Source organism: Hyla sarda, chromosome 10, assembly GCF_029499605.1.
Source record: "Hyla sarda isolate aHylSar1 chromosome 10, aHylSar1.hap1, whole genome shotgun sequence".
In the NCBI taxonomy this organism is placed as follows: Eukaryota; Metazoa; Chordata; class Amphibia; order Anura; family Hylidae; genus Hyla; species Hyla sarda.
Window position 1 is genome coordinate 66,013,121 of NC_079198.1, and position 144,179 is coordinate 66,157,299.

Below are 144,179 nucleotides of genomic sequence, written 5' to 3' on the forward strand. Positions count from 1 at the left end.
TAAAATGGACAGAGGTGTCAGCAGAGAGCACTGTGGTCAGGCAGAACGTAAATTCACAATTAGAGAACAACAAAAGTAAAGTAAAGTTTGTGTTCAGAGTGTGCCTTAAAATATAATTTTTTAATCGAGTTAATATTAAAAACCACCAACTAAATTCTGTGCATGTGACCAACACCTAGGTTAAAAATGACCCTAGACGCCCGGGTGCAATGTAATGCTTGAATGCAAAAACGCCCCACCTGAGTAGCAGGTTAATAGGTTGTTATCACCAGGTTTGCTATAGGATATACCACCAATATACAAAAATGACCACCATGGTCATTTTTGTATATTGGTGGTATAACCTATAGCAAGGCACACTCTGAACACAAACTTTACTTTTGTTGTTCTCTAATTGTGATATTCATGCTGAGTGATCTATATGTATTAACAGTGGTTTTGATGTAGAACCTAATAATCATACGCCCTATTACATAGAACGGAAATTCAAAAAGAAAAGATCTTCCTGTGGATCATAACAGCAGCTGATAAGTACTGGAAGGATTAATTTTTTTTTATAGAATTCATTTACAAATCTGTTTAATTTTCTGGCACCAGTTGATTTAAAAAAAAAGTACCCCTTTAACAAAATAGCATGTGATAGTTTCAGCAGAAGCTTCACACAAACTTCGGATGTGAGCTAATAATGTTCTTGGAACTATAGTTGCTAAGAAAATAAATAGTATAAGTATGTGCCAGTTTATGCTGAAATGCAGAAGAGGAGTGGCTTCCTTTTCATTTCTGTTAGTTGCTGGATGACATTCTTCTGTTACAATTATTTCAACAAGGAAGTCTTCATGATTGTAAAGAGGTTTAAGACAAACTGAACTTATTACAAAGAGTTCGTACTGAGGGATTTCACCTGTCGTCTCTACTGAATCCCAACTGGACAGGAACCTCATTGCTCACAATATCACTCACCACAAAGCAAGATCTCTCACCAAGTGCAAGATTCTGAACACCAGAGAGCTGCAGAGAAAAGAACAATCTGCTCTTTAAGGTAAGTCAGTAATATGTATTGACTTTAAAGGGGAACTCCGGTGGAAAACTTTTTTTTTTTTTTTTTTTTTAAATCAACTGGTCCCAGAAAGTTAAACAGATATCTAAATTAAAAAAGAAGAAAGTGCAGCTCACAATTATTGTATAGCACTAACCGAGGTCAAAACAGGGCATGCAACTATACCTCAGTTGCAAGAAAAATAGAAAATAAAAACAGAAAATTTGCCCGGACCTTCCAGGATAGCTTAAATAGATATATATATATATATATATATATATATATATATATATATATATATATATATATATAATGTATATTGTGGATACTATATATTAATATATAAAATAGATTTCTGGGTCGTGCTTCAATAATAATTCGATTGTTTTATTAAAATATCATAATATAAAATGCAATACGTTACTCCTCACAGGGCCCGTGTGAGAAGAACACATAAAATGTAAAATGTAGGCAATCTTACAATATAAATATAAATAGATCAGTCACTGGTATGTATATATATATATATCTATATATATATATAGAAAGGAGAAGACTGTAGCACTCCAATAAGATGAAAAGTGAATGTGGCTTTATTCCAATTCAAACATCAAGGCAACGTTTCAGCTGCACGCAGGCAGCCTTTGTCAAGCCTTGACAAAGGCTGCCTGCGTGCAGCTGAAACGTTGCCTTGATGTTTGAATTGGAATAAAGCCACATTCACTTTTCATCTTATTGGAGTGCTACAGTCTTCTCCTTTCTACATTGTGAAGTGTCTCCCGTGACCTGGGATTCCGACCGTGTGCACCCACCTTCGACTTACATTCTACAGAGTGCTGCTCCTTATCCTTTGTTTTTTTTTATATATATATATATATATATATATATATATGTAAAAAGCCTAATTGGCTGCATTTGTGGGAGTGGCGTGGGGTATATAAACTCCCCTCTCCCTCAGGTAGGGGCGTATGACTCGTGGGCGGTATTTCTCTTGCAGGATACCGTGTTAGGGCGTACGTCTCGGAGGTGTCAGTTGTTTGCAGTGGGTCGCAGTTATTTCGTGTTTCGTGTTTCAGGTCGGTAAGTATTCACTCCTGCCGCAGGCCCAGGCCCCTGTGCCGGTTACCCGCCTGCCACCTGCTCGCTGCCGCTCTGGGGGAGCACTGCTCCTGCGGGTCGCGCGGCCCGTCCTCTCCTGCCGGCTGTCAGCACCCGCTCGGCTGGCCGGGGGGGGAACGGGTTGTTGGGCCCTGCACTACGGCGTTCTCCCCGGTGTTGCGCTTCCGGGTGTGGGTGGGGGACCTCCCTGGTTCAGCCGCGCCGCCGCCGCCGCTCGTCGGCCCGGCCGCTCCGTCCGGGCCTGGTGCCCCGCTTCCACGCCATCTCCTGCCGTGCGCTGGCTGGGCGGGGCTTCTGGCCCGGGGGGGGGGGCGGGGTTTCAGTGACGGCGTCGTCCGGCGCCGCGGCGCTGCCGCTGCTCAGCCGTGGGACGCTGCCGCTGACGGCCTCCACACAAACGGCCCCGGCCATAGGGAAGGGGTTTCCCAGGACCTGCAATACAGTCCCGCTCCCCTTCGCCGCTCGGCTGGGGGGGGGGGGGTCGATTCGTTTTCAGTTAGAGCCACGCACGGAGGCCACAGCTTCCCTCCAGTGGCACGTAGGCCCTACTAATCACGCCGGATTTCTCCAGGGGGCAGCGACTCTTTCCCACCACTGCTCCAGCCCCCCTTCCCCCCCCCCCCCCTCGTTTTCACATACAAGGTGGGCACATGGCAGGAGTCGCCAGGCCCAGCAGGTCCTGGTTGCCAGGGGGAAGGGGTGTCAAGGGAGCGGGGTTGGGAGCTGCTTGTCACCACTACGGCACGGAACTTGTTTGCTTGATGTCACTGTATACATATATGTAGCTTGACGGCCGGTGGCTCGTCAACGTTGGCAGTCACGGTCAGTCAGGGTGCTTCCTGCCTCATCACGTTTTGCTTGCTCCACAGGGTACCAGGTGGTCGGATTGTGTCCGTATTCCCGTATACATCTCATACAGCTTTCAGTTTGAGGTACTTACAGAATCAATATTAAAGAGGGGAACCGTATGTTCTCCCCCCGTCTATCACTCCATATTCATCCCGTACATTTACGCAGTCACGAGCACTCCCGCCACCGGTTAGGACGCTGCTACTGACACGTCTTCAGAGCCACGTGCGTCACCACACTCACGTCAATCGGCCCCAGCCTGACTCAATTTCAGTTGGGGCTTGACGACATGGTTATTTCTGACTCTTCTTCAGAACGACTCGACATCACTCATAGGCAGAGGATCACCTGCGTCTGACTCATCTTCAGTGGGGTCCTCTGCGTATGCTGTTCTGACTCTTCTTCAGCGCAACAGCATACATTTAGCCTCAGTTTCAGTATCACACTTTCCTCCATCACGCCTTTTCGGTCGGTCACATTCATGTGTAATTAATCGTTCCCTTAAATATCCACAGCTGGAAGCCATTACCGTGCGGTCAGTACTCCCGGTGTTGGAAGCTTTTCAGGAAATTCAGCAGGTCAGTTCCCTCCTGTAGCCAGGAGAACGGAAAAAAAAAAAAAAACTGTGTACAGAGAGTATACATACATATATAGGGAGGGCATATATATATATATATATATTTTTTTTTTTCACTAGTCATTTTTTATTGTTCTCTTTCCCTCTTATTCTTGCCGGCACCCTTCTATGGCCCGGACAGGTTGCCAGCAGCATGTCTCAGCCAGCGGATATCGAGGAGGCACTCTCGGTTCCTGAGACTCCTGCCAGGGCCTCGGACCGAGGCAGCTTGCCCTCGTACAGGTCCTGGACCATCCCCAGGCTAATGGAAGAGTTGAGAAGGAGGGGTGTCCCCTTTCCGGCCTCAGCTAGGAAGGGCGAGTTATTCAACTTGCTGAATGCTGACCAAGCCCCCCGGGGTAGCCAGGCTGCGGCCCAGGATCAAGTCTCAAGCGCCTCCTTGTCTCAGCTTCACACGATGATGACTGAGGTGCTTACGACGGTGTCAGGTTTCAAGGCTAGGCTAGACCTAATGGAACTCTCCAGGAGCGACGTAGCAGTCCCGACCGCAGCGTCGCCCACGGCTTCTACCTCTCAGGCCACGCCTTCAGGTATGCCACATCCTCCACCGATCATCACGCCCGCACATTTCATCCCGGCAGCCATAAAAAAGGACATCCTTGAGGGAAAAGAGGTCAACCTCGCCTCTCTGCTAATTGCCACCACGGACGTACATGATACCAAAACCGTTGCCTGCGGGGAGCTGGCGGTCACGTTCAAAAGCAAGGACGCTAGGCTCAGCAGGAAGTTGAGTGTCACTGAGTTTGTGCTGGCATTTGGACTATTCAGGGACGTACTCTGTTCAGTCAGCCCTGGCCGCAGGGAGGAGTTGGACCTGTACTTACACAGGGTTGTGCAGATGGCGTACAAGTACGGGGGCACCACGTTCTACGAGTACCACAAGTCTTTTTCAGCAAAAGTAGCAGCCGCATACGCGCAGTTCGGCTACGTCACCAACTGGGGGTCCATAGACACGGAGCTATACTGCGAACATTTCGCGGGTCTGAAAGCCCCCTCCTGCACCGCATGCGGGGTGACCACGCATTCCTCCAGCTGGTGCCCGCAGGTCAGCAACCCAGGGGAACCCAGCACCAGTAGGAGCCTGAACGCCTTCACCCCTCCAGCTCCAAGGAACGTGGCCGCCCTAGATAGGCTCGGTAGACCAGTGAGGTACCTGGGCAAGACCCAGATCTGCAATAACTTCAATCTTTCCTCCTGCGTGTACAGCAATTGCAGACTACTACACGTGTGTTTCATTTGTTTCAGGGCTCACCCCAGCTCTATCTGCTCCCAGAAGGGCCCTCAGGCATGACTAGGCGTGGTACAGGTCCAGGTCCTCGCACAGGTCCTAGCTGGTCATCCTGAGCCCGACTGGGTGAGATGGCTGGTGGCGGGTTTCTGCGATGGGTTCCACACAGGTTTAGTCGCTTTGCCGCAAAGCACGCATGAATGTGGTAACCTGTCGTCAGCCCTTTCCGAGCCAGAGATCGTGTCCGGGCTAATCCAGCAGGAACTGGCAAAAGGTTTCATGATAGGTCCCTTTGATGTTCCCCCTTTTCCATGTTGGAGAGTCAGCCCTCTGGGGCTTGCCACAGGCAAATATTCCAATAAAAGAAGATTAATCTATGACCTCTCAGCGCCTTATTCCTCCATCATTCCCAGCATCAATGCTTTAATCCCCTCCGACGAGTTCTCCATGAAATATGCTACTATTGACCGAGCCATACAGATTATCCTACAGTTAGGGAGAAACACTTGGTTGTCCAAAGCGGACATAACGGACGCTTTCAAACTACTCCCGATCAGACAAGACCTCTGGCAATGGCACGGTGTCAGGTGGCTGGACAAGTATTATTTCGCAGTTAAGCTCACATTCGGGGCAAAGAGCAGCCCCTGGCTCTTTGACCAACTAGCCACAGCACTGCATTGGGCACTCCAGAACGTGGCTGGCTGCCAGCACGTCATACATTACCTGGATGATTTCTTACTACTCGAACATCCTAGTCTCGCTCCTCTCAACCTCTCTTCACTACTGTCTCTGTTCAAGGAAATCGGGGTCCCAGTGGCACCTCACAAGACGGAGGGCCCCGTCAGGCAACTGGTGTTCTTGGGCGTCATCCTAGACACTGTAAACATGCAGGCTAGGCTTCCCCAGGAGAAACTAGTCAGAACCCGGGAGATGATACACAACCTATCCAGGAGTCGCACAGTAACCAGGGTCGAACTCCAGAGCCTCCTGGGCATGATGGCTTTCGCTATGAGGATCATCCCGCAGGGGAGAGCCTTCATATCCAGACTTTTGGACCTTCTCCCTTCAGTATCGGGTCAGAGGCAGGTCATCCACATCAACAATGAGGCGATGGCTGACCTACTCATGTGGGATCACTTCTTGGAGAGCTGGAACGGTGTCTCTTTCTTCGTTCCCCCTTTATCAGACGGGTCCCCGACTATAGTGTCCGATGCCTCATCGGTTGGCTTCGCAGCCATTTTCGGGAACAAATGGTTAGCCGGCCCCTGGCCAGCTGAGATCCGCAACATTCCCGACTTCACAGTAACTTCAGCCCTGTTTGAAACATTTCCCATCGTAGCCGCCGCTGCTGTCTGGGGAAACTCCTGGGCTAACTCCACAGTTCGATTTCTGTGCGATAATTCCGCTACAGTCGACATTCTCAACAGAGGACGCTCTAGGTCCCCCCACATAATGCGCTTTGTCAGGAGGTTCATTCTGTTGTCTCTCCAGCACAATTTCCATTTTTTGATCGAGCACATAGAAGGTAGGAAGAACTTGGCGGCTGATGCACTCTCTCGGGCTAAATTCGGTGTGTTTTTTCAGGTACAACCAGACGCAGACCGGGTCGGAGTCCCGGTGCCTCCGTTCCAACAACTGCTAACGGACTAGCCAGATACGTCTCCATTGCCAACACTCTAATCAAGAAGTCTTTAGCTCCCAGCACGATCCGGGCTTATGATACCGCTTTGGCGGTTTTCTCCTCCTTCATGCAGGGCTTAGGGCTTTCCCCCACAATCACTTTACACTCTGCCCTAGCTTTTGTTGGTTTTTGCCATTCTTCTTTACACTTATCCCAGAACACCATCAAACTTCACTTAACAGGTCTTCAACACCACAGGTCACTCTCGCACCCTCACGCCTCTTCTCTACTCTCTGCTCATCCGATCAAAGCAGCACTCAAGGGCATTTCAGTCTTGTCGCACCCCAAATCTCTTTCTCGCGCACCGGTCACGGGGGATCTTTTCCGGGCCATGTCTTCCTTACTGGACACGCACCCTTTTGGTTTTCACCTCAGCACGGTCATCAAAGCTGCCATACACCTTGCTTTTTACGGCTTCCTTAGACCGGGGGAGTTCACACGCACCGGCTGCCGAGCACCCGGGCCGACCCTGAGCCAGCTATCATCTAACAGGCTAGGTTTCACTTTCACCCTTCCGTCCACCAAAACCTGCAGATGGGGAGCATCCATCAGATATTTCCCCACCTCACATCAGTGGTGCCCAGTCTCATCTCTCACCGACCTCCTCTCAATGCTGTCCGGGCAAGCAGCGGACAGTCCGCTCCTCCCGGTGGCTGGGCATGCTCTGTCTTCCTCCCAGTTTACCAGATACGTCCGCTCCCTAGTCACCATGCTAGGTCATGATCCCGCTGTCATCTCAGGACACTCGTTCAGGATCGGAGCGGCCTCCGCAGCATCCAAACATGATGTCCCAGCTCACATCATTAAGAAGCTAGGCCGCTGGAACTCCAGCTGTTTTGACCGGTACATTCCGGATCCCTCTACCGAAATGGCTAATGTGTTTAAAGTATTGGCGTTGTGATACAAATAAAATAGAGTTACACCCTACTCTTGACTCTTTGCCCTCTATAGGCGTGCCCTCGGTCGCGGTTATTGGGCACACCTCATCCGCTGTTTTGTATTTCTTAATTCTGTACTAGGTCTACCGGGGTTCCAAGGCTCAGGACGGTAAGTACTCTTGTTCTCCTTTTTCGTATACTTGCTCGTTCGGCCTTTCGAGCCATGACCACAAGTAAAAAGCCTAATTGGCTGCATTTGTGGGAGTGGCGTGGGGTATATAAACTCCCCTCTCCCTCAGGTAGGGGCGTATGACTCGTGGGCGTCACCCACCCAACCCTCCCTTTTTCTATCATAATCCATACATAGGGCATGCCCTCTATAGGCGTGCCCTCGGTCGCGGTTATTGGGCACACCTCATCCGCTGTTTTGTATTTCTTAATTCTGTACTAGATCTACCGGGGTTCCAAGGCTCAGGACGGTAAGTACTCTTGTTCTCCTTTTTCGTATACTTGCTCGTTCGGCCTTTCGAGCCATGACCACAAATATATATAGCTTCCAAAACGGAAGAATGTCCAGCGCTACAGGATACAGAACGAACTCTTTATTGCAAATAAAACTTCACAGCATAGCAGACACGGACACAGGTAGGTGACGCGTTTCGGCCCTGGCGTCAGGTCTTAGTCATTGACTACTGAGGAAAGGGTCGCACCAGAGAACCCTGAAACGCGTCTAGTCTTGTTTGCACCATCACTGGTAATAACGCTACATATGAACTGTGCTCACTACCTACTGAGGAAGCTGATTACATTTTGTGGACCTTCGTGCAGAAGTCGATCCAGTCCTGTATGTGTCCGGTCCTGCTAATACAACTCCAGCTCCAGTTCTGCTGACGTCACACGCCGGTAACGCGAGGCAAGCTCCATGCACTCAGTTTGCGGTCTCTGGTCATATCTTGCCAGCACCTAAGTCCAGAGGTGAGGAAAATAACTTCCTAAGCGCCTGCCAGCGCCAATGGTCTCCCAGTCTTCTGAAACCATCAGCGCTTGCCAGCTCCTCCAGCCTGTGACGACCACCACCGCCTGCCATCAGGACTTTGCTAGGCTACACCATCAGAACCATCTAGGACCACCGCCTGGAGCTTTTTTGTGCCATAATCCACCCAGGCACGGGAACAACTGTACCTGCCTCCAGCGTGGGCTGCCTGAGCTGTTACAACTATTACATACAGGATCGGTAACATAGTATACAATTTGATACAAACGGCTTTGTCCAAAAGGACACATAATCTTTATCTTTAACAGCATCCTATTGTGGAATTCTGCTACATAGAATATAGGAACTGTATGCATATACTAAGCTATATATATATATATATACCAGTGATTGATCTATTTATATTTATATTGTAAGATTGCCTACATTTTACATTTTATGTGTTCTTCTCACACGGGCCCTGTGAGGAGTAACGTATTGCATTTTATATTATGATATTTTAATAAAACAATCGAATTATTAGTGAAGCACGACTCAGAAATTTATTTTATATATTATTATATAGTATCCACAATATACATTATATATATAACTATTTACACTATCCTGGAAGGTCCGGGCAAATTTTCTGCTTTTAGATATCTAAATTATTTCTATTAAAAAATCTTAATTCTTTTCTTTTTACAACACAGAGCTCTCTGCTGAATCACGAGCACAGTGCTCTCTGCTGACATCTCTGTCCATTTTAAGAACTGTCCAGAGTAAGAGCAAATCCCCATAGCAAACATATGCTGCCCTGGACAGTTCCTAAAATGGACAGAGATGTCAACAGAGAGCACTGTGCACGTGATGTCAGAAGAGAGCACTGTGTTCCAAAAAGAAAAGAGTTTCCTCTGTAGTATTCAGCAGCTAATAAGTACTGGAAGGATTAAGATTTTTTAATAGAAGCAATTTACAAATCTGTTTAACGTTCTGGCACCAGTTGATTAAAATAAAAATAAAAAGTTTTCCACTGGAGTACCGCTTTAGTAGGGCTAAACTACAATTCTCTTTTGCTGATATACAGAGGTCTGAGTGGTTGGAGGTAAACCAACACCAAACATACCAATATTTAGGTCTATATTAATAATTACCCATGAATATTTTTTACTTTCAGAAAATCAAATGTAACATTTTCCAATATAATCTAATATAATATAATCCCAGGTGAGAGAAAAGTTGGTGGTGCTTTGACCGCTGGGGCCACTGCTCATCTGAATAAAAGGGTTGTTTTGATTGCATATGGCCTTCTGCATAACAATAAATATGGGTTAACACCTTAAGGACTCAGCTTATTTTCACCTTAAAGGGGTACTCTGGTGCTTAGCGCTCGGGGGCTTGTTACATCACGCCCGCCCCTCAATGCAAGTCTATGGGAGGGGGCATGACGGCCGCCACGCCCCCTTCCATAGACTTGCATTGAGGGGGTGGGACCTTGACGTCACGAGCCCCCGGTGTCGGCTCTAAGCATTCGGAACATTTTGTTCCGAACACTAAGCACAGGCATGACATGACTTATTTTTATAATATAATCTGTGGCAAAACAAAAAACAATTATTTGTAGGGTGAAATTTAAAACGCCATTTTGCAAATTTCTAGGGCTTTAGTTTCTATGCAGTGCACTTTTCTTTAAAATTACATATTATCTTTATTCTGTAGGTCCATACAGTTACAAGGATACTCAATTTATATAGGTTTTATTTTATTTTACTACTTTAGTATATTATAACTACATGCACAAAATTAGTATGCTTAAAACTGTCATCTTCTGACCCTTATAACTTTTTTATTCTTCCACATACGGGTCTATATGAGGGCTAATTTTTTTGTGCCGTGGTCTGTAGCTTTTATCTGGACCATTGTTTGTTTTAATGGGACTTTTGATTGCTATTTATTCATTTTTTTATGGTATATGAAGTGACCAAAAATGCAAAATTTTAGACTTTGGTATTTTTTACATGTACGCTATTGACCGTGCGGCTTAGCCAACCTTATATTTTAATAGTTTGGACATTTACGCACGCGGCAATACCACATGTGATTATTTTTATTACATTTTATTTAAAAAAACAGGGAAATGGGGGTGATTTTTTACACTTTTGACACTTTCACATTTTTTTTACAATTATTTTTTTAGACCTTGCAATCTTTTGATTGCATATACATATGCCATAGCATATCATTGATCACTGTTATAGGTGCTCTGCTTTTCCAGCCTGCATGGCTGGCTGTGAGCAGCAGAGGACCGATTGGACGGTGAGGGGCCAGGTAAGGGCCGCTGAGTTGCCGGAATGCTTTCACTTTCATTTTAGATGCCGCAATCAACTTTGATTGCAGCGTCTAAAGGGTTAATGCTGGGCATCGGCCCGTTTGGTGATACCTGGCATTAACCCTGGGTCCTGGCTGTTGATTGCCGTCGGGACCCACCAGGTTTAACACACGCTCAGCCCGTGAGCATGCATTAAACGCCGGTAACTTCGTCATAAGGACTTAGGCGCAAGGGCGTACCCATATGCCTTGCGTCTGTAACAGGTTAAAGTGAAACTGACAGGCTGTTCACTCAAATGTAAAGGAGTACTCCAATCCTAGACATTTTATCCCCTATCCAAAGGATCGCATGTTTGATCGCATATGGTCCGACTGCTGGGACCCCTGTGATCTCTGACCAATCACCTCAGTCTTCTGAACATTTATGCTGTGCTAGGCTTCAAGATGCCATGGTCATCAAGTCCCCTCCATTCATCTCTATGGGAGAGACTGAAATACAGTGTTCGCGTATCTCCATATCTCCCATAGAGATATATGGAGTGGGCATGGTGGCCACAGCTTTCGACTGTGGTTACCAGTAATCCGGCATGGAGTGAAGATGGCTCCATGCATGCGGATTATCGGGGTGCTGGACAAGAGATTGCAAAGGGTCCCAGTGGCCGGAACCCCTGCAATCAGACACTTATCGCCTATGTGTATAGGGGATAAGATGGCTAGGACAGAGTACCCCTTTAACCCAATATACTGGGTTATACAGAGCTGCGCAAAGCAACTACAATAATAAAGACCTATAACGCTGGTTAAACTTTATTAACCCCTTAAGGACGGACCCATTTTTTTTACCTTAATGACCAGGCTCTTTTTATTTTTTTATTTGACATGTGTCTCTTTAAAGGGAACCAATCATCAGATTTTACCCTATATAATGCTTGGCAAAGCATTATATAGGGTAAAATTGTTGTCCTCACCATCCCCGGGGGACGCTCCTGCCCCCAGTGATAGTGAAGATATGAAGTTATAAACTAGTCACTGCCGCCGCCGTAAGTAGTCACCTGGGAGCTCTTCTCATCTACTCCCGTTCTTTGGCCGGGAGCGACGCCCCCTCTGCTTGATGGATGGGCCGCGTCATTGTTCCGCTCACTGAACAGACGGAGCAGAGCGATGACGCGGCCCATCAATCAAGCGGAGGGGGCGTCACTGCTGGCCGAAGAACGGGAGTAAGTGAGGGGAGCTCCCCGCTCAGGTGACTACTTACGGCGGCGGTGGTGACAAGTTTATAACTTCATATCTTCACCATCCCTGGGGGCAGGAGCATCCCCCGGGAATGGTGAAAATAAAGATTTTACCTTATATAACGCTTTGCCAAGCGTTATACAGGGTAAAATCTGATGATTGGTTCCCTTTAAATGGTAATAACTTTAGAACACTTTTTCTGAACGGTGTGATTCTGAGATAGTTTTTTTCTGACATATTGTACTTTATAAAAGTGGTGCATCTTGACACATGCAGCATTTTTTGTGAAAAACTCCAAAAATTTTGAAAAACTGAAAAGTTTCTGCCGTTTTTTTAAATTATTATTTATTTTATGGTGTTCACTGTGCGGTAAAAGTGATGTTATATTTATTCCGTGGGTCGGTATGATGATGTCGATACCCTTTTAATATAGCTTTTGATGTGCTTTTTTCATTTCTGAGCAAAATAATTTTTTTCCCTTTTTTTTCTGTTATTTTCCAACAGTCATCACTTTATTATTTTTCTTCCTACACCATTGAGTGAGGGCTTATTTTTTGAAGGACAAGCTGTACTTTTTATTGGTGTCATTTTTGTGATACATGCTACTTTTTGATCTTTTTTATTCCGCTATTGGTACCAAAATTGGCGCATTTTGCGCTTTTTTTTATGGCGTTCACCATGCAAGATAATTTATATTATAGCTTTATATAGCATTTTTTTTACACTTCATACTTTTATAGAAACTTTGCACAATATGAAATATCGGTCCTGTACACGACCTACAATATGTCCTCTAGGCATAAGACAAATAATATATAACCAGCTGACCAATATAAGTACTGGGTGCAAGAGGTGCCTAAAATATAACTTTTAATAATCCATTTAAAAGTTTAAAGCAATTAAAGTGTATAATGTGCTTTTGTTTTATGTATTTGATTCCGATTCCAAAATTATAAAGAGCTGTTAAGAAAAATAGGTCAAGTGTGCTATATTAGTGGCAAAAAGCACTCCTAGACCCCCTCAGAGCACCTATTAAGAATTGCTCTTTGGGTAATAGTCCCTTGATCACTTTTTCTACTGATCAAGTCACCCTCACCCGACGCATTTCTATCACTTGTTATTCAGTGAAGTCATCAGGGGTGCTAAACAGAGTTACAAGAGTAACTTTAAAAAGACAAACTAAATAGGATGAGTATTTAACTCAGGGAGAGTTCACCACTCCTGGTGTGACGGAGCTTTCAAGGGCCACTAAGCACTCCGCAGGCATTCTGGGTAGGGGGATATGCAAATCAGCTCATTACATCACCTTCTCAGGCGATGTTCTCTGGTACTCTTTCCTTCTGGAGAGAGAGTTATGGCTTGGCATTAATCCCGATTAGCTTTTTATATTCCGTAAATGGAGCTATGCTGATACCAGGGAACATCGCCTGATAAGGTGATGTAATGAGCTGATTTGCATATTCCCCTATTTAAAAAGACAGATACATTTAGTTCAAATACTGTCATGCATGCTCTAATACTTAAGAGGACCGTATGGATCACGTGAAGCCTCTTTACCAGCGAGGATCCCACCTAAAAGAAAAAATGGGAAACACATATGGGGAGCCATAGTTATTTTGTGCCTGCATTGCTGGTTTGTATGTTCATATGCAGGCATTTGGCTGCTACTCACTATTATCCTCGAGCTGGCACCCCTGCAAGATAAAAACATGGCCCTATTCAGTATACATAGAATGCCAAACACCTGCAAGGGTCTGATGTCTTATGCTCCTGGACCGCCGCTTCATATCTGATGCGTTTGCTATGCCTCCCCTAGTGACGCGTCCATGGGCCGTGCATAGTAACATGCACACACCGGATATGTTTAACTCTTGGCGGTCCGTGCATAAGGTCAGTGTTAAGCATATGGTCATACTCAATGCAGATATTTGCTGGCTCCGTATGTCACATATGTAAATGAACTGGCTATTAACCAAAAACTACTTGCATTCCCCATAGCAGTATTCCGGGCAAAAAATTATAAATAAAGTTTAACATGAAAAACTATGATTTTTAAACAGGAGCATATATTGTTGGGGTGTAAATGGTCTCAAAGACGACCAAGCTAATGTTGACCATAGCAGCTTATACTTATCTGAATCATTACCACGGTACCATTTTTTTAGGGGGTTATATCCTATCACAGAGGCAATGATTCAGTAGGCAATGTATGGGTGGACCTACATAAGTGAATACCCTAATTAGTATGTGTGGGGGAATACAGCAGGGCCCTCGGTATTTAAGATCCCTAGTACACCCTATTAATAGGGCCCTGATCCTAGGCGGCTTCACCCATAAGGGGTGGCCCTGCACCGGAACCTCCTATAAACCCTGTAGATCCTACAACCTATTGGAGGTCTTGCTAGACGGACCCACTAGGGTCTCCCTATCTACCTACAACCTCCAATTTAGGCTCCACCCAACATTGCGTATACTATCATATGAAACAAGAGAAGTTTAACTGCTCATTTAGACCATAGGGACTATAAGTTTTTAGCTTGTGGATCCACTTACATTCCTTCTGGAGCAGGAGTCGGTCCAAATCTCCTCCCCTAGATGAACGATGAAAGAGTTCATTCATGTCAGCTGGTCTCACAGCCATTGCTGGAGTGTGCGCTGCCGACTTTACTTCTTAGAAGTCTTCAAACCATGAGTACACTCCATACGGAGCGCCGCTTTCCCTTGCATGTGTTTGGCATTCTATGTATACTGAATAGGGCCATGTTTTTATCTTGCAGGGGTGCCAGCTCGAGGATAATAGTGAGTAGCAGCCAAATGCCTGCATATGAACATACAAACCAGCAATGCAGGCACAAAATAACTATGGCTCCCCATACGTGTTTCCCATTTTTTCTTTTAGGTGGGATCCTCGCTGGTAAAGAGGCTTCACGTTATCCATACGGTCCTCTTAAGTATAAGAGCATGCATGACAGTATTTGAACTAAATATATCTATCTTTTTAAAGTTACTCTTGTAACTCTGTTTAGCACTCCTGATGACTTCACTGAATAACAAGTGATAGAAACGCGTCGGGTGAGGGTGACTTGATCAGTAGAAAAAGTGATCAAGGGAGTATTACCCAAAGAGCAATTCTTAATAGGTGCTCTGAGGGGGTTTAGGAGTGCTTTTTGCCACTAATATAGCACCCTTGACCTATTTTTCTTAACAGCTCTTTATAATTTTGGAATTGGAATCAAATACATAAAACAAAAGCACATTATACACTTTAATTGCTTTAAACTTTTAAATGGATTATTAAAAGTTATATTTTAGGCACCTCTTGCACCCAGTACTTATATTGGTCAGCTGGTTATATATTACTTCATACTTTTATTGAAGAACCTTTTATTATTTTATTTTTCACTTTTTACAGGTCTTCTATGCTGTAATACATTTGTACTCCAGCACAGTATAACCTGATGAGCTGCACACACTACAACCCATGCGATCCAGCCTGTGGCTGGATCTCACAGGCTTCCATAGCTGGCAGACAGGAGACCATCAGCTGGCCTCCTGCTGCCATAGCAACCAACGATTGTATTGCGGTGGCGCCATTGGTTAACAGGGGGAGCACCCTCCCCCTGTCAACACCATAGATGCCATGATCAGGATTGATCATGGCATCTATGGGGTTCATGCTGCCGGGACTGGTGCAATCATGGCCCAGGCAGCTGAGGCAGGACCCCAGCTGTGATTGACAAAGCTCCTAAGCTGCGCACGGCAGAGAAAGAGATCAGCAGGACATATGCATACATCCCAGTGCACGAACATGTTGGGTGCTGGCACGTATGCATACATCTTGTAGTGGGAAGGGGTTAATACAAGTAAGTGACCCTGCATTTTAATGCTGGTCACCCACACTATAACCCAGTAATGACAGTGAACAGCCTGTCAGTTTCCCTTTAAAGTTTATCTGTCACTTAAAAAACTTTTGACATGCCACAGAGATAGAGATACAAGACAGAGAAACACTATAGGTAATTGCACACCTAGTAAACTTAAATTACATATCTTTATCTTCACAAAGTCTAAAAAATGAAAATATACACAAAAACAGAATTATAAGCAAAACAGCTCAAAAAAGAACCCAACCACAACCAGAGGGAGCAGTAATGCTACCTTCTAAACGACACGTGTTCAATACAAAAATGATGTCACAAAGATATGTGAAAAGTTTTGATTGGTTGGGGTCTCTATAGACTTAAAGGGAACCTGTTATGATATTTTACCATATATATGGTAAAATCTTGTCCCTTACCATCTCCAGGGGATGTTTCTGCTCACAAATATGGTGAGGATGTGAAGTATGAAAGTCTCCCCCCGCTGGCCCTGTAAGTAGTCCCCTGGGTGGGGAGTTATACTAATCTAGTCCCGCTGCTCTGGCTTCAACCACGCACCCTCTACGTGATTGACAGCTTGGGCGCAGCCCACGTCATTGCTCTGCTTTATCTGCTACAAAAAGCAGAGCGTTGATGAGACCTGTCAATCACGCTGAGGGGGTATGATTACAGCTGGAGGAGCTGGACTAGGTGAGTATAGCTCCCCACTACTTAAAGGACTGATGGTGGAGACTATCTTACTTCACATCCTCACCATCCCTGCTGGCAAGAACGATGATGGTGAGGAAGAAGATTTTACCACATATAACGCGTTCTTAAAACAGGTTCCCTTTAAAATGGGGAAGAAAGACAAAGATTGATAAAAGACACGAAGTAAGATGCGCTTCCATGTTTTAATCTTGGCTATTTCTCCTGATCGGTGGGGGTCTCAGCACAGAGACTTTGACCGATCAAAAATTTTGACATGTCTCTGTAAGGCCCTTTTCACACTGATGTTGTGCCCCTTCGGAGAAAATCCGTCAGGCTTTTTTTTTTTTGTGCCTTAATGAACATTCTTTTTGATGGGGCACAACAGAAAACAACGGGTCTTGACAGATCCCATTTACTATTATGGGGTCCATCGGGCACCATTGTTTTTCGGTAGGAGAAGCGGGAGGAAAAAACGTTGCATAATGTATTTTTCCTCCTGCTATTCTCCCAGTCTTCCCCGACGGGCGTCACACTGCCATGTCCAAGCGGCAGTGTGAAAGAAGCCTAAGATATCAAAAGTTTTTTTTAAAGTAACAGGTATATATTTAAGGGGTACTCCGATGGAAAACAATTTTTAAAAATCAACTGGTGCCAGAAAGTTAAACAGATTTTTAAATTACTTCTATTTAAAAATCTTAATCCTTCCAGCACTTATCAGCTGCTGTATGCTCCACAGCAAGTTATTTTCTTTTTTAATTTCTTTCCTGTCTGACCATAATGCTCTCTGCTGACACCTCTGTCCATGTCAGGAACTGTCAAGAGTAGGAGCAAATCTCCATAGCAAACCTATTCTGCTCTGGACAGATCCTGACATGGACAAAGGTGTCAGCAGAGAGCATTGTGGTCAGACAGAAAATAAATTAAAAAAGAACTTCCTCTTGAGCATATAGCAGCTGAGAAGCCCTGGAAGGATTAAGATTTTTAAATAGAAGTAATTTACAAATCTGTTTAACTTTCTGGCCCCAGTTGATAAAAAAAAAAATATATATATATATATATATATATATATATATATATATATATATGTTTTCCACCAGAGTACCCCATTAAGGTACTTGGCATATCCCCTTATTTCCACAGAGTTCTAGCCAGCCACCAGACCCCTACTCTTCCACATGTTAATATCTGCAGAGTTTTAATTTTCTTTTCATATGTCATACCTTTCAGTGATCCATAGGGAAATCCACACAGAATCTGCATACACACACATTTTGTTATTTATTTGCATTGGATCTATGACAAAAAAGAAAATTTCCAACATGGTTATAAATGATATGGTCATAGAAGTATACAGAAGGAAAACCCCTGCTGTAGTTAGATATGAAACTGATTCATTTACTTCCTTGTGAGCATATTGTGTAATAATACATCTGTTGCATCAAAGGCAGAAACATAAAAAATAAGATTTAGATAACAAAGTGAATGGCTAGGAATTGTCAGTGAGCAGATAGATTCATAGTTTTGTGATGAAAGATTTATCATCATTTGTAACTTACTAAGGAGTCCAATGGGTTGTCCTAATCAGTGATTGACCGCTATCTCTGTATGGACACTTATACAGGGAAGGCTTTTAATCATTGAGTGACACCACCCACTGGACACCATAGCCCAGAATAAGCTGGGACTTTAATAATAAATAAGTTCCAAATGATGCTAAACTATGAACTATGAAACCATCTACATTTCCATGGTGACAAGTCCTATATATGGTGCTCAATGGGCCCTTACCAAGTACAAGATGCAACACCAATGTCAGCATGTAGTAGAAAGATGCTAGTCTTCTGACACGATGATCCTGAAGGCAGCCAGAACATAGTCATAGTCCAGGATGGAACATAGAGAAGAATTCAAGAACAGATAGACCCCAGCTAAGGCAATGGAACAGCTTGAGAAAAAGTACATATACTGTACTTTCCAGGCACCAACCATCAGTAATCCAGATTATCTGGACCAGTCGTGATCAGATCAAATACATTTTTCGAGGGGCATATCCCCATTTAGTCTGACAGAGGTGACCTGACAAAGAGGGGATATGCACCTCGAAACATGCTGTCTACCTTTTTTTTTAAAAGCAGTAAAACCATCTATTTGTTTAATCCTTGTGGCCAGTCCTGGTAATTTGGATTACTGTCAGTTGGGGTCTGGAAAGTATCCACTTTTTCTAAAGCTATTCCGCTCCCTCAGCTGGAATTCATTTCTTCATGATATACAACTGTTATATACTGTGATTTTTATAAACAAATCAGAGTGGTACATTTTACATAGTTGTTTTTTGTTTTGTTTTTTAGATAACAATTAATTCCTTTGCTTGAACACAAGAGAACATTCTATCATGAATAACTATTGCATAGTGAAACAAATAATCTTCCTATTAATATTAATACAGATTGCACCTCCATTATCTGCCTTCGGATATGCAAAATGTTTTTTGGCCTTTGAGAACCCACAATATGCAAACTGCATAGGACAAAGGGTTGTAAATTTGATCAAAGCTGTTCAACATCTCCCCAATACAACACAATGGCTAAATGTATCACAAAATGAAATAGTTGTTGTAGAACAAAATACTTTTTTCCATTTGCCCAATCTTCTACAGCTTCAGTTAAACAGAAACCGAATCCAAACAGTTCAGTCAGGGGCATTCCAGAATTTAAAGAATCTTCTTTTTCTGGACCTAAGTTACAATTCCATAGAAAGTTTGGACAATTGGGACATGAATGATTTGACAGAACTGAGGATTCTCAAAATTGGTCAAAACAAGATAAGAACAATACAAAGCACGAGTTTGACAGTGTTGTATCATTTACAAGAACTTGACTTGTCTTTTAATAATATTACTAAACTAACAAATGTAGCAGAAGCTGTAAACAATTTAGCTGAGATCTCCACACTGAACCTGAGCTCGAATTTTTTGGCCAGTTTATCTACGGCTCAGACATTCATATCAATGCACTCATTAAACATTTTAGATTTAAGCAATAATACAATTAATGTATTTGACCTCAGTTATTTGTATATGCCCAATCTGACTTCTCTGAAGGTCATACAAAATAATATGAGTGCTATCAATGTTAGCTCCTTTTCAAATGTACCAGAGTTAACTAAAATAATGTTTGATGAAAACCCATTGAACATTTCTTCCCTTCTGGGAATCCATCTACCTAATCTGAGGGAACTGCACTGGTCCAGCATGAGACCCGCACTTGATGATTACTTGTCGATTCCATGTCAGGTTTTCCAGTCTTTACCAAAATTACAGGTATTGTACATAATGCACTCAAAGATTTCACATCAAAACATTCGGAAAATTGGCGAGTGCACCAATCTAACATCACTTGTTCTTTCAACAACTGCTCTTAAGACACTGACAATTGGAGACTTTCAGAACTTTACAAAGATTCAGGTTCTGTATCTTAACAAGTGTAAAATAGTTGAAATTCAGAAAAGCGCATGGTTTGGTCTTAAAACTCTCAATACCTTGATCCTAGAGAGAAACATGCTTAAACATTTAAAAGACAAATTATTTAGTTCTCTAAATGGTCTTCAATACTTGGACCTCTCAAAAAATTATTTGACGCTTCTTAATAATAAAGCATTTATTGGCTTACCCTATCTTAAAACCCTTATTCTGAGAGGATGCAAAATAGCGGCCATTAATGCTTATGACTTCACCTATTTATATAAACTAAAGTTTCTAGACCTCCAGGATAACAGCATATCAAAAATTAAGCTTAAGGCTTTTTACAATCTCCGCAAACTTGAAACGCTTTTATTGTCAGGAAACCAAATACAGTCAATACGGAGTAACAGTCTTGGGGACCTTAAATCATTGAAAATGCTTGCATTAGATAAGAATAGAATTTATAAAATTTCAGATGTCACTTTTAAATCTTTCCACACTCTCATCAGTCTTAATATCAGTCGAAATGAGATGAGTTTCAATAAAAAAGAAACTCAAAGTCCCTTTAAGAATCTCAAGAATCTTGAATCCTTAGATATGAGCTACCAAACCCAGCGCTATAAAGATGCTGTTTCAGAAACACTTTATGAAGGCCTGTGTTCCCTTAAAAAGCTGTATGTTGGAGGTATTTCAAGTTCCTTTTTCAAAGATGTATCTTTTTCACATTTGCTGAATTTGACAGACTTTGATATGTCTGGGACCTTCCATGGAGCCGATATGAATTCCCTGTTGGAATTAATCAGAAAATGTAGTCAAGTGAGATATCTTCACCTTGACTCCAACCAAATCACAAATCTCCCTGAAGATACGTTTGTGAAGTTTACCTCGCTGGAAAACCTTTCTCTGAAATACAACAAACTTAGAAACATTAGTAAAAATCTGGTAAAACCTTTGTCTAATTTAAGGAATTTGGATCTGTATATGAATCCTCTCTTATGTTCTTGTGACAATTACTGGTTCCAGAACTGGTCTGAAGTGAACACTCAGGTGCAGATACCATTTTTACAATCATACAGTTGTTTTGGTCAAGTAGCCCATGAAATTAAATTCCTCGAATGGGATTCAGGTTTTTGTGGGAATGACATATCTATTTTATTTTTCATTGCTACATTTGTTTTAACATTACTGTTCTTGGTTACAACTCTTGTCGTGGTTAAACTAAAGTGGTCCATACTTTACTTCTACCACATGGTAAAAGTTTGGCTTCAATGGAGAATACAAAGGGAAAAAAGACTCTTCATGTATGATGCATATATCTCCTACTGCTCAGATGACGAAGACTGGGTCATTAAAGAACTATTGTTCAATTTGGAAAGAGAAGGACAACGCAAGTATAAGCTTTGCTTCAAACCACGGGATTTCATGCCAGGATCCTACCATATTGATAATATCCAGGATGCCATTCACAACAGTCGCAAGACTCTGTGTGTAGTCAGTAGAGGCTATTTGGAAAGCCAGTGGTGCAAAATCGAAGCTGAGATTGCATGTTCAAGAGTCTTTTATGAAAAGGAGGATGTATTGCTCGTGGTATTTTTGGAAGAAATACCAGACTTCAGGTCAGTGTAATTTTATGATTATGATGTTTGAGTTTACATCTTCAGAGTTCATAGGAACATGGAAATATAAGATACTGGGCAAGGGCATAACTATAAAGGCTGGGCCCTATAGCAAAAATCAGAAGTGAGCCCCCTTGTCCCTCAGGATTATTGCTAGAATGAAGTGCTCAACTAGGCGGTTTGTTTCTTTGTTACTCTGCTCAATTACACTCATGAAAGCAGAGGAAGCAGTATATTCAGGGCTCAAGTCCAGCAGGAACTCTGTTCCCATTAGCAGGAGTCCTGCAGGACCAGTACCAGAAATCTTGTTTGAGTTCCCACACTTTTGCCCAGGACTTGACCCCTGAGTATGTGGATTTGCAAAAGTGTTCATCGGTTTTATTGAATTTATATACTTCTCACTTTGCTTTCAGGAGCTGAGCAGCAACCTAGACATTAAAGAGGCCAATATGATTCGGCTGTTGTTGGGCCCCCAGACATTTACTGTATTATTCGCCATATAAGACGCTTCGGCATATAAGACCCACCCAATTTTAAAGGAGGAAAATCTAGAAAAAAAAAGATTCTGAACCAAATACTGTAGTAAAATATTTTATATCAGTATAGTTCCCCCACAATAGTTGGCAGTATAGTTCCCCCACAATAGTTGGCAGTATAGTTCCCCCACAATGGTTGGCAGTATAGTTCCCCCACAATGGTTGGCAGTATAGTTCCCCCACAATGGTAGACAGTATAGTTCCCCCACAATGGTAGACAGTATAGCTCCCCCACAATGGTAGGCAGCTCCTCCCCCCTCCCCCCCACAATGGTTGGCAGTATAGTTCCCCCACAATAGTTGGCAGTATAGTTCCCCCACAATGGTTGGCAGTATAGTTTCCCCACAATAGTTGGCAGTATAGTTCCCCCACAATGGTAGGCACTGGCAGCTCCCCCCCCCCCACAATAGTTGGAAGTATAGTTCCCCCACAATGGTAGGCAGCTCCCCCCCCCTCCACAATGGTTGGCAGTATAGTTCCCCCACAATGGTTGGCAGTATAGTTCCCCCACAATGGTTGGCAGTATAGTCCCCCCACAATAGTTGGCAGTATAGTTCCCCCACAATGGTAGGCACTGGCAGCCCCCCCCCCACAATAGTTGGCAGTATAGTTCCCCCACAATGGTAGGCAGCTCCCCCCCCCCAATGGTTGTCAGTATAGTTCCCCCACAATGGTTGGCAGTATAGTCCCCCCACAATGGTTGGCAGTATAGTTCCCCCACAATGGTTGGCAGTATAGTCCCCCTACAATAGTTGGCAGTATAGTTCCCCCACAATGGTAGGCAGCTCCCCCCCCACAGACATACAGCTTCCAGCCATATAGAGTGTATGGCTGGAGGCTGTATGTCTGTACTGCTGCCCCCACAGTGTTCCGGTCACCGCTCCTCTGGCCCGGTGTCACAATCTACTGCTATGGCCTATGGACCATAGCAGTAGGTGCCGGGACAGGGGGAGCGGTGACCGGAACACTGAAGATTACACACCGCCGGTCACTTACCAGGCCCCGGTCGGCGCGCGTCTTCCTCCGGTCCTCCGGCGCCTCTATGGTTGTACGCACGGGACGTCACTGAGGTCCCGTGCGTACAACCATAGAGAGGCGGAGGATCGCAGGAAGACCGCAGGAGGACCGGAGGAGGACGCGCATCGGCCGGGGAATGGTGATTGACCGGCGGACATCCTTATGTCCCAAAAAGATTTTTCGGGACATAGCGATGTCCAGCATAGGAAAACCTATGATTTTATCTGCCCGGGCCGGCTCCTGTGTGCGGCTGCAGGCGGGGGCCGGCCAGAGCAGGAAAAAACTAATACTGTATATTAAAAACCAGGGGGCCTCCAGCTGTTGTGAAACTACAACTACCAGCATGCCCAGACAGCCTTTGCCGGTCTGGGCATGCTGGGAGTTGTAGTTTCAGAACAGCTGGAGGCACCCTGGTTTTTAGTATACAGTTATTAGTAATTCACTTGCCCGGCGCCCGGAACTGTATGTTCTAGGCGTAGGGCAATAAACATAGCCAGTGTGAGGGGAAAAATTCACCGGCGGTCATGAGGCTGCTGCGGGTGGGGAGCGGGTAGTCAGCGCTGTACCGCACCGCCGCAGCCTCTGTACTTAGAGCTGACTTCCCGCTCTCGCCCGCAGCAGCCTCGGGCGTATGTTCGCCGTATAAGACGCACCAACTTTTCCCCCCACGTTTTGGGGAACAAAAAGTGCGTCTTATACGGCGAAAAATACGGTACACACTCACACAAGAAGTTTATACAAACATACAGTATATATTTATATATATTGTGAGAAGTGTCAGGGATCGCCCGTTTGCTGAGGGAAAGGGACACATATCTGTCTTTATCCAAATCAGGCAAACAGCAGCAAGTTCATGCAATCTGGCTCCATGCCCGATTTTCTCAGTGCTGCCTATCAGTAATAGGGCCCACATATACTATAACAGTGATCTTCTCAGTGCTGCCTGTCAGTAATAGCACCCACATATACTATAACAGTGATCTTCTCAATGCTGCCGGTCAGTAATAGCGCCCACATATACTATAACATAGTTAATAAGGTTGAAAAAAGACCAGAGTCCATCAAGTTCAACCTATATCGCTAATGAGTCCCTACTGAGTTGATCCAGAGGAAGGCAAAAAAAAATCATACTAGAGGTAAAAATTCCTTTCCGACTCCAAATATGGCAGTCTGAGTAAATCCCTGGATCAACGTTCTGTCCCTATAAATCTAGTATACATAACCAGCAATGTTGCTACTCTCCAAAAATGCATCCAGACCCTTTTTGAATTCTTTTACAGAGTTCCCCATGACCACCTCCTCTGGCAGAGAGTTTCATAGTCTCACTGCTCTTACAGTAAAGAACCCCCGTCTGTGCTGGTGTAGAAACCTTCTTAACAAGGGGATGCCCCCTTGTTATAGATATAGTCCTGGGTATAAATAGATCACGGGAGAGATCTCTGTACTGTCCACTGATATATTTATACATAGTTATTAGGTCTCCCCTAAGCCTTCTTTTTTCTAAACTAAATAACCCTAATTCTGATTTTTCTAGATACTGTAGTCCTCCCATTCCACGTAATACCCTGGTTGCCCGTCTTTGAACCCTCTCCAGCTCCACTATATCTTTCTTGTACACTGGTGCCAAGTACTGTACACAGTATTCTATGTGTGATCTGACTAGTGATTTGTGCAGTGGTAGAATTATTTCCTTGTCGTGGGCATCTATGCCCCTATTGATGCACCCCATGATTTTATTTGCCTTGGCAGCAGCTGCCCGACACTGGTCACTACAGCTAGATTTACTGTTAACTAAGGCTCCCAAGTCCTTTTCCACATCAGTAGTCCCAAGTGTGTTCCCATTTAGTACATAATCCGAGCCCAGATTTTTCCTTCCCATGTGCATTACCTTACATTTATCAGTGTTGAACCTGATCTGCCACTTCCCAGCACAAACCTCCAGCCTATCCAGATCTATTTGTAACAGTGCACTGTCCTCTATAGTGTTTACCACTTTACAGAGTTTAGTATCATCTGCAAAGATTGCTACTTTACTATTCAACCCCATTAATGAATATATTAAATAGGACAGGACCCAAGACGGACCCCTGTCGTACCCCACTTGTAACAGTCACCCAATCAGAATAAGTACCATTAATAACCACCCTCTGTTTCCTATCACTGAACCAGTTACTTACCCACTTACACACATTCTCCCCCAGCCCCATCCTTCTCATTTTATGCACCAACCTTTTATGTGGCACCGTATCAACTGCTTTAGAAAAATCCAGATATACGACAAAAATCCAGATATACGACATCCAGCGATTCCACCTGGTCCAGTCTGGAGCTCACCTCCTTATAAAAGCTGATCAGATTAGTTTGACAGGACCGATCCCTCATAAAGCCATGCTGACATGGAGTCATACATTTATTTTTATCAAGATACTCCAAAATAGCATCTCTTAGAAAACACTCAAACAATTACATATAACAGAGGTTAAACTAACAGGTCTATAATTCCCAGGGTCACCTTTTGACCCCTTTTTAAATATTGGCACCACATTTGCCATGCGCCAGTCCTGGGGAACAGTCCCTGTTACTATAGTGTCCCTGAATAGGGTTCTGTCTATTACATTACTTAATTCCTTTAGAACATGGGGTGAATCCCATCTGGACCTGGTGATTTGTATGTTTTGATTTTTTGTAGGCGGCACTGTACTTCTTCCTGGGTTAGACAGGTGGGGGAGTTTACCTGTATTTCACCTGGCATTTCATTTTCCTCTGTGAATACAGTGGAGAAGAATTTGTTTTATATATTAGCTTTTTCCTGATCCCTGTTTATAATTTCTTCTTTATTGTTTTTTAAGGGGCCTACACTTTCATTTTTAACCTTTTTGCTATTTATATAGTTAAATAACATTTTGGGGTTAGTTTTACTCTCTTTGGCAATGAGTCTTTCTGTCTCTAATTTTGTGGCTTTTGTCAGTTTTTTTTTTTTTTTTACATATTCTAAATTTTTCACTATAGCTTTGAATGCTTCTTCACTGCCGTCCTGTTTTAGTAGTTTAAATGCTTTATTTTTGTCATTTATTGCCCCCTTAACATTCTTATTCATCCATATTGGTTTTCTTTTATTCCTGACCCTTTTATTCCCGTAAGGTATATACATCTTACAGTGAGAATTTAAGATATTTTTAAAAGTCTCCCATTTAGTGTCAGTATTCTTGTTTTTGAGGACAATATCCCATTTTATATTGTCTTCCTAAAATTCATTGTTTTTGTGGCCCCTTGCAAGATTTCCTTATTGAAGAACAAGCTATAATATATCATATTATGATCACTATTTCCTAGGTATCCTTCTACTTGCACATTAATTACTCTGTCAGGTCTGTTGGTTAATATTAAGTCTAGTAGGGCGCCCCCTCTGGTCGGGTCCTACACCATTTGAGAAAGATAATTGTCTTCAGCTATAGTGAGAAACCTGTTTCCTTTATGAGATTCACAGTTCTCAGTCTCCCAGTTTATATCAGGATAGTTAAAGTCCCCCATAATTATCACATCATTTTGAATTTCCGCCTTGTTTATTTGCCTCAGTAACTGATCTTCTGCCTCTTCCATTATGTTTGGTGGCTTATAGCAAACCCCTATCAGATTTGTTTTATTTTTTTTCTCCATATATTTCTACCCATAATGACTCCACATTATCATTTCCCTCCCGTATATCCTCCCGCAGTGCGGCCTTCAGACTGGACTTTACATAAAGACAAACCCCTCCCCCTTTCCGTTTTGTCCGATCCTTCCTGAATAGACTATAACCCTGTATGTTGACCGCCCAGTCACAGCAATCGTCCAACCAAGTCTCTGTTATACCCACTATGTCATAATCCTCCTCAGACATCAACCACTCCAGTTCCTAGGTTTTATTGGTCAGACTTCTGGCATTAGTCAACATGCATTTCAATGTTTTTGTTTTTTTTACCCTATGAAGCCTATCCCTATTAACTATTCTATCCCTTCTCTCCGCTCCACCCCCAGGTACATTAAGTCCCCCTCTCTATCTACACCATCTTCCCCCTCTATGTTGTAGGTCCCCCCCCCCCAGTCCCTAGTTTAAACACTCCTCCACCCTTCTTGCCATCTTCTCCCCAAGAACAGCTGCACCCTCCCTATTGAGGTTCAGCTGTCCCTACGGTAGAGCCGGTATCCGACAGCGAAGTCCCAGTTCTCCATGAACCCAAACCCTTCCTTCTTACACCAGCTTCTGAGCCACTTGTTTACCTCCCTAATCTCACGCTGCCTCTCTAGTGTGGCTTGTGGTACAGGAAATATTTCAGAAAATATTACCTTGGAGGTCCTTGCCTTAAGCTTGCGGCCTAAGTTCCTGAAATTATTTTTAAGGACACTCAACCTACCTCTTACTTTGTCATTGGTGCCAATATGCACTCTTCCCTCCTTCCTTACTGGAGCAGACACCTCCCTGGTGGTCAGAGGCAGAGTCCTGCTGCAGTACTGCTAGCTCTGAAACGGCATCCCCCTCATCTGCCAACCGGGAAAACTTGTTGGGGTGTGGCAGATCAGAACTAGCCTCCCTTACACTTTTCCCTCTACCCCGTTTTCTGACTGTAACCCAGCTAGCTGCCTGACTGTCCTGCACCTCCATCCCACTATCCTCCCCCACCTCTACCTCAGAGAGTACTTGCTCAGTGAGCAGTGAACAGTGATCTTCTCAGTGCTGCCTGTCAATAATAGCACCCACATATACTATAAAAGTGATCTTCTCAGTGCTGCCAATCAGTAATAGTGCCCACATATACTATAACAGTGATCCTCTCAGTGCTGCGTGTCAGTAAGAACACCCACAAATACTATAACAGTGATCTCAGTGCTGCCTGTCAGTAATAGCGCCCACATATACTATAACAGTGATCTCAGTGCTGCCTATCAGTAATAGCGCCCAAATATACTATAACAGTGATCTCAGTGCTGCCTGTCAGTAAAAGTGCTCATTGTATTCTTTACACAATAATAGTTTTACTCTTAATGCCCCACACTGTAAAAATGCCCCTTTTGTGCCCCTTGCTGTGCCCCTTCATGCTCCTTACTGTACTGCAGATCCCGGCACAAAAAATTAACCCTCATGCAGCCCCGTATACGAAAAAATGAGAACATTTTAGGGGTCAGATTTTAAACAAACTTATTTTGTTAAAAAGTCTGAGTTTTAAACTAGTACAATCATAAATTTTTTTATAATATGGGGATCATTTAAATCGGATGGACCCACAGAATAAAGACAACCTGTCAGTTTTACCATAAAGTGCACAGCATGAAAACTATAATCCTTCAAAATTCTTTTCAATTTCCCCACAATATATTATTTTTTTTTGTTGCGCCATACATTATACGGCAGAATGGAAAATGCTATTACAAAGTACAATTGATGGTGCAAAAAAAACAAGTTATGGCAAAAATCTAACTTGGCTGTGTCCTCAAGCAGTTAAAATCTTAAATTACCCCACACAATATCTGTTAGCGGATCCACACTGGGTAGGCAGCAATATATGTGCTTTTAATTGAATATTTATGCCCCCCCCCCCTCCCTCCATGCTTTCCCCTATTACCGTCTCCTTCCTTCATTCATTGTACGAAGCAGACTTACTATGGTTCATCCAAGACCTGCAATGACATCATCAGGAGTCCTAGGCTATAGGGGTCATTGCAGGTCCTAGAAGGTCAATAGTAAGTCTATTAGTGCTGTCTATGGGCTCTCTGCAGTCCGGACAGCTTTAGGGCTATAATCACATTACTGCATTTTCATTTTTAGCAAATCACGGCAAAAACGCCCCAATTTTACCACAATTTTGTGAAAATTGCCGCAAAATTCAGTAGTGTGTCCTAAAGCTTTTCAGGGGCCCCCTTTTGGATGGGGGCCCTGGGCAACTGCCCATGTTGCCCCGCTAATGTTGGCCCTGACTGGAAGTGTCTCCGCCAACATTTAGCAGACAGGAAAACATCTTATACTGGGCCACCACATTAACATGGCATTCAAATCTGTAAGAACAAAATCCAAAAATATCTAAACAAAATCTCTATTATTCAGTTGTCCCTGAGCTAGTGAGTAAAGCCTAGAGTCTCTAAAGTCTCCCCTACACTGCACACACAAATAAGAGGTTCCCACACTTCTATATCAGAAATTTTTTACTAGATTTCTGCTCTGCAGGTTTTGTCTTTTATTTTCAGTTGTCCCTAAGATAGGTAGAGACTAGCATCTATCATGTCTCCTATACACAATGGGGGAGATTTATCAAAACCTGTCAAGAGGAAAAGTTGCTGAGTTGCCCATAGCAACCAATCAGATTGCTTCTTTCATTTTTGAAAAAGCCTCTGAAAAATTTAAGAAGCAATCTGATTGGTTGCTTTGGGCAACTTTTCCTCCAGACAGGTTTTGATAAATCTCCCCCTATATCTCTACAATATATTCTCTGAAGCGGCAGCATGGAGGACATTGTATAGCAGTACTAAGCAGTATAAGCTATAGATCAAGCACAAGGTGAAAACTAATAGTCACAGTCAGCTAATGCAGTCTCTCTGCAGTCTCTATGGTTGCTTCTGGCTGTCCGTACCCACTCTCCTCTTTTCCCCACCCCTTTCCATCCCTCTTAGCCGTTTATTGGGGGTAACCTATCCCTTAGGAAGCTGCTATTCTGTCTTGCTTCTTAGAAGGGACTAAGGCTGTTTTTTCAGACTAAACTGGACTTAGAAGGAGGGTGAAAAGCAGGAAGGGAGCTTCTTCAGTCTCTTATATTCACTTGGATTATTGATTTATGCTGTCTGAGGGGGGGGGGGGGGGGGGGGTGCGGGGGTTCAGGGCCGGGCTCTGTCTATAGACAAAATAGGCAGCGTACTCTTGATGGGGGCGCAGCTCTGTCTGCAGCAATAAAGTTAGCCAGCATCCAGCAAAACCCTACCACCCCAGTAGTATGGTGATTACATAAGGAGGAGGTTTGTTACAGTGTGTCACCCCAGTAGTATGGTGATTACATAAGAAGGAGGTTTGTTACAGTGTGTCACCCCAGAAGAAATGTGCGGCGCGTCACAGGGTGGAGCCAATTGGCGGGGTCAAGGGGCGGCAAAATTAGCTTTCGCCTTGGGTGGCAAAAATCCTTGCAACTGGCCTGCTAGGCTTGTTTTATCTCTTTATTAGTTATCTGCCCATGTCAGCAGCTATGGTAATAGCCATTGATGGCTATTAATTGTTTATATGCCGGTGTCAAAGCTGACAAAGCATATAAACAGGGTTCTTTGGTGAAGCAGTGACTAGATTGGCTCCATGTTATGCTAAAGCCTGCCTATGCAACAGAAGGCGGGTCAATGGACTAATGCTATGCAATAGCATAGCATTAATCAGTATAAGCAATTCAATGATTGCTTGTAATAATCCTCTATGTAGACCTAAAAAGTGTGAAAAATTAAATGCCATGTGCAAAATTGTCCAAACTTTTAAATTCCTATTTCCGCAGGTTCAACTACGTAAATGCGAAAGGACATCAAATGCCAAAATTGCTAATGTCTGGTCACATCATATACAAAAAAAAAGCAACCAAGCATCTAAAACAAAATGGTAAAACCTATAAATTATTGTACAATTTATGAACCCTCACACAGCCTTTAGACTGAAAAAAAAAAGTATTAGGGGCGGAATAGATCCACCACTTTAGATGCCCATGTGAGTGTTACATACTGCGCTCCGGCGGTTAACACTGGCCGGGAGCGCAGTAGCCCTGTATCCAAGCTCCCCGGCCGGGAGTGCATTAGTTCCGTGATCCTGTTCACCAGCGGGGCCGGAATTCGCATTGCGGGGCGCGCCCGCATGCGAATCCCGGCGCATCACTTACCCACGTCCACTGCGGCTGCTGCTCCGTCTCAGCCTCGGCGCGTGCGTCCCCGTCCCTTAGGGTGCGCGCATGCCGGTGCTTTGAAATTTAAAGGGCCAGTGCGCCCATAATTAGTAAGTGCACCTGAACACTATATTATAAATTACTGCACCTCCCACACATCCCTGCCAGATCTTCAGTGCTTTTTGTCTAAGAGAAAGTGTTCCCATTGCCTGTTCTGCCTACTCGTGTTACCCGACTTCCTTGCTACGTTTTTTGACCACGAACCTTTGCCGCCTGCCTTGATCTTCTGCTACGTTGACTATGTCTCTGTCTCACCGTCCTGTACCTCGCCTTGCCCAGTACCTGTGTGGTCGAGCCGTATCGGGGGTAGCGACCTGGGTGCCGCCTGCCGCAGCAAATCCATCCTGCCTTGCGGCTGGCTCTAGTAAGGCCAGCAGCACCTTAGACTCCGCTCCTCGATACGGTCCGTGTCATCAGCCACACAGGTAGAGGATCCACTACCTGCTCTGTGACATCCGCATTCAGGTACGTGACAGTGAGGACATGGGGCAAGGAACGTTGGGAAGGCAAGACAGGAAGGAGGGTAGGCGGGATGACCCTGAATCACATGCAGGATGCAGCCTTTCAGCAGCCAATCACCCCTGTGATATCACAGCCCTATATAATCGGCAGCCATATAACAGCTAGTCACTTCATTCATTACACTGCAGAGAGATAGGATGGACAGCCTGTGTGTGTGTTACACAGAAAAGTTTTTTCCAGCAGTGTTTCACCTCCTCGTCACATCAGCGTTCTGGAGAACAGAGAGAGCAGTGCTTTTATCACTGAAAAGGATTTTTACTGCAGCCAATAACCTCCCAGTCACTTTCCACAGCATTGTATTACAGAGAGGGGCAGATAGCTGTGTGTTGCCTCATACATTTCAACAAGCTGCCTCAGCAGAGGAGGCAGGCTGAATTTCAGCTGAATTCTGTGTCTTTGTTCCACAACAAATCATCTGCTGGTTATACTAGTCTGTAGTCTATTCCTAATAGTGTTTAACAGAGTGCAATTTTGGGTTTAGTACACAGCTTTTGTGTGCTGCAGCACTGTTGTGTACTGCTGGTGTTGTGCAAAAATATGTTTATTTAAGCGTACTGTAGCGCATTTTTCTGCCCTCATAAGTGCATACCACATACCTACATCTAAGTAGTGTACTATTTTATAGCTGTTAATCTGTCAAGGCTAGGCGTGAGTGGGCGTTAGTGGCAGCAGGAGTCGCAGCGAGAGGCCTGAGCTCCCGGTATCAGCTAGCGTTCGTGTCTCGACCAGCAACACATCTGTTGTCATCGATTGGTTAACACGGTTATCCATTTCATCACAAGTGACATCTGATACCCTCAGTCAACAGTCGGTGGGTTCCTCAGACACAACACTCAGTTGGCATGGCCCGGGATCAGTCACTGTCCTCCCATTGCCTCTGTCCTATGCTGTTACATCCCCTAAAAAGTATCGTATGCTGTGGGTTCAGCTCCACTATTCAGTGAGGATGATCTAATAGAGGACAGTCAGCAGCTACTGCCCAGCCAAGAAGTGGAGGAGACAACTGCTGCTTCCTCCGCTAGGCGGGCGAGAAGTGATGATGAGAGTGACGTGGGAGGCGGTGTTGCCAGCGTTAAGGGTCCTGAAGCAGACACTGTTTAGGAACCTGAGGAGGACATCAGTGATGTGCAAACACTTGTTGATAATGATGAAGCCGATCACAATTGGGAGCCGAGTGCAGAAGGGGCTTCATCATCATCAGGAGAAGAAGGTTGCAGGTTGCCCATGAGGCAGCAGCTAAGCCAGCAAGGTGGTAGCATGGTTGGCAGTCAGCATGGTGGAACAAGTGGAAATTCTGGAGCCAAACATGCTGGGGGAGACCACCTGCTTCGTGGCAGCCTACCTTCCCCGGAGGAAGTGGAACAGAGTTTCATGGAGACAGCGACAGTAGCAGTCAGTTAGTGCGGACTATTGGTGGTAAAATCAGATACTAGGCAGTGTGTCAGTTTTTCATCAAGCATTCGGAGGAGGTTAACATAGCCACATGCAAGATATGTCGGCTGAAGGTGAAGCGTGGCCAGGGTCCCAATATGCTGCGCCACCATAAAGCGGCCTGGGAGAACCGTCGCTCCGATGTAGTGGTCCAGCCTTCTGCATTACCCAGTGGCACGCCGCTCCCTCTTTCAGCCAGCCAAGGCTCCACCACCTCAGCCGAAGGAAGCTGTGTGTCATACCCATCTTCTGTCGCTCCAGACGCTCCTCCTACTTTTAGTCAGTCATTCCGCCAACAATCCATCGGCGAAGCCATTTCCAATAGACAACAGTATGCGCCCACTCATCCAATGGCGCAGAAGCTGAATTTGCTCCTGTTCAAGATGCTGGTGCTGCAGTCCATCCCTTTTCAAGTGGTGGACTCTGCACCTTTCAGAGAACTGATGGATTGTGCGGAGCCGAGGTGGAGAGTGCCAAGACGTAATTTCTTTGCGAAGAAGGCAGTACCAACCCTGCACAATTTTGTGGAAGAGAAGGTGGACCAGTCCTTGAGCCTGTTGTGTGTACCAAAGTACCTGGCAGTGCCGACGTCTGGAGCTGTAACTATGGTCAGGGACAATACATGTCCTTTACGGCTCACTGGGTGAATCTGGTTCCTGCACAGCCACAACACCAACTTGGACAGGTCACACCGCTTCCTCCTCCACGCTCTCAGGCTGTTGGTCCCGTGACAGAGTGTGACTCCACCTCCCCATCCTCCACCATGTCCTCAGCCTCCACTGGCCAGACAAGTTTCAGTGCTCCTTCAGCATACCGTGTGTGCAAGGCACGGAGGTGTCACGCTGTTCTTCACATGGTTTGCCTTGGCGAACTGAGTCATACTGGGGAGGAACTGCTAAAAGTCATTTGTAAAGAAATCGGAGCATGGCTTACTCCACGAAAACTGGAAATGGGAACCATGGTGATTGACAATGGGAAGAACATGGCACATGTGTTCAATCTGGTTGTCAAGCGGTTCCTAAAGTGTCCCCCCCCCCCCCCCCCCCCCCATTTGCAAGACATCCTAACAATGGGAAGGAAACTTTGCATGCACTTCAGCCACTCGTACACCGCAAAACACACCCTCCTTGAGCTGCAGCGTCAAAACGGAATAACCCAACATAGTCTGATTTGGGACGTTGCCACACGTTGGAATTCCACCCTCCATATGTTGGACCGACTACGTGAACAGAGAAAAGCCATCACCGATTTCTTGATGATCCAAGTGGATAGAAGTACTCCCCTGTGTAACTTCAATGTCAACCAGTGGCAGCTCATACATGACACTTGCCATTTGCTCAGGCCCTTTGAGGAAGCCACATTACTAGCAAGTTGCCAGGATTATGGGATGAACAAGGTCATTCCACTGCTTCATTTTTTACAGCACGTGTTGGAAATGATGGCCGGCCAGAGTAATGGAGACGTGGCGCCTACATCTCATGGCCACATGAGCCCTGTGGGGGCTGAACTGGAGGAGGGGGATGAGGGGGAGGGGCACAGTGGAGCATAGTTTAGGTTTAGCCAAATGGGCGTTTTTTTATAATCTGAAAGGAGAGGAGGAGCAGGAGCAGCCAGAGGAGCTAGAGGGTTATGAGGAAGGAGAGACAGAGGACACAGACACACTGTACGGTATGAAGAAACAGGAAAAAACCCTTTTCGTCGGCGCTGCTCGGATGGTGCAAGAGAGTGGATGGTACCCAGAGTATTACGTAACAATATTTTATTGAAACACATACAAAAAGGGGTACAGACGGGACAAGACGCGTTTCGGGAGTGAGCCCTCCCTTTCTCAATTGTGGACATATGCAGTCTGATGTGACAGGGCATGTGGTACATATAAATACATTTACAATCTGGCGCCAAAAAACATTCCGGCACAGGTCAAAGGTTGAACATAAGAAAAAAGTGATGCTGCATATTCATTTCGAATAAAAATGGTTATATTAAGAAAACAATATATAGAATATTGTGTTTGGTACTTGTAAATTATTGAAATTTACTTAAAACATTGCAAATCCACTTTACATAGTCTAACAGTTACGTACTAGTCATGGTAGCCATGGACTCAGAACGAGGCTTGGGCTAGCTAGTGTTGATAGTGAGGCATGGTCACAATGGCCGTGGTTATGGCTTGCCGCTGTTTGTCTATGTGCAAAGGGCGGCCAATTAGAGTATAGATACGCGATGACGTACTATACCGTCCTTACGGGTAAGTCGGGATTTGTACGTGCCGCTTTTTTTCAATGTAGAGTCGGCAACCAATCAGATTGTGAGATTGGGGTGACGTACTGTGTTGATGTTGAGAGCGCTTCTCTTTGTTTATATAGTCACGTGGTGTGCATTTGCAACCTATGGGAGATCAGGTTAGCCGGCTGTTCAGCCAATCAATGAGCTGAAGGGTAGTTGTATGGCGGTAAACATAGGTATTATGAATGTAAGAGACCATATGATTCAAATCAATCATAGGTTTCTTAGGTGACGAGGGTGGGTGGTTGGACCAATCAGATCAATGCCTATCTGATAGTGTAAGGTCTATGAGGAAAGATGCTGCGGGATGGGAGATTTCTGATAGGTGGACGTTTGGACCAATGAGGGCGTCGCCTAATCCGTCTTAGATTAGCAGTAGAGGGCGGGTGTATTTAGAATTCCTGATAGACGCTTTAGCCAATCCGAGAATCGCCTACTTCATCGTGTATTTCCACTTGGGGGATACAGGGCATGATCAAGAAACCCTGGTAGGTGGGTTGTAGATGCTCGCCCAGCCACTCACTCCGGCATCCAGAGAAGAGCGGATGGACACAATGACATCGAGCAGCGCCGATGAAAAGGGTTTTTTCCTGTTTCTTCATACCGTACTTTGTTCCAAGACCTCTGCCGATCCCTGCGAGGACATCGGCCGCAACCCGCAGGCTGCAGCTCCGGACTACCGCTCACTACCCCAACACGGAGGGGTTACATGCATGAACCCAAGGTTCACTCAAGGTGAGCAGACTACTTAATCCTTCGCTTTGATATATATCATCGGAATTACACGAGGCGCTGTCCTCCTTCTTTTGCTTTTCTATTTTTCACAGACACACTGTGGCAGTATGCAGTGGAGATGGAGGCAGGCAGTCCCTCCGAGTCACTTGCGCAAATGGCACGATGCATGCTCACTTGCTTGCGTAGTGATAGCCGAATTGTCACCATTCGGCAGCGGGATGACTTCTGGCTCTCCAACTTATTGGACCCTTGCTACCGCCACAAAATAGGGGCCTTTTTTACACCCACTGAGAGGGAGGACAAGCTGACCTGCTACAGAGCCACCCTATGTAGTCAGTTGGCCGATGCTTATCAGCGTCATCGTCCATCCTATCGCAGGTCTGAATCGGGGGGGCCCTATGTGCTCACCTTCTACTGTCATGGCTGCTGGGGAGGGGTGGGGTGGTAGGAGCAGTAACACCATTAGCAGCAGCCTGAGTCTACAGTTGCTGATGAGTATCTTTTTACACCTGCATATTGAAGCAACTCACCAGCAGCAGGTAGACCTGGAGCAGGACCTGAACCAGCAGGTGGTAGCATACCTTGACATGCCCATACCAACACACTTAGAAGATCCACTGAACTTCTGGGAAGCCAAACTTGATTTGTGGCAGCAACTAGTAGAGTTTGCCCTGGAAAAGCTGTCCTGTCCGGCCAATAGTGTACCATCAGAGCGGGTATTTAGTGCGGTGGGGGCCATAGTCACCCCAAGGAGAACTCGTCTGTCCATGAAAAATGTGGAGAGACTGACCTTTTGTGAAGATTAATCAGGCATGGATCAGCCAGGATTTCCCCCCACCAATGTCTGATGCATATGAGTAGATTGACCATGGTGCCACACCAACACTTAACAAATATGGATAGTGCCAAACAGATTTAAGGCGCTGCTCCCCAGTTACAAACATTCCTCCGCATCAGACCTTTTTTCACCCACCTTCATCACCGGGTACTGGTTTTGCCACCCGCCGCACCACTCTTTCACTGGGTCACTTTCAGGACTCCTGATTCTGCTGCCGCCAACTCCAGGCTGTGCAATTCAGCCACTATATGGTCTCCTCATACTTCAGCCACCTCCAGGCTGTGCCATTCAGTCACTATATGGTCTCCTCATGCTACCACAAACTCCAGGCTGTGCCATTCAGCCACTATATGGTCTCCTCATGATTTAGCCAACTATAGGCTGTACCATTCAGCCACTATATGGTCTCCTCATGCTTCTGACACCTCCAGGCTGTGCCATTTAGACACTATATGGTCTCCTCATGCTGCCACAAACAGGTGGCAGCAAACCGCCAGCTCAATGCTCACCAGAATGGGAACTCAAAAAATGTAAATACATTCGAATTAAATTAAATAAAAATTACATTAAAAAATCTATTTACTCTCTTCAATTTTGACGCCATATGGTCTCCCTGCTGCCACATCCAGACGCTCTATGGCAGTGATTCTAATAGTGATTCCTGTAATCTGCACGCCATACTGAATAACTGTATTATTTCACTAACACAGCACACTCCTTATGCGTGTTAGAACAAAGCAAAGTGTTCTACACCCCTATTGAGGCTCTCTGTAGGCAAGAAATAGCTGTTTTTAATACAGATTCGCCACGGATAAATTCGGATCAAACTAAAAAATTTTGGAAAATTTGGTGAATCGGCCGAATCGAATTTTTCAAAAGTTCACTCATCTCTAATCGTAATGAACCACAGAATAGAGATAACATGGCAGTTTTCTTGTATCTTACACATCCTTTTATGCAATATTTAAATGTCTTCTCAAAGAGGTCTTACTGTAGATAGTAGTTTAGTGTTCCAGTCACTAGGTCATTGTATTGTATAATTTTTTATTTTGTTAATTATGTGGTGAATGGGATTTGGATTATGGACAATATTGTAATGTGAAGGACCAGGTCAAAAATATAATCTGTAGTTGCAGGCACTCTTTACTTAAAACAGTTATTCTAGTAAAATGCAATAACCTGTAATAGCCTCTAGGTGGTGGTGTTTATTTATATTTGACAACCAGATCTCTATACAGTAGTTGAAGACATCCTGGGACTTTTTCTGTAGATCATCCACAGCAGTACATTTTCTAGAGTTTCTCTACACCCATATGTGGGTAAAAAAGGAACAAGGTCACTTTACTAAAAATTAAAAAAAAATAATAAGGTCTCTTTTTCCTATAGGAGAAGACCAGTGTTTTAAATGAATCATTATAGCTGGGGGCTGTAACAGTTCTTGCACTGGGGCATGAATATGTGCGTGTGTGTTTGAAAATTTAGATTAGCCCTATTTAAAAAAATAATAATAATTTTACAAGGGACTCAATGTAATATATATGTAAGAGTATAAATTGTATTAATAAAAAAATAACCCACTATAAACATTGTAATACATAAAATAGGACAAACACAGCAACTAAAAAGGGCGCTCTTTTACTGTAGGGGCTGGTGTTCCCATGGCTCTCTGGCATATCATCACTTTGTTGGTACGCAATGCATTTTATGCCTGTAAATGTAACTATTTTCACTTCCACTTTTTATGTATAGAATTTGCTCTTTGCAGCTGTGTGCCATTGCACATTCTGTCGTTATATTGTGTTTGCTGATTATGCTTAACAGATATGCCTTTTTTCTCCAAAAAAAATTAACATCATTGTTAGAAAATGTCCAAACTATAAAAAAAACTATAATGCTATTTATTCTGCACAATAAATGCAGTAAAAATAAATAAATAAATAAATAAATAAAAAGTGATCAAAAAGTCCCATCTACCCCTGGAATGAACATGGTTTCAATAAAAACTGCAGATTACCATTATTATTAATTATTTATTTATATAGCGTACTTGGTTCCAGGGCACTTTACATATGATAAATTTAACAGTACATAACACTAACATGGAAACATTGAGCATTACACAGATAAACTTGTGGACTGACATAGAGGGAAGAGGGCCCTTAACGCAAGGGCTTACAATCTACAAGGAGAGGGGAAAGAAACAGTAGTTGAGGGGGACAGCAAGTAATCTGTGAGCAGGTGGGGAAGTAACCATTAAAAGTGCAGTGGCACCAGGGTTATTGAAGGTCGTAGACTTGCGTGAATAGATGATTCTTCAGGTTGCTTTTGAAGGTCTTGATGGTGGGTGAGAGCCAGATGAGCTGGTTGTGCCGATTTAGCGAGCTCCAGTGTATGGAGGAAACTCGGGAGAAGTCTTGGAGATGGTCATAAGAAGTGTGGACCAGGGGGGAGCATAGACGGATGTCTTGAAATGCTCGAAGATTACATGCAGGGCGGTATAAGGAGACCAGGTCAGAGATGTATGGAGGGGACAGGTTGTGGATGGCCTTATATGTCATGGTGAACAGTTTAACCCCTTGCCCCATATGGACGTTTATGAACGTCCATATGCGCGTCCCCATATACAGGGTGTGCCATTTATATGGATAGACAGACAAGGAGAGCGCTCCTAGTGTGATAACGTAATGTAAAAGCAAAGATAAAAGACAAGAAAAACTTGCTCACCAAGTCTGGTTGTACTACGACCAAGTACAACTATGGTGAAGGCGTGAAATAACCCTGCAACGGGCGAAGAGCGGCAGCTGCTCCTGGGCACAAAGGCGAAGAAATTGAACGGATCCCTCCAGGGAGCAAACCAGGATAGAGGCAGCGCACAGGACTTCAAAGGTAAAATGGTTTATTTACCCGGCATGCAACGCGTTTCGCTGGATAACCAGCTTCATCAGGCCATTTATATGGATATTTATAGGGTGGGCCATTTATATGGATACACCTTAATAAAATGGGAATGCTTGGTGATATTAACTTCCTGTTTGTGGCACATTAGTATATGTGAGGGGGGGAAACTTTTCAAGATGGATGGTGACCATGACGGCCATTTTGAAGTCGGCCATTTTGAATCCAACTTTTGTTTTTCCAATAGGAAGAGGGTCATGTGACACATCAAACTTATTGGGAATTTCACAAGAAAAACAATGATGTTCTTGGTTTTAACGTAACTTTATTCTTTCATGAGTTATTTATAAGTTTCTGACCACTTATAAAATGTGTTCAATGTGCTGCCCATTGTGTTGGATTGTCAATGCAACCCTCTTCTTCCACTCTTCACACACTGATAGCAACACCGCAGGAGAAATGCTAGCACAGGCTTCCAGTATCCGTAGTTTCAGGTGCTGCAGAATGGGCAAAACAAAAATTGGAACAGGACCCTCAGTTTACGCAGAAGATTTTGTTCAGTCATGAGGCAAACTTTTATGTGAATGGTGAAGTTAACAAACAAAACCACTGCTATTGGTCTGACACTAACCCACATTGGATAGATCCCTCCAAGACTGTTGGAACACAAAAATTGATGGTATGGTGTGGTATATGGGGTACAAAGATAGTGGGGCCATTCTTCATCAATGGAAACCTCAAGGCCACTGGATAAGCAAAATTGCTACATGATGATGTGTTTCCCTTTTTATGCACTAAAGCTGGCACGTTCCCTGAGTTTTTCCAGCAAGATGGTGCACCACCACATTATGGGTGTCAGGTCCGAGCATTCCTAGATCAACAGTTTCCTGGAAAGTAGATTGGTCATCGTGGGCCAGTTGAATGGCCCTCAAGGTCTCCCGATCTGACTCCCTTAGACTTTTATCTTTGGGGTCATCTGAAGGCAATTGTCTATGCTGTGAAGATACGAGATGTGCAGCACCTGAAACTACGGATACTGGAAACCTGTGCTAGCATTTCTCCTGTGGTGTTGCTATCAGTGTGGGAAAAGTGGGAGATAAGGGTTGCATTGACAATCCAACACAATGGGCAGCACATTGAACACATTTTATAAGTGGTCATAAACTTGTAAATAACTCATGAAAGAATAAAGTTATGTTAAAACCAAGCACATCATTGTTGTAAAATTCCTTATAACGTTTGATGTGTCACATGAACCTCAAATGGACCCCCTTGGATTCAAAATGGTCACCGTGGTCACCACCCATCTTGAAAAGTTTCCCCCCTCACATATACTAATGTGTCACAAACAGAAAGTTTATATCACCAACCATTCTCATTTTATTAAGGCGTATCCATATAAATGGCCCGCCCTGTATAATGCATCATACCCGGTGGGTTCCGGTTGCGATAAGCAACCAGGACCCACGCTAATGCCGGACATCGCCGATCGGGCTGATGCCCGGCATTAACTCTATAGACGCGACGATCAAAGTTGATCGCCACGTGTAAAAGTGAAAGTAAAAGCATCCCGGCTACTCAGTCAGGCTGATCGGGACCATCGCGATAAAATCGTGATGTCCCGATCAGCTAGGACGCAGCACAAGGTCCCCTCACCTGTCTCCTGTGCGTCCGAATGGCGATTGATTGCTACAAGCCTGAAATCCAGGCTTGAGCAATCAACCGCCAATAACACTGATCCCTGCCATTGAATGCAATGGCAGTGATCAGTGTATTGAATCAATGTACTGCATGCTATAGCCCCCTATGGGGGCTATAACATTGCAAAAAAAAGTAAAAATAAAAAAGTTAATAAAGATCATTTAACCCTTTCCCTAATAAAAGTGTGAATCACCCCCCTTTTCCCATAAATAAAAACTGTGTAAATAAAAATAAACATATGTGGTAACTCCGCGTGCGTAAATGTCCAAACAATAAAAATATATCATTAACTAATCCGCATGATCAATGGCGTACGTGCCTTTTTATAACATAAAGAATTAATAAAAAGCGATTAAAAAGTCCAATCAAAACAAAAATGGTAACGCTAAAAACTTCAGATCACGTCGCAAAAAAGGAGCCCTAATACCCCCTGTCACGGTCACACCCTATCGGTCCAGCCAAGACATTAGAGAGAGTGTGATGGTGCAAGGGTTAAAGCCGCCAGACCTTTGGGTATCCACTACTAGTCCCAGCAAGTCACCAAATTAACCCTTAGATAAACGTGTTTCCACCAGAGCTGCCTTCAGAAAGGTGAGCTCATATATTTAGAGATCAAAGACCAGAGCTGATTAATTAAACATTTATCACAGTGCTGACTATATAAAAATACAGAAACAAATGACATACAGTTACAAAAATATATAAAAGAGTTTTGCAAGGCAAGTTCAGAAAACAAAAGATGAAGTTCTTACAGCATGATAGTATCAGTCCATGAGAGAGAGAGAGTCCAGCTGTTCTTAGGATGGTCTTGTTGCACAGCATTGAACACCCTGAGTCTAGCATTGTTTTTAAATATCATATCTGCTTTCTTGGGAGGGAGACTCCATTCCCCCCTCCCCTCTGATCCCACCAGGGGGTCTTCTCTCTTCCTGGCCCCTTATCTGATTGATTATAGGATAGGACCAGAGTGCATGACTTCAAAAAAGCCTTTGACTTCAAAGGAGATGTAAACAAACAGCCCAACCCCAAAAAAATGCAATACACAAACCCACAGTCTGAATGACCTCTCACGCATGTCTTGGATGATGCATCACACACAGTTATAATTATAATACACATATATGATTTTAATAATCAAGCCTTGGGCCTGACACCTCCCCCTTAAGATGGAGACAGAGAGATCTTGCCTCTCCAGGCTGATAGATCTGTCTCCATTAACCATCTATTTCTCCCTGATGCGATAATCCATCTGCATTTTGATGCAGGCTTCCTTTTCTGTGTTGGACAGTGAAATTATATTGTTGGAGGATGACTCCAGCGAAGCTGTTTGCCATTGTTACCTGACACTCCAATGTAGAGGGTTGTGATCAGTTATGACAGTAAAATCCCTGCCATACAGGTATGGCTGTAATTTTTGCAAAGCCCAAACCACAGCTAGACATTCCTTCTCTATGACCGCATAGGCCCCTTTTCTAGGCAATAGCTTCCTACTCAGGTAGAGAATGGGGTGTTCTTTTCCATTGGAGTTTACTTGGCTAAGAACAGCCCTCAGACCAAAATTGGAAGCATCTGTTTGTACCACAAACCTCCTACTGAAATCTGGGGCCTGGAGGACCGGAGAGTTGGACAGTGCAGTCTTGAGGGCAATGAAGGACTTATCACAATCCTCAGTCCAGGTAATTTGCTTGGACACCTTCTTTTTTGTCAAATCTGTGAGAGGTTTTGCTATCTTACTATAATCTGGGACAAATCTACGATAATACCCTGCAGTACCCAAAAAGGACATGACCTGCTTTGTGGTCTTAGGAATTGACCAGGCCATAATAGACTCCACCTTACTGACCTCAGGGCGTAGGGACCCTCCTCCTACCCTATGTCCTAGATACTGCACTTCTGTCATGCCAACTTGACACCTTTCTGGTTATATGGTAAGCCCTGCCTCAGCTATTTGCTGCACCACCTTGCCCAGGTGAATCAGGTGCTCCTCCCAGGTCTTGCTGAATATGGCAATATCATCTAAGTATGCCACGGTGTATTCCCTATGGCCCTCTAGCAGCTGATCAACCAGTCGTTGGAAAGTGGCTGGGGCATTTTTCATCCCAAAAGGCATGACACAGCACTCAAACAACCCAAAGGGAGTGATAAAGGCTGACCGCTCCTGGGCCTCTGGGGTCATAGGGATCTGCCATTACCCTCGGCTTAAATCCATGATAGTCACATATTGGGAACCTGCTAGCTGATCAAGTAGTTCATCTATTCTGGGCATAGGGTATGCATCAAAGGTAGTGACAGCATTTAACCTTCTGTAATTCACACAGAACATAGTAGATTTGTCTTTTTTAGGCACCAGAACTACTGGGGAGGCCCAAGGGCTTTTTGACTTCTTAATTACCCCTAACTTCAACATGTCCTCAATCTCCTTGTGTATATGGGACTTTACCTCTGGGGATACCCGGTAGGCTACCTGTCTTAGCGGTGGCTGGTCCCCCGTATCAACATGATGGGTGGCTAGAGTAGTTCGCCCTGGCTTCCCAGTAAAGGTGGCACTGAAGCGGCCTAGTACCTGACTTAGCTGCCTCTTTCTTTCCTCTGAGAGCTGTGGATTGATCTCCACATCCTGAAGGGATCCCTGGCTCTTAGCTTCCTCCACTAGGTCCAGTAGGGGATCACTACCCAGCCCTTCCTCTGGTGCACTGCATACACTGAGTACCACCTCCTCAGGGTCATAGTATGCCTTTAGCATATTAATGTGGTACTGTATCTGCCTCTGACCTTTCTCATCAAGAGCAACTACATATGTGGGTTCTAGGCGCTGCAGAATGGGGAAGGCCTCCAAGGCGGCCTGCAACTTATTCTGCCTGATGGGGTTCAGAACCATTACCTTCTGTCCTACTTCATAGACCCTGTCCCTTGCGATCATACCAGTACTTCTGCCTGGACTGTGCTGCTGTGAGGTTGTCATGTACCAGCCCAGTCAATGCCTGTATCCTGTCCCTGAATCTCAGAACATACTCCACCAGAGAAGTCTCAGGGGCATGTAGCCCCCCTTCCCATTCTCCCCTTACTAAATCTAGGGGTCCCCGCACTTTACGACCATACAATAATTCAAAGGGCGAGAAACCTGTAGACTCTTGGGGTACCTCCCTGTAAGCGAATAACAGATGGGGTAAATACTTTTCCCAGTCTCTGCCCTCTGATTCTACAAAGGTTTTCAGCATTTGTTTCAAGGTCCCATTGAACCTCTCACAAAGACCATTTGTTTGGGGGTGGTATGGGCTTGCTACCAAGCTACCAGCTAGGCTAGTTCAGAAAACAAAAGATGAAGTTCTTACAGCATGATGGTATCAGTCCATGAGAGAGAGAGAGAGTCCAGCTGTTCTTAGGATGGTCTTGTCAGCTTGTTGCACAGCATTGAACACCCTGAGTCTAGCATTGTTTTTAAATATCATATCTGCTTTCTTGGGAGGGAGACTCCATTCCCCCCTCCCCTCTGATCCCACCAGGGGGTCTTCTCTCTTCCTGGCCCCTTATCTGTTTTATTATAGGATGGGACCAGAGTGCATGACTTCAAAAAAGCCTTTGACTTCAAAGGAGATGTAATCAAACAGCCCGACCCCAAATAAAATGCTATACACAAACCCACAGTCTGAATGACCTCTCACCCATGTCTTGGATGATCCATCACACACAGTTATAATTATAATACACATATAGGATTTTAATAATCAGGCCTTGGGCCTGAAACCGCCCCGTACGTGGAAAAATAAAAAAGTTATAGGGGTCAGAAGATGACAATTTTAAACGTATACATTTTCCTGCATGTAGTTATGATTTTTTTCAGAAGTACGACAAAATCAAACCTATATTAGTAGGGTATCATTTTAATTGTATAGACCTACAGAATAAAGAGAAGGTGTCATTTTTTACGAAAAATGTACTGTGTAGAAACGGAAGCCCTCAAAAGTTACAAAATGGCTTTTTTTCTTCCATTTTGTTGCACAATTATTTTTTTTTCCATTTCACTGTAGATTTTGGGGTAAAATGTGATTACAAATGTCATTACTGATGTCATTACAAAGTAGAATTGGTGGCGCAAAAAATAAGCCATCATATGGATTTTTAGGTGCAAAATTGAATGGGTTATGATTTTTAAAAGGTAAGGAAGAAAAAATGAAAGTGCAAAAACAGAAAAACGCTCCGTCCTTAAGGGGTTAAATTGAATTTGTTGGGGAACGATTACCCAGTGAAGAGATTGGTACAGGAGAGAGGCAGAGGAGAATCGAGGTGAGAGGTGGATTAGTCAGGCAGCGGTGTTTAGGATGGATTCAATGGTAGCAAGTGTTTTTGATGTAAGGCCGCAGAGGAGGATATTGCAATAGAGAGAGAGGAGATGATGAGGGCATGTACCAATAGTTTAGTTGGGTCAAAGTTAAGGAATAAGCAGATTTGAGAGATGTAGTTGAGGTGAAGGTGACAGACATTGGTGAGGGCTTGGATGCGTGGATTCAAAGACAATGCTGAGTCAAAAGTGACCCCAAGGCAGAGGACTTGGGGTGCTGGAGAGAGGGTAGAACCATTTACTGTGATTTATAGACCGGGTGGGGATTTGGAGCAGGATGGGGGAATTCCATTTTCTCCATGCAGAGTTTGACAAAGCGGGAGGAGAAAATAGAAGAAAGAGCTGACAGACAATCTGGGATTTTCGATAGAAGGGAAGTGACATCATGGCCAGAGAGGTAGATTTGAGTGTCATCAGCATGGAGATGGTACTTGAAGCCATGGAATTATATAAATTGTTCCAGGCCGAGGGTGTAGATGGAGAAGAGTAGGAGCCCCAGGACAGAGCCTTGGGGGACTCCAACAGAGAGATGGCGAGGTGAAGAGGTAGCATGAGAGAGGGAAACACTGAATGTGCTGTTGGTGAGGTATGAGGAGATCCAGGATTACTGCAGATTACTGCACTACAAACACATTTTCCACAGTCTCTTAGATAGGCAAATAAAAAAGCTATGGGGATCAGAATATGGCAATGCAAAGGCAATTTTTGTTCAGCGTTTTTTAAAACTTTATAAATTTGTTATTGCTGTACTTACCTGCAAAATAAAGTTAACTTCATTTTCGCCACACAGTAAGAAAATGAAACCCCCACTCAAAACTGTGTTTTTCTCCCTAATTTTTGTTCCACAATATATTATGTGATGACATAAAGGGTGCCAATAAAGTACAGCTTGTATAATAAAAGAAAAATTTGAATACATACATTTTTTGGAATAATAAAAATCTACTGGATTTCAGAAAGCAAGGCAGGAAAAAACTAAAACAAAAGAACTAAAATCGCAGCAGTGGGAAAGGAAAGTTAAAGGGAAACTGCAGTACTTAACTGCTTATCCCCTTTCCACAGGATATGTATCTGATTGAGGGGGTCCAACCGATGCGAACACAATCTCCTGCCACCACCCCATGTTCTAAAGATTTGTTTTCAAAATGATCCCCTTCTGTGGATAGGGGATAAGCTGTTAAGTACCAGCGTTCAAATTTAAAGTCAAACACAAGGTTGGAAGGACATATCAAATAATGGGTAAATAGCGTTTCCTGTAAAATTGCACATATAAACTTCATGTTCCAACACAAGTGGTGTCATGTTCTCATGTTCGTGTTCCCATGATTTATACTGCATGTAGATTCCAGTTCAGGGATGGATATTTTATCCTTGTTTATTCTTTTTCAAGTAAGGGAAAGTACAATTGATGTAAAAGGGTTTTATATTCTGCAGAAAAAAAGATTTGCAGATTTTGTGGCCATTCTAAAGATTTGAAAATCATTAGTATATGACAGATTTTTTTTCCAGTAGTGATTTGTTCATAGGTATGTTTTTATAGCATCAGAAGACTATTTTGGGTGGATTTGGACTTTAACTATTCAACTGAATACTCCAGATCTGTATGTAAGCTGTACACACAGGTAATCTTGTAAATTAAGTAGTGTAATGAGAGCCAAATAGATGCAATAGGATTACATTTAAGTACATTTAGTGTGTACATGTCGCTCGTAGGGAGATGGAGATTGAAAATAATGGCATTGAAAGCAATGGGAAATTCACAAGAGGAAGGTCCGCAGTGTGAACAAGCCCTTAGTCTGAGGACAACAGAGGATAGAGAAGATACTGAACCCAGGAATATATAGTTTCTATGATGGTTTATATGCTGCCAGGACTCACTGTGAAGGTCTCTAAGTCCTGCTTCCCCCTGTGAGCCCTTATAAATGTGCCCACTGCAAATGTGGCCTTTATCATAAAAGGAAAACCAGCATCAAATACTTTGCCTGGGACCATGTGGGGGCAAAAAGGAAGCTCCCACAAAATTAGAAGTGAATCCTAGAATGTCATTTGCAATGTATCCACAAAACCTCCATCACGCAGAGGGCATTGCAGCATACCTAGTGACTAACTCCTTAGTGAAAAGAGACTTTTTTGACCCTAAAGGTATGTTCACACTGCAGAGATTCCGTCATATGGCTGGCGCCAAAAATACTTCAGCGGTAGGACCGTGGGGCATTGCGCCATCACCATTGACTGCTATGCAGTACTCATGGAATTCCGTGCAAAGAATGAACATGTTCTTACTTTGCACTGAACAATTTCAGCGACAGAATTGTCTGCCGCTGAAATTCCGCAGTGTGAACGGGTCTTGCGGAAGACACATTCACATTGATGGTACTGTCCACTGTGCGGAATTCTACTCATGGAATTCTGCAGGCATTCCGCAGTGTGAACGTACCCTAAGGGTCTATTCGCACGGCAGAATTTCCAAAATGAAAGCCTAATACACTTCTATAGGATTCCGCACTCCTGTTGACACTCCGGAATTTTTGCATGCAGAGTTCCGCAAGCGGAAATTCTGAAGTATCAGTGGGAGTGCGGAAACCCATAGAAGTGTATTGGGCTTTCATCTCAGGCAGAATTCTGCCATGTGAATAGACCCTTAGAGGCATTGCAAAGGTTAGAGTAGAGCACACAGGGAACCCCTATTCTACAGATTTCAGATACCCAAGGGTGTCCCTTTTTCTCCAGCTCCTGGCATTTAACTGTTTACGCTCTTCCAAGTCTGTGCCTTGCTGTCAGGAGAATTACCCTTCAGTTAATAGAGTGATTTATTACACTATGATCTAAGTTTGTTGTGATTCCATAGCATTCTCTCTGGTTAGGGAGGGGGGAGAAGGACTCACAGGCATTTGTTCTATGAGTAGAACGGAAAGGAAGGACTCAAAGGCTTTCTGTTTGAGTGGGAGAAGGGGAATCAGGGCTCACAGGCTTTCTATTTGGGTGTTGTTGACATATAAGTTACATGTGTGGTTTGGAAGTGATGCTGGAACATACACACATACCCACATTGGTGGGAATTTATCAATGGTTTTACCCTGGTTTTGTGGTGTACATTTGTCTCACAGTTTGTCTCAGATGCTGTTTAGAGACTTTTCATTGCAACTTTTACTTTAGAAAGTTTTTCAAAAAGAACATACCAAGCCATGATTTTAGTAGATATCATGCAGATTTCAGTTTGTCGCATCTTTTGTCGCAACTGCCCTAACTTAGGTGCAAATCTACACCAGCCCTGACTAGTTCACAAACAGCATTATTAAAAAGTTGCACATTTTGTTGCACGGGATAAAAAGTTGCACAAAAAGTCACAGAGGAATCACCATACTAAGTGATGCAGATACAGTTTTGGTCACATGAATTAATGGGGTAAAAAAGAGTTATATGTATAGATAATACAAAATAGAACAGGGTGCGCGCCCCTGGATGGAACCTGATGGATGAGATAGTGAAGAGCCCAATCAAAACGCACTCACCTATGCGAGTTGTGCGAATGGAGGCACAACACTCAAAGCGCTTGATCAGGAATCCTGTAATCGCGGCTGCTGTGGCTCCCAGCATCCAGGCGCAAATATAGATAAAAGGAGATCCAAGAAAAGGGAGATGAATCGCGCTGCCACAAGAAGTATATATGGGTAAATTTATTGCACACAAAGTATTTTTTATTACTTTCACCAATAGTGAAAGGGTAACTACGTAACACAAACTTAGCACAATTCAGGAAGCTTTTTTTTTTACAACTTTTTTTTTTTTTACTTGCACTTTCTCCTTTATACCAGTTTAAATTGCATAATATTTATCAAATTGTCTCATGGTCAATTTGTGCAGTTTTCAATGCACTTTTTTGTTGTGTAGTTTGTGGAACTTTTTAAAATAATATATTAAACATGGTTACAACCTCACTAAACTTAAACCACGTACTTTATAGTAAAAAGGGGGGTGGTTGGTAGAGAAGATGCAAAAGTGAGTAAAACACAGAAAAGTCACAAATATTTGCCCTTTTTACACTAAAAACTGGTATACAAGCCTTAATATATTTCCCTCAATTTCATTACAACAAACAGAACAACAATGCCATCATAACAGCTTTATTAATCATGTCTTTAATCCATTATATAATTGTGCACATTATAGAATTTCCCCTGTGGAGAGATAATATTCATAGAGACCAGATTTTAGGATATTTTATTCTCCATCTCCAGACAGTACTTTCAGGAATCCAGTAACTCAGATCAATGGTTCCCCTCCTTTGGCGAGCCAAAGATTTAGGAACACTGCTTCAGATGTTAGGATGGATGGATGGATAGATAGATAAAAAATCTCATAGACTGGGATTTTGTAGTGGCCATTTAATGGCCGTTTTAAGGGTTTTCTTAACGGGACATTGTAACAGGTCTTTAAAACGGAGCAACAAATAGTGTGAAAGCCTTAATGTACTCCCTGATGATAGATTGATATGCTTTATTGTTTTTGGTGGTAGTGTTTTAGTTTGGAGCTATACAGTGGGTCAAAAAAGTATTTAGTCAGCCACCAATTGTGCAAGTTCTTCCACTTAAAAAATATGAGAGAGACCTGTAATTTTCATCATAGGTATACCTCAACTATGAGAGACATAATGAGAAAAAAATCCATAAAATCACATTGTCTGATTTTTAAAGAATTTATTTGCAAATTATGGTGGAAAATATGTATGTGGCCAACAACAAAATTTCATCTCAATACTTTGTTATATACCCTTTGTTGGCAATGACAGAGGTAAAATGTTTTCTGTAAGTCTTTATAAGGTTTTCACACACCATTGCTGGTATTTTGGCCCATTCCTCCATGCAGATCTCCTCTAGAGCAGTGATGTTTTGGGGCTGTCGCTGGGCAACACGGACTTTCAACTCCCTCCAAAGGTTTTCTATGGGGTTGAGTTCTGGAGACTGGCTAGACCACTCCAGGACCTTGAAATTCTTCTTACGAAGCCACTTCTTCGTTGCCCGGGTTGTGTGTTTGGAATCATTGTCATGCTGAAAGACCCAGCCATGTTTCTTCTTCAGTGTCCTTGCTGATGGAAGGAGGTTTTCACTCAAAATCTCACAATACATGGCACCATTCATTCTTTCCTTTACACTGATCAGTCGTCCTGGTCCCTTAGCATAAAAACTGCTGGATCTTCTGGATCATCCAAATGCTGTCTAGCAAACTTCAGATGGGCCTGGACATGTACTGGCTTAAGCAGGGGGACACGTCTGGCACTGCATGATTCGAGTCCCTGACGGCATAGTGTGTTAGTGATGGTAGCCTTTGTTACTTTGGTCCCAGCTCTCTGCAGGTAATTCACCCCGTACCCCCCCCCCCCCCCCGTATGGTTCTGGGATTTTTGCTCAATGTTCTTGTGATCCTTTTGACACAACAGGGTGAGATCTTGCTTGGAGCCCCAGATCGAGGGAGATTATTAGTGGTCTTGTATGTATTCCACCAAGCTACTTGCCTATTGCAGATTCAGTCTTTCCAGCCTGGAGCAGGTCTACAATTTTGTTTCTGGTGTCCTTAGACAGCTCTTTGGTCTTGGCCATAGTGCAGTTTGAAGTGTGACTGTTTGAACTTGTTATCAGTATAAAAGACACCTGTCCACAATCTCAAACAGGGGCCATTAATACAGGTAACGAGTGGAGGACAGAGGAGACTCTTAGAGAAGAAGTTACAGGTCTGTGAGAGCCAGAAATCTTGCTTTTTTGTAGGTGACCAAATGCTTATTTTCCACCATCATTTACAAATAAATTCTTTAAAAATCAAACAATATGATTTTATAGATTTTTTTTTCTCATTATGTCTCTCATAGTTGAGGTATATCTATGATGAAAATGACAGGCTTCTCTCATCTTTTTAAGTGGGAGAACTTGCACAATTGGTGGCTGACTAAATACTTTTTTGCCCCACTCTATATTACTTCTACACTACACCTTTGTGTGTTGGTTAAGAGTAGGTAGTTATCCTATTTTTATTTTAAAGTAGATATATAGGCCAGCTCACTGCAGGTAAGTCTTATCCACAGCACAGCAGGTGTATGGCAGCACCAGAGTCCATATAAGTAAAGAAAGGATAGCCAGCGAGGAAAATGCAGAGTCTTCTTTATTGAATAAAAGTCAAATGACACAAGAGAGTGAACACGATGAAGCTTTTCAGGCATTGCCGTCCTTAGTCATGTGACTTATGACTAAGGGCTGTATCGTCTGAAACACGTCATTGTGTTCACTCTCTTGTGTCATTTGACATTCATTCAATAAACAGGACTCTGCATTTTCCACGCTGGCTATCCTTTCCTTATTTTTCTTATGGTGTTATATTTGTTTCATCAGTCCACAGGACCTTCTTCCAAAATGAATCTGTCCAGATGTGTGTTTGCATACCTGCTGATCCAAAAACCTAATTATTAATAATTGAAAATCATGGAAATTGTCAGGGGTGCTAAACTTTTACTCTACGTGTATAGTAAATATATTAGTTATTCAGGTATGAGACATATTAACTCTAATGAAAAAGCCTGAAAGGGCCTTAATAATCTGCTACCGTATTTACTCAAGTATAAGCAAAGTTTTTCAGCACGATTTTTCGTGCTGAAAATGCCCCCCTCGGCTTATACTCGAGTGAACTCTCCGCCTGTCAATCCCTTCTCAGTGGTCTTCAACCTGCGGACCTCCAGATGTTGCAAAACTACAAATCCCAGCATGCCCGGACAGCCATCGGCTGTCCGGGCATGCTGGGAGTTGTAGTTTTGAAACCTCTGGAGGTCCGCAGGTTGAAGACCACTGCGGCCTTCATCCCTGTGCATCGTCGTCAAGGCAACGTCACTAGTCCGAGGCCGGGCCCGGAGCACGGAGAAGAGGCCCCCTGGTGAAAATGGACAGCCCGGAATCACTAACCCTCCCCACCGGACGGTCCCTGCAGCATAGATGGCCCGGACCAGCTCACCCTTCCTTCCCACCGAGGGGAGGTGAGTAGAAAACTAAAGGGGGTGTCTGGATGATGACGAAGGCTGCAGTGGTCTTCAACCTGCAGACCTCCAGAGGTTGCAAAAGTACAACTCCCAGCATGCCCGGACAGCCGTTAGCTGTCCGGGCATGCTGGGAGTTGTAGTTTTGCAACATCTGGAGGTCCGCAGGTTGAAGACCACTGATGAAGGGATTGACAGGCGGTGATGATGAAGAGGGAGGGATGATGATGGGGGTCTGGATGATGATGGGGCTCTGGATGATGACATGGTGGGATGATGTATTTCCCACCCTAGGCTTATAGTCGAGTCAATAACTTTTCCTGGGTTTTTGGGGTGAAATTAGGGGCCTCGGCTTATATTCGGGTCGGCTTATACTTGAGTATATACGGTAAATGTTTCCATTTTTGTCTATCTGCGTTGTAGCATAAATAACTTTCTTTTTTACTGACATAGTTCTATGAAGCTTTATTTCCTGCGGAAGAAAATAGTTTTTTTTCTCTCACTTTTTTACACCAGCCTGTGCATAAAAATATGTATAAAATAAATACTCCCCGGATGCCTCACCACATTTGTATACTGCTGGAACGATCAGAAAATGAAGTGCTATTTCCAGTAGAGCTGAGCAATCCTAGCAATAATCTCTCCAAAAAATGTGTTTCCTGTCCTTGGATGAACTAGCGCAAGACATCTGAGTGTCTGAGACCAAGATTTCATCTGCTTTATTTCTTCCTTTGGATTCTGTCCTGTCCTGGTTCATGATGGTTCAGCTTTTAGAAATCCCATTAGTAAAAAAAAAGCCATAGAGGCCTTTGTGTGCTGAGAACATCTTTTGTGTTATGATAAGCTTTTATTCCCACCGCCAGAGATCCTCACAGCTCATTATGTTGTTCAATTTCTTTTAGACTTTCTGCTTATCACAAATTACGGAAGCTGATAAAGCAGAATACATACATTAACTGGCCTGAAGACCCCGAGGGCAATGAATTCTTCTGGTTCAAGCTTCGGAAAGCATTAGATTCCGGTGCATATGAGGAGGACACAGTACAACTAGCTGTGGCTCAATGACAACATGGAGGGAATGTATTGTACAAATGTATTTTATTTCCAGGATCAGAAATGATGTCTAAATCACAAGTAGTCTGACAAATACGATGTATATATCTACACACGCATTTATCTAGACCAGTGTTTCCCAACCTTTTTCGGGTCATGGCAGACCCCAGAAAAAACATTTCCGCGGGGCACACCAAACAAAAAAATCATGAAAAACACCTCTAAAAAAGCCAATTTGAGTAGTATAAAGCTAACGTAAGCAGTATGCAGTATACCTATATCATTAGTAGCATTGTAGCATTTAAAATGAGAAAAAAAGCTTACCTTTGTGGTGGTCAAAAATTTCTGGCCCAAGTTGGTTGCTCTCCCCCAGGCCCATCATCATCATCATCATCACCATCACCATCACCATTATTCCCTTTCCCCTAGGCCCATCATCATCATCCTCATCCTCATCACCATCACCATTATTCCCTCTCCCCTAGGCCCATCATCATCATCATCAGTATCACAGGCACCATTCCCTCCCAATCATCATCCCCACCACCATTATTTCCTCTCCCCAGGGACCATAATCATCATCATCAGTATCACAAGCACCATTAACTGCCCCCAAACATCATCATCATCACCATTCCCTCTCCCCCAGGCCCATGGCAAATCCACTCACCCATCCTCCCTCCCTCCTTCCTATCATTGTGTGACTCACAATGTGTGACGAGCGTTGTGGACGGGCGTCGTGAACGGCGGGCGAGCCTTGTGAACGGCGGGTGGGCGGTCACACGGCAGCTGCTGCTGCTCCTCTACGGCTGGAAGCGCCCTGCGTCATGGGCGGGACAGCCACAGGTGACGCAATGCTCCTGGCCTTGCGATCCCAGCAAATCTGCAAGTAGAATTAGGGAGTGGGGGGAAGGGGGGAGAGGGGGTTGGGGACGATTTGGTGCCAGAGGAGGGGGAAAAAATGCCCGCCATGATCGCCAGACAAAAAAGATAAAAAATAAAAATCGCGGCCAAAATCACGGGGCACACCGGCCGGTGCCGAAAGGCACCGCGGTTGGAAATCACTGATCTAGACAACATGGATCAAAAGTGTCTATCAAAATACAGAAGAAATAATAAAATGCTGTAGATCTTTATTTGATATAATAACTATATAATAACTGTATAAAAAGTGTCAAATGTTCTAATATTCTTTGTGTGTTAATTCATTGGCCTTTTTAAAGTCTCTGCTTGCTGTTAATAAATAAAAACTTTCTTATTTACATTTAAAGACTGAAAACTGATTCTGCTCTACATCCACAGCAGTCAGGCTTAACCTCTCCCCACATTTGGGTTCCATTCCTGCAAATGGGCGTACAGTTACGTACATTAGATGGCTGTCATATACATTTCTTATGTTTAGGTAGCCCAAAGTCTCTGCAAACTTAAAATGATAGCTACAAATTATGCTATAAAATTTTAGGACCCAATATTCACTAGGTGTCATGCCTGAGGACTATGTATATGTCCATTAGTATTCTTAGTGCAACATACTGTATGGGATATTTCTATGTCGCAATACTAAAATATAACAGCCCCTTTATAACAAATTGTATACAAAAGTGCAGGATAACATGCATCACGCATTATATATATGATGTTGTTCGTGATGCATGTTATCCTGAACTTTTAGTGCACTAGTTTGCACAATTCAAGGCTGTTATATTGAGGTAATGTTGTAGGTGGGAGTGCTTCTTTACATCATATGCACATGTTCTGAGGGTTATCACTAATTTAGTAATGAGCGGCATAGGCCATATTCGAATTTGCGATATTTTGCGTATATATGTGTGAATATTCGTCATATATATGCTTAATTCGCATATTCGCGACTTTTTTACACGTATGCGAAAATTTGCGTTTGTGAAAATATTCACATATACGAAATTATATTATTATTCATATATGCGCAAATATATTTTCTTTATAGTCTAAACATATATTCGCACATGAGAAAAACTTGCAAAACTACAACTCCCAGCATGCCCAGACAGCAAACAGCTGTCTGGGCATGCTGGGAGTTGTAGTTTTGCAACATCTGGAGGGCCACAGTTTGGAGACCACTGTGCAGTGGTCTCCAAACTGTAGCCCTCCAGCTGTTGCAAAACTGCAAATCCTAGAATGCCCAGAGAGCAAACAGCTGTCTCAGCATGCTGGGAGTTGTAGTTGCGCACCTCCAGCTGTTGCATAACTACATCTCCCAGTACATGCTGGGAGTTGTAGTTTTGCAACAGCTGGAGGCACACTGGTTGGAAAATACTGAGTTAGGTAACAGAACCTAACTGAAGGTTTTCCAACCAGTGTGCCTCCAGCTGTTGCAAATCTACAACTCCCAGCAGGCATGGTCTGGCAGTGCATGCTGAGAGTTGTAGTTTTGAAACAGCTGGAGGTTTGCCCCCCCCCCCCCCCCCATGTGAACGTACAGGGCACATTTACACGGGCGGTTTTACAGTGAGTTTCCTGTCGTATTTCAAGGAAACAGTTTAGTGCCACATATGGGGTATTTCTGTACTCAGGAGAAATTACGATACAAAATTTGGATCTGGAAGGGGACAATTACTTTTCCGCTATACTATATCAAGCAGCTGCTGCCAAGGCAAATAAAATCACGATGAGGAAATAATTCTACCACTGTACAAATCACTAGTCAGACCACACATAGAATACTGTGTACAGTACTGGGCATTAGTGTACAAGAAAGATACAGTGGAGCTAGAGAGGGTTCAAAGAGGGCAACCAGAGTAATACGGGGAATGGGAGGACTACAGTACCCAGAAAGATTAGCAGAATTGGGGTTATTTAGTTTAGTAAAAAGAAGGCCTAGGGGAGACCTAATAACTATGTATAAATAGGGGACAGTAGAGAGATCTCTCCCATGATCTATTTATACCCAGAACTATATCTATAACAGAGGGCATACTCTACGTTTAGAGGAAAGGTTTCTATGCCAGCACAGATGGGGATTCTTTACTCTTAGAGCAGTGAGACTATGGAACTCTTCCGGAGAGAGTGGTAATGGGAAACTCAGTAAAAGAGTTTAAAAGGGGCCTGGATGCATTTATGGAGAGTAATAACATTACTGGTTATGGATACTAAATTTACAGGGATTTATTCTGATTTCCATATTTGGAGTCGGGAAGGAATTTTTAACCCTTGTATGAGGGATTTTTGCCATCCTCTGGATCAACTCAGTAGGGACTGTAACACTCTCGTTTCAGAAGACAGGAACACTGGTGGATGTTGATCCGCTGGATCTGTGTGGCAGATGACTCGGACCGTACCAGGGAGCGGAGTCTAAGGTGCCGCTGGTTTTCACCAGAACCCACCGAAAATCAGGATGGACTTGTTGCGGCAGGCGGCACCAAGGTCGAAAGGTCAGGTCACAGAGCAAAGGATCAGATACACGGCAAGGCAACTCTCAGGTATGCTTTCTCTCAGGCACAAGGCAACAAAGCTCTGGCAGGGAAGTGTGGAAGGAGGAATTTATCAATGAGCCACAGGTGTACTACACTAATGAGCCCTTTAAATCTTAAAGCTCCAGCGCGAGCGCCCTAGGAGACGGGGACACGCATGCCAGAGCAGAGAAGCAGAGGCGGGGGCAGGAGAAGCACCTGGTGAGTGACGGACTGGGGTTCACATGCGGGCACATCCCACAATGTGAATCCCAGCCCCGCCGGCAGCAGCAGGTAAGAGGACCATGCGCTCACAGCCAGCGTGTGCGGCCAGAGTGCATAACGTCTCCCCCTCCTTTTACGACTCAGAAAACTCTTGAGAAGGTCACAGTCCAGGATATTCTCCTCAGGCTCCCAAGATCTCTTGACGAGGAGAAGTCCAGCTTGATGTCCAGATGGTTACACAGGGCCCACCAAAACTTAGATGCCTGATGAAGCAGATAATCTGTGAAACGCATTGCATGATGGGTGATTAAAGTTGATTCTACCTTCCGAGTGTGTCCAGCGCCTCCTTATGTCCATCACCTCCTTGGAGGCTCCCTGTTTATTTGTGCATCTTTCCGAAGGTGGACCGGCTGCCGGCATACTCACACACAAGTTCTTTTCCATTGTTACACTTGGCGAGTGTAACATTCTGGGTGAGCATTACAATTACCTTTGTTCACCCTGGTTTTTAGTGGTAATGTGCTAGGTAGCGCCCTCTCTATTCCTCCACAAAAACTTAGAGACAAACTGCACACCACGATCCGAAACGATATGCTGGGGAAATCCATGTAAACGAAGGACATGCAGCAAGAAGTACTTTGCCAACTGTGGAGCAGAAGGAAGACCTGGTAGAGGAATGAAATTAGCCATCTTGGAAAATCAATCTACAACGACCCAGATGACAGTGTTATTATGAGATGGTGGCAAATCAGTGATGAAATCCATGGCAATATGGGACCAGGGAGTCTCCGGAATGGGTAAAGGCTGTAAGAGTCCTGCAGGTCTCTGTCGAGAGGTTTTGTCATGGGCAAAAGTTTCACAGGAACAAACAAAATCAGAAACATTACGTTCAAGATGGGGCCACCAGTAGTACCGGGAGATTATAAGCAGAGGCTTGCGTATTCCAGGATGCCCTACTGTCAAGGAAGAATGACCCCATTTCAGTACTTTGCGTCTCAATCTGGCGGGCACAAAGGATTTTCCCAGAGGAACTTGCTGAATTTTGGCAGGAGCGGCAGGAATCAAACGGGCAGGAGGAATAATATGCCTTGAGTCCAAACCAATGATGTCAGAGGACCTGGAGAGAGCATCTGCTCTGATGTTCTTGTCTGCTGGACGGTAGTGGATGAAGAAGTTGAACCTAGAAAAGAACAGTGACCATCTTGCCTGACGGGGGTTCAAATGCTGAGCAGACTGAAGGTATAGAAGATTCTTATGGTCAGAGTAGATGCTGACCAGATGAGAAGAACCTTCCAATAAATGTTGCCATTCCTCCAAAGCTAGCTTGATAGCGAGGAGTTCACGATCTCCAATGGAGTAATTCCTTTCAACAGGAGAGAATGTCTTGGGGAAGAACCCACAAGTTATAGTCTTGCCCTTGGCGTTTTTCTGAGTAAGAACGGCACCCGCTTCAATAGATGAAGCATCAACCTCCAAAGCAAAGGACCTCTCCGGATCAGGTCTTGTAAGCACGGAAGCAGAGGCAAACGCAGACTTTAAACGGGAGAAGGCCTCTTCAGGTTCTTGAGGCCAAGATTTAGGATAAGAAGCCTTCTTAGTTAGAGCCACAATTGGAGCAACCAAGGACGAAAAATTTGGGATAAATTGACGATAATAGTTAGCGGATGCCAGAAAGCATTGAATAGAACATAGGCCCGAAGGACGAGGCCAATCCAACACTGCAAACAACTTATCTGGATCCATCTGCAGGCCCCGATGAGAGACAATGTAGCCAAGAAACGGATAACTAGACTTCTCGAACAGACATTTCTCCAGTTTGGCGTAGAGATTATTCTTCCGTAAAAGATGATCTGAAGAACCAGACAAACATGAGTACAATGCTACTCTAAGTTGGAAGAGAAGATCAGGATGTCATCTAGGTATACGACAACACAGGTGTAGAGAAGATCACGGAATATATCATTGACAAACTTTTAAAAAATGGCTGGAGCATTGCAGAGACCAAAAGGCATTACGAGATACTCAAAATGTCCATCACGAGTATTGAAGGTAATTTTCCATTCATCTCCCTTGCAGGTACGAATGAGGTTATACGCTCCACTTAAAGGAGAACTCCGGAATAAGAAGATTATTGTCCACACTGCCGGCAGTAAAAACAAATACAGGTACATACCTTCCTTCGCTCCCCCGGTGCCTCCGGTAACTGGCTCCGGACTCCACCATGATCCTCTTCCTGGTTGCCGGTGGTCAGCGAGTCATACTGCACTCAGCCAATCACCAGCCGCAGCGAAGTCCCAACTTGGACGGCGATAGGCTGAGCGGCAGTGTGACATTTTCGGCCCCGGCAGCAGATGCCAGTGTAGTGAAGAATTGTGTGTCTTGAAGCATTCTCACACTGCCGCTCAGCCTATCGCCGGCCGAGTCGGGACTTCGCTTTGGCCAGTGATTGGCTGAGTGCAGTATGACTCGCCGACCACCGGCAACCAGGAAGAGGATCGCGGCGGAGGCCGGAGCCGGTTACCGGAGGCATCGGGGGAGCGAAGGAAAGTATGTACCTGTTTATTTTTTTTACTGCCGGCAGTATGGAGGACAATTTTCCTGTACCGGAGTTCTCCTTTAAGTCCAACTTGGAGAAGACCTTGGCACCACGTAGACGGTCAAAAAGTTCTGAGAGGTAACGGATAACGGTTCTTGACCGTGGTTTTTGTTAAGTTCCCTGTAGTCAATACATGGACGGAGTGAGCCATCCTTCTTCCCTACAAAGAAGAAACCAGCTCCAGCATGAGAAGAGGACTTACGGATAAATCCCTTTTGGAGATTCTCCTGGATATACTCAGGCATGGCTTTGGTCTCAGGAACCGATAGAGGGCATATCCTTCCACGAGGAGGAGTGATATCAAGCAGAAGATCTATAGGGCAGTCATAAGGACAATGTGGAGGCAGAGACTCAGCCTGTTTCTTGCACAATACGTCAGAGAAATCTTGGTAAGGTGGAGGCAGACCAGGCAAAGGAGGAGGATGAGAAACAACTTTAGGCTGGACTGAGACAAAGATGTTGACAGAACTGTCCCCAGGGAATAATTTCTCCAGTTCTCCAATCTAGATGCAGAGAGTGACGTTGGAGCCAAGGAAGGCCAAAAAGAAGCTCAGAAGTACAGTGAGGCAGTCTACATACAAAAAATGCACTTCACACCATAAATCCAGTGTTCTCCAACAAATCACTTTACTTTAGCCGCATGTTTCCATACAAAAACTTATTATACGGACATAGTGAGATAGAACACATGATATTCACCCAGTGCTCATCGCTGATAAGGTTTACGGCATTACTTCAAGCTCCAGCCGGAGCTCTTTGCAATAGTGTCCATGCTGGCCGTATCTTCTGCCTTCTTTTCTGAACAGCGGATGACCACTCACCCGAAGGTGAGGAAAACCAGGCGACATTTCAGGATCTCTCCCTTTCTCAAGCCTAATGTGAATGAACCCACCACCGCTACTTATACATTGTACTCTCGCTATATTTCATATCTATAAAGTTAAAATCATATAAAGTAATCAAATACAATGGCAGATGTTATTCAAATAGAATGTTACATCGGTAAAGCATATAATCTACATTAGTATCATACAAAAATACAGAAGTTATAAAAATATTTTTCTTTTTTCTTTTCTTTCTTCTTATAAAAATACATTAAAATAGCAGATTTCATGCCATTCGGGGACATGAAATTTAATTTAGTGATCCAGTATACCCTTTTTAATAATTTCTTTTTAATTTCATCATTTCCTGAACCGTATATTTCCTCCAGTACCATTTAAATCACATATTTCCAGAAAATGTCTTGTCACACTAGTTTCTCCAAATTTGGTACTCTCTACTCCCTTTTCTTGTATTACCTTTTTTGCCATAGTTCTGATTGCACTTTTATGTTTATTAATACGAATTTTAATAGGTCTAGATGTTTGGCCTATATATAACATACCACATGGGCACTTGATAAGGTATACGACTTGTTTTGTATCACAAGTGAACCATCCCCATATTGGAAACGTAGTCCCTTTCATTGGATGAGTCACTGTGTCACCTTTTAGAATTCCATTGCAGTTCCGCATGGAAATGTACCATTTTGTCTCGCTTTCAAAAAAGTTTGTCTAGGAATGCGTTTTTTCTTTATGTCTGCTCTTACTAACATATCTCCTATTGATTTCCCTTTCCGATATATAAATTTAGGTTTATTTTTCAACAAAACACCATATTTTGGGTCCGCTTTAAGCATACCCCAATATTTATTTATCACCTTTTTTTACTAATTTCGAATGGCCATCATATACTGAAAAAAAATGTATTTTCATCTTTTTTTCATATTTTTCTTTTCTTTTTCTTAGTTGTTCTCTCGATCTTTCATCCACATCCTTTCCTGCTTCTTCAACTGTTTTTTTTATGTTATAACCTCTTTGTACAAATGTATTAGTCAATTTCTCTTTATTTCTTTCATATTCATCCTGTGTACTGCAGATTCTTTTAGCTCTTACTATTTGGCCCTTAGGCCAGTGAGGCAGTACATAGAATTCAATCTTTACTTTATGCCAGACACCCACTTGCATGACGAGAGGCTCAGTACAGAATAGCACCTTACAGTCCAAATTTTGTCCATTAACAGAGGAGATGAACAAAGGTTTGGCAAGCCGAGTAAGGGGAAGATGATATTAGTGGACGAAAGAAGCATCACTAAAGTCACCTGCAGATCCAGAATCCAAAAATGCAGTGGCGCTGAAGGAAGACTTGGCAGAAGCAATGACTTGTACAGAAATGGTCAATCTAGGAGAGATGGTATTCACACCTAAGGATGCCTATCCTACGTGCCCTAGGTGCAAGCGTTTTCCCGGATACTGTGGATGAACTGAACAGTCTTTGAGGAAGTGTTCCAGGCTAACACAATACAAGCACAAAATATCACTGTGTCGTCGTGATCTCTCCTGTTGCGTAAGACAGGAACAATCCACTTGCATAGCCTCTTTGGCAAGAGGCGCAGGAAACTGTAGAGGTGGATGTTTAAATACGGGTGCCAGGCAAGAATATCTCCATGTTCAAGCAGGTTCCCTCTATAAGAGCAGTTCTTCCTGCCTCTCAGCAAAACGCACATCAATATGTGTGGCCAGGTTGATAAGTTCAGTCAGAGAAGAAAGAGGATCACAGCCAGGGCATCTTTATTCCTGCTAGACAGTCCTTTTTTGAATGTGGCACACAAGGCCTCATCATTCCATGCTAGCTCTGAGGCTAGAGTGCGGAATTGAACCGCGTAGTCCCCAATGGAAGAATTCCCTTCAAATAGGTTCAGCAAAGCCATCTCAGCAGAAGAGGCACGTGCGGGTTCCTCAAAGAAACAGCGAAATTCTGCCAGAAAAGCCATCAAGTTGGAAGCTACCAGATCACCGCCGTCCCAAAGGGGTGTAGCCCAGGCCAGGGCTTTTTCCGGCCGTAGGGCTAATAACAAAGGCCACCTTAGCAAGTTCTGTCGGAAACAGTGATCTCCAAATGCATGGAGCACTGTGTAACGAAGCCTCTGCATAACTTGGAATCACCGTCATATTTAGAGGGTAATGGTAGATGTAGCTTGGAGCCAGAAGACACTGCAGGAGCTAGAGGAGGGAGTGGGACAGGCTACGGGTGCTGCTGCTGCAAGGCCAAAAGCTGTTGTATCATAGCAGACAGTTGGTTAAGTGGCTACGCCTGTCGTGTCAATTGCTAAGATACAATGTAGGGAAGATCCGTGACTTCAGGCAGGGGTACCTCACGTTTCAGAAGACAGGAACACCGGTGGATGTGGATCCGCTGGACCTGTGTGGCAGATGACTCGGACCATACCAGGGAGCGGAGTCTAAGGTGCTCCTGGTTTTCACCAGAGCCCGCCACAAAGTGTGATGGACTTGCTGCGGCAGGTGGCACCCAGGTCGCTACCCCTGGCACGGCTCAACCAGGTGGCTGAGGAGATGCGAGGCACAGGAGGGATAAAGCAGCTCGTAGTCAGGATAGCAGAAGGTCAGGGCAGGCGGCACAGTAGCATAGTCAGGACGTAGCAGGAGGTCAGTAGGCAGGTGGCAGAGGAGTAAGGTCAGGTCACAGCAAAGGATCAGATACACGGCAAGGCAACTCTCAGGTATGCTTTCTCTCAGGCAAAAGGCAACACAGATAGGTCAGGGAAGTGTGGGAGGAGGAGGAATTTATCAATGAGCCACAGGTGTACTACACTAATGGGCACCCTGGCCCTTTAAAACGTAAAGCTCTGGCCTAGGGGATGGGGACACGTGCGCCGGAGCAGAGAGGCAGAGGCGGGGGCAGGAGAAGCACCTGGCGAGTGACGGACTGGGATTCCCCAGCGAATCCCATCCCCGCCGGCAGCAGCAGGTAACGGGACCATGCGCTCAAAGCCAGCGTGTACGCCCGGAGCTCATAGCGTAACAGGGGCACAATAGGGATATAGGTTGAACTTGATAGACTCTGGTCCATCAGCTTTATGAATTATGAACAATTATCATAAACAGAACAGTTATAGCTTAATTTTTTCATATGCAAAGAAATATCATCATTTATGAAAATGAGAATTATTTTGGCATATAAGCACTTTTATGCTAGTAGTTACATACGTTTTGTTGCTACTTAGAGAACTATTTAGTTTTATGCTTATTGCACTAAAATGGAGATGAAATATGTTGACCCACTATCAGGGAATTTCAGTATTATATAACTGATTTATACCGTGATTCCAGGGCACGAATAGTTTATCAGGGCATCATCTCCTTAAAGTCCTCCTGAGTTAATAGCTATGTTTAAAGTAAGTCTTTGATCTGCTCTGGTTGCATGTAGGACACCTAGATAGGAGGTGGGGCCTGCCAGGGATTTAAGGATATTAGCCTTCTACCTAATGCAATTTGCAGGCCCGGTTGTTAGAACAAGGGAGGAATAGAATAACAACAGAAGAGGATTTGATCATTACAGAGGGAGGTGACTTTAGAAATGGAGCAAACCAGATTTTAAAATCCTTTGAAAGTCATTTGTCAACTAAGAAGGACAACTAAGGCATAGGAAAACAGAGAAGCAGACAAAAGGGACATCATTTACCTTCCTAAATTTATCTTCTTAAAACTGATATATTCCACAGATAAAATGAAGCTTTTCTCACATTTTGTGCTATTTTCTGCTTTCCTGGTAAAAATTTGTTTGGGAGAATATTCTCTTCCAAAATTTGTTTGCACCCCAATGCCTTTAGATATGGACTGCCAGCCAAACATGCAGCGTCGTAGTGCAGGTGTGGGAGGCCACTGGGTGGGCATGCAAGAAGAAGCGAAGGAAACCATTCTACATCTTCGTGAAACAGTTGTTCACCAGAAGGAAACAATTTTAGATCAGAGAGAGACCATCCGAGAGCTTACAGTGAAACTTAGTCGTTGTGAAGGCTATCCTCACAGTAGAGTGCATGAAGAAGGCTTTGGTCATTCTTCTGAGCACGGACAAGAAAGAGAACATGGGCATGAGGAAACTACTGGACTTGAGAGTGCACATGGGCATGAAAATGGACATGGACATGAAAGAGAACATGGCCACAAGAGGGAATATGGTCATGAATGGGAAGAAGGGCACGAAAGAGAACATGGGCATGAGTGGGAACATGGCCATGAGAGAGAACATGGACCCAAAAGAGAACATGGACAAGAATGGGAAGAGAGGCATGAAAGAGACCATGGACATGAACGAGAACATGGCCATGACAGAGAGTATCCTCATGGTTATGATGATATACATGGAAATATCAGAGATCATGAATATCATCCTCTCACCCACCGGGAATACCGGGAACAGCCAGCACATGACTCACATTATCGTAAACCAAGTGCTCCACCAAACACAATGGAAGACCCTCCAGAGGTTACCTCACCTGGTGCTACTCAATTGGAAAGAACGCTAGAATCACTGAAGGACAGACTGGAACATTTACAGGTAGCCACATTTAGATTTTGCCTATATACGTTTAAACCTAAAGCCTGATTCCTAAAACTGTTTGGTGTCTAACTTTAATAGATGTAGAGGAAACACAAAATATAATTGTCATAATGGTGAAAATATAGGGAATTACAATGTGAAAAACATAGCTCTGCTACACCTGTATGCACTTATGTTTTACAGTTTGGGTTGGTGTCACACGCAGTATTTTTGCTTACTTTTATAAACAAAGTTTTATGGTATTTTCAGCAGCGCCTTTTGTAGTCAGATGTTACTTAAATGTTCATAGCGAAATGAACTGCCTACAAAATGTTTGTTTTTTAGGATATTTTTCAGGTTATTTGTATTTTACATTGCATGGTCTGGGCATTTTCTGTTTTCTTGATTTTCCCTATGTTTGTTCAAAAGCCATCAAAAATGTATCAGAAAGCCTTATACATTTTTAATGCGAATTGCTGGGGTTTTGCGATGAGATTTTTGACAAATGTATTTCACTTGATAAAACTGCGCTGTGAATAATCACAATGCAATACCACTGTGACTTAATGTAAAAACACATGCTTTTCTCCATCATTTTCGAAATTCTATAAAAAATGCAAAAAATGCAGTATGAATTGAATTTGAGCTGATACACAAAAATGCCACAGCACGAGGTAGGTTCACATGCAGAAGATTTTCTACAGAACTTTCTGCAACTAAAAATAAAGTTCAATTCATCTGAGCTGAAGATTTCTTGTGACCTTAGTGCCTTTTAAAACTAGTTCACAGGTGTAAAATGAAAACCAATCTAAGACAAACCTAACAGAGAATAGTGTCGCCAGGGTGTAGCTGGCTTTGCCTAGTTAAATAGTAACCACCAGGCAATGTTATTAAACAACATAAAATGTAACCCTTGGCATAACAAGTACTATAAATACAATATCAGGAAAAACAGAACATTCCTAAGGGAGAATACAATCTAGCGAGCCTGATCCCAAGAAACTTATTTTAAAGTCCTGTTGATCCTAAACAAAAAAAAAGATACTGCCAAACACTAATAAGTGCATTTAGTCATTTATTAGAAATATCTGGGAAAGCTGGATGAGAAGCTGCTTAAAGGGGTATTCCAGGAAAAAACTTTTTTTATATATCAACTGGCTAAAGAAAGTTAAACAGATTTGTAAATTACTTCTATTAAAAAATCTTAATCCTTTCAGTACTTATGAGCTTCTGAAGTTAAGGTTGTTCTTTTATGTCTAAGTGCTCTCTGATGACACGTGTCTCGGGAACCGCCCAGTTTAGAAGAGGTTTGCTATGGGGATATGCTTCTAAACTGGGCGGTTCCCGAGACACGTGTCATCAGAGAGCACTTAGACAGGAAAGGGAGCACGAGATGCCTCAATAAATATATTTCATTGAATTTTTTGTATTTCTAATGGAATATTAATATCTTCCTAACCCCGGCCACACTTATTGTTCAGTGAGGGCAAGGGTTTAGACTAGGCAGGGTCTTCCAAGAAGTAGGGGTTCACCTGTATCCTATACCCTGTCCCTTCCTGATCCGTGATCTGTGCACATTGTCGGATCAAGAGACATAATTTTGTATTGTCAGTGTATTCTTGTATGTCTATATGTATTTATGTTTTCAATAAAGATTCATATTTTACTACTTAGGCCTAATCAATGATTTTGAGAGTGTTGGTTATATATATATATATATATATATATATATATATATTTATATATAAAAAAGTTTTCTCCTGGATAACCCCTTTAACTGTTAGCTAATCCCCAAGTGGGGTAGACACCCAGCTTTCCAGGATTCATTAAGAGTATATTCACACATGCAACATACCTGAAGGGGGTTGTTTTGCAAACTTGACATAGATTAAAAAAATAATAATAATTATTCAAATAAAGGAAAAGAAATGTTTGCAAAAATATCTGTCAAACAGGAACATACCCTAAAGTGAATGTATTCGCCATACAGCATGACGTCCTCTGATGCTCTATTGCTGCATTGCTAAGTACATGAATGTTGCCCAGCAGAGTTACAAATGTCCATGGATTTGGGATTTAAATTGCAATAAGTATGTATTTGGCATATAGTTATGTTTATAAATATGGCCAATGGGAATAGACATTGATTCATCAAAACCTGTTCAGAGGAAAAGTTGTCCAGTTGCCCATAGCAACCAATCAGATCGCTGCTTTCATTTTTTACAGGCCTCTTTAAAAATGAAAGAAGCTATGGGCACCTGCACCACTCTTAATGTGGTCTCACATCTAAAATATGGTGGAATTGAGAGTGGATCTTGGGTTAATGTGTTGGAAGCTTAGTCAGGCCCATAACATCATATGGACATAGATGAATGAATATATTTAGGCTGGGTTTCTACTTTGCAGTTTTTCACACAACTGCAACTGCAGTTTTTAAGCCAAAGTGTATCCAAAAGGAACGAGATATATAAAGGAAAGACTTATACAGTGATCACTCAACTTACACTGGCCTCAACATACAATAGTTTCAACATACAATGGTCTTTTCTGGACCATCGTAACTTGAAACCAGACTCAACATACAATGCTACGGACAGTCCAGACCTGTGAAACGTGTCAATCGCTGGAAGAACTGACAAACCAGAATGGGCATTCACTGGTAAAACTCCTGTATTACTGAAGTGCATGCACAGCCTGGTGTCTGGTAGCGCCCCCTACAGTACAGAGAGGTAGTATATGTTCTGTACTACTCTTTACCTGTGCCAGGGTTAGCTGCTCATTTGGACACCAGGTAAGGGCAGCTCCATGATACTTTTTTAGGACATTGTGTGTACTGTAAAGGACCCTGAAGAAGCTCCTGTCCTCTATATAGACCAGCGTTTCCCAACCAGGGTGCCTCCCGTTGTTGCAAAACTACAACTCCCATCATGCCCGGACAGCCGTTGGCTGTCCGGGCATGCTGGGAGTTGTAGTTTTGCAACAGCTGGAGGCACCCTGGTTGGGAATCAGTGACATAAACAGTGATTTACAGCTCCCAGCATATCTTTCTTACTTTTATATGTACGATCTTGCTTTATCTGTATTAGTTATCTACTTATTTTTCTTTAATTCTCACTTTTTCCTATTTTTTGGATGACATTTTGGTGGCTTCAGAACCAATTACCAGGTTTCCATAGAGTTCTGGTCTCAACATACAATGGTTTCAACATACAATGGTTCAACATACAATGGTCGACCTGGAACCAATTAATTTTGTAACTTGAGGGACCACTGTACTTCTCCTTCCTACTGGATCCACTTTTGGCTTTGGCTCTTCTTTTCTAAAAAACTGGAAACAGTTTTATTGTATTTTTACTACTTCCTTTGAAGCTTTGGTTCATATACTTCAAATTACTGTTGATTTTGGTAAGAAGGGCAAAATTGTAGCTTAAAATCTCCAAACCCAATGCAAAATCCTTACCAGGCCCTCCCTACTGATGTGCACCATTTACGCCCTGCTGGTCTTTAGACCCCCCCCTAACTACTAGGTGTGATGGGTTTAATTTATTTGATTAAAGCCTCTCTGCCTTTAATATTGTTCAATATTGTTTGTTTGTACCTGTGGTCTCCAAACTGCGGCCCTCTAGATGTTGCAAAACTACAACTCCCAGCATGCCCGGACATCCATTGGCTTTCTGTGAATTCTGGAAGTTGTAGTTTTGCAACATCTGAAAGGCTGCAGTTTAGAGACCACTGGGTTATATTGGGACCACAACAGTGTCGTACACTTAGTGCACTTACGGAGCATGATGGACATCAAATGCTTGCCAAATCTGTTCATCGATATTAACCCATAGTGAGTGATACATCATAATATCTTCATGTCATATCATTGCTGGCCCCTAACTTTTTCTATGTTTGTTTTAGACCTAGTTAGGATGTCCCCTTGCCTGTTCTATGGGCTGCAAACTATTTTATGTTATCATGATTAAAACATTTTTTAACAGTCATATGGCTTTAGACCAGTATGTCGACACAGTGTTAAGGAAAAAAAAAAAAACACTATATGGACCTTGTCACGAAAGAAGTTAGTCCATCAACACATGCTAAAACTTAGGCTTCACACTAGTATTTTAGTGTATGGAACCTGTATTTTATACCTTAAAGTGTTAATGTCAGTGTAAAGTGTTACCGTATTTGTCTAGCACCTATATTGTTCTCACAAATACCTTCTATCTGTTGCTCACTTGGTTTGTCATTCTGTGCTCTGGAGGGGTTGGCTTTCGCTCTGCATGACTCATCATCCTCCCTGAATCTGCTGTGCTGGGTCTCTTTATCCAATCACTGCAGACTGCTCTGTAACTCCTCCTATCTATTCTATTGCTGCAGTCTGACAGAACAGGAGTGAGCACAGAGGAGTTCTAGTCCCTCCCTCACTTACTGGACTTTGTCCCAGACTGTGCTTCAGCTAAGACAAAGATGATGCTGAAGCAAGACAGGATTATGTTCTGGATGGTATGGGGACCCCTAGTGGTCTTTTGTTAATAAACCATGATTTCTATAAAAAGGAAATACAATTTTCTGATGAAGAATATTAGAAAGTTTAATGTTTTGTTGAGATGCCCAACATATAAAACATTTTTGAACTTTACAGTGCCCATTTAAATGAGATGTAAGTCCTCATTATTAGTTTAAGTAGACAATGCAACCCTATCTCAACAAATCATTGGGTTTGGGCAACAAATATCTAATATCTAATGCTGAAATTCAACCAATATTGGCTGCATACATTGTACACATTAAAGAGTAGGTAAGTTCCACCGAAATTAGCAGGTTTGCTCGACCCAAATCTAACAGACTGCCAGAAGATCCACAAAACAAATTTGCACCAAATCAAATTCATTTGCTGAGGATTTGCTACTAAAGTACTAATGACTCTACTGAAAGAGTAACTCCCACCATTGTTTTTTTTCTGGTCCTGCCTATTGCCCATCTATCCCTAACCCCCTCCCTTTTTTTTAACTATATTAAAAAGGCCTTTTTGTCTGCCTGGTAGTGTGCTCACTTCCAGGCAGACTTCCCCAGCAGGTGTGACGTCACTGATGCCTGCTGGGGCCGACACTTCTGCCCTTAGTTCACCTATACAGGGTGCCTCCAGCTGTTTCACCACTACAACTCCCAGCTTGCCCTGACATCTATTGGCTGTAAGAGCATGCTAGGAGTTGTAGTGGAGAAACAGCTGGAGGCACTCTGTGTTGAAAACAATAAGTTAGGGGCTACCCCGAACGCCACTCTCCCCCAACCCCCGGTTTTCAAGCGTAAATTACAATATATTAATAATTTAAAAAAAATAATGAAAATATATTCGAGATATGTTGCAGTACATATGTAAAAACATATAAAAAAAAAAAGTTGATGACAATGCTCATTTAAGTACTACAAAATTTGTGTTATGACTGCAGTTTTCATTCCCTGAATATAAAATTGCTATTCTTCAGAAGATAAAGTCAGTTTAAAATTCTACTTAAACAGAAACTGACAGCCTGTTCACCCAAACTAAAGGTAATATACTGGATTATAGTGCGGGTGAACAACTTTAACCCCTTATGGGCTGAGTGTTTTTCAGTTTTTGCATTTTCGTTTTTTTTCCTCCTTACCTTTTAAAATCATAACCTTTTCAAATTTTCACCTAAAAATACATATGATGGCTTATCTTTTGCGCCACCAATGCTACTATGTAATGACATCAGTCGCTTTACCCAAAAATCTATGGCAAAACCCCCAAAAATTATTGTGCAACAAAATTGAAAAAAAAAAATTTGGGGGGCTTCCGTTTCTACACAGTGCATTTTTCGGTAAAAATGTTGTCATTTCTTTATTCTGTAGGTCCATACGATTAAAATGATACCCTACTTTTATAGGTTTGATTTTATCTTGCTTCTGGAAAAAATCATAACTACATCCACGAAAATGAATACGTTTAAAAATGTCCTATTCTGACCCCTATAGCTTTGTTATTATTATGCATATGGGGATGTTTAAGGGCTCATTTTTTGTGCCGTGATCTGAAGTTTTTATCAGTACCATTTTTGTTTTGATTGGACTTTTTGATCGCTTTTTATTCACTTTTTTATGGTATAAAAAGTGACCCACAATATGCTATTTTGGACTTTGGAATTTTTTTACGTGTATGCCATTGACTGTGTGGTTTAATTAACGATATATTTTTATAGATCGGAAATTTATGCACGCGACGATACCACATATGTTTATAGTTATTTTTATTTACATAGTTTTTTTTTATGGGAAAAGGGGGGGGGGGAGGTGATTCAGATACTTAGCAGTTCTCCAGAGGGTACTTGAAAATAAATCAGTAATGGCAGCCACAGCCACTGGTTACTGGTCTGGACCACTTTGAAAGAAATGGTAGACTGAGGTCACTGCACTGAGGAGCATGAGGAAGGGAAAGTGCGGGCACTGGGCTGCTGTGGGCAGTAACTTCCATCAGCTTTGCTGCTCCACTGCCCCTGCATACTGGGGACCTACTGCTATGAGCCATAGGAATAGGTCCCCAGACCTGAGGAGCAGTGGAGCAACAAAGAGGGACAGTATGGTGGCTTTCAACTATATATGGGGGCAGTTTGGGGGCCTACAGCTATATTTGGGGGCACAGAGGGGACCTAACAACTTTATGGGGACGCAAAGTGGGTATTATTACTGTGTGTGGCAATAAACATGGGGAGTTTGTAAATAGGTAAGTATTGTACTGCAGAACGAGTCTAAAATGTTTGTTTGGCTGGTTCTGTGGAGAAGTCTTGTATGGGAGAAATCTTATTGGTGGTCTAGGCCAGATAGTGAAGAAAAGAAAAGTAAACAACTCCTGTTAGAGAAGATGTCACCTGTAAATCGGGGGACTGGGGAGATAGGGAGAGGAACAGGGGGTCTGTTATAGAGGAAAGTAAAGCATATGAAGCATACTATAATCATTACAAAATGTCTCTAATATGGGGGTACACTTTTTTGGGAATGGGATGTCAAGGGGTACTCAGGAAAAAAGGTTGAGAACCACTGGGTTAAATCACATTTATTAACACTTTATTTTCAAATTTTTTTTTTTTTTTGCAATGTTATAGCCCCCATAGGGGACTATAACATTGCACACACTGATTTCCTACACTGATCACTGTCATGCAAAAGCATGTCACTGATCAATGCTATCGCAGCTTGACTGCTCCTGCCTGGATCTCAGGTTTAACCTTGGAGTTCCCAAACAGCACCACTGAGCTTTCACTTTCCCTTCAGATGCGGCGATTAACTTTGTTTGCCGTGTCTGACGGTTAATACCGGGCATCACTGCGATCGGTGATGTTTGGTACTAGCCTGGATGGTTGCACCCACAATGAAACTAGGTGGAAGGTCTGTAATGATCTTGGACGCTTCGGCAAGGCTAAAATTGGGCAGCACTGTCTTTGGGAAGGATGCCTGAATCAACCAAGTTTATCCTGGAAAAACACCTACTTCCTTCTGCTCTCTCAATGTTCCCCAACTTTGAGAACTGTTTTGTCCAGCAGAATGGGGACCACTGAATCAAGAGCATGTCATCGCCAGCCTAATCTCCAGACCTGAATACTATTGAAAACCTCCAGAATTTGATGAAGAGGAGGATGGAGGGTCACAAGCCATCAAACAAAGCTGAGCTACTTGAACTTTTGTGTCAGAAGTGGCATAAAGTTAACCAACAGCAATGTGACAGACTGGTGGAGAGCATGCCAAGACACATGAAAGCTGTGATTAAATAGCAGGAAAGAGGACGGCCGACATTGCAACAACTCCTGTAATGGAGAGTATTATCCACAACACACCTGGGATATATCCGAACAGTCAACTGACAGGACCAATAGTGGTACTATACACTGGAAGCCAAGTCCAATGACAATAAGGAACATAAGCAGAACATGCTAACGTAGCACTCACCAGGTCACTTGTATTACTGGTAAACTCAGAATGCTGATCTCTTTGGATGGGAGCGGGGAGGCGGCAGATGGAAACGGGGGGCCACGGACTGTATCACGCCACTTGGCGCTTCATCAGGCCGCTCTAATGTCATCACACTTACTCCACGTATTTAACCCCATCTTAAAAAAGCAGGTGAGCAGAAAAAAAAAAAAAAAAACGTGCATTAACACAACTTAACTCATAATGTGCCGAAAATGTGGGTTAAAAACATAATAAAATAAACGCCTGTGTGAATAGAGTACAAGAAGGGAAAACTAATGCTTATAATAAAGCACCTAGCTCATTTTTATCATTGAGCCCCATTGGGCCAGTGGCCTCTAACCTGAGGATCCATCTTGATTCTTTCAAGAGCAAAGTGATGTTTATCTTTCCCTTTTCTTATTTCATTAACTTGTTACAAAGCAGCAAACTTTAATTATTTCTTTACATTGTAGTGATGTTGCGACATGTGATTAATAAATCTTGCAGACCCTTTACCGGTTTTCAACGACCTCATATGCTCAGGTATACGGGGGAAAAGGGGACATATGGTCTTTCCTATATAGTAACGTCCGCATGAACATACCATACAGTATACCACACATTTGAATCTGCATGTTAAGGTTTGCTTTACATGTATTGTGTGACCTCCTAAATTTTATATTTTCGTTTTCATATTCATTTCACAAAAAGAGCATGAGCCGCAAGAATAATTACCTACAAAACTACAATCATTCAACCACCTTTTTTGCTGAGTATGTTCTTTTTCTTTTCAGGTAGTCCCTAATCGTTCTGTTACGTCTGTAGTTCACAATAAGTTTTAAAGCAGTGATGTCGGCAATATCAGGGTCACTTTGAAGTATAAACCAGTTTTTGAAAGTAAAAATTGTTCTCAAACATTGTGGATGATTCTCCATATTTTTATTACTACCTCTCGTTAACAACTGTTCCCTAGGAATCTTATTAATTGTTTCTCTAGCCTGAATAAGTACCTCACAGGGATAACCCCTAGCAACTAGACGATTAAATAGCTCATCTGCTTGTTGGGAATAGACCACTGGATCAGAGTTGATTAGTTTCAGCCTCACTAGCTGGCTGTATGGAAAACTTGTTTTAGTTTTTCTCAGATGAGACAATTGAAAATGAAGAGTTGCATTCTTAGCCATTTCCTTCCCGAAACCTTAAGTATGCAAGACTCCTTCCTTTACCTCCATTCTAACATCTAAAAAAAATCCAGAGGCAGACCCCCAAAAACCGATGTGAAAAGTATATTGGCCTCGTTAATATCGTTCAGTTAAGTAACAAATTCAGTAAACTCAGCCTGGGACCCTGACCAGACGACCAATATGTCGTTATATAAGATGGAAAGTAATTATTTTCGAGGTGGCAATCAGTCCACCTTCAACCCTTCTACAATCCTGGGTAGCCCTATTGATGTATTTTACCATGCAGTATGTAGGGACATCAAAGCGGTAATATATCCAAAAGCTGGATTTAATATTACCAAGAAGGAACAACAAGTGTTAGACTGGTTGGGAAATAATAAGGAAATTACAGTGTCCAAGGCAGATAAGGAGGGTTGGGTGGTGGTTTGGTGGAAGAGGGATTATGATGCTGAGATCAGGAAACAATTAAATAACCATAGTAATTGATAAATTATCAGGGGATCCCACAAGTAAAATCATGGATGCAGTAAGAAAATATGTAGAAACTGGAATCATCAGTGAAAAGACAGCAGAGAATTGATCCCCACCAACCCGTCCCAACCCTTTATGTATATACATGTACTACTAAAAACACATAAAAATCAAAAAATTTTAGATGTTAGAATGGAGGTAAAGGAAGGAGTCTTGCATACTTCAGGTTTCAGGAAGGAAATGGCTAAGAATGCAATTCTTCATTTTCAATTGTCTCATCTGACAAAAACTATAACAAGTATTCAATACAGCCAGCTAGTGAGGCTGAAACTAATCAACTCTGATCCAGTGGTCTATTCCCACCAAGCAGATGAGCTATTTAATCGTCTAGTTGCTAGGGGTTATCCCTGTGAGTTACTTATTTAGGCTAGAGAAAAAATTGATAAGATTCCTAGGGAATAGTTCTTAACGAGAGGTAAGAATAAAAATAAGGAGAATCATCCACAATGTTTGAGAACAATTTTTACTTTAAAAAACACCCCATTAAATGAAAAAATAAAGCAGGTCATTTTTTTCTAACTGGTTTATACTTCAAAGTGACCCTGATTTTGCAGACATCACTGCTTTAAAACCTATTGTGAACTACAGATGTAACAGAACGATTAGGGAATACCTGAAAAGAAAAAGAACATACTCAGCAAAAAACGTGGTTGAATGATGGTAGTTTAGCAGGTAATTATTCTTGCGGCTCATGCTCTTTTTGTGAAATTAAAATAAAAACCAAAATATTAAATTTAGGAGGTCACACAATACATGCGGACAGTACTACGGTATACAGGAAAAACCATATGTCCCCTATTCCACCGTATACGTGAGCATATGAGGTTGTTGAAAACCAGTAAAGGGTCCACAAAATTTATTAATAAAATGTCACAACATCACTACAATGTCCAGAAAGAATTCAAGTTTGCTGCTTTGGAACAAGTTAATGAAGCAAGAAAAGGGAAAGATAAACATCAAATTTTTCTCTTGAAAGAATCAAGATGGATCCTCAGGTTAGAGGCCACTGGGCCAATGGGGCTCAATGATAAAACTGAGCTAGGTGCTTTGTTATTATTTCTCCCGTCTTGTACTCTGTTCACACAGGTGTTTATTCTAATATGTTTTTAACCCACATTTTCGTTAGGAACATTATGAGTTAAGTTGTGTTAATGCCTGTTTTTAATTTCTTTTGCTCACCTGCTTTTTTCTGATGGGGTTAAATACGTGGAGTAAGTGAGATGACATTAGAGCAGCCTGACAAAGTGCCAAGTGGTGTGATATGGTCCGTGGCCGGCATCTGAACTCCCCCGTTTCAAACTACCACCTCCTCGCTCCCATCTGAAGAGATCAGTATTCGGAGTTTGTCGGTAATACAAGTGACCTGGTGAGTGCTACGTTAGCATGTTTTGCATATGTTCCTTAAATCAGGTTTATTCCACCAAATATTGATTTCTAAACTCTTTCTGAGATATCACATTAGTATATTGTTGTCAAAAAAAGTAATATAAATTTTTTCCCCCGCATTATTTGAGGTCTGAAAACAATGTATCTTTGTTTTGTTAAAGGGGTACTCCAAGGGGTACTCCAGCGCTAAGACATGTTATCCCCTATCCAAAAAATAGGGGATAAAATGCCTGATCACGGGGGTCCCGCCGCTGGGGACCCCCTGTGATCTTGCACGCAGCACCCCGATAGAATCAGTCCCCGGAGCTCGTTCGCTCCGGGTCTGATTACTGGCGATCACGGGGGCCGGAGCATTGTGATGTCACGGCTCAGCCCCCTCAATGCAAGCCTATGTGAGGGGGCGTGACAGCTGTCATGCCCCCTCACATAGGCTTGCATTCAGGGATCAGAGATCAGAGATGTATTCCCTATCCAAATGCCTAGGGTTGGATTACCCCCTTTAAAGGTAGGTTCACACATTGTTCTTTATGCCATATTTTTATCCTTACTGTCAGCCATTTTTGTTTTGTTTACACAGTTTTTTTTGCTTTTGGTCATCTTTTTCAGCTCAAAACAGTGTGTGAGCCATATTTTTGGCTGAATAATAACCACAGCAAATTAATTTTAATGCAAATATCTCATACATTCTGAAAGATTTATCAAGACTGTCTACAAGAAAAACTGTCCATAGTAATCAATTACAGCTCAATTTCAATTTTTCAGGTGGTTAATTTAAAATGTAAGCTGCACTGTGATTGATTGCTATGGATAACAAGGATGTTTTTTTTTTCACACAACACACAATCTTGCATTACTGTTTTTAATGCATTTTTAGGCCAATTTTTTTTCTTGTCATCAGTGGTGTTTTTTCAAAATGCACCATACTCTAGGTAAGGCATTATTCTCCCAAACACCTTCACTAGTTTTTTTTTTTTTTTTACTATATGTGAGTTTTTTGTGGCCTATTTTTAAATTCAAAGAGGTAAAATTAAATCACATGATCTATCGGTCACATGACTCGTTAGGGAAAGGCAGCATGTAACATTCATAACACCCTTGTTTAGAGTTGCTCTTTAGGTGACGCAAACTGCCACAAAAAAGCATGTGAAGGAGCCTTAAAACTGATTATTCTTTAGGGATTCACACCTTTTTTTGGTAAATGCATCAAAAACAGCAGCCAAAAGAATTCTGAACCAAACCTAAATATCCATATGTTTTATTTTACCCATTCATATAGTGCTAACATTGGTTAATGCTCAATATTTCAGGTACCAGGAAACATTTTTTATAATGACTTCCTCATTACTGCATATGGAGTATTTATGGTCACCTTTGAACAGTTTACATTTAATCTGCATAAAAAGTTATGTACCTGTAAAAATTTGCATCTGGGTCTGACTTTGATCCTGACTTGCAGATAGGTGCATGTGCCGCCACTTCCATAGGGTGGTGGTGCTCATGGTGAACGGAATAAGACCATAATATAAAAAATCCTCCCGACACTCACCAGATAAATTGAAGTAAAAGTATAGTTTTATTCCAAAGTGAAAATTATAGTAACATGATGCGTTTCAGAAATAGCATTCCTCTGCTGTCTTATTTTCACTATGGAATAAAACTCTACTTTTGCTTCATGTTCCTGACTTAAACTGGACATATACAGATCATTTGGCAAGGCTGGATCTTATGTGCATTAGGGCAGCCTGACATGGGTCCTAATGGGAGACTTCAGGGGATAGAGGAATTGGGAATATTGTATTTCAGTATATCCATCTTTTGTTCCTTTAGGAGATATGCTACAGCCAGACCCCTCTTATTCCCTTCTCCCTAATGCAACAAACATGTACACTGGAAGATACAACAGTTGAAAGTAATTTTAGCTGCATTATAGGGTTAAAGTCAAAGTTTTATGGGGTACTTCCCTGGCCAGCATTTGGAACTAAATGGTCAGCCACGCCCCTCATTACGTAGCGAACACGCCCCCTCAATGCAAGTCTATTGGAGGGGGCGTGAAGACCGTCACGCCCTCTCCCATAGACTTGCATTGAGAGGGCATGGCCACGACATCACAAGGGGCGTGTCCGACCCCCCGCAGAGTGAAAACAGCGTTCGAAACATTTCGTTCCGAATGCTGGCCAGTAGTGTACCCCTTTAAAGGTTAATGTCCCAGTGGTCCCCAAGTGTTATAGGCTAGAATACCCTCTTGACTCATGGGTGTCCATATCTCAAACATATGATGATGCCTTCCCTACTGAATCAATGGTATGATAGTGTGCACACTTTAGAAATAATGACCTTTTAAAATTGAGTTTCCGAATTCCAATTTCGATGTCCGCGGTTGCTGTTCTACGCACTGATATGTATGTAAACCCATAATTTCCTATGGTAGCAGTTCTTAGTTAAAGTCAATTGGTAGTATCTAAGCAGGAGAAACCTAGAAACCAGAAGTAACCAATGTTGGTATGTGCCGTGAAGGCAGATAACAAGTCCTATTTTACACAATTTTATCATCCGCACTTATTCACGTGCCCACGTAAGCTGTTCTCTGCTATTTATTTTAATAGAGAAACAGAAATTCCACTCTCTTTTCAACATCTTTAAAAGACACCCTACAAAAGAAGATCAGTATCTTGGAACAACAGCTCCATGAAAAAAGCAACACAACAGAACACAATGACAAAGACCATGAAGACCCTGCCAGACACAAGACAGACGGGGCACTACATTTAAATGAAAAAGGTAAGACTCACCCAAAATTGAAATGTTTTTATCCACCTAACAAGATGAAACATAGGATTACAGAAAATATTAAAGGTCAGAAGGGGGTCTCTTATCTCCATGTTGACAATACAGATAATTGTGAGCTATCTGCCCCTCTTGTAGACGTCACTATTCTTACCACTTAGATCAGTGGTCTCAAAAACAATGAACCTTGGGAAACTACAATTTCCAGCATGCCCGTTCATAGTTTAGAGACCACTGATTTAGATGAATAGGAAGATAGCACATTAGTTTATTGCCAACACCAGTGTGAGTGGATTAGTAAAGCTATAGCAAGAATTAAAAAAAAAATAGAGGGGAATTTATTAAGACTGGCATCTCAAAAGGCTGGCATAAGGTACCCAAGCAGCCTTTTAAAGGGAGATTCCGGGAATTTTAGCAGCATACAAAATGAGTGATGCCTCTGGCTTTTCCAAGTTTGCAGTGTTGCCCAAGACATTATATCACTAGTCGGGTGTTGAAAAGGAGCATGGGAGTGCTTCAATGGATGGAGCAACTGCTGTGTGGGATGGGGATTATTCTACACAGGGCTGTAGGGAAATGTAGCACCTCACAGCATGGACGGGAGCCTAGCTGTGCTACAATGGATGGGGTGGTTGATGAGTGGGAGGGAGATAAGTCACCTCCCAACAAAAGGATCCTGGGGATTGTAGTTGGAGGGAACATAAAGGAAAAAGCCAGTTCAGGCAAACAAGAAAGTATTATGGGGGACTCAGGCCGTTTATCACCAAAATAAGCACGAATCCTTGCTAAGCTGTTCATTACTGCCTGGCAAGTAAGTACTAAAGTCCCCTTATGTTGGATAACCCCTTTAATGATTTTGGCACACTTCATGCACAGTCCTTGCGCCAGACTAAGCTGGAGTAGATGTGTTAGTCCTTATCATATCTTAGTCCTTACTTTACTACAGAATGTCATACTTCTGTTAAGCTCCTAATCATTAACCATATAATAGGTTTTATATATGTTTAACAAAGGACTTTATTTAGCCCAGTGTTTGGATATGATGTTTATTTAAGGGTGAATTTCAAATTTGTTCTTCCTCATTTCTTATCTTCTTCGAACAGGACATAAAGCAGAGAAGAAGTCGAATGATTTCAGAGTCAGTTTCCCCCTCAGAACGAGTTATATGTATGCTAAGGTCAAAAGGACGCTTCACCATGAGATTTTCGCATTCACCATCTGCTTGTGGTTGAAGTCCAATTCCTCTCCTGGCGTGGGCACACCTTTTTCATATTCTGTTCCAGGCCAGGCCAATGAAGTGGTGCTGATTGAGTGGGGAAACAACCCTATGGAACTGCTTATTAATGACAAGGTAACTCATCATGTGCATCCATTGTATTTACGCTGTTTATCATTTTGTTTTAAAATAAATTTTTATTCATTTTTAAACAGTGCAAATTTAACAATGCAAATATTCATCAGTTTGGATAAATTTGAACCAGGTGCCTGGAAAAGATTCAGTCTGAAAATCTTAACTAATAATGATAGGATAGTTAGTATTAAGGCAACATTGAAGGGGTACTCCCTTAGAAAAAAAAATGTTTTTAAATCAACTGGTGCCAGAAAGTTAAACAGATTTGTAAATTACTTACCGTATTTATCGGGGTATACCACGCACCGGCCTATAACACGCACCCTCATTTTACCAAGGATATTTGGGTAAAAAAAAGTTTTTTACCCAAATATCCATGGTAAAATGAGGGTGCGTGTGTGGGCGTGTATACCCCGATATACCCCCAGGAAAGGCAGGGGGAGAGAGGCCGTCGCTGCCCGCTTCTCTCCCCCTGCCTTTCCTGGGGTCTAGAGAGCTGCTGTCGGCCCTTTTCACCCCCTGGTTATCGGCGCCGCTGCCCGTTCTGTCCCCCTGACTATCGGTGCCGGCGCCGATAGCCAGGGGGAGAGAAGCGGCGCCGACAGCCAGGGGGAGAGAAGGGGCAGCGGCACCCATTGCCGGCGCCGCTGCCCCGTTGCCTCCCTCCATCCCCGGTGGCATAATTACCTGAGTCGGGTCCGCGCTGCTGCATGCCTCCGTCGTGCGTCCCCAGCGTCGTTGCTATGCACGGCGCGGCGCACTGTCGTCATGCGCCGCGTCGTTCAGCGCATAGCAACGACGCCAGGGATGCACGACGGAGGCCTGCAGCAGCGTGGACCCGACTCAGGTAATTATGCCACCGGGGATGGGGGGAGGCAACGGGGCAGCGGCGCCGGCAATGGGTGACGCTGCCCCTTCTCTCCCCCTGGCTGTCGGCGCCGCTTCTCTCCCTCTGGCTATCGGCGCCGGCACCGATAGTCAGGGGGACAGAACTGGCAGCGGCGCCGATAACCAGGGGGTGAGAAGGGCCGTCAGCAGCGCTCTAGACCCCAGGAAAGGAAGGGGGAGAGAAGCCTTTCCTGGGGGTGTATCGGCGTATAACACGCACACAGACTTTAGGCTAAAAATTTTAGCCTTAAAAGTGGGTGTTATAGGCCGATAAATACGGTATATAAAAAAAATCTTAATCCTTCCAATACATTTTATAGGCTGTATACTACAGAGGAAATGCTTTTCTTTTTGGATTTCTCTGATGTCATGACCACAGTGCTCTCTGCTGCCCTCTGCTGTCTATTTGAGGAACTGCAGTATATAGCGGAAAAAAACGGAGGTAGCGCCGGGTGCGGTGTAGGTCTCTAGCCGGTGTAGGTAGGTACCCGGGTGGAGGGTAGCGTGTCCCTTGCCGGTGATGGTAGCTTGGTATGCAGGCCTGCAGCGTGAGGACGGAGGCCAGAGGTGGGTCCGTATGTGGAATGCAGAAAATGTAGAAAAAATGCTGCGGTGGCGCTTCCAAGGAATTAACCCAAGGTCGTGGGTGTTGGTATAAAGTAAATAGTTTATTTTTACAGCATAAAGAAATCAAAGAAAATAAATAAATAAAGCAAGACGCATTTCGGGAGTCACAGCTCCCTTTTTCAATTGCAGGTGGTTGCTGTGTAATTTATTTATTTTCTTTGATTTCTTTATGCTGTAAAAATAAATTATTTATACCAACACCCATGACCTTGGGTTAATTCCTTGGAAGCGCCACCGCAGCATTTTTACTACATTTTCAGCATTTTAGGAACTGTCCAGAGCAGCGTATGTTTGTTATGGGGATTTTCTCCTGCTTTGGACAGTTCCAAAATTGGACAGCAGAGGTCAGCAGAGAGCACTGTGGTCGTGACATCAGAGAAATCCAAAAAGAGAAGCATTTCTTCTGTAGTATACAGCCCCTAAAAAGTACTGGAAGGATTAAGATTTTTTAATAGAAGTAATTTACAAATCTGTTTAACTTTCTGGCACCAGTTGATTTAAAAAAAAAAAGTTTTTCACGGAAGTACCCCTTTAACACAACTTTTATACTAAGGCTGTGTTGACATGCTGCATTGCAGCATTGCAATAGTTCTTGTTTTTGAGTTTTTTGCTCTGATTCGCTAAAATTGCAATATAAATTATGTTTTTACCATGACATCAACGCATTTTTACAGTGGTCATTTGCGGCAAAAATGTTGAGTTACCGTGATGTGGTAACATAACATGTAAACACAGTCTAAAGGGATATTTGGAGTAAAAATGACTCATCCCTTATGTACAGGATAGTGTCAGATTGCAGGAGGTCCAACTTCTGGAACTCCTGAGATCTCTAGAACGGGGCCCTGGGTCTTTGCTATTTATGTAGAGGCGAGTTACACATGCGTGTTACTGCACCATCCCCCCCCTATATTTCTATGGTAACTGCCGAAGGTAGCCAAGCATTGTACTCAGAGTGTTAAGAAATGTTTACTCAGAATACCACTTTAATATTCTTGTTTGTATTTTTTTAGCTAAAAAAATGTTGTGATAATTTGTGGGTTGTGATGGAATTTCTTAGTGAATCAAATCACTGATGATAATTAATCAAATCCAAAGGTTTTGGAGCTTTTATGGAGGCACCCACCATGCTAAGAAGACACCCTCTAAAGCCATGTTTTTACAGTGTTGTCAGCCTTAAAGAATTTGACATGAAATTCATGAAAAAAATTGCAATTTTTTTTTTTTCATATTTTAATGAAAAATGGTCGTTCTTTTAATAGCTGGAAATACCAAGTATAGAGTGAATTTTTTTCTGGCCTTAACCCGAAAAGAAACATGTCAATTATTGAACAGGCCATAAAATTTATACATATGTGCACTAATAGACATTTTACTATAGAGTTCAAAAGATGGACTTTTAACAGCCCAAAAAATGGGCAACATTTTTTTTTGTGAACATAGCCTAAGAAGAAGAGTTGCAGAGGTGATAGAATCAAAATACAACTTAATTAGCCTGATTATGCCCTTACATTGGACTCCCATCCATCTTAACCATGTTGCAGGAAAATTGGTTGCATGGCTCGTGAAACCAGAGGTCCTTCTCCATGGAGAGATGTTGTCTAAAATAAACAATGGTTATCATCCCATATTCCCTCAGTATGATATTAAGTGTCTTAAAGGGGTGCCGCAATAAATTAATACACTTTAACTTACTTCCCACCACTCCCCCGATATCGGTCTCCTGTCCTCAGTTGCAATCTTCTTCCTGATTTTGGGTTCTGACTTATCACACTGCAGCTCAGCTAACTGCTGGCCACTGCGATGTCCTGACTCACCCAGGGATAGGCTGAGCAGTAGTGAGATGGATCGGGCCCGGGCACCAGAAAGAAAGCCAGGCCTGGGCTGAATACATGACACTAATGCTCAGTTTACCGGTCTATTGACGGCCAATAACCACTGATTGAATGAGTGGCAGTGTAAAGCGTTGTGCCACAAAAGCAGGAAGAATATTGTACCGGAGCATGGAAGAGCAGTATTGGAGGCATCATGGGAGAGGAGGAAGGTAGCTCAAAGCTTATTATTTTCATTTTGACAGCATGGGTATAATGGGTGAATACAACATTTTGCCAGATAAACCCTTCAAAGTACCCTTTTAACCCCTTGAGGACTGAGGGCGTCGGTTCCCGATGCACGCCAGGTGGGGACCAGAGCCGGATGCCTGCTGAAATTATTCAGCAGGCATCCCGGCAAAGTGCAGAGGGGGATCACAGCAGATTGCTGGTAAATACTATCCGGCGATCTGCGGCAATTCTGTGCACCAATCATCCGTACAGTACTGGGAGGTGGCAGTGTTGCCACCCCCCAGTACAGCTGTGATTGGGCGACAGTAGTGACCGCACCAATCACGACAGTATGGGGAGGTGGGTGAAGGAGCATGTTGTTCCGTTCTGCCCATCATTACTGTGAAATCTGGTGTGCAGGACGGTGCCCCGTGCTGCCATCTCCCCCATTATAGTTAAAAAAGTGCCCCCTTTCTGTGGCCCCTCGGCATAGAAAGCAGTCAGGGACAGTTTAGATTAGGTAGGGACAGTTAGGAGTTAAAATATATATATATATATTTTTTTGGGCATACCGTCTATAGGTGTCCGCGGGTCCATAGCACCTTTAGCTGCGTGACCCTGGCCCCACAGGGTTACTGTGGTCTGACCCCAGCATTTTTTGGGGGGCACAGACTTTTTTTTTGCTAAACGTGTGGCCGAGCCCTCTTAGCTATAAAAGAGCAGTCCGCCACCATTAGCTAAAGCCCACCTGTCGCTAATCAGTCCCGTAGTACTGATCAGTGTTTTATTGTGGTGAATTCGGGGATTAAAGCATCTTTTTTTTTTTTTTCAACTATAGGCGGTCCGTGTCACCAGTAGCAGGCTGTGCTGTGTGGACAGACCGTACCTGTGTGTGCGACCTGCCCCACTACTGTCAGTGATTTATCACTGATCAGCGTTTTTTTGGCGGTCAGGCGGGTGCTTTTTTTCGGGTTTTAATCGTTTTCTTATTTTATTTTTTGTTTAGTTTTTTGTGTGGGGCTCTGTGTACGTGCCACCAGCCACTGTTCTGGGCTGAGTGGCCAGACCCCCCTTTGACTTCTGCACCCCCTGCTACCACCAAGTGCTAATTAGTGTGCACACCACTGATTAGGTAAACGCTATTTTTTTGGTGCAGGTTTTTTTGCGCTAGAAGTCTTTTTTTTTTTAGTTTCTTTTTCTTTTTTTTAGTTTAGTTTTATTTTATATTTTTGTTCTTAGGGCGGGTAAGTTAGTTAGGTTAGGGCGGGTTAGGTAGGAAGTCTCGCACCACACCACACGCACCCACATATATACACTTCACCCTCCAATAGTGTAGGGAAATGGCCTGCAGGAGGCATATGCCTTACTTGCCTCCGACGAGGAAGACCCCACCTTCCTTATTTCCTCCTCATCATCTTCTGATGATGAGACACCAAGGCGGCGGAGACGCTTCCATGCGAGGCCGCAAACCTCCTCTGCTCCTGACCCTGTGCCCCATGCTAGTATGAGTCCCCCTGGCGCTCATACTAGTCAAGCCCCCTAGTCAAGTTTACTGGTGCCCCGGCGAACTTGTCCGAACCCCGAGCCCGTTATTCCTGAGTTTTTGGTGACTCAGGAATCAAGATTGACATAGTCGGGTTCACTGAAATGGACTCTTCAGTTTTTTTTTTCAGTGACGACTCGGGCTCATTTTTAGCTAGACCCAATGAGTTGTTCCCAGTCAGTGCAGCCGAAATGAGGACCCGTGCCGCATATGGGTCTGGTTAAAAAACACAGTGTCAGGCAATACTGGAGTGGGGATGTCATCTACCAGACTTATTTTATTCCCCAGAATTATACTCCAATGTACCAGTCCAGAGTACATTGTCTTCCAAATTTTAAAACCAAACCCCCCCCCCCCAAAAAAAAAAAGAAAAAACCTTTCCCAATAACCATGATATCTTTTTTTTCCACACAAAATGAGTCATGGGACACAGAGTCAACAGCATTTGGGGTTTGCAGTTACCTCAAATGCACAGCGCTCTCTCCCCACCTGAGCGGGGTGTGCATTTGAGGTAACAAGTTAGGGACGGCCACACACATCACATTCCCAGAATGATGATTCATTCTGGGAATTTGCATATCAGCATTAAAATTGCAATTTTCATCCCATCCCCCCATAGTACACTTCATCCATTCCTGGAAAATAAATTTAGGGAACACCGTCTGTTCCAAATCTCCACTTCACCCCTACAGGTGTACTGTTTGTAATAGGCTCACATGTGGGTGTTCTTGTATTTTCCTCTAAGTGTATGTAACTGCTAGGTCCGTAAGAAACATCGGCCTCAAATGTGAAGAGTTCTCGCTCATGAGCTCTGTTGTATTTCCAGGTGACAATTTGGAGTCACATGTTAGTTGTTCCCAGAAAGATGAAGCAGAGCATAGGTTGAAAATTGCAATTTTCAAAAGCTACCCTTCATCCATTCCTGGAAAATAAATTTAGGAAACACCTGTGCATTCAAAATGTCCTCTTTACCCCTATACCCATTCCTAAGGGTGGGTACTTTCTGTAACGGTGTCACATGTGGGTGTTTCATTTTTGTATTTCCCTCTGAATGTATGTAACCGTCAGCTACTAATATGCCATAGGCCACAAATGAAAACAGACCACTATGACTTCTAAGCCTTGTTGGGCGCCCATCCAGCACATTACCCCATATGTTGATATATTTCCGTAGTCAGGAGAAAAAGCCCTCCAAAATTTGTAACCCAATTTCTCCAATTATCCCTTGTGAAAATGTAAAAAATTTGGTAACCCCAGCATTTTAGAGTAAAAAAATCAAATTTTTCAATTTACAACCCACTGTTCAAAAAAACTGTGAGGTGTAAGTACTCACTGTACCCCTTGTTACCTTCCTTGAGGGGTGTAGTTGTGGTCACTTGCCGGTGTTGTTTATTTTTTAGATTTTATGTCAGAACCTCAACCATTGCAGCACCACTTTAGGCCTCAAATCTCATCGGTGCTGTCTCACTCCTAAGCCCTGTTTTGCACCCGCAAAGTGCTTTATCCCCATATATGGGGTATATACTTATTCTGGAGAAATTGGGCTGCAAAATTTGTGGAGCTTTTTTTCTCTTACTACTTGTGAAACTAAAAAAATGTGGGTTAATACCAGCAATTTAGTATTAAAAATCTAATTTTTCACTTTTACGGCCCACTGTTCAAAAAACCTGAGGTGTAAGTACTTACTGTAACCCTTGTTACCATTCTGGAGGGGTCTAGTTTCCAAAATGGTGTCCCGTGTGCGGGGGTTTCTGCTGTTCTGGCATCATGGGAGGTTTGAAAATGCACATGGCCCCCGACTTAAATTTCAGCAAATTTCTCTCTCCAAAAGTCCAATGGCACTCCTTCTGTTCTGAGACCTGTAGTCAGCAGAGTACATAACATCCACATATGGGGCATTTTCCTAATTGGGAGAAATTGGGCTTCAAATATGGGGGTTTCTACTAATACCCCTTGTGAAAATAAAACTTTGGGGTAACACCATAATTTTAGTGTTAAAAATCTAATTTTCCATTTTCACGTCCAACTTCAACGCAAAGTTGTCAAACACCTGTGGGGTGTTAAGTCTCACTATACCCCTTGTTACGTTCCTTGAGGGCTGTAGCTTCCAAAATGTTGCTCTTTCCCTCTTGAGCCATGTTGTGAGCCAACAGATCACTTTATGTCAACATATGAGGTATTTCCATACTCGAGAGAAATTGGGCTACAAAATTTGGGGGGAATTTTTCTCCTTATACCACTTTTGAAAAAAAAAATGGGGCTACAAGAACATGTTTCTCCTCCACTTTGTTGCTATTCTTGTGAAACACCTAAAGGGTTAACAAACTTTCTGAATGTCATTTTAATTACTTTGAGGGGTGTAGTTTCTATAATGGGGTCATTTATGGGGTATTTCTCAGAGAAAGGCCCCTCAAATCAACTTCATAATTAACTGGTCCCTGACAAATTCAGATTTTGACATTTTCGTGAACATTTAGAAAATTGCTGCTATACATTGAAGCCCTCTAACGTCTTCAAATATTAAAAACATGTCAACTTTGTGATGCCAACATAAAGTAGACATATTGTATTTGTGAATCAATATAACATTTATTTGGAATATCCATTTTCCTTACAAGCAGAGAGTTTCAAATTAAGAAAAATTAAAAAATTTCTAACATTTTCATTAAATTATGGGATTGTTCACCAAGAAAGAATGCAAGTAACGATGAAAATTTACCACTATGTTAAAGTAGAATATGTCATGAAAAAATCTCAGATTCAGAATAAACGGTAAAAACATCCCAGAGTTATTAATGCATAAAAAGACAGTGGTCAGAATTGCAAAAAAGGGCTCAGTCCTTAAAGGGTTAATATAATGGTAGCAATGTTTTGTAAAAGTATTGTACTGTCCAGTGATATTTAATTTTCTGGTAACTAATGTAATTACTTTATACATACAGGCTGCAACTCTACCACTGGTCATTAATGATGCTAAATGGCACCATGTTTGCATCACCTGGTCTTCCAGGGATGGAGTATGGGAATCATATCTGGATGGTGTAAGGCGTGGAAATGGTGATAGTTTGGCTCCTTGGCACCCAATAAAACCTGGTGGAGTATTTGTTTTGGGACAAGAACAGGTAAAAAAACTGAATTATTTTTTAATATGCATTAAATTGAGTCTAATTTAATTGCAAACAAATTGAAATCTTTAAAGACAAAAGAAAAAAAGTAACACAATATAACATGGTTGCATAAGTGTGCACACCCTAAACTAATACTTTGTTGAAGCACCTTTTTATTTTATGAGCAATGAGCCTTTCTGGTTAGGAGTCTATTAACATGACGTGGCAATATTTGCCCACTTTTCCTTGTAAAAGTGCCCCAAACCTGTCAAATTGTGAGGACATCTCCTGTGCACAATCCTCCTTAGATGACCCCACAAATGTACAATTGTATTAAGGTCTGGGCCATTTCTAAACTTTCATCCTCTTCTGGTGAAGCCATGCTTTTGTGGATTTGATGTGTGCATTGGGTTGTTGTCATGCTGAAAGGTGAACTCCCTCTTCACCTTCAGCTTTTTAAAGGTCGCCTGAAGGTTTGGTGCCAAAATTTCCTGGTATTTTGAACGGTTTATAATTCCCTCTAGCCTGACTAAGGCCCCAGTCCCAGCTGAAGAAAAACAGCTCCAAAGCATGATACTGCCACCACCATGCTTCACTGTGGGTATGGTGTTCTTTGGGTTATGTGCAGTGTTGTTAATCATACCTTTTGCAATTATGGATAAAAAGCTCAACCTTGGTTTTATCAGACCATAACACAATTTCTCCCATGCTATTGGGAGACGTGATTATTTATTTATTTTTTTGCAAACTTCAGCAGGGCTTGGATGTTTTTCATAGTAAGAAATGGTTTCCGTCTTGCCACCCTACTCAATAGTGCATTCATATGAAGAATACTGGAGATTGTTGTGACATGTGGCACACAGCCAGTACATGACAGAAATTTCTGCCGTTCCTTTAATGTTGCAGTAGGCCTTCTGAAAGCCTCCCTGACCGGTTATCTTCTTGTCTTTTCTTCAACTTTGGAGGGACATCAAATTCTTCACTGTGTCCTATGCTTCAGAACTTGTTTTGCACCCTTCTCTTAATACCTTTCAACAATGAGATCCCTCTGATGCTTTAGTTCTCTGCGGATCATGGCTTTTGCTCTGAGATGTAACTAAGCAAATGTAGGAAAATCTTACTAGGACAGCTGAACTTTATTTTTGATTATTAAGAAAAATAAGAAGCTTTTCAATTCCATGTCTGCACACACCTCCTCCTCTCACTGCCTGTTAAATATACAGGACACCTATACATTGCAAAAAGATGTTTCCCATAAATTTTACGTTTATTTTGCCATATACTTTTACAGATTTTACAGACCTTTTTTTTTATATAGTATTTGTATGCAGGGTAGTTGATATTTGATGAACATTACTGAATTGTGTTTCCAACAATTAGGACACACTGGGCGGAAGGTTTGATGCTACACAAGCCTTTGTTGGAGAAATATCTGACTTTAACATGTGGAGCCACATCTTAACTCCTGGTGAGATTTACAAGTTGGCAACCTGCGCTGCCCATTCTACTGGTGATGTCATAGAGTGGACGGAGTCATCTATGGAGCTCCACGGTGGTGTTACCAAACTCCCCTTCAACTCTTGTCATTGACATGAAGAGTCCCTCCACATGCAGCATGCTCTGATAGGAAGCCCAGATATGGAATGGGCTCCCAATACCCCAATGACTAATGCTTCAAATGGAGTAGAAACTATGATACATCAATGTTTTACCCACAAGTTAATTATATTGTTTTGTTTTACATTTTTCTTCGGTCATAATCTCGTATTTTCTTAGTAATTGTGTGTGGTATTGTGTAGATGTCATGCGGTTTGCATATACAAGCAGGTAGTGGAAGTGTATTTTTCTACAACATGTCTTATACTGCAACCTATTTATTACACACTATACACACATTAGAAACAATAAAAGCACTGACATAGAGAAAATTAACTCTAATGGGAATGCAGCAGGTATGTGAGTATTGGTCTACCTTGTGACCGGCAGAGAACTATTGTGCATGTACCAAAGTAATACTTGGATATATATCTGTATTGACGCTTTTCTTACAATTTTTTGTCCATGCTTTTAAAATGCTATAAATTGTTTATAAACATATTCATGATTTTGTGTCACCAATTCAATAAGGGATACAAAGTGTAATATTAGGGTATCTGTGAGAAGAGAGGAGTTAATTTACATCGGAACAGACTGATACATAGATGACATATTTTTGCAGCTTTTGCTACATTCATCAGTATAATAATCTTGTTTTATGAGTATTTGTTTCTCACAGGGATTAGCACGTATAAAACATATATATATATATATATATATATATATATCTTACCTACATATTACATTGGTTATCTTACATATGTGTTTTTTTTTCCTTTGACTATGCATGGTTTGTACTTGACCTATATTTAGATATTTTGATGTTTAGCTGCTGACCGCTATCTATATGTATATATTATTTTCGTGGGTGTTTTGTATGTGATATCTGTTGTTTCCTGGGGATAATTATCAGAGCATTATGCAGATCATCAACAAAAATGTCCTTTCAACAACTGCTGGTGATCACTTTCCTGTAAATGCTGGATGTGGAGGATCATATCCATGAGTTAAATATTGTGCACACTTATTATACTGTTTTATTATTGTTTGTTGATTTTTTCCCCTGTACTTTAGCAACTTGTATTGCCGTGTATGTGTTTACAAAATATATACTGAGAACTTTTAACTTGGTGTCTTTCCTAATGTCATAAAAGCATACACAAAATAACTTTTTTATTTTACCATCATATAATGTCAGTAGGGCACAGTGATAAATGTAGCCTGTGTTTATTATATGTAATAATATAATTTTTTTGATATGCCAAGAAAAGTTATCTACTTGTCTATCTTTTAGTGTTTTATATTCTAGTTTGTGACTCTTCTGCCTGTAGAATGCTAAAAGTGTATAAAAAATTATTTAAAAAAAAAAGAAAGGTGAAATGAACACAACTCAAAAGTCATTGTTTTATTTTTCACCATGTGGTAAGCCTTGGGGGGTGTAGGGTAGTTGGGATGTTGTAGTAGATAAGGGGTTGATATTAACCCTATAGTTCGTGATGCCAGGCTGAGGGCTAGTATGCTGAGGTAATTCTCCGGCCTATCGCCGCCCTTCCCAGAAACGATAGGTGCATGTAATAAAATGACTGAAGGTCCACAAGGTACTTGAACTTGAACAAACTTTACTTAAGTGCTTGCAGTACATCCAATGAACAATGACAGTCTCAGGCAAACAGTCTCTATATATCTCAATGACTGACAATTGTTGCGGACCTTGAATGATATTAAAAGTCTCTGAATTTAGGGTAGTTATTGCAGATCCGTCTGGATTTAGGGGATAGATAAGGTCCGGTGATGCTGCAGAGTGCTTAGGGATTGATACACTCTCAATTTAGAATCGATCAGCCGTTGCCACAAGGCTCGGGCCTAACTCACTGCGGGAGATAGCTGTATAGGTCCTTCCACGTCAGGAGCGCAGGAGCAAAGAGATGTTGCTGGCTTGAATGCACAGGAACAAGAGAGCGAGCAATGGCCGCCGCTCCCTTATATGGGCAGGGGGGCGGAGAGAACCTGATTGGTCCGAACATCCATCATTCACTGTTACACAGTGTGATGGGATTGGCTACGTCACAGGGACCTCCAAAGGTCCTCAAGCAGAAATACCATAGAGTTCACCTGACCACGTGACCCGCAGGTCCTGCTATGCTATGGGCAGGTAATCAACTATTTATTTACATTGATACAATCTTATACTCTTATACATCCAAATCCTAAGTGGTTACTAGACAATTACCAACTGGATGAGAGGTGACTAGGGGTGAACTAGACAATTGGGACCCCGTCGTCCTAGGGACTCTGGCTATGGGGACCCACAACAAAAGGTACCGGATAGGATACGGTACCAGGACACCACAAATCCTCTTACTTAAGATAAGTCGACCTCGACGTCTGTCCCCTAAGACAGAGGGACTAGGACAAGGACAGGATGGTCTATAAATTCACTATACATCCTAAGTAAACATTGAACACATTTACATTCTTTTGATAGTCTTACTAGTATCTGAACTAGAAAATTAGAATCTATCTAGGCATTGGTGCTATCTAGACAAGAATGCTATCTAGACATTTGAAGAAGCTAGCTATCCTTTATTTTCTAGCTTCCTAGACAACTTTATTAAACTTATTCTACATTCCAAAGCTTACTAGACAATTAGGCAGCTATCTGACACGTAGTTGTTAGCTCCTAAGACATCCTATTAGCTCTCTACACATTCTATGAGGCTAAACTGAACATCAGTATAACTCTCTATACATGAGACTATCTAGACATTAGTACAGCTCTATTTACCTTTAGTTTCAAGCTGACTTAGACACTTTTATTATCTCACACATTTTATTCGCCAACAATAAGTTACCTGTAAGTACACATAAGGTTATACCGGCTAGCTGGAAGCTAGGTCACAGTAAGGGTGGCTGCTAGGGTCTATCGGCTACACGCTACTCATCTTTAGAGCACTTTCAAAAACAACCTAACTAGGTTATTCTTAGAATTACGTGTTTAATAATTTATTAGCAACAGCACCTACTGGCCAGGCAGAGCATCTCACACACGCAATGAAAGAGAAGAAGAACTGTACCTAACAGTGGCAGGAATTGGGTATCAACATGCTACAATTCCTAAGTGTTTTCTTAAGTGAGATATTTATTTTGATGTATGTACTAGAGAAACTTGAGGTAGTACATTTAAGTTAATAATCTAGGGTACTATGTGTGCAAGTACTATTTTAAGGGGAATCCTCCCTACTATTTTTGTTGAGACAGTTGCTAGCGATGGGCGATAGCAATAATACTACCCTCGGAGGAGCCGAGGTGTCCCCTGTTGGGTTACCTACTAAACATCTTTATCATCTTATACATTTGTATGTAAAAGAATTATATATATTTTTAGTGTTGAGTGTACACGTGCAGTACGTCGATATTTTCTGTGTACAGCTCTGACTTACTTTTTATGTACATAGACATTAGACTATTTTCCTATGTACAACCTTTACTTACTACTTATGTACACAGACACGAGGATACCTTCCTGTGTACAGAACCATATACATACTTGCTATACATTTATCAACACTCCAACATGTTTCAGGTGCATTCACCCGATAAGTGCAACATTTAGCATAAGAGTTCTTATGAAGCTGCTGGTATATACATAAAATAGATGTGTAAGGATCAGCAGTCGACCTACACTAGGAGTCCAAGGCAAATATACAAATTGAAGTGTAAGGATCAGCAGTCCACCTACACTAAGAGTTCATAGGAAGGGAAAGGTAAACACGGCCTTACCACAAATCAGCCGGGTACAGTCCTTGATCAATCTCCTACAGGCTAGGAGTCACTTGACTTAATAGTCAGGCACAAGCTTAGTGGTTACATTGCTGAACTTTGAACTGGAACAAACTTAGCACAGTCCTGCTAGGCACTATTCTTGAACTTGGTTGCTGTAAGACAAAAATGGTTAGACAGAAAACAATAAGACATTACTTTAGAGTCTCTTAAGAAGATATTCTTCTTTACTCTTGTAGTGCCTCTCTTGGTTCCTCTATATCTGCCAACATCAGGGGCAGGTGCAGAATTGACATAGCTTTGCCACACCACATTGGTGAGGATGGAGTTGTGGAGGGCAGCTTGAGCAGGGGTTATAGGCTCACTAGCCAGGATCAAAGTGGGGCAATAGGGCTTGAGTACCATCTCCAAATTAGGAGCGACCCATGACCCTTTCGTTGGTACCTCAGGAACAGGCGAACTCTCATGGCTCCGAGAGGGCCTAGGTACATATGTTGGTACCCCAGGGTTAGACAAACTCTCACTGATCCGAGAGGGTCTAGGTACTGACTTGGCCTATTTTCTTCACCCTGTGCTGAACTTGACTCCCGACGGTATGAAGAAGAGGAAGAACTTTACTCTTTGCGGTACATAGAAGATGATGAACTTGACTCTTTGCTGTAAATAGAAGATGATGAACTTGACTGTTGAAGCTCCTCCTCCTTGGGTGCGCTGGTGGAGGCTTTAGGAGCAGATCTTGTCGGCCTCAAGTTGAAGGGATCGGACTCCCAATCCGTTGACGGGAAATATTTGAAAGGAAGCTGTGTTGGGGCTGTTGGTCTGGTGACCGCTGCAGCCCATTATCCATAAAGGCTCTGGATGGGGGTGTACTCCACAATTTCACCCACCTCCAAGGTGTAGCACTTCTTATGGAGATATGGCCTTTGCACTGCTCGCCGGTTTACGAGGATGGTCTGCCCAGTGTGGCAGTCAAGGAGTGTCCCATAACCTCTGACCTTGTCGAACTTGGGCACAGTTGCTCTTCTTCTTTCTAATGGCTCCTCCCCTTCTCGGGGTGATCCCATTTGCGGATGTACAATGCCTCCATTTCTTTGGTATTTTCTTGATACCGCACTTTTTCTTCATAAGGCAAATGCACATGCTTGGGGGCATAGAGTTCTTTGTATCTGGCCTTTAGCTTTTCCATCAAATAGGCCAGCTTGGCTTCTTGACGGGCCCTTTCCCTTTCTGCAGTTGGGATTGGTGGGAGTGGCTTCCCAGGTAAAGGTTGAAGTACTCAGTGCATGTACTCGATCAGCTCCGGCTCATCTCCGAACACCCATTGCGGTAATTTTGGTGAGCACGGTCGTGCACTTGGCAAGCTTGATCGAGGAATGACCTCAGGGCTGGAGGAGGAAGAATAGGCCGCCTCTGGCGGGGTACTCACAGCAGACTCCTCCGACGGGATCTCGGCCCACGAGCCACAGGTTCTGTGGTGAGGGGACAATCTCACCGGTGATGCACCTTCAGGTGTCCCTGCACTTTCCGCTGGAAGTGTTTCTGGCCAATCGTCGTCATCATCAGGCAGTGGGGGAAGATTGCAGGCCCCCTCTTCGTCTAATGACAACCGCTGCAGACGGTCAGCAAGCTCTTGAAAAAGTTGGGCTGCGACTGCCACAACTTTCCGTGTTTACGGCACCATTTTGCCAACTTCACCACATAGAACGCTGCTCTCCGCCATGTCTGTACTCTCCGGCTCTCCGTGCAGACTGAAGAGGTTGCTCTGCGTGGTGTCTTTTATAGTGGGCTTCTTCAAAATGACGCTGGGCAGGAAGGACACTGTCGGTGCATCCCTGACTTCCCCCTCCAGAAATGATTCCTGTATCTCTGAGTTCCCTTTTGGCTACGACACAGCAACTTGGTGGCCACACCCAGGGGCGGGACATGGCCCAGCGTGGGCTTTCTTCGCACGCTTTTCCGGCAGCAGTTCAGCTCCGCCTGTGCCGACCAGACCAGAGGATCGCAGCATGAACTCATTGCGCAGTTTACACATTTTAGTTGTAACAGAATTTTTGCCTCCCCCCTTACTTTTCTCTTCGCCCCTTTGTATGGTGCACCACAAGCACCGCTCCCGTACACAGCAACATGGTTTACAGCACATGAATACAGTTCGTTTTCTGGGGGGAGTACACTTTCACTAATGGCGGCTGTAGTAGGCACACACCCGTATCCTGTTCGTGACGCCAAAAAGGCTTTGTGGTAAGCCTTGGGGGGGAGGGGTGTAGGGTAGTTGGGATGTTGTAGTAGATAAGGGGTTAATGTTAACCCTATAGTTCGTGATGCCAGGCTGAGGGCTAGTATGCTGAGGTAATTCTACGGCCTATCGCTGCCCTTCCCAGAAATGATAGGTGCATGTAATAAAATGACTGAAGGTCCACAAGGTACTTGAACTTGAACAAACTTTACTTAAGTGCTTGCAGTACATCCAATGAACAATGACAGTCTCAGGCAAACAGTATCTCTATATCTCAATGACTGACAATTGTTGCGGACCTTGAATGATATTAAAAGTCTCTGAATTAAGGGTAGTTATTGTAGATCCATCCGGATTTAGGGGATAGATAAGGTCCGGTGATGCTGCAGAGTGCTTAGGGATTGATACACTCTCAATTTAGAATCGATCAGCCGTTGTCGCAAGGCTCGGGCCTAACTCACTGCGGGAGATAGCTGTATAGGTCCTTCCACGTCAGGAGCGCAGGAGCAAAGAGATGTTGCTGGCTTGGATGCACAGGAACAAGAGAACGAGCAATGGCCGCCGCTCCCTTATATGGGCAGGGGGGTGGGGAGAATCTGATTGGTCTGAACATCCGTCATTCACTGTTACACAGTGTGATGGGATTGGCTACGTCACAGGGAACTCCAAAGGTCCTCAAGCAGAAATACCATAGAGTTCACCTGACCACATGACCCGCAGGTCCTACTACGCTATGGGCAGGTAATTAACTATTTATTTACATTTATACAATCTTATACATCCAAATCCTAAGTGGTTACTGGACAATTACCAACTGGATGAGAGGTGACTAGGGGTGAACTAGACAATTGGGACCCCGACGTCCTAGGGACTCTGGCTATGGGGACCCATAACAAAAGGTACCGGATTGGATACGGTACAGGGACACCACAACCACATATGTAAATGTATATGTTAAGGATAAGGTCTCATGAACTGGATCATGCTGTAAAAAATCCCTAAAAAATTTCAGAACTTATATTGTAATTTCCCTTGTGTGACTGATTTTAGAGTCCTGCAAAAAAAATGTATCCCATTGAAAAAAAAATCTTGGAATATTCAATTAGACATCATACTGTGTGTTACGCCGAGCGCTCCGGGTCCCTGCTCCTCCCCGGAGTGCTCGCGGCGTTTTCCTCTCTGCAGCGCCCCGGTCAGACCCGCTGACCGGGAGCGCTGCACTGACATTCGCGATGGGGATGCAATTCGCATAGCGGGACGCGCCCGCTCGCGAGTCGCATCCCAAGCCACTTACCCGTCCTGGTCCCCGGCTGTCATGTTCTGGCGCGCGCGGCTCCGCTCTCTAGGGCGCGCGCGCCAGCTCTCTAAGATTTAAAGGGCCAGTGCACCAGTGATTGGTGCCTGGCCCAATCAGTCTATTAGCTTCCACCTGCTCCCTGTCCATATAACCTCACTTCCCCTTCCCTTCCTTGCCAGATCTTGTTGCCTTGTGCCAGAGAAAGCATTAGTGTTGTCCAAAGCCTGTGTTCCAGATCTTCTGCTATCCTCATTGACTACGAACCTTGCCGCCTGCCCCAACCTTCTGCTACGTCTGACCTTGCCTCTGTCTAGTCCTTCTGTCCCACGCCTTCTCAGCAGTCAGCGAGGTTGAGCCGTTGCCGGTGGATATGACCTGGTTGCTACCGCCGCAGCAAGGCCATCCCGCTTTGCGGCGGGCTCTGGTGAAAACCAGTAGCAACCCTAGAACCGGTCCACCGACACGGTCCACGCCAATCCCTCGCTGACACAGTGGATCCACATCCAGCCTGCCGAATCTTAACACTGGGGCAGGATATAAAATATTATATAAAATCTAAGTACTTAAAGGGGTTATCCACTATAAGGTGATTTTAGTAAGTACCTGGAAGACAGTAATAGCCATGCATAGGAAGGATCTGCACTTGTCTTGGGGCTAAACGGCTGGACTATGGCTCATTTTTCTATTAAAAACAATAGGACATGTATTACACACAGTTTTCATATGTATTCCGATACAAAAATGTGCATGAAAAATATGTTTTGTAAACATAGTCTAATAAGATACATTTTAATAAATGGTGTTCCTTGCTCACTGCATCCTCAAAACTGGTCTCACAGGATGGAATATTTTACAGTTCAGTCATAGGATAAGACATACGTTTAGTAGGAAGAGCTCTATTAAATGGGGTGATTTATATAATAGTCCCAGAAATCAAAATCATAAAATCATAAAATGTTGCAGTATCTTGTAATACCTTTTTTATTGGACTAATAGCATTTTGTAGAGACAAGCTTTCGGGATTCCTCCCTTTATCAACTCTATAAAGGGAGGAATCCCGAAAGCTTGTCTCTACAAAATGCTGTTAGTCCAATAAAAAAAGGTATTGCAAGATACTGCAACATTTTATGATTTGCATCTACATATATATATATATATATATATATATATATATATATATAGGCTTCTTTTACACTAGTAAAGTTTCTCCCTAACAAATGGACTTTAACCCCTTAAGGACGCAGACCATTTTCACCTCTAGGACGCAGCCCTTTTTTGCACATCTGACCACTGTCACTTTAAACATTAATAACTCTGGAATGCTTTTACTTATCAATCTGATTCCGATACTGTTTTTTCATGACATATTCTACTTTAACATAGTGGTAAATTTTTGTGGTAACTTGCATCCTTTCTTGGTGAAAAATCCCCAAATTTGATGAATAGAAAATTTAGCATTTTTCTAACTTTGAAGCTCTCTGCTTGTAAGGAAAATGGATATTCCAAATATTTTTTTTTTTGGGAGATTCACATATACAATATGTCTACTTTATGATTGCATCATAAAATTGACATGTTTTTACTTATGGAAGACATCAGAGGGCTTCAAAGCTCAGCAGCAATTTTATAATTTTTCACAAAATTTTCAAACTCGCTATTTTTCATGGACCAGTTCAGGTTTGAAGTGGATTTGAAGGGTCTTCATATTAGAAATACCCCATAAATGACCCTATTATAAAAACTGCACCCCCAAAGTATTCAAAATTACATTCAGTAAGTGTTTTAACCCTTTAACTGTTTCACAGGAAAAGCAGCAAGGAGAAAATTCAAAATCTTCATTTTTTACACTTGCATGTTCTTGTAGACCCAATTTTTTAATTTTTACAAGGGGTAAAAGGATAAAATTTATACTTGAATTTGTAGCCCAATTTCTCTCGAGTAAGCACATACCTCATATGTCTATGTAAATTGTTCGGCGGGCGCAGTAGAGGGCTCGGAAGCGAAGGAGCGACAAGGGGATTTTGGAGAGTACGTTTTTCTGAAATGGTTTTTGGGGGGCATGTTGCATTTAGGAAGCCCCTATGGTGCCAAAACAGCAAAAAACAAAAAACAAAAAAAACACATGGCATACCCTTTTGGAAACTAGACCCCTTGAGGAACGTAACAAAGAATTAAGTGAGCCTTAATACCACACAGGTGTTTCACGACTTTTGCATATGTAAAAAAAAAAAAAAATTTTTCACTAAAATGTGTTTCCCCCCAAATTTCACATTTTGCATGGGTTAAAAGCAGAAAATACCCCACAAAATTTGTAACCTCATCTCTTCTGAGTATGGAGGTACCCCATAAGTTGACCTGAAGTGCACTACGGGCGAACTACAATGCTCAGAAGAGAAGGAGTCATATTTGGCTTTTTGAGAGCAAATTTTGCTCGGGGGGCATGTCGCATTTAGGAAGCCCCTATGGTGCCAGGACAGCAAAAAAAAAAAAAAAACACAAGGCATACCATTTTGGAAACTAGACCCCTTGAGGAACGTAACAAGGGATAAAGTGAACCTTAATACCCCACAGGTGTTTCACGACTTTTGCATATTGAAAAAAAAAATGCTTGGTTTAGCAAATATTTTACATTTTTAAAAAAGGTAATAGCAGAAAATACCCCCCAAAATTTGAAGCCCAATTTCTCCCGATTCAGAAAACACCCCATATGGGGATGAAAAGTGCTCTGCTGGCGCACTACAGGTCTCAGAAGAGGAGGAGTCACATTTGGCTTTTTGGAAGCAAATTTTGCTCTGGGGGCATGCCGCATTTAGGAAGCCCCTATCGTGCCAGGACAGCAAAAAAGAAACCCACATGGAATACAATTTTGGAAACGTGATGCAAAAAGATCCAGGTGCAACGGACCCCATAAAGAATTGATTATGCGAAAAATTGGAGGATGGAGTCTCCAATCGCTGTTGTCCGTAAGATAACGAGAATACCAATCCGCTATGGAATTGGAAATCCCTGGAAGATATTCTGCTTTCAGGACAATATTCTTGTCCAAGCAAAAATGCCAAAAATCTTTGACAAAGTCTGCAAGCATTTTGGAATTCGTACCGCCCAGATGATTGATGTATTGGACAGCAGATATGTTGTCCATACGAAGGAGAATGCAGCAATCGGAAGAATTCTTTGCAAAGCTCTTTAAAGCAAAGAAACCTGCCAGGAGCTCTAGACAATATGTAGAGTGGATTCTGAGGGAGACCATTTCCCTCCGGTCGAAAGGGGACCACAGTGAGCGCCCCAACCTGAAAGACTCGCGTCGGATTCTATAATTAAATCCGGATTCGGGTGAAAAATCGCTTTTCCGTTCCAGGATTCTACGTGAGATAGCCACCAGAGAAGTTCCTCTCTGGCTTCGGAAGACAGACGGATTTCGTCTGAGTAACCTAGACCTTCTCTCAGATGGTGAATTTTTAGTCGTTGAAGAGCCCAGTAGTGGAGGGGAGCCGGAAAAATAGCCTGAATGGAGGCTGCAAGGAGACCCACTATGCGGGCTATCGTTCTCAAGGATATCAAATCCTTGCGAAGAATTTGACGAATCTCCTTTCTGATGGTCTTCAATTTCCTGGATGGAAGACTCAGAGTGGTTGATTGGGTATTGATCATGAAACCCAAAAATTCGATTTCCTGAGACGGAATAAGGATTGACTTCTTGGAGTTTATGAGGAAACCCAATTGGGTTAAGAGAGACATAGTCCAACCCATATGGAGTGATAGAAGCTCTTTGGACTGGGCCATAAGGAGGATGTCGTCGAGATATATTATGAGCCGAACCCCGCGACCTCTGAGTAACGCAATCACTGGTTTGAGAAGTTTTGTGAAGCACCAAGGTGCTGATGATAGGCCGAATGGGAGGCAAGTGAATTGCCACCTTTGGTTGTTCCATATGAATTGAAGGTAAGTTTGGGAAGAAGGGTGGATAGGGACTGTGAGATAGGCATCTTTCAGATCTATTTTTGCGAGCCAATCGTCTTTCAATAGAATGTCCCTTAGTAGGTGAATTCCCTCCATTTTGAAATGACGGTATATAACCATGTTGTTGAGGGATTTCAGATTGATGACCGGTCTGTGACCGCCGTCTTTCTTTTTGACTAAAAAGAGATTGCTCAGGTAACCCGTAGAATGATAGGGGATCGGGATGATTGCATTTTTTGAAAGAAGTTCTTTGACTTCTGAATCTATAAGGCTCCTGTCCGTCATGGAGAATTGGATCGGATGAGGAAGAGACATTTGAATTGGAGGAGAAACAAATTCTATTTGATATCCCCTGACCGTGTTTAAAATCCAAGAGTCTGATGTAATCATACTCCAATTTGTTGTAAAATGTAGGAGTCTCCCTCCTAATGGGATATGAGGGGAAGAATTCAGGGGAGGTCTTACCTGGAGCAGGTCTGGATTGTGGATAACCTCGTTGTCCTCGGGATCTCCAAGGTCTGCCCCTGTATGGGAAAAATGGTGTTGGGGTGGGTGCAGTGAAGGAGGGTTGGGGTGGGTTATAAGGGGTTCTGTAATGGGGTCTATACTGGTTTGGACGGCTGGAAGAGCGGCCCCTACCTCTTCCAGCCTTTCCAAAAATCTTCTGAGAGAAGACCTTTTTCATTGAGACCTGCGCTTTACTTAAAGATGAGAACAATCCTACGTATTTATTCATTTCTTTGATGAACTCATCCCTGAATAATAAACCTTTGGTAGGGTTAGGAGGCTCTGTAGAGGCCAAATTAGTTAGTTGTGGGTCGATCTTCATCAATATAGATCTTTTTCTCTTAGTAGAGAGGGCCGCATTGGCATTGCCGAATAAGCATATCGCTCTTTGAGCCCATCCCTTTAATGTTTCCGTATCCACTGGGGAGTTAGAATTTGTAGCTATTTCAGCTAAATTTAGGATTTTTGTTAAAGGACCTAATAAGTCCATGAGTTTGTCCTGGCAAGCTTTGAAGCTGCGGTCGATTCCCTTTTTTGGATTCTTTCCTGTTTTAAATAAAAATTTATTGAGTAGGGGATCCAACTCAGGGGTGGCCGAGGAATTGTGTGGGAGGGATGGCCGAGGACACTGATTTCAATTTGCTTCTAGATGCCTTATCTAGGGATTTGAATACCCACATGGCCAAATATTCGGCTACCTTAGGTTCTGGTAACCACTCCCCCGAACGGGGATGATATATCAAAGAGGGATCGAAAAAGGGGTCATTAGAGTCACCTGTATTGGTGTCTTCCTGTAAAACAGGGTCGTCATTGGCAGAGCCACCTTCCTCAGATATATATAGGATGTCATCCACATCTTCTATGTCCGAATGATCGGACTCATCAGATGTGGAGTCCCTGTAGGAGTCTGGTTTGGATCTAAAATCCACTCTTTTTCCTTTAGAGGAATGGGCCTCTTCAAGGGTAGAGGATGAATTATCAGGTGGATTAGGTCCCCGTATAGGGGCAGAATCATTAGATAGAGATTTAGATGATATATGTTCAGTCGGATATCTGATAGGTTTAGTATAAGGACCTACAGACAGGTGACGTTTTTTGGATTTGGACTTTCCGGGTCCCTTAAAACCTCTAGCTAGTTCATCGACTGATTCCTTAGGTGACCAATATTGGTCGCATGGGGTTTGAGGCGGTAAATCCAAAGGATTTTGAGGGGTGGTACGGGCAAGTACCAAATTCATAGATTTAGTGATGGTATCTTGTAATGTCACAATGGCTGCTTGCACAGATTTGGACACTGATGCGTCCACCATTGCTTGAATGCGATCCTGTGAAGGATCAGTCATGCTTTTATTTTCCTCAGACATGTTTGGAAGAAATAGAGGGAAGGTATGACAAATGAATATACTGTGAGGAAAAAAGTTAAGGAAATAATGCTATTAAGGACCTTAATTAAATATATATTGAATATTAATTAAAATTAATTAAAATTAATTCTCACTCATAGAATAAGAGGAATGATAATAGTAAAGTTGTATATGGGTATATACACACGTGTGCGTACACACACATCCGTATACACACACACACACACCTGCGTATACACACAGCAATATATATATGATAGGGCTACTCAATTGTGAGGTAAAAATATCTTATAATCTTTTAAAAACCTGTAATATAAACTATTACCAATAGATAGCAGTGTAACACTAGGAATGAAAAGAAAAGAAGTTTTGAAGAAAAAAGGATATGAAGTATATCAATTGTATGTATCAATTGTATGCTGAAACACTGTAACAAGTGACCGTGCATTGTACACTCTCTGCCGTCCTGAGGAGAATGACAGAAATCTCGTTCTACACTGACAGGAGATCACCTCACTGCCGGGTATCGCGAGACTTGAAGAGAGAGACGCGCTCGAGCCGGACCAAAGATGGCGGCGGCGGCGGCGCAGGGAATAAGAAGAATGCTTAATAAACCTGTAGAGTAAACGAAATGTATAATAGATGCGGACGGAAGGTGTGGGAGCGGAGAGTGGCGCTAATAGCAACCGGTAAGCGTATGAATTAGCCGTTCAGAGCGCAACAATAGAAAAAACCTAAACTAATGAAGAGAGTAACGATTACTATACAAGGGGTAGATGATTAAACAGTTAAGTGAGAAAAAATCAGCAAGGAAGTAAATTAGAAATCAATTAAATAAATGAATTATATAATTAATTAAATAACCAAAGATATAGAAAGCATATATCTTTTGTAAAACAAGAGAAATTAGCTGGATATAAATGACAGTAGATGAATACTAAAATTAAATTATGAGATAATTTTTGCAGAGAGCAAAAAACACTTATCTGAATATTACTGCTGAGCAGCAAAGAAGAGGAAGATACCTGTGGGCCAATTACCTTTATTACCTGGGCTGTGGACTGATTGGATGATCCATATAGCATACTAGGTTACATCCTAGGATCCATGTTTGTTTGCATTACATATGTAAAAAATGTTTTTTCTTTTTTCTATATACAATATATGGTTGCTGCTGTGTCAGTAAAGAAGTATAATTAAGCATAATAGGAGCGTTTTGTCTTGCCTTAAAATCTTTACTACCTTACACCAACATTGATAAATGTCCCCCAAGGAGTAGAAGACAAACACCTTATAGAACTGAAATGAAAAATAGGTTATATTTGTATACCTGGTGCTAAAACATAAATGATTTTTAGTTTTCTAGCTATTATTGGTAAAAAGAGCTAGGGACACAGGAAAACATACAGTCATGACCGTAAATATTGGCACCCCTGAAATTTTTTAAGAAAATAAAGTATTTCTCACAGAAAAGGACTGCAGTAACACATGTTTTGCTATACACATGTTTATTCCCTTTGTGTGTATTGGAACTAAACCAAAAAAGGGAGGAATAAAGCAAATTGGACATAATGTCACACCAAACTCCAAAAATGGATTGGACAAAAATTTTGGCACCCTTAACTAACTATTTGGTTACACACCCTTTGGAAAAATAACTGGAATCAGTCGCTTCCTATAACCATCAATAAGCTTCTTACTCCTCTCATCCGGAATGTTGGACCGCTCTCCCTTTGCAAACTGCTCCAGGTCTTTTTTTTTGGAAGGGAGCCTTTTCCCAAGAGCAATTTTAAGATCTCTCCACAGGTGTTCAATGGGATATAGATGCTGGCCACTTCAGAAATCTCCAGCGCTTTGTTGACATCCATTTCTGCGTGCCTTTTGATGTATGCTTGGGGTCACTGTCCTGCAGGAAGACCCGAAGTGTAACCCATAATCCATTGGTAATCCTCAGATTTCATGATGCCTTGCACACATTCAAGGCACCTAGTGCCAGAGGCAGCAAAATAACCCCAAAACATCATTGAACCTCCACCATATTTCACTGTAGGTACTGTGTTCTTTTCTTTTTAGGCCTCATTTCATTTTCGGTAAACAGTAGAATGATGTGCTTTACCAAAAAGCTCTATCTTGGTCTCATCTTTCTACAAAACGTTTTTCCAGAAGGATTTTGGCTTACTCGAGTTCATTTTGGCAAAATGTAGTCTTGCTTTTTTATGTTTCAGCAGTTCGGTCCTCCTGGGTCTCCTGCCATAGCGTTTCATTTCATTTAAATGCCAACGGATAGTTTGCGCTGACACTGATGCTCCCTGAGCCTGCAGGACAGCTTGAATATCTTTGGAACTTGTTTGGGGCTGCTTATCCACCATCCGGACTATTCTGAATTGACACCTTTCATCAATTTTTCTCTTCCGTCCATGCCCAGGGAGATTACCTGCAGTGCCATGGGTTGCAAACTTCTTGATAATGTTGTGCACTGTGGACAAAGGCAAATCTAGATCTCTGGAGATGGACTTGTAACCTTGAGATTGTTGATATTTTTCCACAATTTTAGTTGTCAAGTCCTCAGAGTTCTCTTCTCCTCTTTCTGTTGTCCATGCTTAGTGTGACACACAGATACACAATACAAAGACTAAGTGAACTTCTCTCCTTTTTATCTGCTTTCAGGTTTTATTTGTATATTGCCCACACCTTTTACTTGCCCCAGGTGAGTTTAAAGGAGCATCACATGCTTGAAACTATTTTATTTTTCCATAATTTTGAAAGGGTGCCAATAATTTTGTCCAGCCCATTTTTGGAGTTTGGTGTGAAATTATGTCTTATTTGCTTTTTTTCCCCTCCCTTTTTTGGTTTAGTTCCAATACACACAAAGAGAATAAACATGTGTATAGCAAAACATGTGTTCCTGCAATCCTTTTCTGTGAGAAATACTTTATTTTCTTGAAAAATTTCAGGGGTGCCAACATTTATGGCCATGACTGTATCTTACAATTACCCTCTTTTCAGATATCTCCTTTTAATGTATATTTATCTCAATTGATGGTTTATAATCTTTACACAGCATAAGGCTGTGTTCACATTGTGTTTTCAGTCTACATTTGCCATATAAGCTGTGAAAGCTCCTGGTATATGCATCAAAGATATGCACGGAACTATAATCACCCAAATTAGGCCAAACATTTTTTTGACCCTTGCTGGGTTGGCATATAATTTTTTTAAATTGGATAAAAAGCATATACAACAAAAATGTACACTGCGCAGTGTTATTTTTATTTTTTACAAAGGATTCAATGGGACACCATAATAGTAGGGCTTTTCCAATACTCCTGACATCTGACGTAAGGTGCACATGTGATCTAACCAGAGCTTTAAACAAACTTTTTAACACAAATAGGTTATCCAGCTCACCTCGTCTGAAGTAGCGCCCATGCTCAGGCTGAGCCCAGAAGTGCATTCAAACTAAAAATGCATAACCTGTACTGAAAATGAAGTGTGAACAACAGCTTTACGTGTTTCGACCTGGCAAGGACTTAGACATAAGCCTTATTCATGAGCTTATGACTTAGACCTTGCAAGGTGGAAACGCGTAAAGCTGTTGTTCACATAAATTTTTCAATGCTGGATATGCATTTTTTTTTTATGAATTAATGGAAGAAAGGGTTTTTATCTGGAATCCTGTGTGGACAACTTTATTTCTTTTAACCCCTTAACGACGCAGGACGTATATGTACGTCCTCCGCCGGCTCCCGCGATATGCCATGGGGTCAAGCGGTGTCCCCGTGTCATATCGGGTCGGTCCCGGCAGCTAGCAACGGCCGGGACCCGCGGCTAATACAGGACATCAAAGCTGACCGCCGCGTCTGAAGTGAAAGTATGCCGGCTGCTCAGTCGGGCTGTTCGGGACCGCCGCGGTGAAATCGCTGCGTCCCGAACAGCTTACAGGACACCGGGAGGGCCCTTACCTGCCTCCTCGGTGTCCGATCGACGAATGACTGCTCCGAGCCTGAGATCCAGGCAGGAGCAGTCAAGCGCCGATAACATTGATCATAGGCGTGTTAATACACGCCTGTGATCTGTGTAAAAGATCAGTACCTATGGGACCTATAACACTGCAAAATAAAAAAAAATAAAAAAAGTGTTAATAACGGTCATTGAACCCCTTCCCTAATAAAAGTTTGAATCACCTTTTCCCATAAAAAAATAAAACAGTGTTAATAAAAAAAAAAACAAATGTGGTATTGCCGCGTGCGTAAATGTCCGAACTATAAAAATATATCATTAATTAAACTGCACGGTCAATGGCGTACGCGCAAAAAAATACCAAAGTCCAAAAAAGCGTATTTTTGGTCACTTTTTATACCATTAAAAAATTTATAAAAAGTGATCAAAAAGTCCGATCAAAACAAAAATCATACCGATAAAAACTTCAGATCACGGTGCAAAAAATGAGTCCTGATACCGCACTGTACGTGGAAAAATAAAAAAGTTATAGGGGTCAGAAGATGACATTTTTAAACGTATAAATTTTCCTGCATGTAGTTATGATTTTTTCCAGAAGTACGACAATATCCAACCTATATAAGTAGGGTATCATTTTAACCGTATGGATCTACAGAATAATGATAAGGTGTCATTTTTACTGAAATATGCCCTGCGTAGAAACGGAAGCCCCCAAAAGTTACAAAATGGCGTTTTTTCTTCGATTTTGTCGCACAATGATTTTTTTTTTCCGTTTCGCCGTGAATTTTTGGGTAAAATTACTAATGTCACTGCAAAGTAGAATTGGCGACGCAAAAAATAAGCCATAATATGGATTTTTAGGTGGAAAATTGAAAGGGTTATGATTTTTAAAAGGTAAGGAGGAAAAAACGAAATGTTGAATTATTATTTTTATTACATCAATGGGCACACTAATGGGCTATCTTTAGGAGAAGCCGTCAATGTTTGATCAGCGGGGGTCCATCTTCACTGATCAACAAGACGAAAGCTTAGTCCTACACATGTGAAAGTGTTCTTAGGGTCCTATAAAAACCCTTTAATAATTTCCATTATTTTTCAAAATAATAATAGTTAATTTGCATTGTTCATGATTAACCCCTTAAGGACACAGGGTTTTTCCATTTTTGCACTTTCTTTTTTCCTTCTTACCTTAATTACCTTCAATTTTGCACCTAAAAATCCATATAATGGCTTATTTTTTGCGCCACCAATTCAACTTTGTAATGACATAAGTCCTTTTACCCAAAAGTATACGGCAAAAGGGGGAAAAAAATCATTGTGCAACAAAATTGAAGAAAAAACACCATTTTGTTAATTTTGGGGGCTTCCGTTTCTACACAGTAAATTTTTCGGTAAAAATGACACCTTCTATTTATTATGTAGGTCCATACGATTAAAATGATACCCTACTTATATAGGTTTGATTTTGTATTACTTCTGGAAAGAATCATAACTACATGCATGAAAATAATACATTTAAAATTGTCCTATTCTGACCCCTATAACTTTATTTTTCTGCGTACGGGGAAGTATGAGGGCTCATTTTTTGCGCTGTGATCTGAAATTTTTAGCGGTACCATTTTTGTATTTATCTGACTTTTTGATAGCTTTTTATTCATTTTTTTTCATGATATAAAAGTGACCAAAAATACGCTATTTTTGACTTTGGAATTTTTTGCGCGTACACCATTGACCGTGCGGTTTAATTGACAATATATTTTTATATTTCGGACATTTCGGCAGGCGGCGATACCACATATGTTATATATATATATATATATATGTTATACTTTATATATAAGTTTTTAAACAGGAATGTTATACCCTCAGGCCACAAATGTCACTGGACTGCAGCCAATATAACATTTTAAAGAAGTACGTATCTCTGAATTTTCCTAATATAGTGATACTAGTCAATGCTTTGAATACTTTTATTGCCATATAGTACCCTGGTTTAGAAGCTTTTGGCAGACACTAAAATATACATACAAAACCATAAATAAATGACTTGACTTTAGGAACTTCTGCATGTGCATCCCTGTCGCCCTAAGAAAACCACTATAAATCTAGACTAAGCGTTCTCTGTACCTTCTCAGTACTTGATAGGTGGCTTTTTTATGTGAAGGATCACTGGTCACTTAAGAAGATGGTTTTAGCCTCTGCTGAAAGCAAAACCCTCTGCTTGTTATTATCCCATTAGCAAGAGGATCAGCACGGATGTCATCTCCTGACAAAGACAAGGTCAAGGCAATAAATACAGGTAAGCCACTCTGTATTTCTAGTAAACCACTGCGGTTTAATCCTTCCAGCACAAGCAAGATATATATATATATATATATATATATATATATATATATATATATACACGTATTATGGCACAGTACGGACAATGTTGTCATGTCCAACAGTTTTACACTGGCATATAATGGGTCTGCAAAAGTTTACTTGAGGTACAGAAAAAAAATAATAAGTTATTGCAGCCCTGAAACAATCCTAGGAAGGAATGCTGTCCATTGTCTTGGTAAACCTACATAAGAAGTTTAGGAGAGGCTAATTCCTGCAACTATGCAAAACTAAAAGGTGAAAAAACAAGTACAAAATCTGTTGAAATTTGTGCAATCAAGACAGTTCTCTGTATAGTGCTCCATATTTATAAGAATATATGTATTATATTATATGTGCATACATAATTTAAGCTCCTTTGCTGTATTTGCAGGAAGGCTATTCCATGAATCCACTACTCTCTTAGTAAAGTAATAAATACTTCCTGATACTACTGCAGAAACCTTTGCCCCTTTCATTTATAACAATTTTGATAGTTTTTCTTCTTTTAAATATCCTCTTCTTCTTTACCGATTCCCTTTATCTATTTAAAAGTTTCTATCATATCCCCGCTGTCTTACCTTACTTCCAAGCTATACATTTCCGTCACTAGTTACAAATCAATTTCTTGTTACCATGTATTAAGACCATATGACACCAAGTCAAGGTCTTATATTCAAGATACTGCACATTGTTTGAGTAAAATTGATGAGATCGCTGTTTCAGAGGGTGCCATATTGGCTTCATTCAACGTGGTTAGCCTGTACACCTCCATCCCACATGATGGGGGTGTACAGGCTGTCAAAGCTGCCATTCAATCAGATGTTTCTTCTGACAAGGTCAAATTCCTGATTTCTCTGTTACAGTTGGTACTGACAAAATATTTTATGTTAAATGAATAAAATTTTTATACAGCAGTGTGATACATCAATGGGCATGAACGTCTAAGAATGCTAATGTCTGAAGAAAGCACACATCTATGTGTCCGGTTACTTCGGCCATATGCTGGGTTGCTGATGATACATAGATGGTGTGTTCTATGATTTGGACAGAGATACACGACCAACTACATGCTTTTCACAATTTTCTAAATGAGATGCATGAGGGCATACAATTTACATGGGACTGGAGGGACTCCCCTATTTGCAAGCACCTTAATCACATTTATTATCTAAGGAGTGGATCTGGCCAAGGGAACAGAAGTGACAACCCTTTGCTATATATATTTATTTCAACATTTCTATTTGACATGTACTGCATATATCTGATCCAGTAACCAAATGAACTTACTGCACAATTGTGGCAAATGTGTCATGTTAAGGAAATCTCCATTTACCTATGATGCATTCTCAGCATTGTTGAGCGTTCACTCAACAGTGTTTTCCTCCACCATATACTGACTGTCCTCGGCACAATACGGGAAAGAGAGTTTGCATGGCAAAACTGAAATATATATATATTTTTTTTTATGGCACACATTTTGGTACCGACAAAAACTATAGATCATGGTGCAAAGATTAGCTCCATAGCTGGAAAAATAAAAAAGTTATAAGGGTCAAAAGAAGGCATATATGGTAATTGTATTGATCTGAAGAATCAATACAACATGTCTGCTTGACTTGACAGTTAAAGGAGTACTCTAGTGCAGAGTATTCCTGCTCCATCCTGCCCGGGCTGCAAAATAAATGAAAATGAATCATCACTCACCTCCCTGGGTTCCCGCGGAGCGCCACTACAGCTGTTCGGTCCTCCGGTGCATCTCCTTCATACTTCCGGGTGTAACGAAGCGTCACATGGCGCTCAGCCTATCGCCGGCCGAGGCTGAACATTGCGGCGGCCGGAGATAGGCTGAGCGCCATCTGACGCTTCGTTACACCCGGAAGTATGAAGAGGATGGACCGGAGGACCGATCAGCTGTAGTGGCGCTCCGCGGGAACCCAGGAAGGTGAGTGATGGTTCATTTTCATTTATTTTGCAGCCCGGGCAGAACGGAGCAGGAATACTCTGCACTAGAGTACTCCTTTAACAGTGTAAAAAGGAAACCCTACCCTAAAAATGCTTACATTTTTAGAGTAATGGGTGATAGGTAACAATCTATCCTGCTATCATGTGGATTTGTAAATGTTGTTCAGTGGATCCTGTCAAGAAAAAGTAAGAAAAAAAGAAAAAGTTAATGACTCTGAGAAGACACCACCTGAGTCACTGGACTATCAATATGGTCTACAAAGCATTAGGATAAAGCTGGTATGTACCACAATATGGTCACTGTACATGGAAAATTTATATTTGAATGAATTGTATTCAGTAACACTATAGAAATATTAGTCAGTGGCAAAGACAGTGGTTAGAGATGAATGAACTTTTGAAAAGTTTTGCCGAACTTTTTCAAAATTGTCGATTAGATTCTGCTCGGTTCGACACGAACCAGCAAGTAAATAAGTCCCAACACATTTTTAACACTGCCTAACAGCTCTAAAGCCCTGTATAACACTGCTAGGAATGTATTCAAGTAGTTTTAAAGTGGTTTTAAGGCTCAGTTATGGTGACATGTGGTAACCAATTGTAACTAACAACTTCCTTAACCCCTTAAGGACCGGGGGTTTTTCCTTTTTTTCCTTTTCGTTTTTTGCTCCTTGCTTTAAAAAATCATAACTCTTTCAATTTTGCACCTAAAAATCCATATGATTGCTTATTTTTTGCGCCACCAATTCTACTTTGTAATGACGTCAGTCATTTTGCCCAAAAATCTACGGTGAAACGGAAAAAAAAATCATCGTGCGACAAAATTGAAAAAAAAATGCAGTTTTGTAACTTTTGGGGGCTTCCGTTTCTACGTAGTATATTTTTCGGTAAAAATGACAACTTATCTTTATTCTGTAGGTCATATGATTAAAATGATACCCTACTTATATAGGTTTGATTTTGTCGTGCTACTGGAAAAAATCATAAATACATGCAGGAAAATGAATACGTTTAAAATTGTCATCTTCTGACCCCTATAACTTTTTTATTTTTCCGTGTATGGGGCGGTATGAGGGCTCATTTTTTGCGCCGTGATCTGAAGTTTTTAACGGTACCATTTTTGCATTGATAGGACTTATTGATCGTTATTAAATGATATAAAAAGTGTCCAAAATGCACTATTTTGGACTTTGGCATTTTTTTGCGCGGACGCCATTGACCGAGCGGTTTAATTAATGATATATTTTTATAATTCGGACATTTCCGCACGCGGTGATACCATATATGTTTATTTTTACTTACACTGTGTTTTTTTTTATGGGAAAAGGGGGGTGGATTCAAACTTTTAATAAGGGAGGGGTTAAATGATATTCATTCACTTTTTTTTTGCAGTGTTATAGCTCCCATAGGGACCTATAACACTGCACACACTGATCTTTATCATTGATCACTGGTTTCTCATAGGAAACCAGTGATCGATGATTCTGCCGCATGACTGCTCATGCCTGGATCTCAGGCACTGAGCAGTCATTCGGCGATCGCACAGCAAGGAGGCAGGTAGGGGCCCTCCCACTGTCCTGTAAGCTGTTCGGGATGCCGCGATTTCGCCGCGGCTATCCCGAACAGCCCACTGAGTTAACCGGCAGCTTTCACTTTCGCTTTTAGCCGTGCGGCTCAGCTCTGAGCGCACGGCTAAAGGGTTAATAGCGTACCTGTACGTGCTTGGTCCTTAAGGGGTTAATGCACAGTTTTTTTTTATTTTTTAAAAGGTTTATTCACACTAAAATTAAGCAGCATAAAGTATGCCTGGTTGGTGTTAGATGACCTGTGTCATCTTTCTTGATACATAAATCTAAAAATTCAATGCAATCTATCGAGTGATGTAGGGAAAATTTCATCCCCAATTATTGGAGTTAATTTCTTCCACAAATTCCTTGGCTTGTTTTGCCGTACCTGACCATATAAAAAAGAAGCAATTTGTGTAGAAGAAGACCACTATAATCCAGGCGCTGCTTTATCCAAAGATGCAAGGATGCAGGGAGGTATTGTAAAACCAGATACTTTTATGTGTATTACAGCATACAAGTTAGCAGAATCATGACGCGTTTCGGGGTCTATTGCCCCTTCCTCAGATGATCTCGAGATCTTCTGAGGAAGGGGCAATAGACCCCGAAACGTGTCATGATTCTGCTAACTTGTATGCTGTAATACAAATAAAAGTATCTGGTTTTACAATACCTCCCTGCATCCTTGCATCTTTGGATAAAGCAGCGCCTGGATTATAGTGGTCTTCTTCTACGTAAATAGCTTCAGTTTCTACAGGAAGATACCTGTCTTCCTGTGACCATCGGGCTTGGCAGCTGATCCTAACCTCTTGATACCCCGGATGAGGGGATATATGCGCAATTTCTTCATTTATAAGGTGAGCAGCCATCTTCACTAAAATCCTGGGTTTATTCACCCAGTAAGTGTAGTGTAATACACGAGGCGCTGCCTCCCGGTTGTCTTTTTTTTGTCTCTACCTCTAAAAAGAGGTTGTCTATAAGACGCCTGAAAAAAAGAACAAAATGAAAAAGGGGGGACTGTGCGATAAAAGAGGACTCGTCTCGAAAAAGAGGACTCATTTTGTTCTTTTTTTCAGGCGTTTTATAGACGACCTCTTTTTTATATGGTCAGGTACGGCAAAAGAAGCCGAGGAATTTGTCGAAGAAATTAACTCCAATAATTGGGAATTGAAATTTACTAGGGATCGACCGATTATCGGTATGGCCGATATTATGGGGCGATAATCACGATTTTGGGCATTATCGGTATCGGCAATTACCTTGCCGATAAGCCGATAATGCCCCCCCCCCCGACCCACCGCACCCCCCACCGTAGTGCTGGGCGGTATACCGGTATGAACCGGATACCGTTTTTTTTTTCTCCCACGGTATGGATTTTGGCTCATACCGCTATACCAGTCGGGCCCCTCCCCCACCCTCCGAGTCAATAAAAAAAAATAAACTTACCCGTAATGGGGGTGGTCCTGGCCATCCATCCTTCCTGTAGTGTCCGGCGGCATTCCGGGTGGAGGGTGAACCGGTCCGGGCTGTCCTTCTCCGGGGGTCCTCTTCTCCACTCCGGGCAGGCTCCGGCCTAGTACGCTGCATAGACGCCGCTACGCCGCGACATCAGGTGCGTCGCTGCGCAGCGGTGTCTATGCAGCGTTACTAGGCATGAGCCTGCCCGGAGTGGAGAAGAGGACCCCCGGAGAAGAAGGACAGCCCGGACAATACCTGCGGGTGAAAAAAAATTGTACCCTTGATAGGGACTTTAATAAACAAGCATTAGTGTTACAACACCGTTTTAATAATTAATAAAGGTTATCCTAAAACTATCTTATGTGATGCCTTTAATAGAGTGAAAGAGAAACAGCAAGCCACTTTAGTGCAATCGAAACCACTGAATCCTACCCTCAATAACTTGAACATAGATAACAGTAATGACACCAACATTCATCCGGTATTTAAATACAACTTTATTACAGATTACAATTGTGCTACTAATAGAATTAGGAAAACTTTGGTTAAACACTGGAGCATCCTTAGGGATGACCCGATAAAAAAAAAACAAAAAAAACTTTACAACCCAACTTAACATTACGCAGGTCCAGTAATCTTTGTAATATGATGCCCCAAGCAAGTTAAAACCATTGCTCAGTGTAGATAAACCTACATCTACAAGTCCCATCGATAGTACGACAGGTACTTATCCTTGTAACCATAAAAGAGGTCTGTGTTGTCCAATGATTGGTACTGTTTCCAAGGTCTTTTTTTTTAACCACTCAAATCATAAAAAAAAAAAATGAAATAAAAGAACATAATAATTGTGACATTTCATATGCCATTTATTTGTTAATGTGCATCTGTGGTTTGCAATATGTGGGCCGCAAGATTCAGAACATGCGGTCCCGCATAAACAAACACAGATTCAACGTTCTGTGTTGCTTATCACGCACAGGTAGGATTAGCGTTAGGTCCCGCGCCATTTTGAGAAACCTTGGTGTTGGTGTGTGGGCTCTGGTATGTCCTTCATACAAGGATATACTGGTGAATGTCTCAATTTTAACATCAGTGTTGAGAGATAGCCAATGTCATTGTATACATCTACCACAGTAGTGCACCCATATTCCTGTATTGTATTATTCTAATTGTTACACATCCACACCGTCTATCTGGTGTAGGATTTTATTGTGGCCGCTGCAGGCATCCTCCATTGTATGCATTTTTATGCTGGGGATCGCCCCTAGCAACGGACTACAAGGGAAGGATCTGCTCCCCCAGCATAAATGCACAACCGCATTTGGGGTTGAGCACCTCCAGCCATTTGAGACCACGTTTTTTGTTTAAATTTTATACTTGGAGGTGTGTAAACTCCATAGTTAATGCGCCCTGAATATCTTCAAGGCAGCATTAGGGTAGCACCTGTGAGGCCATGCACCTATATTAGCCAACTCAGGTGGGGCTTGCAGCTTGCCTCCCTCCTCCCATTGCATGTGTGCTCAGTCACACTGGAGGGTACTATCAGGATCCGGATGGGTATACAGTGATAATACTGGTGGTGGATCCTCTGTGTCAGTGGGGTGATGACGTGGGCCGTACCAGGGGAACGGAGTCTAAGGGGTTACTAGTTTTCACCAGAGTCTGCCGCAAAGCGGGATGGACTTGCAGCAGCAGGTAACCCCCAGGTCGTTCCACCCGATAGCGACTCAACCCCAGCTGACGGCTGAGACAGGCGCGGTACAAGGGATAAGGCAAGAGCAAGGTCGGACGTAGCAGAAGGTCAGGGCAGGCAGCAAGGATCGTAGTCAGGGGCAACGGCAGAGGGTCTGGAACACTGGCTTGGAACATACACAAGAACGCTTTCACTGGCACTGAGGCAACAAGATCCGGCGATACCAGGAAGGGGAAGTGGGCTTTTATAATGAGGACACAGGTGAATATACTGATTGGGCCAGGCGCCAATCAATGGCGCACTGGGTCTTTAAATCTTAGAGAGCTGGCGCACGCGCGCGCCCTAGGGAGCGGGGTCGCGGGCGCCGGGACTGAGCTGACGGAGGACGGGACAGGTGAGGGGATTGGGATGCGAGCTGCGGGCGGGCGCGTCCCGCTACGCAGGTCGCATCCCCACCGGTGACACTAATGCAGCGCTCCCGGTCAGCGGGTCTGACCGGGGCGCTGCATGGAGGTGAACACCGCGAGCGCTCCAGGGAGGAGCAGGGACCCGGAGCAATCGGCGTTGCAGTACCCCCCCTTGGGTCTCCCCCTCTTTTTGGAGCCCAGGATCCTGTGAATGAGCTCCTTGTCGAGGATATTATCCTCGGGTTCCCAAGACCTCTCTTCGGGGCCACAATTCTTTTTTTTACCTCTGACCACTTTGGAAGTGAGGATTTCCTTTACAGCGAAGACATCAGAGGAGCCAGAGACAGGAGCTGGAGCAACAACCTTGGGGGAGAAGCGGTTAAGAACGAGAGGTTTGAGAAGGGAAACATGAAAAGAGTTAGGAATACGGAGAGAAGGGGGAAGAAGTTTGTAGGAGACAGGATTGATTTGACTCTTGATTTTAAATGGTCCAAGGTAACGTGGACCCAGCTTGTAGCTGGGAACGCGGAAGCGGATATACTTGGCCGAGAGCCACACTTTGTCCCCAGGAGCGAAGACAGGAGCAGTTCTTCTCTTCTTATCGGCATGTCTCTTCATACGAGACGAGACCAGTAGGAGCGACTTTTGAGTTTCCTTCCAGATAACAGAGAAGTCCCGGGTAACTTCATCTACAGCAGGCAATCCAGAAGAAGTGGGAATGGGGAGGTGGGGCAGAGGGTGACGGCCGTACACCCCAAAGAACGGGGATTTGGCGGAGGATTCTGAATTTTTGAAATTGTACGAGAATTCAGCCCAGGGTAGAAGGTCGACCCAATCGTCTTGGCGGGAGGAGACAAAATGTTGCAAATAGTCACCAAGAATCTGGTTTACTCTCTCTACTTGCCCATTGGATTGGGGGTGATTTTTAATTGGTTACAGAGAGCTCTCCAAAATTTCAACACAAATTGAACGTCTCTATCCGAGACGATATGCGTGGGTAGCCCATGAAGGCGAAAAACATGCATAAAAAATTGCTTCGCCAATTGTGGCACAGAAGGAAGACCTGGAAGCGGAATGAAATGTGCCATTTTGGAGAAACGATCAACAACCACCCAGATGACGGTGTTGCCATGGGATACAGGCAGATCCGTAATAAAATCCATGGCAATTTAAGACCATGGCTGCTCGGGAACGGGTAAAGGAAGAAGAAGTCCAGCAGGCTTCTGGCGAGGGGTTTTATCCCGGACGCAAACTGTACAGGCCCGAATGAAATCAGTGACGTCACCCTCCAAAGTAGGCCACCAATACAAACGAGAAATAAGCTGGATGGACTTCTTGATGCCAACATGGCCAGCAAGGTGAGAGGAATGTCCCCATTTGAGGATCTTGAGGCGCTGGCGTGGAGGGACAAAAGTCTTTCCAGGAGGAGTTTGTCCAATAGAAGCTGGAGCAGAGGAGACCAGGCACTCAGGAGGTACAATATGCTGCAGAGGAACTTCAGATTCGGTGGCATCAGAGGAACGTGAAAGGGCGTCAGCCCTGACGTTTTTGTCTGCAGGACGAAAGTGAATCTCGAAGTTAAAGCGGGCAAAAAACAACGACCACCTAGCCTGGCGAGGATTCAGACGCTGGGCAGACTGGAGGTACGAGAGATTCTTGTGGTCAGTGTAAATGACAATGGGGTGTTTGGAACCCTCCAATAGATGCCTCCAGTCTTCGAGTGCTAACTTGATGGCTAGAAGTTCACGATCTCCAATGGAGTAATTTTTTTCTGCCGGAGAGAAGGTTTTAGAAAAGAAACCACAAGTAATATCACGTCCGGTAGAGTTTTTTTTGGAGAAGTACGGCTCCGGCTCCGACTGAGGAGGCGTCCACTTCCAGAAAGAAAGGTTTCGATGGATCAGGTCTGGACAGCACTGGAGCAGAAGCAAAGGCAGTTTTGAGGCGATTGAAGGCCTCATCCGCTTGAGGAGGCCATGATTTAGGGTTGGCATTCTTCCTGGTCAGGGCCACAATAGGGGGCCACAATGGTGGAAAAGTGGGGAATAAACTGTGGGTAGTAGTTGGAAAATCCCAGGAAGCGTTGGATAGCACGGAGTTTAGAAGGGCGTGGCCAATCTAAAACCGCAGACAGTTTGTCTGGGTCCATTTGAAGTCCCTGGCCAGAGACTAGGTAACCTAGGAACGGAAGAGATTCACATTCAAAGAGACATTTTTCCATTTTGGCATACAGGTGATTTTCGCGGAGTCTCTGGAGCACTAGGCGGACATGACGACGGTGTTCCTCTAGACTAGAGGAGAAAATCAAGATGTCGTCCAGATAAACCACAACACAGGTATATAACAAATCCCGAAATATCTCATTAACAAAATCCTGGAAGACTGCAGGAGCGTTGCAGAGCCCAAAGGGCATAACAAGATATTAGAAATGTCCGTCTCTGGTATTGAATGCGGTTTTTCACTAATCCCTTTTCCTGATGCGAATAAGATTATATGCGCCTCTTAAGTCCAATTTAGTGAGACTATTGGCGCCACGAAGACGGTCAAAGAGTTCAGAGATCAAAGGCAGGGGATAGCGGTTTTTGATGGTGATTTTATTTAAACCGCGGTAGTCAATGCATGGCCGTAGGGAACTGTCTTTTTTAGAAACAAAGAAGAACCCCGCTCCAGCAGGGGATGAGGACTTTCGAATGAATCCCCTCTTTAGATTTTCCTGGATATAGTCGGACATGGCTTGAGTCTCTGGGGCGGACAGAGGGTAGATCCTGCCCCGGGGTGGAGTAGTACCAGGAAGGAGGTCAATAGGGCAGTCATAAGGCCTATGAGGTGGCAAAGTCTCTGCTTGTTTTTTACAGAAAACAACGGCAAAGTCCTGGTAGGCCTTGGGAAGACCTGGTATAGGTGGAGCCACAGGGGTTTGACAAATGGGAGCAGACGTGAGGCAATGTTTGAGACAAGATGAACCCCAACTCTTGATCTCCCTGGTGGTCCAGTCAAGGGTAGGAGAATGACGTTGGAGCCATGGCAGACCGAGGAGGATTTCAGAGGTGCAGTTGGGTAGGACAAGAAATTCAATTTTTTCGTGATGCAGTCCAATGCACATAAGCAGGGGTTCTGTGCGGTAACGCACAGTGCAGTCCAATTTTTCTCCGTTGACTGAAGAAATGTAGAGCGGTCTGACGAGACTGGTCACTGGGATGTTGAACCTATTAACAAAAGAGGCCAAAATAAAATTTCCTGCAGAACCGGAGTCCAAGAAGGCCACAGCTGAGAAGAAGGAGTTAGCAGAAGGAGAAATCCGCACAGGCACAGTGAGACGTGGAGAAGCAGAATTCACACCTAGAGCTGTCTCACCTTTGTGAGGAAACGGAGTGCGTCTCTCCTGACGCGGAGGGCGGATAGGACAGTCTTTTAGGAAGTGTTCGGTACTAGCACAGTTACAGGCATAGATTCTCGTTACGGCGGCGAGTCCTCTCTTGTAGGGTCAGGCGGGACCGATCCACTTGCATAGCCTCCTCGGCAGAAGGCACAGGAACAGATTGCAGTGGACTTGAGAAGAGAGGTGCCGGGGAGAGAAATCGCCTGGTGCGAACAAGATCCTTTTCCTGTCGGAGCTCCTGGCGTCTTTCAGAGAAACGCATGTCAATGTGGGTGGCCAAATGGATAAGTTCAGACAGGTTAGCAGGAATTTCTCGTGCGGCCAGTACATCCTTGATGTTGCTGGATAAGCCTTTCTTGAAGGTCGCGCAGAGGGCCTCATTGTACCAGGATAATTCTGAGGCGAGGGTACGAAACTGGATGGCGTATTCGCCTACGGAAGAACTTCCTTGGACTAGGTTCAGCAAAGCAGTCTCGGCAGAGGAGGCCAGGACTGGCTCCTCGATGACACTACGAACTTCAGCGAAGAAGGACTGGACAGTGGCAGTGACAGGATCATTGCGGTCCCAGAGCGGTGTGGCCCATGACAAGGCCTTTCCAGACAGGAGACTAACCACGAAAGCCACCTTAGACTGTTCTGTGGGGAATTGGTCCGACATCATCTCCAAGTGTAGGGAACATTGAGACAGGAAACCACGGCACAGTTTAGAGTCCCCATGAAATTTGTCCGGCAGGGACAGGTGGAGGCTAGGAGCAGCCACTCGCTGCGGAGGAGGTGCAGGAGCTGGTGGAGGAGATGGTTGCTGAAGCTGTGGCAGAAGTTGTTGCAGCATGACGGTCAGTTGGGTCAGCTGCTGTCCTTGTTGCGCTATCTGTTGAGATTGCTGGGCGACCACCGTGGTAAGGTCAGCGACAACTGGCAGCGGGACCTCAGCGGGATCCATGGCCGGATCTACAGACAGGATCCGGATGGGTATACAGTGAGGATACTGGTGGTGGGGCGGGACCTCAGCGGGATCCATGGCCGGATCTACAGTCAGGATCCGGAAGGGTATACAGTGAGGATACTGGTGGTGGGGCGGGACCTCAGCGGGATCCATGGCCGGATCTACTGTCAGGATCCGGATGGGTATACAGTGAGGATACTGGTGGTGGATCCTCTGTGTCAGTGGGGTGATGACGTGGGCCGTACCAGGGGAACGGAGTCTATGGGGTTACTGGTTTTCACCAGAGCCCGCCGCAAAGCGGGATGGACTTGCAGCGGCAGGTAACCCCCAGGTCGTTCCACCCGATAGCGACTCAACCCCAGCTGACGGCTGAGACAGGTGCGGTACAAGGGATAAGGCAAGAGCAAGGTCGGACGTAGCAGAAGGTCAGGGCAGGCAGCAAGGATCGTAGTCAGGGGCAACGGCAGAGGGTCTGGAACGCTGGCTTGGAACATACACAAGAACGCTTTCACTGGCACTGAGGCAACAAGATCCGGCGATACCAGGAAGGGGATGTGGGCTTTTATAATGAGGACACAGGTGAATATACTGATTGGGCCAGGCGCCAAACAATGGCGCACTGGCCCTTTAAATCTTAGAGAACCGGCACGCGCGCCCTAGGGAGCGGGGCCGCGCGCCGGGACTAAGCCGACGAAGGACGGGACAGGTGAGGGGATTGGGATGCGAGCCGTGGGCGGGTGCGTCCCGCTACGCGGGTCGCATCCCCGCAGGTGACACTAATGCAGCGCTCCCGGTCAGCGGGTCTGACCGGGGCGCTGCATGGAGGTGAACGCCGCGAGCGCTCCGGGGAGGAGCAGGGACTCGGAGCGCTCGGAGTAACAGGTACCTGGGAGGAGGCTGTGAGTTGACGGAATGCTGCCGTAATTGCCCACTGGCCCCTGTTTTGCTTATCACGCACAGGTAGGATTAGCGTTAGGTCCCGCGCCATTTTGAGAAACCTTGGCTTTAGTGTGCGGGCTCTGGTATGTCCTTCATACAAGGATATATTGGCGAATGTCTCAATTTTAACATCAGTGTTGAGGGATAGCCAATGTCATTGTATACATTTACCACAGTAGTGCACCCATATTCCTGTATTGTACAGATTCAACGTTCAACACAATTTTATGCTACATAGCAAATTGCGTCACCTCTCACTAAAATATAATAGTGATATAAAAGTGCTCAAACTCACTATCATTGAGACTATCCCACCTTATACTAGAAACAGATTCCAAAAGCTTATTAATAGAGAATCATTCTGGATCTTTTCATTGGGCACTTTATTTCCTAGGGGGCTCAATGAGACAATCGAGAATGCCAGATATATCTGGTTCCATCTATTTTATATTCCATTTCATTTACATTTTTTTTTCAAAGTAAAGTTTTATTGAAAATATTCACAATAACAATTAGGTAAAAGCATATGACTCTAGTAAAGGTAAAGACATGAAACTGCTCAAGTACACCTGAAATAATTAGAACAAACAGCATATCTAGAACAGTAGAACAGTATGTAAGGGGTCGCGATACGACAACAGAAATGGTCAACTCAACAGTACAGCTTTCAGCTCGATTCTACCTTCCCAAGCCCCAGCCTATATCTAGATCGTATTGGTGCAGGGATTAATAAGTAACTGACAGTTAGGGAGGGAAAAATTGGATACTAATGGGCACCAGCTTGGGTCTTTGAGCTTCCGACCACCTAGGGTCCAGCCTGCAAGGGTAGACGGGTAGTTTCATGACTAGCGGAGTGTTGGTACGGGTAAGTGAAACAGAAAGAGCAGGAAGAGAAGGAAAGACCAGAGGAGGGGGAGGGGGGAGAGGAAGGTTGAGATAGAAGAAAGAGAGAGGGCATAGGTCAAGAATAAATAGTGAAGTTACCTCATAATAGGGGCGGAATCTGCCCCCCCCCCCCCCCCCCCCGGTGCTTCGGGCCATCACAGCTAAGTGTAGAAGAGCAATTGGTTTTAGGTTGTAGGGATTAGTCACTCAGGTGCAAGGTCTCAAAGTCGTTAGTCGACACAAACTCCATCCAAGGTCACCAAATGGTATAGAATCTATCAATTTGTTTCTGGGAATCAGCTAGAAGCTCCTCCATTCTGCAAAGCTTTTCACCGGGAGAGAGAGAGAGAGAGAGAGACGCGACCAGCGGGCGGGAGAGACACCTTCAGTGCGCTTATTCATTATATAAATCCCAGAAGCATATATCTCGGCAGCCAGTTGACAAAAATAAGCAAGTGACCCCTCGTTTGAATCCTGTTCACCCACACTATAACCCAGTGTATTGGGTTTAGTGTGGGTGAACTTGGTGAGTTTTCCTTTAAAGCAGTGTGCTCTAAGTAAACAGGGTGGGCCATTTATATGGATACACCTTAATAAAATGGGAATGCTTGGTGATATTAACTTCCTGTTTGTGGCACATTTGAATATGTGAGTGGGGAAACTTTTCAAGATGGGTGGTGACCATGGCGGCCATTTTGAAGTCAGTTGTTTTGAATCCAACTTTTGTTTATTCAATAGGAAGAGGGTCATGTGACACATCAAACTTATTGGAAATTTCACAAGAAAAACAATGATGTGCTTGGTTTTAACGTAACTTTACTATTTCATGAGTTATTTACACGTTTCTGACCACTTATAAAATGTGTTCAATGTGCTGCCCATTGTGTTGGATTGTCAATGCAACCCTCTTCTCCCACTCTTCACACACTGATAGCAACACCGCAGGAGAAATGCTAGCACAGGCTTCCAGTATCCGTAGTTTCAGGTGCTGCATATCTCGTATCTTCACAGCATAGACAATTGCCTTCAGTCGACCCCAAAGATAAAAGTCTAAGGGGGTCAGATCGGGAGACCTTTAAGGCCATTCAACTGGCCCACGACGACCAATCCACTTTCCAGGAAACTGTTCATCTAGGAATGCTCGGACCTGACACCCATAATGTGGTGGTGCACCATCTTACTGGAAAAACTCAGGGAACGTGCCAGATTCAGTGCATAAAGAGGGGAAACACATCATGTAGCAATTTCGCATATCCAGTGGCCTTGAGGTTTCCATTGATGAAGAATGGCCCCACTATCTTTGTACCTCATATACCACACAATACCATCAATTTTTGTGTTCCAACAGTCTTGGAGGGATCTATCCAATGTGGGTTAGCGTCAGACCAATAGCAGTGGTTTTGTTTGTTAACTTCCCCATTCACATAAAAGTTTGCCTCATCACTGAACAAAATCTTCTGCGTAAACTGAGGGTCCTGTTCCAATTTTTTTTTGCCCATTCTGCAGCACCTGAAACTACGCATACTGGAAGCCTGTGCTAGCATTTCTCCTGCGGTGTTGCTATCAGTGTGTGAAGAGTCGGAGAAGAGGGTTGCATTGACAATCCAACACAATGGGCAGCACATTGAACACATTTTATAAGTGGTCAGAAACTTGTAAATAACTCATGAAAGAATAAAGTTACGTTAAAACCAAGCAAATCATTGTTTTTCTTGGGAAATTCCCAATAAGTTTGATGTGTCACATGACCCTCTTCCTATTGAAATAACAAAAGTTGGATTCAAAACGGCCGACTTCAAAATGGCCACAATGGTCACCACCCATCTTGAAAAGTTTCCCCCCTCACATATACTAATGTGCTAACCATTCCCATTTTATTAAGGTGTATCCACATAAATGGCCCACCCTGTACAACGGCATCCCGTCAAGAAGGGCTACTAACGTATACTGAAACAGGCCCACTTATACATACTTTAACCCCTTAAGGACCAAGCCCATTTGGACCATAGGGACCAGGCCAATTTTATTTTAGCGTTTTTGTTTTTTTGCTTTTTTATATTTTCATCTACAGACCCATATAAGGGCTTTTTTTTTGCGTGACCAATTGTACTTTGTAATGAAACCTCTCATTTTACCAAAAAATATATGGCGAACCCAAAAGAATAAATTTTTTTTTAGGTTTAGGGAGGAAATTTAAATAAAATAAAAAAAATACACAATTTTGCACATTTTGAAGGGTTTTGTTTTCCCACTTTACAGTAAAAATGATGTGTTCTTTATTCTGTGAGTCCATACAATTAAATTGATACCCATGGCTTGATACTTTTCTATTTTTGTACCGTTTAAAAAAATCTCAAACGTTTTGTACAAAATCAGGAATATAAAAATCGCCCTATTTTGACCACCTGTAGCTTTTTCATTTTTCTGTACATGGGGTGGTATTTATGGCTCTTTTTTTGCGCCATCATCTGTACTTTTTATTGATAACACATTTGCAAATATAAAACTTTTCGATCACTTTTTATAAAATATATATATTTTTTTTTAAATGTGACAAAAAAAGCAGCATTTTTGGACTTTTTTATTTTTACGTTTACGCTGTTCACTGTACGGGATCATTAACATTGTATTTTGATAGTTCGGACATTTACGCACGCGGCCATACCAAATATGTTTATTTAAAAAATTATACTTTTTGGGGGTTAAATGGGAAAAAGGGATATTTTTCGTTTATATTAGGGGAGGGGATTTCTCTTTTTTTTTTACTTTTTGTTTTTACATTTTTCAACTTATGTCCCCATAGGGGACTATCAATAGCAATCAGTTGATAGCTAATACGGTTCAGTGTTATGCATAGGGCATAGCACTGATCAGTATTATCGGCTATCTTCTACTCTGGTCTGCTCTATCTCAGACCAGAGCAGAAGACCCGAGGACCTCCGGCTGCCATTACAGATGATCGGATCCCCCCGGCAATACTGCGGGCGATCCGATCATCTATTTTAACATGCGCATTGGCCTAGATGCTGTGATCTGTATTGATCACAGCTTCTGAGGGGTTAATGGAGGACATCGCGGATGTCGGCCAATAGCGGCGGGTCTGATCGCAGCCGGGACCTTCATTGTATGATGCGAACACTGCGATGTGCGCAGGCATACAAAGGATGTAAATGTATGTCTTTGAGCACTAAGTACCTCCGCACAAGGTCGTACATTTACGCCCGTGGTCGCTAAGGGGTTAATGGTCAGCTACTTTGGGTACAGTCATACCACTTCCTGCACATACAGGTTTATTTAGTGGGACTCTAATAGCGCAGTCTTCTCAGCTTTTAAAGGGGTACACCTGTGGAAAAGTTTAAATCAACTGGTGCAAGAAAGTTAAACAGATATGTAAATTACTTCTATTAAAAAATCTTAATCTTTCCAGTACATTTTAGGGTCTGTATACTACAGAGGAAATGGTTTTCTTTTTGGAACACAGTGCTCTCATCAGAGCTGACCTGACCACAATGCTCTCTGCTGACATCTCTGTCCATTTTAGGAACTGTCCACAGCAGCATATGTTTGCTATGGGGATTTTCTCCTACTCTGGACAGTTCTTAAAATGGACAGAGATGTCAGCAGAGAGTACTGTGGTCATGATGTCAGCAGAGAGCTCTGTGTTCCAAAAAGAAAAGAATTTCCTCATCAGTATTCAGCAGCTAATAAGTACTGGAAGGATTAAGATTTTTAAATAGAAGTAATTTACAAATCTGTTTAACTTTCTGGCACCAGTTGATTTAAAAAAAAAGTTTTCCTTCCACGAGAGTACCCCTTTAAATACTGCTAAAGAAATGCATTTGTGTGGTAATGGCCCAAACAGTCACTAGCTGGCTGCATTTTGGCCATTAAAGCGAATGGGTCTGCTGTAGTGCACCTTGGTATACATCCAATTTTGATATAAACCTAGAGCATGCTACAATAACAGTGTAAACTCTTCTACATTTATTATTGCATGAATACTACAGAGATCGAGCACCTCTGCAAGCTCTTAGGGTCTCCAAGGTGTATGGACTCCCGTTAACAGCTTAACTTCACAAACGATGTAAGATAGTGTCGACCAATGTACTTAGAAAGATTATGTCATGTATAGATTTATTTAAACAACCAAAGTATAACATGATGATTTTTACTGTAAGAAACAGCCTCCTCTTTGATAATCATATTAAACAGTTGTCTTCCCAAATAAAGTAAGCAATTGTGCGCTCCAACCTCGACTGAGTGAGGAGTTTATACCAACTTTGTGTCTGGTGTCAATACCTCTTGCCTATAATTTGGACAATGGCAGTCCCATTTAGAGGCCTAACCAGAGCCAACCAGCGAGGAGCGATACTACCTGATCAACTCTTTAACAAATGGATCGGGGTGCTGTCTCCATCTATCCCATCCCTGAGAAATCCTCCAGGCGGTCTTGTACAGCTGTACAAGTGAATGGACCTGAGGAAGAAGGGGACCCACCCCATGAAACGGGTAGTTTGATAGCGCTTTTACCTATGCAATAAACTAGCATTTGTTTATTTTCATTGTCCGACTGTCTGAAAAAGTTTCTGCACTACGGGCGAGCGCCTGGAAATACCTTTTTTGCACCTACATCGGTAGGTTTCTGCATGGCCCAAACATGGGAGCTGTCAACCGAACATTCTAGAACTCCTTCAAGATGAAAATCTAACAGTGTGGTTAAATACATGGGTAGAGCAAGGAAGACCCCAAAGCATCAGGATACAAAACTCAAAAGAAATAAAAAAAAAAAACAAGCAAAAAACAGAAGTCAATGTTCATTGCAAAACTAAGAAACTAGTCGAATGCCATAGTAATTATATCATCATTACCTCAACAGTCAATGCACAAGTAGATATAGAAATTTCAAACTCTTTTCTCATTTAATTGGATTGGTTATTAAAGTTTAGTTTTTTCCCCACCTAGCCACAGGGTAATGAGTGTTAAAGTTGTTTTTTTTTTTTTTTTCTTCAAGAAAGGTATCTCAATCTCACCACAATTTGTCACCACTCAAAAAAGTCAGAACAAGCCTCAGCTCATTAAAAGGGGTATGCCAGGGAAGAAAAATAAAAATGTCCCAAAGCCACCACAATCCCTTTTCTTTGTCCCCTGTAGTTATCTATGTAGTTTTGGCAGCTCCTTTGGCCCCTGATGTCGCCTAAATACTTTTTCCTTGTTTGCAGCCCAGGCTACAACTCCCAGAAGTCTGTGCAAATCTGTGTAATGGCTGCCAGCCAACTGCTTTCACTATCTGTGTGCATGCTTACACTGCAGCTCACACACACTGTACATGTCTTTTCTTTCAGACTATTCTTACCCCAGCAATAAATCATGCTGTGCTCTGAATAGCAGCATATTTAGCAGAAAAACAGCAGCTATGTGCTCAGTTGTGACTAAGAATCATCACTGCTTTTCTCTCACAGCTCACAAGCTCTCACACGGGGAGAGGAGGGGTAGGGGAGGTGTGGCTGTACAGCCAGAGCTCTAGACCAAACAGAAATCAGACAGAAATCAGGTGGTATTGTCCAGAAGGGTGGGGGCTAGTATCAGTGAGGGGTTTACACCAAGACAAGATGGATTTGAGAATTCCGTTTTTCTCTCATTTCCTGCCTGTATGCGACAGCTTAAAGAGGGAAACTGCTGTATATAGCTAATGAATGATATTTAGACAAATACATAGGTTGGTGAGAGGCAATGGGGTACTCCCCTGCCACAGTGTTCGGAACATTTTGTTCAGAACGCTGGGTGCGGGCTGCAAGGTTGTGAGTACCCCTTTAAAGGGTAACACTCATTAAAATTAATTTTTGCTATTGCACTCCTTATGGTTAATAAAAAATATTTCTAATATACTTTGTTTAAAAAAAATAAAAAATAAAAATTAAGTTTTCTATGTTTTATTTGTGCTCAAAAAAGCTCAAGAGCACATTTTCCCCATCTTATACACAGACTTAGGACCGAGATCCAAACACAGAAAGTACAGCCTGGAGTGCTGGGGGTGTGTGTCCAGCCTCATCCAATCATAGCTCCTCTCACACTTAACTGCCATATGCTGTTGGTTGCCCCCCCCCCCCCCCCTCAGCACTCCAGGCTGCACTTTGTGTTTGGACCTCGGTCCTAAGTCTGTGTATAAGATGGGGAGAAATGTGCTCTTGAGCTTTTTTTTTTAAGCACAAATAAAACATAGAAAACTTCCTTTTTTTTTAACAAAGTATATTAGAAACCTTTTTTATTTACCATAAGGAGTGCAATAGCAAAAATGTGTTTTAATGAGAGTGCCCATATAAGTCCACCATAAAAAGTCCAAGGAGGAGATATCAAAACTTGTGCAGAGGAAGGTTGACCAGTTGCCCATAGCAACCAGATTGCTTTTATTTTTCAGAGGCCTTTTTAAAAATTAAATAAGCAATTTGGTTGGTTGCTATTGGCAACTGAGAAACCTTTCCTGTGCACAGGTTTTGATAAATTCCCCCCTATGAATTTTGTGTTTGATAAAGTGTACCTCTAATCGTGGTCCCACATCAAGATATGGAAAATAAAAAATAAATAAAAAAACATCAGGATGTGTGCTTAAATTTTGAGGCCACTTCTGATCCAGTGACCTGCTCTAAGACTACTGCAATCTAGAGATGTATTTGGTGGAAGCAAATGAGTCTCTAGATCGCATCTCTAGGTCTCAGGGCAAGCTAGAAGCAGTCATGACATGTCTTGCAACTGGGACCACAGTTAGAGGTACACTTTAAGGTTTCTATACTTTTCATGAAACCAGAAAGTTTTCAATGCAAAACATATCTTAAGAAATGTTGCTGATGTTTTTTTTCTAATTATGTATATATTTTTGTTTAAATCCTAAAATCTTGCACTTTTCATTTTGCTCACAAGGCTTAAAACTAAGATGAGAATTCCTGTTTCATCTGTGGTGAGAAGGAGGAGGCTGCTGAAAAGTGATCAGTACAGCATTACAGAGAAAGGAGACAATAATAAGTGAAGCTTAAGGCTTAGCCTCCCCTCCCTGTGAAATTACCTCTTCAAAAGGTCACAGAGCATACCCAGACATTTCCCATTCATATGAATTGGACAGATCCTGTCCATCGTTGCCTGGCAATGTCCTGGTAACATAGTAGGCCCAATAAAGCGGGGGGGAAAAACGTATTTATTCAGCCACCAATTGTGCAAGTTCTCCCACTTAAAAAGATGAGAGAGGCCTGTAATTTTCATCATAGGTATACCTCAACTATGAGAGACATAATGAGAAAAAAAAATCCATCAAAATCATGGTCTGATTTTTAAAGAATTTATTTGCAAATTATGGTGGAAAATTATTTGGTCAATAACAAAAGTTAATCTCAATACTTTGTTATATACCCTTTGTTGGCAATGACAGAGGTCAAAGTTTTTTTGTAAGTCTTCACAAGGTTTTCACACACTGTTGGTGATATTTTGGCCCATTCCTCCATGCAGATCTCCTCTAGAGCAGCGATGTTTTGGGGCTGTTGCTGGGAAACCAGGTCTTTCAAGTCCCTCCAAAGGTTTTCTATGGGGTTGAGATCTGGAGACTAGCTATGTCACTCCAGGACCTTGAAATGCTTCTTACGAAGCCACTCCTTCATTGCCAGGGTGGTGTGTCTGGGATCAGTGTCATGCTAAAAGACCCAGCCACGTTTCATCTTCAATGCCCTTGCTGATGGAAGGAGGTTTTCACTCAAAATATCACGATACATGACCCCATTCATTCTTTCCTTTACACAGATCAGTCGTCCTGGTCCCTAGGCAGAAAAACAGCCCCAAAGCATGCTGTTTCCACCCCTATGCTTCATAGTAGGTATGGTGTTCTTTGGATGCAACTCGACCTTTCTCCTCCAAACACGACGAGTTGAATTTTTACCAAAAAAAGTTCTACTTTGGTTTCATCTAACCATATGAAATTCTCCAAATACTCTTCTGGATAATCCAAATGCTCTCTAGCAAACTTCAGATGGGCCCAGACATGTGCTGGCTTAAGCAGGGGGACAGGTCTGGCACTGCATGATTTGGGTCCCTGGGGGCGTAGTGTTACTGATGGTAGCATTTGTTACTTAATCCCAGCTCTCTAAAGGTCATTCACTAGGTCCCCCGTGTGGTTCTGGGATTTTTGCTTACTGTTCTTGTGATCATTTTGACACCACGGGGTGAGATCTTGTGTGGAGCCCCAGATTGAGGGAGATTACCAGTGGTATTGTATGTCTTCCATTTTCTAATAATTGCTCCCACAGTTGATTTCTTCACACCAAGCTGCTTGCTTATTGTTATCATTCAGTCTTTCCAGCCTGTTGCAGGTCTACAATTTTGTTTCTGGTGTCCTTCGACAGCTCTTTGGTCTTGGTCATAGTGGAGTTTGGAGTGTGACAGTTTGAGGTTGTGGAAAGGTGTCTTTTATACTGATCACAAGTTCATACAGGTGCCATTAATACAGCAACGAGTGGAGGACAGAGGAGACTCTTAAGCAAGATTTCTGGCTCTCACAGACCTGTAACTTCTTTGTTTGTAGGTGACCAAATTCTTATTTTACAGAGGAATTTATCAATTAATTAATTAATTACAAATCCTACAATGTGATTTTCTCCCCATTCTGTCTCTCACAGTTGAGGTATACCTAAGATGAAAATTACAGGCTTCTCATCTTTTAAAGTGGGAGAACTTGGACAATTGGCGGCCGACTAAGTACTTTTTTTCCCCACTGTTATAATGTGCAAAAAACATTTTTTTTAAATAATTACAAATCAGAAAATATAAGCAGATTAGAAAAAAATGCATCTGTCTCTAATCAGTAAAAAAAAAAAAAAAAAATAATCTAGACAGATTCCGTTTAACCATGCTTTTGCTTTGTGTCACATCTGTGACTTGTGTAGTCGCTATGAAGTAAAAACTTGGGTGATCATTGTTTAAGTGTGGGGGATTCCCTAGTTTTTGCCTGAGGTTGTACATCTCAACAAAGTTGTACTTACTTGAATAACGCTAAACGCACAAATTGGTCTCAATTGTACAGGGAACTGAACTCACAAAGACTGAACTGTTTTTCAGAAATTCTATAGGGGAATAAATGAAACACTTTCAGTACTTTTTTGCACTCATTTTGGTTTTGCACCAAACTTTTATTTGGTTTTGCAAAAAAAAAAAAAAATTGAAGCATAGCGGCCTTTTATATATAAAGTTAAAATGGTTATTTAGGTGCAAAATGGTGCATTTTTGGAAAGAAAAAAAAGTTTGGAATGCACCGAATTAAGGGGGTTATCAAACTTATGATGACTTTAGTAATTAGGTGTCATACAATAATGGACATGCTTACCAAGAATCTGTGCTTGTTATTGTGGTAAATGGCTGTGTCCCACATCATGCTGCTGGCTTGTTCCTGTTTCTGTGGTCTTCCTCAGACAATCCCCAGAATCCTATGTTTGAAGGGGGAGGTGACTTATTTCCCCCCCCCCCCCCCGCCGCCACATTGGTTGCTCCACCTATTACAGCACAACCGGTAACATCAGAGGGCTGGTTTCCCACACAGCAGATAAAGCAGCTAAGCCTCCTTTCAGCACTTTACTTTTGATGTATTGTCTCACTCATTTTGTAGGCTGCAGAAAATGAACTTCCGGGGAAAAAGACCAAGAAATTCAATACTAGCCACTAAATAAATGCCTGTTCTGAAACATTCAGAAATCAAGTATATAAGTAACTAGACTAACTTTGCAGCAAAGTCTTATTCAAAAAAACAAAAATCATGGAAGATCCCTTTAAAAGGATAGCATGTGTCACATTTAGCTCCGGGGAACAGCCAAACACACAAGCAGACTTTACATTTCCCCCAGTGTGGTCATATTGTGGTTTTGCAATCGAAAATACAAACTAATAAAATAGTGTAAGTACCTTAACATTCACTTCCACTTTCTAAACTAATATTAGAAATAAACTGAGCAAGACTGAACAAAATCTCATTACTAATATTTACCATTTTTTATTAACTTGTTTGTGTACAAGATATTAAATAGAAAAAAAAAATTACAAACCAAAACTCCAATCCCATAATACCAAGTCTTACCCCTTCAAAGGTGAGGTATTCAGTCCTGAATCATTTTCACAGCTTTTGCGATAATGTAACAGACAGGCACAGTGCAGAGGGGGATAAGAGACCATACCCCACTTTGGCACAACAATTATACAACCTGCCCGACTTGTCACTTTACAAAACTGGAACATGGTTAATGCCCCCTTAAACATATCCAAAAGATGTGCTTTCAAATGCTCTCGATTGTCGCATGATAAGAAAAAACATGCATGCATGGCCAGTGTAATTATGAAGCATGGCCATCTTTAGCCCACTGTAGTGTTTTATCATCATATTGTGGAGCAAAGTTTTATGCGGCACAAGTAGCTTCAACATACTCCAGAAATCTAGTATAACCAAATAAAGGACCCTTCTTTCTAAAGCTAGAGGTAAGTCTTGTACTGAAAATCTAATTTATAGCAGGTCAGTAGTTTTCATTTGAGCCTATAATGCAGCTAAAAGAGAAAAGCTGGAAAAAGATCAAACTTCCTGAATACTAGTCTGCGGCCTCCCAGCCAGAAGTGACTGATAACAGAACAATACATTGTAATCATCTGCACATCAAATGGACATAAAACAGACTTTAGGTTTAAAGAGGCTTTTCTGTATCTGAATTTTGTCTTCCCGATCCCCTGTGACCAGTTTAGGGATGCTAGAGGTGGTTGGGAAGCAGAAAGCAGCTAAATCAATTAGCATAATTCCTATTAACTATACTGGGACTTGGGGAAACCGCATAGCTGTGCAGGTCAATTTGAGTTAAGCAAACTGTAAGTTCCCCGCATCAGTTGCTTTTGACTTGCCGGCAACCTCTGCCACCCGCAAACATGCCAAAGGAGGCTAAGAAGATGAAATTCAGATATAGAAGTGCCTTTTAAATTGGTTAAACTAAAATCGCATTGCTTATGCACAATGACACCTTAAGAATTATTTTCTTCGATCTGCAGAGACAAAAGCAATGACATGCACTGGAACCTTGTATCCCACACAGTAGAAAGAAGCAGCTGCATCCAGTTTCTATAGGATTAGTGTCTATAGCAAAAATTCACTGCTATAAAAAGAGTTAATGCAAAACCAAACCTTAGAATCAGTTGCAAACACAGCTCTGTATGCCTTTACTAGTGGAATAGGCATTAGCGAGAATGAAAAAGCCTAAAAACATTAAATTGTGTTGCCAAAACCACTTACTGACAAATCTGATAACAAAGGAAACTAAAACAGACCTTATCATAGAACGTTAAATACAGAAATAAATAGGATGAAGTGCTCTTGTATATATGTTAAAGAAAAAAAGAAAACCATGATTCATGACCTCTTGCTGTGTGTATTGTTTTTCACTGCAGATAATGCAGACTCATATGTTGTGGACTGCATTATATGTTATTGTTACTATCATTTCACAAAACTTTTGACAGTCAGAGTGGATTATATTGGTGTCTGCCAATAGTGCATCATGACAGTGTGCCAATAGTGCATCATGACAGTGTGCCAATAGTGCCTCATGACAGTGTGCCAATAGTGCCTCATTGCCTTTGTCTCTACAACCAAGATTGACTCTCTTTTATTATGATTTTTATTTTCTGCTGTGATTGAGCAGAAGTTATCCTGGATAAGCAATTTTGATCTACAAGCTGCCAGCAGCAATGGACTATTGCAAAATACCAACACAAACTAATATGCTTTTCCAGAAGGGTAAATTTTTGCCTATTAAAATAAAAAATACCAACCCAATAAGTGAAAGGAGTCATGGCTAACCCCCCGTAAGTGGCAAATTACGAGGCAGTCCTACCAACTCTGGAGGGCCATCTGGCAAAATAGTAGTAAAATCTGAAATGCAATTTGTCAAAAACAAGAGGTAATAGAACAAATGTGAAGCTGACTTTGTGCTATGGCAACGGAAATGTTTTGGATCATATTGCTTTTTCATGCGCATTTTTCACACCACATAATTGTCTAATAGGTTTAAAGTTCAATTAAACAAAAATATTTTCTACACAAAAGTAGAGGAAAAAATAAAAGTCAAAATCCAACAACCAGAGTCCTCGATGTGATCAAACGCCTATAAAACTCCACTGAGTACAGGCTTGAAATGGCGGAGGTTAGATCAAGTTCAGCTATGCTCTAGCGACTACACTAGGCATCCAGTGCAAACAAGTTCTTCGTTTTCACAGTACGCCACCCATGGGCAGCGGCAATCGTCACCATCCTTATTTGGCAATGGAGTGCTCAGAAGTGGTTGCATGTCAGAAGATGCTAGTTTCCCAGAAGTCAGAGCTCCTCTAAGACTGTTCTTGTTCCTGCTGTTGCATCTGTTTTTTCTTGACAGAGATTCTTTTCTTCCTGGCAGCTAGCATCTCATAGAAGGGGTCCACACTAACTGCAGCCCTAGAGAAAAGAGCACAGAATGTCACATGATGGAATGCATTCGGTAAGTGTTGGTTTCTACATGAAATAGATTACTCTAGCAAAAATGAAAGTCATTTATAGTGTAGCTGAACAAGTATTTTGTGATTAAAGGATGGTTCTCATGATGACATCGGGGGAGGGTCATCAGCTTGAAAGTCCTCAAGAGTCATAACAGAAAACCACTCGGTAAGAGCAACTCACACTCATGTTCTACATAGTAATTCATCGGCAAAGATGTACTATAATACAAGGCTTGAAAAATTTGTTTTGAATCTACTTAATGGGTGGGGAAGGAGCTGACAAAAACCTGAACAAGAGGAGGAAATTCTCAGTCACCTTTTTGACCTGGGATTTGCCAAGCCCTGCTGTAAACCTACTTTTCCCCTGTAAGGGAAAGAGACTGGATGAGTGACAGCTTTGGCAGAGCACTGATCAGTACTATCAGCAATCTACTTGTACAGTAGGCAGCCTGTGTTATAAGATTAGTTATTGTCTGCACTAATGTAAGAAGAAGCCCTCCAGCTGTTATGTTAGCCAATTAAGACAGCTGCACTGCACAAGTCTCAATGAGACCCGCCAAAAGCCTCGGCACAAGTTATTTCTTCACTTTTAGATGCCGTGATTAGCATTGATTGCAGCACCTAAAGGGTTAATTATGAACATCAGCGTGATTGCTGAGGTCAGTCATTAGTGGCGAGTACTGGCTGCTAACAGCCAATATTCATCGGGTGTGAAGCGAGCTCAACTCCTTTGCTCGCTTCATAGTCCCCTAACACAGTCACCGTATATAAACTGGGTTTTGTGTGAAGGTGTTAAAGCGCAACTGTCACCAGTGTTTTACCCCCCAGACTACCCACATGAGCTTACTGTTGTGAACACATGTAATGCAGCCAACCAAATCATGTTTGGATACCGGTCAGCAACAGTCAAATAGGCTTCACAATGTCACCTCTTGGACCGCTGCCAGAGATACAAAGGTCCACAGCACATGCCCGGCATTACTTACCAGAGCAAGCACTCGCTCCCTTCACGAGCACTGGCTCCTGCTTGCCGAAACCTCTGTGCGCCTGCGCTTTGCTAGCAAGCTCTCAGCCTCTAGCACAGCGCAGGCACATGGAGGCTTCAGCTGCTAACAGCCAGTGCTCACGGAGGAAGTAAGCGCTCACTCTGGTAAGTCACGCTGGGCCGTGTGTGCGCGTCCAGGACATCTGGACTGCTAATACATCTGTTTAAAGGGGTTCTTACTGTATAGATTTGATCCATTCTTCCTTCTCTTCTGGAGTTGGGGCAGAAATTCTGTAGACATTATGGTTGCCTTCCACTACTCTTCCATCAGCCTCCGTTTTGCATGCTTTGATTAGTTGTCCTTTGTTGTTTGGTATATAAAGCTCAAAGCAGTTCTGAAAGGGACAAACACAAAAATACATGAGCTGCACATTGTAGATATTGCCTAAAAAAACAGCAGTCACGTGAACCACAACTTACCGGTTTCCTAGGATCTTCAACTTCACGGATACTCAGGTTCTCCAGTGGGATAATCCCTCTTGGCTCTTTATCCTGAGTAATAATGACGTGTCAGAATGTATTTAAGCATTAAACACAGCTTAAGAATTAAGAAAAAAAAAAAGCAACATGAAAAAGCAAGGATTGAAAAGAACTTACCGTGGTATATTCAAAGTAATACAGACAGTTGTCAGTTAAGATGAACCAACGCCGCTTCCATGTTTTTACCCGGCCGCCTGTAACAGGTTATATGGAGGGAGGAGAGTGATGTATTTATACATTTGTAGCTTAATTTATACATTTATTTAAAACAGATAGCTGCAATCCAGACCAGTGCGTTTCACCGAGCAGACATGACACAACTGTCCAAAAGAAGCCACAGAAACACCAAGTGCAGTGATGTTAATAATCGTGAATTCTACAGTCAATGAACTGATGGAGGAGTTACAAGAAAAAAAAAAAAAGCCACAATAATTGATTGGTAATCTTAACAGAAAACTAACACATTATGGAATGAAATGTGAACAACTAGTTTAGTCTTTTGTTGGCGAGAATGAATCATGATACGGAGTTCTGAAATTAGCTCACATGAAGGCAAAAACATAATAAAAAAGGGAGTCTTCACTGAAACTAAGCACATAATAATCAACTGCCTAAGCATTTTATTGCATGCTGCGTCCATCACTGTACTAAAGCTAAATGCGACTGGTCACAAACACTTTACAGCCATTTCCCCCACCCTTATTAACCTCAGCATTTTTGGCTGTAACAGTGCACAAAATGGAACCATAATGCAAGCTGCTTATTCCAAGTTCAGTTGTATTTTGTGGATCAAGGTTTTCTCTAAAAGCAATGGTGGCATGATCCCACTAAAATGCATAAGCAACTAACTGTGTAAGACCTTATAGGCATTTCATTGACTGCTGATAAAGAAGTAGCTGCTTTGTAAATGAATGTTCAGCATTTAAGCCCCATTGTATAGTGTGTTCATGGCCGCCATTCATGGGTGACTTGTGCTGCACCATGTTTTTACACTACTGTGAAATAATGGATGCACAGAAGCTTGTGCAGCTACAAAACAGGTGCCCAACAGTCAAAGACAGACACCCATAAGAAAAGGCAAAAATTGTTCACCATTTCTGCCTTCTTGATATCGGTTTATACAATGCCAAAGAAGGGGGGGGGGGGGCTGTCTTTGTGGCCTATAGCTACAACTACAGCTCAGCTTTTATTGGTTACTTTCTTATATATTTTTCATACAATTTATTATTATTATTTTTTTAATTGTACCTGTTTAAAGGAAACCTTTTGCCAGTTTTATGCTGTCCAAACCACTGACAGCATAAAACTGCTTCAGGCAGCATGATCCCAACACACCACACTTCGGTGCTACAGAGAAGTCATAGCTTAAATATGCAGCCAGGACCGGGGTTAATAGGGTCAAGTCCCAGCAGCTGTTCTCTGCTGAGTGTCACATCCCTACCAATGTGTGTATAGATAAAGATATGTCATTTAGGGTATACAGGGCAGAAAGCAACCCTCGGGGCTTGCCCCAGTGACAACTCACCTAGGTCGTGGCATCATTTTTTAAACTATGATTTCTCTGATACACCAGAGCATCTCAGAGTTAATCTTAATGTTTAAGGATTGCGCTGACTGCACCACTTATTCTTTCCACAGTTTGGGTAGCATAAAACATGTTACAGTTTCCCTATAAGCAGCACAAGTAGAAAAAACCCTTAAACTGGCCTGGTCATTAAAACAAAGTACACCAAAACATCAAACTTTTAACATGTCAGAGAGACATGATAGCTGAGGGGAGATGAAAGGGCAAAACGTTTAGATACACATTTCTCTCTGCGGGGAAACCCCTCTCCCCGATCTCTTGTAAGGGGCCCCGACACGCGCCCCCACCCATGTATCCAGCCGTGTCATGCAGGGATGGAACATTCCCTTCATGCAGTCTGCTGGGGCATCATACAAGAGATGGGGGGTTGTCCCAGTGGTCAGACCCCTGCGATCTATCACTTATGGGGATGAGTTATTTTGCCCTACAGTATTCCTTTAAGTAGGTAGTCCCCCTTCAGGTAGGTATGTCCCTTTATCAGATAGGGATCAAGTAGGGCCCCCTGCGCCATTATGTTACCCCCCCCCCTCTGATGCCCCCTGGGCCATTATATTTCCCCCCTCTGATGCCCCCTGTGTCATTATATTCCTCCCCCCTCTGATGCCCCCTGTGTAATTATACCCCCCTCCCTTCTGATGCCCCCTGTGTCATTATATCTCCCCCCCCCTCTGATGCCCCCTGTGTCATTATATTCACCCTCTCTGATGCCTCCTGTGTCATTATACCCCCCTCCCTTCTGATGCTCCTCGTGTCATTATATTTCAACCCAATCCCCCTCTCCTCTCCCACATTATTTACCAAACCTCCCCTCCTCTCTGATCCCCTGCTACCTGTACTCCGGCCCTATGTGTGCTCCAGCAGGCTCAGCGGTCACTTTTGTTACTGGACCGCATCCTCGGTCTGGACGGAGGGGCACGTGATGAATGACATCATCGCACGTGCCTACGCTGAGACGGTGTCATCCTGTGCGGCTCGCTATAGACTGCAGCACACAGCTGCAGTCTATAGGAGTTAATTTACAGGGCAAAATTGATTGCCCCGTTATAATGTGAATTCCTCAGGCATTTAGCCCAGCTTGCCCGAAGAAGGTTAAATGCCTGAAGAATTCACCTGCCCAGAACTACATATCCCAGGTGTCGGGCGATACAATTTCCACATCCCTGAGGCCCCTCAGATAGATATGACCCCAATCAGGTAGGGCTCCCCCATATGAAGACAGGGCCCAGATAGATATGACCCCAATAGGTAGAGGCCCCAGATAGCTATGACCCCCATCACTGATGGGGATCATATCTACCTGGGGGCCTGTCTACCTACTGGGGAGCCCTACCTGATGATCAGGTAGGGCTTCCAAATAGGTTTATACCTATTATCCCCGGTATTTAAACAATTTTGCCCCTTTAGAATATAAATTTGCCCCTGGTGATCAGGCAGGTCCTCATATTAGGCAAGTTTATCTCACTCACTCACTCTGAATTCACACAGGTCCGCTCACACTGTTACTGTACTTCCATCTACCTGCAGCAGTCTATAACGAGACTTCCTTGCGGGGATGTGCGGAATAGGTGACGTCATCACAGGTGCCGCACGGGACGTCAGCGTCCCGACGTCCTGAGCTGCGTATATGAATCGCACGCATCCCCGCAAGGAAGTCTCGTTATAGACTGCTGCAGGTAGATCTAAGTACAGTAACAGTGTGAGCGGACCTGTGTGAATTCTTCCGGCATTTAACACTGCTTGCCCGAAGCAGGGCTAAATGCCTGAGGAAATCACCTGCCCGGCGTCCGGAACTGCTTGTCCCGGGTGTCGGGTGATAGGAATTCTACATCCCTGTTTTGCTTTAAAGGGTTAAACTTTTGCTAGTCCAATAAGCAAAATAAATACATTGTAATTTCTAAATGCAGTGTGTGCTGTCCAACCAACTGCTTTAAAGGGGTTATCCAGGAAAAACCTTTTTTTTTTATATCAGCTGGCTCCAGAAAGTTAAACAGATTTGGAAATTACTTCTATTAAAAAATCTTAATCCTTTCAATAATTATCAGCTGCTGAAGTTGAGCTGTTGTTTCCTGTCTGGCAACAGTGCTCTCTGCTGACATCTCTGCTTGTCTCGGGAACTGCACAGAGTAGAAGAGGTTTGCTATGGGGATTTGCTTCAAACTGGGCGGTTCCCGAGAGCGTCGGGTGCAGCGACGGAGGCTCGAGACAAAGGATAGGGGATAAGATGTCTCATCGCGGAGTCCCGCCGCAGGGGACCCCGCAATCTCCCTGCTTCCCCCTGGTATTCGTTTAGAGTGTCGGGTGCAGCGACGGAGGCACGTGACATCACGGCCACACCCCGCTTCTGACGTCACGCCCTCCCAAAGACTTGCATTGAGGGGGGGTGGCTGTGACGTCACACGCCTCCACATCGCCAGTCATCTGGCACAGAGTGAAGTTCGCTCCGTGCACCGGATGTCTGGGGTGCCGCAATAGAGATTTCAGGGGTCCCCACAGGCGGGACCCCTGCGATCAAACATCTCATCCCCCTAACCTTTGGATAGGGGATAAGATGTCTAGGGACGGAGTACCCCTTTAAACTGCACACAGCCTTGCAAAACTATCACACTCCGGCTTGTACAATCCCCCATTCCTAAGGTAAGGTAAAATTCAGGAATTGCTGCACTCCAATGTTATTTAGGTCATACACATAAGAACTGATAAAAAAAAGAATGATGCAAATAACTTTGCTGCTGTAAAAGATAGAGTTTTGCCGTGGTTTTTTTTTCTATAAATGACCTTAAGTAGATTGCTTAGTGACCAGTTAGTGACTATTTTTTTTTATCTATGTATACTAAGTGACCATAAGGTTGGTTGCTCACACCGAATAAATAAATGATCAGTTATCACTTTGTAGGAGGCTGCATTTATATTATAGGCTTAGTTAAACGATAGACCCGATAGCTATACAAAATAAAAAGTGATCACTCGATGATTGTTGTACGGACAGTGCAGTTTTTCTACACACAGATCTATGACGACGGAAGAATAAATGCAGAGCTCCACCTACCTCCTGGGGAGTTATTGTGAGAAGACGAAGAGCAAATGTCATCAGCGGCCGAGCACACAAGGTATAGAAAAAAAAAGAGAAAGTGGGGGCAAAGACAAAGAAAAGGGAGTACATGATGAGGGTAAGAGGGCGGGCAGGCAGGCAGGCAAATGAGGAGAAAGAGAAAAGGAAAAATAAGTTACATAAACGAAAGGTGGAAACCAAGGTTCATACACATCCTCTAGGCACAGAGCATTTTCAGCGCATTCAATACTAAAGCAAGGAAACCTAGCAAAGCCTTGACTGTCAGGAGCCATGTGTCATGCCTGTTCTCTATCATAGATGTGTAAGGTACTGACCTGACAAAAATAGAAAAATACCAAAATGAGGCATAACAAAAAATTATTTTTCTTTTCCATGGACTTCTAGAAGGCCATGTCTACGGGTGGCAAGATATTTCCACAGTGGATCTTGCCACAATTCTACGCCAGAATCAATGTGTGCTATTGGAGTTGCAGACTTTATCCAATTCATTGCTAAAGGAGAAACCCATTATGCCAATTTGGGAATCCTCGGCATGCTGATATTCAACATTCATATGTCGATGGAGTTTTCACCTCTGCCATATGACTGTAACTGGAATCTACACAGCAAATCCCCTGCCTAGCCGCTTTACCTGCACGAACCTAAGAATAAATGATGAAGCTATAAAGTATTGGTAAGTTGCCTGTGAATTTTCTTTCTATGGACTCTGTTAGTGCTGGGCGGTAGAACGGTTCATATCGAATACAGAAATTTTTGTCCTGCACGATATGAATTTTCCCATACCGCAATACCTGTTGGGCCCCTCCCCCTCGGGAATGAATGAATTATCAACCCAGCGCTGCACTGACCCCATCGAGGAACTAATCACATGTCACCCGCAACCGCTGCCTTCCTCGTCCCCCTGTTTGTTGAGGGCCGCATCACAGGAACGCTGTACTGTACGCTGTATCCCTATGCCCGGGCTGCAAAAGATAAACAAAATAAACTTTAACTCACTTTCCCCCGTTGGAGAGCAGTCAGCCTATCACCAGCCGCAGCGAACTTCCGCCTCGGCAGGTGATAGGTTGAACGCACTGTCATGTAAGAAGCCGGCTTCTTACATGACAGTGTGCTCAACCTATCACCGGCCAAGGCGGAACATCGCTGCGGCTGGTGATAGGCTGACGACTCTCCGACATTCCCGTCCCCAGGAAGCAGGTGAGGCAGGTACCGGACCAACGGGAGGCGAGATAAAGTTTATTTTGTTTGTCTTTTGCAGCCCGGGCGTAGGGATACAACGTACAGTACAGAGTTCCAGCGCCGGCGGCCCGCAACAAACAGGAGGACGAGGAGGGCAGCGCTTATGGGTGACATGTGATCAGTTCCCCGATGGGGACAGCGCATCGGAGAAGCAGAACAGTGCTCGCGGGTCACATGATTTTGGGGTGGGGGATGGGGAGAAGAGAAATACCGCTATATACTGTGAAATCACCATAAGTTACAAAAATACCGTGATACAGATTTTTGGTCATACCGCCCAGCTCTAGACTGTCTTACATGAAGCTATCTTTTCACACAAGAGCACCACCATACACGTATATCACCCAGACAAGTGTCAGTAACAGTACATCAAGGAGTTACGGGAAGCAGGGCTAGCAGTGCCAACACACCTGTCTCCCTCTCTCCACACTATGCATATATACAATGCCTGCAGGTTCACCTTTTTCTCTGAGTTAAAAGGTAACTTTGACCTTATGTAAAAAAGTATAAAAAAAAATTTGTTCAGAACAAATCAGCATGCTGTAAAAACACCTGAATCTTCCTATATCTCCGATAAAATGTGTGTGTGTATGACAGGAAGATGAATATGTAGGCTGCAGGTGCTGTCAGAGGTGGATACTCCACTCAAGGGGTAGAGCTAGAACTCCAATCATAAGTCCTGAGACCAGAGGATTGTGTGTTGTCTTGAGAAAGAGGGAGGAGCTGGGGATATTACCACTCCGAAAATGATAGAACTACAAGACTTCCTGTCAGGGTTAAATCAAATTAAAAGCATGATAAAGCCAATTTGTGATAGAACTATATCAATTAGGTGAGTTATTTAAATACAAATTTTCAGATACTAGAAATCCCCTTTAATCAAAAGCTTGACATATGCCTGACTCTGCTAAGCTTTCTGGGAGGCATAAATCTTTTTGCATAAAATACGATCAGACTACCCTACACTGTACGAAATAGAACAGCTAAATGAAGACG

At 42.9% G+C, this 144,179-nt stretch overlaps 3 protein-coding genes across 6 annotated transcripts in view; 2 read left to right on the forward strand and 1 right to left on the reverse strand.

Annotated features, from left to right (window-relative positions):
* The first annotated feature begins 841 nt into the window (after nt 1-841).
* On the forward strand, nt 842-55,131 carry LOC130293963 (toll-like receptor 13). Of its 2 annotated transcripts, none has more exons than XM_056543295.1 (3): nt 842-1,039; nt 18,879-21,606; nt 53,761-55,131. In XM_056543295.1, the coding sequence occupies exons 2-3, from the start codon at nt 18,923-18,925 to the stop codon at nt 53,921-53,923; spliced, it is 2,847 nt and encodes a 948-aa protein (XP_056399270.1). In that variant the 5' UTR covers nt 842-1,039; nt 18,879-18,922; the 3' UTR covers nt 53,924-55,131. The 2 variants fall into 2 exon arrangements, with proteins under 2 accessions (XP_056399270.1, XP_056399272.1); XM_056543297.1 differs by lacking the exon at nt 53,761-55,131 and adding an exon at nt 53,375-53,423.
* A 9,525-nt stretch (nt 55,132-64,656) lies between these two features.
* On the forward strand, nt 64,657-91,208 carry LOC130293964 (neuronal pentraxin-1-like). The gene is made up of 5 exons (XM_056543298.1): nt 64,657-65,563; nt 79,206-79,380; nt 80,490-80,737; nt 88,777-88,956; nt 90,322-91,208. The coding sequence occupies exons 1-5, from the start codon at nt 64,733-64,735 to the stop codon at nt 90,529-90,531; spliced, it is 1,644 nt and encodes a 547-aa protein (XP_056399273.1). The 5' UTR covers nt 64,657-64,732; the 3' UTR covers nt 90,532-91,208.
* Nucleotides 91,209-133,216: 42,008 nt separating this feature from the next.
* CYTH2 (cytohesin 2) overlaps nt 133,217-144,179 on the reverse strand; it is a 177,620-nt gene continuing 166,657 nt past the window's right edge. Inside the window, exons 10-13 of one of the 3 annotated variants that reach the window (XM_056541855.1) lie at nt 137,407-137,485; nt 137,230-137,301; nt 136,990-137,144; nt 133,217-135,723 (exon numbers count right to left, since the gene is read on the reverse strand). In XM_056541855.1, the coding sequence (XP_056397830.1) occupies nt 135,618-135,723; nt 136,990-137,144; nt 137,230-137,301; nt 137,407-137,485 (412 nt within the window). In that variant the 3' untranslated portion in view covers nt 133,217-135,617. The remainder of the gene's footprint in view (nt 135,724-136,989; nt 137,145-137,229; nt 137,302-137,406; nt 137,486-144,179) is intronic. The other 2 variants (XM_056541853.1, XM_056541854.1) reach the window with 2 other exon arrangements.

Bases quoted from the DNA above. Each gene is read 5' to 3' on its own strand.
- LOC130293964 (XM_056543298.1), top strand. From the start codon at position 64,733: ATGAAGCTTTTCTCACATTTTGTGCTATTTTCTGCTTTCCTGGTAAAA. The intron at 79,381-80,489 runs GTAAGACTCACC...TTCTTCGAACAG, and splicing joins ACTACATTTAAATGAAAAAG to GACATAAAGCAGAGAAGAAG. The intron at 88,957-90,321 runs GTAAAAAAACTG...TCCAACAATTAG, and splicing joins TTGTTTTGGGACAAGAACAG to GACACACTGGGCGGAAGGTT.
- LOC130293963 (XM_056543295.1), top strand. From the start codon at position 18,923: ATGAATAACTATTGCATAGTGAAACAAATAATCTTCCTATTAATATTA. The intron at 21,607-53,760 runs GTCAGTGTAATT...AATTTCTTTTAG, and splicing joins GAAGAAATACCAGACTTCAG to ACTTTCTGCTTATCACAAAT.